General features: G+C 40.9%; 2 protein-coding genes across 9 annotated transcripts; one reads left to right on the top strand and one right to left on the bottom strand.

Annotated features, from left to right (window-relative positions):
- The first annotated feature begins 60,737 nt into the window (after nucleotides 1–60,737).
- On the top strand, nucleotides 60,738–127,863 carry USP28 (ubiquitin specific peptidase 28). Of its 8 annotated transcripts, none has more exons than XM_055423039.2 (26): nucleotides 60,738–60,891; nucleotides 80,587–80,664; nucleotides 81,598–81,727; nucleotides 91,069–91,174; nucleotides 92,087–92,246; nucleotides 96,929–97,015; nucleotides 97,715–97,852; nucleotides 98,752–98,825; nucleotides 99,754–99,830; nucleotides 101,216–101,364; nucleotides 103,099–103,226; nucleotides 106,171–106,266; nucleotides 110,829–111,008; nucleotides 113,284–113,504; nucleotides 114,267–114,337; nucleotides 115,784–116,012; nucleotides 117,896–118,090; nucleotides 118,681–118,820; nucleotides 118,986–119,165; nucleotides 120,144–120,239; nucleotides 121,060–121,238; nucleotides 121,335–121,413; nucleotides 122,551–122,630; nucleotides 123,155–123,278; nucleotides 125,357–125,552; nucleotides 126,641–127,863. In XM_055423039.2, the coding sequence occupies exons 1-26, from the start codon at nucleotides 60,835–60,837 to the stop codon at nucleotides 126,814–126,816; spliced, it is 3,426 nt and encodes a 1,141-aa protein (XP_055279014.1). In that variant the 5' UTR covers nucleotides 60,738–60,834; the 3' UTR covers nucleotides 126,817–127,863. The 8 variants fall into 8 exon arrangements, with proteins under 8 accessions (XP_055279014.1, XP_055279015.1, XP_055279013.1 ...); XM_055423040.2 differs by having other exon boundaries at nucleotides 99,751–99,830; nucleotides 118,986–119,093; XM_055423038.2 differs by having other exon boundaries at nucleotides 99,751–99,830.
- A 7,043-nt stretch (nucleotides 127,864–134,906) lies between these two features.
- On the bottom strand, nucleotides 134,907–135,599 carry CLDN25 (claudin 25). Its single transcript, XM_055423047.2, has one exon. The coding sequence runs from the start codon at nucleotides 135,597–135,599 to the stop codon at nucleotides 134,907–134,909; it is 693 nt and encodes a 230-aa protein (XP_055279022.2).
- Between the last annotated feature and the right edge of the window lie 8,580 nt (nucleotides 135,600–144,179).

Raw genomic sequence — 144,179 nt, 5'->3', positions numbered from 1 at the left:
TTTATGCACCCAACATAGGAGCACTGCAATATGTAAGATAAATGCTAACAAGTATGAAAGGGGAAATCAACAATAACACAATAATAGTGGGAGACTTTAATACCCCACTCACACCTATGGATAGATCAACTACACAGAAAATTAAAAAGGAAACACAAACGTTAAATGATACAATAGACCAGTTAGACCTAATAGATATCTATAGGACATTTCACCCCAAAACAATGAATTTCACCTTTTTCTCAAGCACACACGGAATCTTCTCCAGGATAGATCACATCCTGGGCCATAAATATAGCCTTGGTAAATTCAAAAAAATTGAAATCATTCCAAGCATATTTTCTGACCACAATGCAGTAAGACTAGATCTCAATTACAGGAGAAAAACTATTAAAAACTCTAACATATGGAGGCTGAACAACACGCTGCTGAATAACGAACAAATCATAGAAGAAATCAAAAGATGCATAGAAATGAGTGAAATGAAAACACAACAACCCAAAAACTGTGGGACACTGTAAAAGCAGTGCTAAGGGGAAGATTCATAGCAATACAGGCATACCTCAAGAAACAAGAAAAAAGCCAACTAAATAACCTAACTCTACACCTAAAGCAACTAGAAAAGGAAGAAATGAAGAACCCTAGGGTTAGTAGAAGGAAAGAAATCTTAAAAATTAGGGCAGAAATAAATACAAAAGAAACAAAAGAGACCATAGCAAAATCAACAAAGCCAAAAGCTAGTTCTTTGAGAGGTTAAATAAAATTGACAAACCACTAGCCAGACTCATGAAGAAACAAAGGGAGAAAAACCAAATCAATAAAATTAGAAATGAAAAGGGAGAGATCACAACAGACAACACAGAAATACAAAGGATCATAAGAGACTACTATCAGCAATTATACGCCAATAAAATGGACAACTTGGAAGAAATGGACAAATTCTTAGAAAAGTACAACTTTCCAAAACTGAACCAGGAAGAAATAGAAAATCTTAATAGACCCATCACAAGCATGGAAATAGAGGAAGTAATCGGAAAGCTTCCAGCAAACAAAAGCCCAGGTATAGATGGCTTCACAGGTGAATTCTACCAAAAATTTAGAGAAGAGCTAACACCTATCCTACTCAAACTCTTCCAGAAAATTGCAGAGGAAGGTAAACTTCCTAACTTCCAACATCACCCTTATACCAAAACCTGACAAAGATGCTACAAAAAAAGAGAACTTCAGGCCAATATCACTGATGAACATAGATGCAAAAATCCTTAACAAAATTCTAGCAATCAGAATCCAACCACACATTAAAAAGATCATACATCATGACCAAGTGGGCTTTATCCCAGGGATGCAAGGATTCTTCAATATCTGCAAATCAATCAATGTAATACACCACGTTAACAAATTGAAAAATAAAGACCATATGATTATCTCAATAGATGCAGAGAAAGCCTTTGACAAAATTCAACATCCATTTATGATCAAAACCCTCCAGAAGGTGGGAATAGAAGGAGCATTCCTCAACATAATAAAAGCTATATATGACAAACCCACAGCAGACATTATCCTCAATGGTGAAAAACTGAAAGCGTTTCCCCTAAAGTCAGGAACAAGACAAGGGTGCCCACTCTCACCACTATTATTCAACATAGTTTTGGAAGTTTTGGCCACAGCAATCAGAGCAGAAAAAGACATAAAAGGAATCCAAATTGGAAAAGAAGAAGTAAAACTCTCACTGTTTGCAGATGACATGATCCTCTACACAGAAAACCCTAAAGACTCTACCAGAAAATTACTACAGCCAATCATCTCTTCAAGAAAATTAGAGATTCCAAGGGAACATTTCAGGCAAAGATGGGCACGATAAAGGACAGAAATGGTATGGACCTAACAGAAGCAGAAGATATTAAGAAGAGGTGGCAAGAATACACAAAAGAACTGTACAAAAAAGATCTTCATGACGAAGATAATCATGATGGCGTGATCACTCACCTAGAGCCAGACATCTTGGAATGTGAAGTCAAATGGGCCTTAGAAAGCATCACTACGAACAAAGCTAGTGGAGGTGATGGAATTCCAGTTGAGCTATTTCAAATCCTGAAAGATGATGCTGTGAAAGTGCTGCACTCAATATGCCAGCAAATTTGGAAAACTCAGCAGTGGCCACAGGTCTGGAAAAGGTCAGTCTTCATTCCAATCCCAAATAAGGGTAATGCCAAAGAATGCTCAAACTACCGTACAATTGCACTCATCTCACATGCTAGTAAAGTCATGCTCAAAATTCTCCAAGCCAGGCTTCAGCAATATGTGAGCCGTGAACTCCCAGATGTTCAAGCAGGTTTTAGAAAAGGCAGAGGCACCAGAGATCAAATCACAAACATCCGCTGGATCATGGAGAAAGCAAGAGAGTTCCAGAAAAACATCTATTTCTGCTTCATTGACTATGCCAAGGCCTTTGACTGTGTGGATCACAATAAACTGGAAAATTCTGAAAGAGATGGGAATCCCAGACCACCTGACCTGCCTCTTGAGAAACCTGTATGCAGGTCAGGAAGCAACAGTTACAACTGGACATGGAACAACAGACTGGTTCCAAATAGGAAAAGGAGTACGTCAAGGCTGTATATTGTCACCTTGCTTATTTAACTTATATGCAGAGTACATCATGAGGAATGCTGGGCTGGAAGAAGCACAAGCTGGAATCAAGATTGCCTGGAGAAATATCAATAACCTCAGATATGCAGATGACACCACCTTTATGGCAGAAAGTGAAGAGGAACTAAAAAGCCTCTTGATGAAAGTGAAAGAGGAGAGTGAAAAGGTTGGCTTGAAGCTCAACATTCAGAAAACAAAGATCATGGCATCTGGTCCCATCACTTCATGGGAAATAGATGAGAAAACAGTGGAAACAGTGTCAGACTTTATTTTTGGGGGCTCCAAAATCACTGTGGATGCTGATTGCAGCCATGAAATTAAAAGACGCTAACTTCTTGGAAGGAAAGTTATGACCAGCCTAGATAGTATATTAAAAAGCAGAGACATTACTTTGCCAACAAAGGTCCATCTAGTCAAGGCTATGGTTTTTCCCGTGGTCACGTATGGATGTGAGAGTTGGACTGTGAAGAAAGCTGATCACTGAAGAATTGATGCTTATGAACTGTGGTGCTGGAGAAGACTCTTGAGAGTCCCTTGTACTGCAAGGAGTTCCAACCAGTCCATTCTAAAGGAGATCAATCCTGGGTGTTCATTGGAAGGACTGATGCTAAAGCTGAAGCTCCAATACTTTGGTCACTTCATGCGATGAGTTGACTCACTGGAAAAGACTGATGCTTGGAGGGATTGGGGGCGGGAGGAGAAGGGGACGACAGAGAATGAGATGGCTGGATGGCATCACCGACTCGATGGACATGAGTTTGGGTGAACTCCCGGAGTTGGTGATGGACAGGGAGGCCTGGCATGCTGTGATTCATGGGGTCGCAAAGAGTCGGACATGACTGAGCAACTGAATTGAACTGAACTGAATCAATGAGTATAGTAAAGTTGCAGGATATAAAATCAACACACAGAAATCCCTTGCATCCTATACACTAATAATGAGAAAATAGAGAAATTAAGGAAACAATTCCAATCACCATTGCAATGAAAAGAATAAAATACTTAGGAATATATCTACCTAAAGAAACAAAAGACCTATATATAGAAAACTATAAAACATTGGTGAAAGAAATCAGAGAGGACACTAATAGATGGAGAAATATACCGTGTTCATGATTGGAAGAATAAATATTGTGAAAATGAATATATTACCCAAAGTAATTTATAAGTTCAATGCAATCCCTATCAAGCTACCAATGGTGTTTTTCACAGAGCTAGAACAAATAATTTCACAATTTGTATGGAAATACAAAAAACCTCGAATAGCCAAAGCAATCTTGAGAAAGAAGAATGGAACTGGGGAAATCAACCTGCCAGACTTCAGGCTCTACTACAAAGCCACAGTCATCAGGACAGTATGGTACTGGCATAAAGACAGAAATATAGATCAATGGAACAAAATAGAAAGCCCAGAGATAAATCCATGTACCTATGGACACTTTATCTTTGACAAGGGAGGCAAGAATATTCAATGGAGAAAAGACAATCTATTTAACAAGTGGTGCTGGGAAAACTGGTCAACCACTTGTAAAAGAATGAAACTAGAACACTCCCTAACACCATACACAAAAATAAACTCAAAATGGATTAAAGATCTAAATATAAGACCAGAAACTATAAAACTCCTAGAGGAGAACATAGGCAAAACACTCTCCGACATAAACCACAGCAGGATCCTCCATTGGAAATAAAAGCAAAAATAAACAAATGGGACCTAATTAAAATTAAAAGCTTCTGCACAGCAAAGGAAACTATAAGCAAGGTGAAAAGACAGCCTTCAGAATGGGAGAAAACAATAGCAAATGAAGCAACTGACAAAGGATTAATCTCAAAAATATACAAGCAACTCCTGCAGCTCAATTCCAGAAAAATAAACGACCCAATCAAAAATTGGGCCAAAGAACTAAACAGACATTTCTCCAAAGAAGACATACAGATGGCTAACAAACACATGAAAAGATGCTCAGCACCACTCATAATCAGAGAAATGCAAATCAAAACCACAATGACGTACCATTTCACGCCAGTCAGAATGGCTGCTATCCAAAAGTCTACAAGCAATAAATGCTGGAGACGGTGTGGAGAGAAGGGAACCCTCTTACACTGTTGGTGGGAATGCAAACTAATACAACCACTATGGAGAACAGTGTGGAGATTCCTTAAAAAACTGGAAATAGAACTGCCATTCAGTTCAGTTGAGTTCAGTCGCTCAGTTGTGTCCGACTCTCCGCGACCCCATGAATCACAGCACGCCAGGCCTCCCTGTCCATCACCAACCCCCGGAGTACACTCAAACTCATGTCCACAGAGTCGGTGATGCCATCCAGCCATCTCATTCTCGGTCTTCCCCCTCTCCTCCCGCCCCCAACCTTTCCCAGCATCAGAGTCTTTTCCAGTGAGTCAACTCGTCGCATGAGGTGGCCAAAGTATTGCAGTTTCAGCTTTAGCATCAGTCCCTCCAATGAACATCTAGGATTGATCTCCTTTAGAATGGACTGGTTGGATCTCCTTGCACGACCCAGCAATCTCACTCCTGGGCATAAACACCGAGGAAACCAGAATTGAAAGAGACACATGTACTCCAATGTTCATCGCAATACTGCTTATAATAGCCAGGACATGGAAGCAACCTAGATGTCCATCTGCAGATGAATGGATAAGAAAGCTGTGGTACATTTACACAATGGAGTACTACTCAGCAATTAAAAATAATACATTTGAATTAGTTCTAATGAGGTGGAAGAAACTGGAGCCTATTATACAGAGTGAAGTAAGCCAGAAAGAAAAATACCAATACAGTATATTAACACACATATATGGAATATAGCAAGAGGATAACGATAACCCTGTATACGAGACAACAGCAGAGACTCGGATGTGTGGAGCAGTCTTTTGGACTCTGTGGGAGAGGGCAAGAGTGGGATGATTTGTGAGAATGCCATTGAAACATGTATATTATCATATGTGAAATGAATCTGACGTGGTTGGGGGCTCCCCACCTCAACACTCTGTGGATTCAAGAGGCTGTTCCTTCTGGAAGTGTATAAATTAGCCTGGGATAGAACCTGCACGCTGAATTTACTAATTAAGAAATGAGAAACCAGAACTATAAAGGTGGCATAGAAATATAAGAAACTATTCTTAAGTAATCTTTTAAAACTTTGAACAGAGTTACAGATTTTACCATTTGTGATAAACTGGTATATATAATTTAACCAGAACCAAAAGAAAATTAGTATTGTGTGAATTCTGAAGCACTTTCAACATGTTGTAGGAATAATGTGGACTTTCTTAGGTTTTACACATTTATAAGTAAATGGTCTGTACCTCTTGCCTTTGTTGGTTTTCTCTGAGCTGCAGTTTCTGGGAAGTGAGCAGCTCTCATTCCTGTAACTCTTGTAATCCAGTCATTCGTGTGCCTCCTTCATGAGGATTCAGTGCGGCTATGGTGCTGTTATCCCTCTGATAGGAACTCTAACTCAGTGTAAAGCCCCAAAGGTCTGTTACTTATTTTTATTTTATATTGTACTATATTTCATTTACAGTCTTGTGTTTGTTTCAGGTGTATAGCAAAGTGATACAGTCATATATATATATATATATATATGAATTAACAAAAGCAGTTCCTGTCTTTTGATGGGGTGCTCATGGTTTATAACATAAATGGCATTATTTTGAGAGAGGGATAACTGAGGTATGGCATTGGGTTTTTTTTCTTTTTGCAGCCTGAGGCAGTTGTAAAATAACTTAATGTAGCTTTTTACAACTGTGTATTCTATAGTATTTTTTCATTTGGAGAAATTTTAACTTTAATGTTTTTGGCATTGGGCTTTGTACCATTTATTAAATAAAAATTAAAAAAAAAAAGAAAAAAGTATTACCAGAGGTAAAGAAGGGTATTTCATAATGGTAAAAGGTTCTATTTGTCAAGAAAACATGTAATCTTAAATGTATATGCATCTAATAACATGACAGAGAAAGAGACAAACCACAATTATATTTGGGGATTTTTATACACCTCTCCACGAATTAATAGAACAACAACAACAAAAATTGAAGTTGTAAGAACCCTTAGCAATACTATAAACATGTTTTTACTATAAACATGTTTATATAGCAATACTATATTTTCAGAACAGTGTACCCTTCTATTCAACATTGTACTAGCGGTTTGAGCCAGTGCAATAAGCCATAAAAGAAAAGGTATAAAGATTGGAAAGAAAGAAGTACAACTTTAATTATCTATAGGCAACACGATTTTCTACATAGGAAATCTGAAAAAATCTACAAAAAGGCTCAAAAATTAATGAAATGGCAGGGTCAAGGCCAATATATACAGATCATTTATATTTTGTATGCTAGCAAGAAACAGAAACCTAAAATTAAAATACCATTTATGATAGCATCAAAAATGTGCATTACTTAGAGATTAAATTTAACCAGACATGTGCAAAACTGAAAAATGCTAAACACTACACAAAGAATTAAAGAACTAAACAAATGGAGAGATACAGTGTTGTCATGGATTAGAAGTTAAGAGTTTGACTCTCCTTTAATTGATCTATAGATTTAATGTAATCTCAATAAAATATATATTAGTCTTAAAAACAGAAATGAGTGAACTAATTCTTAAGTGGGTATGGAAATGCAAAGTACCTTGAAGAGTCAAAACAATTTTAAAACAGAAAATTATGTTTGGAAGACTCACACCACCTGATTTCAATGCACAATAATTGACACAACATATTGATGTAAGGAGAAATATATTGACAAGCTGGACAGAATAGAATCGAGAAATAGATGAAAACTGTACAAATACAAAGAACTCTTGCAACTCAATAATAAGATAGCAAAATAACCCTATTTTTTGAAAAGTAAAGATTTGAAAAAAAGGTAAAAGATTTGAGTGAATACTTCATTTTAAAAGATAGATACTTGACAAATAAGCACACAGAGAGATGTTCAACATCGTTAGTCTTTAGTGAAATGAGTTTAAAACCACACTGAGATGCCACCACAAACCTAACAGAATGGTTAACGTGTAGAGAGTGACAGTATCAAGTGTGGTAATGACGTGGAGGAACTGAAACTCTCATAATGTGCAGGTGGAGTGTAAAATGATGCAGCCACTGTGGAAAGCAGTTTGACAATTTCTTGTAAAGTTGAAATTGCCTTATACAACTCGACAATCCCACTCACAAGTATTTATCCAACACAAGTAAAAAATATGCAATTGTTTATAGTGATTTGATTCAAAATCTCTCGAACTCAAGAATAACTCACATGTCCAGCAACCGGTAAATACAGAAACAAATTGCAGTTCATTTGTACAATGGAATACTACTACTGATACATGCAGCAACGCAACACGGATGGATCTCAGAGGCATTATTCTAAGTGAAAGAAGCCAGAAAACAAAGAGGAAAATACAGTATGACTCTATTTATATGAGAAAGGCAAAAACACAGGGAGAAAAATAAAACCTGTGGTTGCCAGAGACTGGAGTTAGCAGGGGGAAGGGATTGGCTTTAAAAAGATGAGTTTCAGTCTGTATAATTTATATTTCAAATTTTGAAATGCACCAAAATTTCATAAGATGCAGTTAAATTAGTGTTTGGAGGAAAATTTATAACTTTAAATGCTAAAATTAGGAAAGAAAATAGGTTTAAACTCAATAATACAACTTTCCATTTTAAGAAACTGGACAAAGAAGGGCAAATTAAGTGCACAGTAGGCAGAAGAAAGGAAATAAACATAAGAGTAGATATAAGTGAAATAGAAACTGAAAGGAAAATCCTAAAGCAGCATTTGGTTCTTTAAAGAAATAAATTGATAACAATTCGGCAATATTAGTCAAGGGACATAAGAGAAAACACACATTACTAATATGAGGGATGAAAGAGTGGGCATCACTGGTGATCCTTTGGACATTAAAAGAATTAAAAGGGAATATTATGAAAAAATAAATTTGCAGCCCTGATAAAACAGACAAATTCCTTGAAAAATATAAATTCCAAAGTCACACAAGAATAGAAAATTTGAAAAATTGTTTATTGTTAGTGAAATTGAATTTATATTTAAAAACCTTCCCACAAAGAAAACTCCAGCCCTAGACAGTTTTACTGGTGAATGCTATCAAACATTAGGGAAAAAAAATTATCCGTATTACACAACTCCTTCAGGAAATTGAGGAGGGAACACTTTTCATCTGGTTTTATAAAACCAACACCAAAAACAGACAACTACATTACAAGAAATAAATAGCCCAATACTCCTCATTAACATAGATGCAACCTATCATAAGTAGGAATTCAAATTCAGAAATATATAAAAAGGTTAACATACCGGGATCAAATAGAGTTTATTCTAGGAAAGGAGTGGTTTAACATTTGAAAATCAATCAAAAATAATTTACTGTATTAACTGCATAAATCAAAAATCATATGACCATTCAAACTGAGAAAAATATTTGGTGTAATTCATAACATTCATGATTTTAAAAATATCTCTCAGTGTACAAAAATAGGAGGGGACTTCAACTTGATAAATATCATTTATGCAAAATCTATAGCTAACACCATATTTAACAGTGAAAGATTTTTCCCTGAGGATGGAACAAATACAGATATCTGCTCTTGCCACTCCCATTAACACTGGTAGAGGTCTTGGACAATGCGATAAGACAAAATTAGAAGAATAAAGGGCCCACAGATTAAAAAAGGAAGTAGTAAAACTATTTGCAGATGAAATGATTGCATATATAGAAAATATTAATTTTAAAAGAACTACTTGAATTAGTAAGTGAATTTTGCAAAGTCACAGAATACAAAGTCAACATACAAAATTAATCCAGTTTCTTTATAATAGCAACAAATAAATAGAACATTTAAAATTTTAAGTAATATTTATAACAGCATTAAAAATACTATGGAATAAGTTTAATAGAAACATGTATGAAACTTCTACATTAAAAATAATACACTGCTGAAGACCCAAATAAATGGAGAGAAATACCATATTCAACAATCGGAAAACTCAATATTGTTAAAATATCAATTCTCCCCCTAAATTTCTCTGTGGATCTCACAGCATTCCAAACAAACTCCCAGCAGGTTTTTTTTAAGTAAAATATAATAAGTTGAATATAAAATTTATTTGGAAGTACAAAGGTCCTAAGAAGTCAAACTATCTTAAAAATGAAGAATAAAGTTCAAGGACACATACTATCCGATTTCTGACACTTCTCAGTTAACTTAATTTTCAGTCAAGATACCAAAGCAATTCAATGGAAAAAGGAAAACTTTTTAAAAAATGATACCAGAACAAATTCTTTCTAAATGCAAAAACTAAACACAGATCAGCAACAGAAAAATCCTTGACCTATACTTCATACCATTATAAAAATTCTCAACATATCATAGAATTAAATATAAGGAACTAAAAACCATAAATCTTCTGAAAGAAAATATAGGAAATGTTTTGATGAACATGGAGTAGATTTCTTAGGACAATATCCAGAAAACATTACCATAAATAAAGGAACTGGTAAAATTGGACTTCATTAAATTTTAAAATTTTGTTCATCATAAGCTCCATTAGGGAAATGTGTAGGCAAACCACAGAGTGAGAATAAACGTTTGCAATACATAGATGACAAAGAACTTGTATTCAGAATATACAAGCAATTCCTATAAATATATAATAAAAATAAACAACACTATAAAAAGTAGGAAAAGACTTAAACAGATACTTCACAAGGAAAGACATAAGTGGTCAATAAGCACGTTAGAAAAGAGTCCCTATTTATTAGTCACGGGATGTATAAAAAAAACACAATGAAATACTCCTACATGTTTACCATAATGGCTAAAATTAAATAAAACTGATAATACCTGATGTTGGTGAAGATGTGGGGAAATGGGAACTCTCATAGCTGCTGCTGCTAAGTCGCTTCAGTCGTGTCCGACTCTGTGCGACCCCATAGATGGCAGCCAACTAGGCTCCTCTTAAGACAAATACTGTTTGATTCCACTTATATGAGGTACCTAGAATAGCCAGGGATGGCGGAGCCTGGTGGGCTTCTGTCTATGGGGTCACACAGAGTCGGATACGACTGAAGTGACTTAGCAGTAGCAGCAGAATAGCCAAATTCAGAGTCAAAAAGTACATTGGTAGATGCTAGGGGCCAGGGGATGGGGTGGGGTGGAGAAGGTATATGTGGATTTAGTGTTTGATGGGGACAGAGTTCCAGTTTAGGAAGGTGAAAAATTTCAGAGATGGATGGTGATGAAAGTTGCATAATAGTGTGAATGTCCTTAGTGCTACTGAACTGTACAGTTAAATATCATTAAAATAGTATGTTTTATATTACTTGGCTTCTACCACAATAAAAATTATTAAAAAATAAATAAACACAGGGAAAAAAATTATGATGAGTGAAAAATCCAGACACAATAAAGTACATACAGTAAATTTTCATTCTTATGAAGTTCCAGAATTGGCAAAAATAATCTATGATGACAGAAATCAGAATGGTGGTTTTCCCTGTGGATGGAGGGGATGGTGATTGGAAAAGAAATGGGGGATCTTTGTAAGGTGATGGAAATGTTTGATATACGGATAGGGATGTGAATTATGTGGGTGCATGCAATTATCAAAACTCATTGAACTGTACACTTAACATCTGTGCATTTCAATATCTGTATATTACTTCTCAACTGGAAAAAGGTTTTGAAAAGTAAATTGAAAAAAATTTAAACTATGTTAACAAGCTCAGTAAAGTCTGATTTTAAAAGAAATTAAAGTAAATCTAGAATCTATTAATATTGAAGACCTTGCAATTAAGAAAAAGGGGAAAGAAGAAGCAGAGATAATTATACAGTCTATCATCTACTGAGGGTTTACTAAGATCTCTAGTAAATACATGCATTTTCTCATTTAATTCCCACAATAACCCATTTTTCAGCCATAGTAGGAAAGACACGCTTTAATAAACAAATCTTCCTACCACCCTGAGCAAATATCTTAGGTATAAAGTCCCTTAAAAACTCAGGAAACCAAGACATTTTTTTCCTCATTTTAAAACTGCAAGCAGTAAGTTGTAGAAGTTGTTTCATAAACCTACTGTTACCACTAAGAAATGCAAACCATAGAAAATAATATCTATTACCATTTCTGGTTGCAGCAATACTCATAGAATATGTGTGTGACCTATGCCCACAATTCTGAAAGCATCTTAATTCTGTGAAATTCCTATTTCTAGACTATCTGCCCCTCACAGTGTACGTTGGGGGCTAGTTAGCATGATTTGCCTAATAAACAGGTACCCCAGGCTCACTGCTAAGATGAATCTAACACTAACTTCTCTATCGGCTCAATGAGAGTCTCAAGAGAAAAAAACTCCTCTTGCATAAATAGTGGGTAGTTTTACAAAAGAATCACGGGATTGGTCCTTACCACATCCAGCACAGCGTGAACAGACACGTCCAAGTATACAGTAGTGGCCTGGGTCCAGTTGTGAACCGGCCTTACTTCCTTCCGATACGTCTGTAACAGCTGCTTGGTGAGATGATACAGAGCAGGACTCCCGGAATGAGGCATATCTATGGCCAGGATTTCTGAAAAAGAAAGCTGTCACTGTGAGGGTGAAAATAAGAACTTAGCATCTTCAGGAGACTTCCGACTGCCCAGGGCTCGGTCGTTCCTGGAAGAATACAGTTTTTAGCTCAACCCAATCTGCTGAAGTTCACAACCAGCTCATGGACATTTTGTACTCTGATGATATAGAAAACAAATTTACAGTGACCAAATGGGAAAGAGGGGGTTGGGATAAATTGGGAATTAGGGATTAACAGATACACAGTATATAAAATAGGTTAAAAAAAACACGAGGACCTACTGTATAGCACAGGGAACTATATTCAACATTTTATCATAACTTACAATGGAAAAGAAACTGAAAAAGAATATATATGTGTAAGTAAAAGTGCTCAGTCGCGTCCACCTCTTTACAGCTTCATGGACTGTAGCTTGCCAGGCTCCCCTGTCCATGGAATTTTCCAAGCAAGAATACTGAAGTAGGTTGCTTTTCCCTACTCCAGGGGACCTTCCCAACCCAGGGATCAAATCTCTTGTGTCCACTGCAGTGGCAGGTGGATTCTTTACCACTAGCGCCACCTGGGAAGCCCGTATGTGTGTGTGTGTGTATATAAATGAGTCACTGTTGCACACTTGAACACAGTAAATCAACTATATTTCAATGAAGAATAAAAAAATTAAGTCAGCGGATGGCCTAAATGCCCAATGGAGAAATCTCATCATAAAGATAAATAAATCAACTCCATCTCTGAGGATGCAAACTTGCACCACGTTTCCATTTTTACAGCTGTCTTGCATCTTGAAGACAGTATTGTTTCTTTATTCCTGTATCACCTCCTCCTGGTACACAGGAGAAAGCTTCCAATGCACTTAGCCAGCTTCCTCCTTGGATTTTTCTTTCAATTTGTCCATTTATAATTCAAAAATCACACAGAAAACCCAAGCAGAAACATGGACAAACCACTTGAATCCAAAGAGCTGTGTAGATTTCTAAATAATGGAATCAAGGAAAATTCAATTCATATTTTTCTCCTCAAAAATCGTATTTGTTCTCTCATTCAGTCTGTCTTAAAATGCACTTGTCAGAAAATGAGATCTTCATTTTGGGAAAATTCTCTGAGGTTCCAGGGAACAACCATTTCCTGTGACCCAGGAATCTTGATTTGTGGAGGAGCCGTGATGAGTGTTGAGGCTAGAGAGGCCAGGGGAAAGCAAGCAAGAGAGACGAGCACCAGCAATTGGAAGTGACAAATCTGTGAGGGCTTTCTCGAAATTGCAAAAAGATATTTTGTTCACCAGCTTTGCCGGCCCCTGGGGGATTTAAAGCTTCCCTCAGTCATTGGACTGAAGCAAATTGCACACCCCCCGCCACAGCGCGGGCGAACTCTATCCGTGGCGTCCTGCGCGTGAATTCACTGCGACTCTCAGCGGTTTTGATGGTTATTTTGATGAGCTGCTGAAGGTACGTAGGCTCCAGCAGGAAACTGTAAATGAGGTACCTTCCCCCTATGCGACAATCCTGTTTATACCCATCTCTTTATGAATGATGCCGTGTCACTTGCCGCCACAGGCAGCAATTTCTATGATTTATCAATGTCAGTGTGACCAAAATGCTAACGACGGTGCTGGAGGGGACGTTCCAGACTCATTGTGGGCAGTGGAATATTCACTTTCATTACCATCCGAGCTGGGAATCTAATGAGCGTTTTAAACTCCCTAACTATTCATCCAACAAGACGCCAGAAGAGGCAGCCGCTCTTCAGGCATGCGGGGACTAAGGTGGGTGGCTCACAACACGCATCATCTTTAGTTTTTGTGAACTGCAATTGTCAAAGATGTGGTAGGAATCTCTGTTTTGTTGTGGTTCACTGGCTAAGTTGTGTCTGGCTCTCTGTGACCTCGTGGACTGCAGCACGCCAGGCTTGTCTGTCCTTCACTGTCTCCTGGAGTTTGCTCAAACTCCTGTCCATTGAGTTGGTGATGCCATCCAACCTTTATCTTATCTTCTGCTGCCCCCTTCTCCTTGCATCTCTCTACTTGATACTGTGTCTTGCTGGCCGACCCCAAGGGAGAGAATTCTGGACCCCAAAGCAAAATTAGTATGGTGTTTTTCCTGTGAATTTCACTTTGGGCAACTTCGGTTTTACCTCGCTTGGAATCTCCCAAGTCCCAGCTGGGAAACCACTGACGTGTGCGTGTTTCAATACAGGAAACCACCTGAGACAGAGTTAATAATTCTGAGAAATGAATGTTCTCTACACCCTCTGCTCATAGGGCTTCAAATTCCCCTCTGATATCTTTCCTGTGGATATAGGTCTCTAACGGATAAACATATTTTCAAGAATGAGTCAAAGTCGTTGGGTAAAAAGAGAGAGATCTGGAAGCTGGAAATAAGAACAAAAGAGAAACCCGGAGTGAAAGGAGAAAAATAAGAAGCAAAGGGAAGCGTGCTTAAATCAACTACAGGGGGAAATAGTTCTTTGTTTAAAATGGGAAGAAATAATAAATTACATTTCTACTATGAATGCAAATTTGCCTGAGGAGAAAGATCAATTACAGGAGAGAGATTAAGGATTTAAGTGACCATTAATTAACAGTAAATTATGCCCCTTGAAAGCTAATGTGACATTCACACAAGCACGAAATGACTCACAGTTCAGTGATGTTTCAACAGACACTGATGGAAGCTATCAACAGACCCCGAAAAGATACCACACCAGCACTGCCTCCTTGAATGCTAATAATCAGCATCAAATAGTGCACTTGTAAGATTTCTGAACAGTAGAATGTGTTACGAACTGAGTTGTGAAGCACTTCTAAGTGAAGAGAGGTTTTAAAAAGATAAGAAGACAATAGAATTATTCCTTTGCTTTCCTTATTTCAATGAGTTACATACACACCTATCTTAAAGTGTTCTGGGCACTTTGATGAAAAGAGCTGTTTCTGGTTTAGTGCGTATACCATCTTTAGGATTATAAGAGACTAGTACTGTAGTGTTTGCACCTGGACAAATGTCTCCTGGAGAAACAGAATACAAAGAAGCTACAAGGGACTAAAAATAACTGTGTGCATGTGTAGTTGGGGCAAATTATGAACAAGATAAAAAAAGACCAAAATCCCTAATGCCGTTTCTGAAGAGTGGGGAGCAAAAACAGGGTACTGTGTTTGCCCCCTGCTACAACACTACCAAAGTGGTGGGCAAAATACCTAAGCCATTCCTCTGGCTCAATCACAGACCCACCCCCACCTTCATCCCATATAAAGAGCCAGCTCAGCTCTGAGTGTGAGCAAGGGAACCTGTTACTTGTGTAGCTTCTCCCTGATGCAGCAGGGGCCCCAATAAAGACTTGCCTGAATTTCCTGTCTAGTCTCTGATCAATTTCTGTTGAACAATAGATAATAATGCATATATCTGAGAGGTTGCAAGCAGATAGTGGTTTAGGTGTGTGGTATTATTAATTACCTAATACTGATTAAATGACTTGCTGTATGCCAGGCATTGGGCTAAGAGCCCTTTACGTAAATTACCTCATTTAACTTATACAAGAGCTTTATGAGATAGGTACTCTACAACTCTGTTAGGACTCATGTACAGGTGAGGGACTCTAGGCTTGGTGAGGTCAGTACTGCTGAAGATCACACAGCTTGGAAGAGAAGAGGATGGAATTTAAACAAGGTGGATCTGGATCCAAAGTCCAAGCTGTTACTCTGATACTACACCGACCTGGCTCCCTGAAAATACTGGGAACAGCAGTGAGCAGCCCTTCAAAAGGAAGGGTTGCATAAGTCCACTGCTACTGCTGCTGCTGCTAAGTCACTTCAGTCATGTCCGACTCTGTGTGACCCCATAGACGGAAGCCCACCAGGCTCCCCCGTCCCTGGGATTCTCCAGGCAAGAACACTGGAGTGGGTTGCCATTTCCTTCTCCAATGTGTGAAAGTGAAAAGTGAAAGTGAAGTCGCTCAGTCGTGCTAACATGTGTAAAACAGCCAGCCAGTGGGAACCTGCTGTGAAGCACAGAGAGCCCAGCTCCATGCTCTGTGATGACCTAGAGGGTGGGGTGGGATGGTGGTGGGAGGGAAGACGAAGAGGGAGGGGATTTATGGATACACATGGCTGATTCACTTTGTTCTACAGCAGAAACTAACACAACCTTGTAAAGCAATTATACGCCCATAAAATAAATACATAAATAAAATTAAAAACAAAAAGGAAGAGTTGCATGGTGTACATTTTGGGAAAGAAACAGCTCATTGTTATTTTCTGTGTTTGTGTGTTTTCGGGTCAAAAATATCTTACATTTGCATTGCACTTGATGATTTCATAATGCTTTCTTATTTGGTTTTCATGAATATGCAGAATAAAAAGTTAACTTACAGGGAAACAGAATCTCTAAGAGGTCGATGGACTCACCCAGGGTCACATGGCTGGTGAGCAGTGTGGTAGGACCACGTGGTTCTAATTCAGGCCTTCTGTCCTATTCCAGCACACTGCCTCTGGGTTCAGCTCTAAACTGGTGGTTTGTTAAGTGTTCTTATATTTATAAATCAACCTGATATTAACCCAGTAAAATTTCAAAGGGTAAATTTTTCTGCAACGAACGTTCTCAGTATGATTTATGGTCAAGTGCTGACTATCAGATGCTATTAAAACAATTTCTCTGCCACATTTAGAACAAAAATCAAGCGTAATACAAAACATTAAAAAGAGAAATCATTAAGAAGAATTTTTTCTATTTTCAAACCTTCATTTTTCTATTTTATCTTGCTTCGTTTAATGTTGACAATTATTTCCTGCTAAGAAACCCATTTGGCATTTAATGAAATTTCCTCTGTTTTCATTTTTATAATGAAGATATGCTTTTATCCTTTAAGTTCAACATCCAGGATTTTTAAACTTTAATGATAAGTAGCTATTTTTCTTCTCTATCCAATAAAAAAATCATTTCCAGCTGCTTGGCTACCAAATTCCTTCCTTATCTCTGTAATTGACTCATTCCACTTTCAGTTATATTTTAAAACATGGAAATTCAGATACAAGCTCTAGGAGAACCCTCAGGAACAAGGGGTGTTGGGAAACACTAGCATGAACATAAATTTTTGATATGTGTATGTTTTCTAGGAACCAACTGTATCTTAACTCAAATAGTTCAATACGGTAGAGTTAATACTGGCATCGTGGAAGTTTAATTCCAGAAATGTAGGGGGAAAATATATACAGATACAACATATATGTATTAGTTTCTTAAGTATTTTTTTTAGGGGAACTGTACATTCAAAACATGCAAGTTTCTACAGCTCATCTTTAGAGAAACACTCCACATCTATACAGACTTTGTAGGACTGGATGTAAAATCCTAACACCAAAATGACACTCAGGCGTCTGTAGCTGTGATGGATCCAAGGGACTCTCTCCATGGGCTTCTAAAGACCAAGACTGTTTTGGATAATAAAAATAGACTCTTCAGACATAAAAGCAAATCTGAAAAAGAATGCCCCAAACTCTCAACATCAATTGTTGTAAAGAGAGCTTGATTTCTAAGGAGGGAGAAATTTATCAAGCAATTATAGCATTTCAGAGCATACATTTAACTTTGTGGAAAGCCCCACTGTGTGGCCCTATGGATATACGCACCTATAATTGTAGCAGCAAAGTCATTACAAAGTGTTGGTCTCCTTGTAGATTCACAGGACGGGCATTTTACAGATGGTAAATAAAAGCAAACACTTGTGAGGAGTTACATAGCACAACACAGAAAGGCTTGTCTCTGGGTTCTAGGTGTTAATATTCGATGCCCAGTAAAATCGCTAACGTACTCACCTGAGGCAGCTGCCAGGATGAAGGGCCACAGAGGAGCCATTATCCCTGCCAGTGTCCCCAGGCACGTCCTGAAGATGAGAATCACTCCGTGCCTCCTGGATAGAATGTCACTCAGTCTTTCCTAAAAGAGCTCCTTTCTACTCCATTCTTCTCTGCCAGTTTATGCTGTCCTGGCTGGCGCTACTTTGTGAACACTGAAGGGGACCAAAGGCAATACCAACACCACACAAATGTTTTGGAATTGATGCCATTGCAGAACCCCTTAACTTCTCCATTTGGTTCTGCCCCAGGATCAGATCATGGCCAACATTTCAATTTCCCTGACAGGAGATAGCTAAGTGAATAATGTAATCTAAGAGGAGCCCCTAAGGAGGGGAAATTCCACACTAATATGATTTCCTTTACAGCCTTTACCTAAGGCAATGCTCTTGCTGACATTCAGGACACTAATTTCATTAATAATTGAGATCCAAATAGCTGTTCTAAATCAGACTTATGCAGAACATCTTTAGCATTTGACAATGATTATTGGACTCTTGAATTACACTAAGCTAATGGAAACCTGGTATCATCAAATGAACAGCAACTGCAAACAGTACAGTGGGAAGAGTGTGTTTTGTTTTTCCAAATCCCCTCTCATTAAAAGAAACATTGATTTTTTTTGATAAACAGAAATGCTTCTTAAATTCTCACCACCCACAACTCAGAAAGTAACTACATAAGAGAGAATGTGTATAGGCTTATTAAAGATGAAACTACAAAAGTTTAATGTTCATAAAACTTTTTTTTTGGTTTTTGATTGAGCCCCATTCACTGTTAATTATTAAGGAAAAAGATGCATCATTCCACATAAATTTATTTTCCATTAGTAGACTCCTAGATGCTCTAGAAACAAAAGCTAAATTTCATACCATTTCCAGCATCTGCCTGCTTTTTACGCTAAATCAAATGTAGAGCCTACTGGCTTGAGATAAGTTTTCACAGAACAAACTGAGGGAGGAAGTATATACCTGATCCCTGTTCTCCTAATTATTTGATCCCTTTGTTTAGAATCATGAAGTTCTGTCTCAGTGTAGCCTGATTGGTTTCCCATTGTTGGTGAAAGAAATTGCAAACACGGAAAGGGAGAAAACTAGGATGAATCCTGTAGTGTTGAGTTGGTTTTGGAAGTATCAGAGTGAACTCTTGGTTTTCAACACAAGTAGCTAAATACAGAAATAAATACAAATGTAAAGGTGTATGTGTACCTCTGTCCATAAATGCATATGTTCCTAGCTCTGTCCACTAGAGGGCCTGGGAGCGGGGACACCCCAATAGCAGTGAGCACACCCAACACCCAGAACTTGGTCTCTAAATGGAGAAATGTGTGATTCAGGGCTGGAACAGGAAAGTAAAACATAAGAGCCTAGAACACCTCCTTGTATCATAAAGAAGTGCTAAAGAAATTATGGGAATGGGATACATGGACATAGCCATCTTGAAGGGGCTTTCTCTGGTCCAGTCTTTGATGATTTGAGCTTCAAAACCAATAATGATGGCAAAGAATTGTAACCTACACAATAGGATAACAAATATTCCACAAGTCTATCCTGATTTAAATAAAGAGATGAATGGGAAGAAGGGAAAGCTTTTCCTTTAAATCAGAATGCTAGCTAATAAATGTAGAAGAGATAATGGAATCTTTATAGTGATAGCTAATTTACAGAAGAAACATCAATGGGTGATGAAAACTAGTTGGTGGAAGTTTGATGAGGAACAGGACATTGACACAAAATACTTATTAATTAATGACAAAGATTTTTTTAAAAAATCTACTAGTCGAGAAGCCTGGCAGACAACACCTCAATCAAATAATGAAAATCAGCATCACCAGTTATGAGTTGTGCGCCATGAGACAGGATCTGAGAAGATGCAACAGCCCTTCTGCCTTCATCCTGCCAAAAATTCATAAGCTGAATGTATCCTGGAGGAAACTCCAAATTGAGGAACATTCTACAAAACAGCAGGCAGGTAATCTTCCAAAGAGTCAAGGTTACGAAAGTTAAAGAAAGACTGAGAAACAGTACCAAACAAAAGGAGATTAAAGAGACCCGACAGTTCAGTGCCATGTGTGGTTCTCCAGTGGATACTTCTGTTATAAAGAACATTTTGGGGTGAACTAGTGAAATTCAACACGGAGAAGGCAATGGCACCCCACTCCAGTACTCTTGCCTGGAAAATCCGATGGACGGAGGAGCCTGGAAGGCTGCAGTCCATGGGATCGCTAAGGGTCGGACACGACTAAGTGACTTCACTTTCACTTTTCACTCTCTTGCATTGGAGAGGGAAATGGCAACCCACTCCAGTGTTCTTGCCTGGAGAATCCCAGGGATGGGGGAGCCTGGTGGGCTGCCGTCTGTGGGGTCGCACAGAGTCGGACACGACTGAAGCGACTTAGCAGCAGCAGTGAAATTCAACAGGGTCTGTGGACTAGATGGTAGTGACATAGTGATGTTCATTTCTTGATTTTGATTGTATTGAGATTATGTAAATTAATGTCCTTGTTTGTAAGAACAGCTCTCTAAATACTCACAGGTGGAAGGTCATCATGTTTACAAAGAACTCTCAAATGGCTAGTGGGGAGAGGGCAGTGAGCTATTTCTACTATGCTTCTAATTTTGCTGTGCATTTGAACATATTTCAAGAAAAAAAAAAAAAGGAAATGTAACCTAGCAGAGAAAACGGAGTACAAAGTTAAGGAAAGTTTCAGAAATAACCTTGAGAGAAAGTGTTCGGTGCAGAGGTAAAGAATCTGCCTGCAATGCAGGAGAACTCGGGTTTGATCCCTGGGTTGAGAAGATCCCCTGGAGGAGAAAATGACAACCCACTCCAGTATTCTTGCCTGGAGAAACCCATGGACAGAGTCTGGAGGGCTAATGTCCATGGGGTCACAAAGAGTCGGAGACAACTGAGAGACTGAGCAGGCATGCACGAGAGATAAGATCACCATGGACTCATCAGGGCCTCAAAGTCCCATCACTTTCCATAAATGCTCTGAATTGTTGGTTTCCACCTAAGAGATGAATTAGGGCAGGAGAAAGGCAAGCTGCCTGCAGCAGTGCGCTTTGTCATGGGCAGGGAACACAGAAGCTTGCCTTTATGCAAGGGTTCAATTGAGACAGTAATCAACATTATCATCCTGCCACACACTTTAGCAAGCCACGACTCTAAGTCAACTCCTCCGGGACATGCTTGCCCTGCCTTCTGTCTCGCCTTCTCACATACCCATCTGTTCCTGGAAGGCCATTGCTAATGATGTGTAATACAGGTACATTATGACCTTCATTAGCTAATTTAACAACAGTCTGGTGATCCTGCCTATTACAGCTTTTTACTGGCTGATGAATTCTGCTGAGACAGGAAAGGTTTGTATGAGTGACTTGTCTTCGAAGTAGTTTGCAGCCAAATCCTTCCTGATCTTCCCTTGATCTCCTTGCTCTGCACCACCAGATGGCTCAGAGCTTTCTTTCCCCAACCTTCCTGTCCCATCTGGGTTTAGCTTATATATTCAGTGCCTTTACATTTGGTGTCTGTCCCTTACGAAACCTTTAATTTTCCATGGAAACTGTCTCTTCTCACTGACTAAATTCAGCACTTTTTACTCACATTGTTTCTCACAACCCATTAGTCAAAGATTTCACTCTCCTTCAGTTCAAATCAGTCACTCAGTTGTGTCCGACTCTGCGACCCCAAGGACTGCAGCACGCCAGGCTTCCCTGTCCATCACCAACTCCCAGAGCTTGCTCAAACTCATGTCCACCGTGATGCCATCCAACCATTTCATCCTCTGTCCTCCCCTTCTCCTCCTGCCTTCAATCTTTCCCAGCATCAGGGTCTTTTCCAATGAGTCAGCCCTTCGCATCAGGTGGCCAAAGTATTGGAGTTTCAGCTTCAGCATCAGTCCTTCCACTGAATATTCAGGACTGATTTCCTTTAGGATTGACTGGTTTGATCTCCTTGCATTTCAAGGGACTCTCAAGAGTCTTCGCTAACACCACAGTTCAAAAGCATCCTTAGACATATCTTTAGGGGGCTTCCCAGGCGACTCAAGTGGTAAAGAATCTGCTTGCCAATGCAGGAGACACAGGTTTGATCCCTAGGTCAGGAAGATGCCCTGGAGGAGGAAATGGCAACCCACTCCAGTATTCTTCTCTGGAAAACACCATGCACAGAGGAGCCTGATGGGCTACAGTCCGTGGGGTCACAAAGAGTCAGACACAACTGAGCACACACACACAAGACATCTCTTTAGGAAGGATGAGTACAAGCTGAACCCTATTCAGGCACTTCAAACAAATCGGGGTATTAAAGTAAAAAAAGTGGAATTGTCAGGGGATACGCAGTAAGGCTTCTTAAATATCACCTGGGAAAAAGAAAGACAATTTGAGGTTTAAATCTGCCATTCTCTAATAGCAGTTCAGGCCAGGTCAATCGTTAAGAGAGCACCTAGAAATATATTTATTTCAGAGGTCCCCTCTCCACATTCCCATGAGCCCTTGCATACTTTGTTTTCCATTATTTCCAAGTAAGATGTGACACCCTTTAGATGGGCCCGTCTTTTGAAGAAGCAGGGGGAGACGGTTTATTATGCAAACATAACAAGGAAGTGTTTATTATGCAAACAGCAACTGAGTTATATGTCCTTTAAGACTACTAAATAGTTTTTAATTACTGCTATATCAGTAAATCCCATAAATATGCAAATGCAATTAGTTCACAAAATAGGCCTTAAATATCTTTATTCCTCTCCAACAAAGTTCTTTGAAGTTAATCGCTAACTCTCTTTGTTCACTCCCTTGGCAGTCGTGCTAAAATTGACAGGAATTTTGACAGATGTACATATTCAGGGGGAACCAAATTTTCTGAGCACATCTGGTCAGGCTGGAGGAGGAAAGCAGAAATGGTCATTGAAGCCAAACTCAAATATTTAATGAGTAGAGTCCCATATGAAATTTCTTCTGCTCCATAGCGTTGTCCTCTGAAATAAATATCAAGGTAACCACTTGGGTTCCACTTCAAGTTCAAGGCTACATTCAACATTTGATTTTTTTTCCTCACACAGGATTTCATTTTTTAATACTAATGTGCATTTTCTGGTTCCTAAAAATAAACAAATAGGGTGACCCTCATGACCCTGACCTTTTGTGGTTATGTGACATGGTTTTCTATGAGAACATAGGAGCTAAGGTTCCAGACTTTGGAGTCAGACATACCTTATTTTGCCTCCCAACTCCATCATTTGTTAGCTGCTCATGGCCTTGGTCAAATTGCTTATTGCTTCTAAGCTTCATTCTTCATATTTGTAAAAAGGGAATAATAGGCTCTCTTTAGTTTTCTATGGTTGCATAAGAAATTACCACACACTTAGCAACTTAAAACAAAGCTCATTTGTGAGTTCAAAGTTCTCTAGGTCAGAAGCCCAGGCACAGCAAGGAATAAAATTCTCTGCTCAGAATCTCACAAGGAAGAAATCATGGTGGTCTACCAAAACGAGCTCTTACTGCATCAAAAGGGCCAACAGTGGGGACTTCCCTGGTGGTCCAGTGGTTAGGACTCCATGCTCCAACTGCAGGGGCCATGGGTTCGATCCCTGGTTGGGGAACTAAGATCTTGTAAGCATCTAGAATGACAAAAAAAAAAAAGAAAAGGGGTTGGGTGGAACTGTGTACATCCCTTCCAAACTCTGCATTCAATGATATTAGTTAGTAGCTTGAAATCAGCCATGCTGGGAGTATTTGCCACATGGGAACCAGCAAACACTAAAAATCAGGGTCCCTCCCACCAGTTGGTTACTAAACACCCACTAACACACTAGGGCCCAATACCTTGAACTTACAAGGCTGCACAGACCCCTCCACTACAGCACTTATTCAAGTGTATTATCATTACTTGTTTACTCTATCTCTTTCAGGATTCTGTGGATTCCTTGTAGGCAGAGCACTGTATCTTATTCATCTTTCTGTCTCCAGCACAGAGCTTGGTACCTAGTGCTGCTGCTGCTGCTAAGTTGCTTCAGTCGTGTCCGACTCTGTGCGACCCCATAGACGGCAGCCCACCAGGCTCCGCCATCCCTGGGATTCTCCAGGCAAGAACACTGGAGTGGGTTGCCATTTCCTTCTCCAATGCATGAAAGTGAAAAGTGAAAGTGAAGGTGCTCAGTCGTGTCCGACTCTTCGAGACCCCATGGGCTGCAGCCCACCAGGCTCCTCCATCCATGGGATTTTCCAGGCAAGAGTACTGGAGTGGGGTGCCATTGCCTTCTCCGTGGTACCTAGTGAGTGCTCATTAAACATTTGAGAAGGATGGAAAGAGGAGAGGGAGGAAGGAATTAATAGAAAAGAGTTTTGGTTTATGCAAGAAAGATGGTAACAAGAAGGGCCTAGCTTTTTCACAACCACATCCACTACGCTCTTCTTTCACTATCCATCTCATGAAGGATGGGGGAAAAAGGTGGTTTGGGTTTAGATCAAGATTGCTTTTATTTGGTTTGCTCCAGAACTTGCCAGCAAGTCATGCAAAGGATAAACATGGGACACGAATGCAGGAAGTTCATGCCTCTCTTTGAATCTCTCAGAGGTGGCTTAAAATTCGGGGGTCTCATGGTCATCAGGAGTGAGATGTCCCCCCAAAAGACAGAGGAATATAGAACTTTGTGCTTGCTGTTTCTGTGTGTGCTCCCCACAAGAGCAGTTCCAGGAAACTGCTGAGGCTGCACTGTGAGGCAGGGAGCCTTGCTCAGTGTGCCATGCTGGCCAGGCCTTACGCACTGGTCATGAGCCCTGAAGTCTTGCTGTGCCCACACTGGGGAATCTCCTGTGACCTGTGGCTCACCACAGAGTCCAGAACTTTCCGTTTAGGTTCATTCAGGAGTGGAGAGGCCTGGAAATGGTCAGTAACAGCGGCCAGTAAGATTTTTCTGGTTTGAGTCTAAATTTATGGATATTTCAGTCTCTGCTTTGGACTCAAGACGTGCAAGGGATTTGATCTTCTAGAGCTTGTTTTATTTGTTTATTCATTCACTGTAGGGAGAGCCGTGGCAGACACTGGAGACCTAAAGATAAGAGAGTTCCAGGGTCTTGGGGTGGAGGTAATAGATAAGAAACACCCAGACTACAATGAGATACATGCCAGCAGGTGGGGGGACTGGGGAAGATGGAGTGAAAAGAGGACTTCTCTGGTGGTCCAGTGAAGACTCCACGCTTCCACTGCAGGGAGCACAGGTTTGATCCCTGATTAGGAAGCTAAGATCCCACATGCTGTTTGGTTTGGGGAGGGGCGGGTGGGGAGGAGGGGGGAAGAGCCTGGGTTTGGGGTGGGCGAGGAGAGGGCTTTCACAAATGGCATTAGTTCTGGGTGAAGCTCATAGTCAGCTGGGGAGGAGAGACCTTGGAGAGCAGAAGGAAAAGCGCATGAAAAGGCTGGATAGTGAGATGAAGGAGCATGGTAGAACTAAATAACACCATTTGTAGCAACTTGGATGGACCTAGGGGTTATCATGCTAAGTGAAGTAAGACAGAGAAAGACAAATATCAGATGATATTGCTTAAATGTGGAAGCTAAAAAAAAAATGATACAAATGAACTTATTTACAAAACAGAAATAGACTCAAAGACATAGAAAACAAAGTTGTGGTTACCAAAGGAGAAAGGAGGAAGAGGGATAAACTGGGAGTTTGGAACTGACATATACTCACTGCTATACAGGTGGGGCTAGGCGCAAAGAACCTACCTGTCAATGCAGGATCCACAAGAGACATGGGTTTGAATCCCTGGGTGGGGAAGATCCCCTGCAGGAAGGCATGGCAAGCCACTCTAGCATTCTTGCCTGGAAGAATTTCATGGACAGAGGAGCCTGGTGAGCTACAGTCCACAGGGTCGAAAAGAGTCGGACACAACTGAGCAACTAAGCACACGTGCACACACATATATAAAGCAGATAATCAATAAGAACCTAGTGTATAGCACCGGGAAATCTACTCAATACTCTGTAATAACCCATATGGGAAAAGAATCCTAAAATATGTACATAAACCTGAAACTAACACAGCACTGTAAATCAACTATATTCCAATAAAAAAATAAAAAAAAAGAGAGAGAAGGGAAAAAATAAAAGCGCACATACTTTCCAGGGGGCTGCAAGCCTCACTTTGTAAAACTAGGGGGCAGAGAATTCCAGATCCACATGAGTTGAGTGGATTAACAAGTTCGTGTTTAAAAGTGTCAAGGGGGAAAATAAAACAGAAAAGTGAAATATTGAATAAGTTGATGTTAAGTGCTGTTATTATAAAGCTGTCTCTAAATGGCCTGTAGCAATTATCCTAAAACTCACAACAGCTGTATTTGTCCCCTTTCTGCCACTGCTGAAATTTACACTGTCATTGCTCCAGGAGGAAGACTTGGCACTAATAATAGGCTGGCTGACTATGGCTGGAGTGTGACAGACCTCTAGTTAGAGCCCTTGAAGACTGCAGAGGGGAAAATGGAACACTCTGAGGAGAGCAAAGTGAGTGTGGTCAGAGCGCGCCTCCTTGTGGCGACAGTCATAACTGCAGCCCCAGGAAATGCCAAGCTTCTATTTTATTACACGGCACACTTTTAAGTGATTTTCAAGTCCCGTCTGGCCTCTTTTCGTGTTACCACTCATTCTCTGTTCTGAATATCCCTCTTTATAGTCCCCAACATCAACTCACACCAGCCTATCTAATCTACTTCCAGTCTGTTTACAAACGTCAACCAATCCCTCCTGCTCGTTTCCTTACTCTCCATCCTGCAAACGCTTTGTTCCTGGGAATTTCCCAGTAACTCAGTGACTTCTCAAGGGGTAACTTCCCTACTCTCTTCCTAAGAGCAGGAAGAAGTAAAGCCTTGATGCTCTTTATCTGGAAGATTATAAACAGTATTACGGAATGCATATTAGTAATTGCCCTCCACTCTTTTCCAGCACCTTATTGGACACCTTCCGATCCAGGGGCTCACCTTTCCGTATTCTATCTTTTTGTCTTTCATACTGTCCATGGGGTTCTCGAGGCAGGAATACTGGAGTGGTTTGCCACTCCCTCCGCCAGTGGACCACATTTTGTCAGAACTCTTCACTATGACCCGTCTGTCTCGGGTGGCCATGCACAGGATCGCTCACAGCTTCACTGAGTTATGCAACCCCCTTTGCCACGACAAGGCTGTGATCCATGAAGGGGATAATATTAGACAGAAAGAACACAATTTTATAAAGTTGACTGTCTTAAATTGTTTTTTATTAATATATCCGAGATATGGATTTGTGAAGTCATGTTTATTGTAGAAGAACTCAGAGTAGACATAACTAAGGAGAAACAATGGCTTTAGCTTGACATGGCAGTGAAAACGATACTAAAGACTGTTCATTAGTAAGGGAGCCTGGCTGGCATACCACACCTGTCAGTCCTTGGCTTTGAGCGGGAGTGGGGTCAGGTAGTCAGGGGTGAACTCCCAGGCATTTCCTGCTCTTTTCTTGAGCAGACAAACTTCAATAGTCCAAGGGAAGTTCTATGAAAGTTCTGACTGCTTGCCTGCTCAGTTGTGTCTGACTCTTTGCGACTCCATGGAGTATAGCCTGCCAGGCTCCTCTGTCCTTGGGATTTCCCATGCAAGAATATTGGAGTGCGTTGCCATTGCCTCCTCTAGGGGATCTTCCTGACCCAGGGATCGAACCCCAGTCTTCTACGGCTCCTGCATTGGCAGGCAGATTCTTTACCACTGAGTTAGCTGGGAAGCCCCCTTTAATTAAATGTTTACGTGTGTGTGTATATGCTCAGTCCCATATGACTCTTTGTGACCCATGGACTGTAGCTCACCAGGCTTCTCTATTCATGGGATTTCCCAGTCAAGAAGACAGGAATAGGTTGCCATTTCCTACTTCCAGGGCTCTTTTTCACCAGGGATCGAATCTCTGGTGTCTCCTGCATTGGCAGGTGGATTCTTTGCCACCAGAGCCACTTGGGAAGCCTATGAAAGGTCCAGGTATTGGCATTTGGAAGCAATAGCACGCAGAAGTTGAGAGAAGGGAGCACAGAAACAGCGAAGAGAAATCTGAGATCTGGGAAGACTGTGGGAGGTTTCCACTGCAGAGGCCACGAAGATTTGTGGGAGGCACTAATTTTATTATTTCTCCAGAAGACTATTACATTCCAAAGAAACTGATAATCAACTTTTCCAGAACCTAAGCCTGGTGGGCTATAGTCCATGGGGTCACAAAAGAGTCAGACACAACTTAGCAATTAGAAAACAGGAACAAATCGTATAGAAATATAAAAAGCTGCCTTCAAATTAATACTGGTGGTGGTTTAGTTGCTAAGTTGTGTCCAACTCTTGCAGCCCCATGGACTGTAGCCCACCAGGCTCCTCTGTTCATGGGATTCTCCAGGCAAGAATAGTGGAGTGGGTTGCATTTCCTCCTCCAGGGGATCTTCCTGACCAAGGAATTGAACACAGGTCTCCTGCATTGCATGCAGATTCTTTACCAACTGAGCTACTAGCCCCTGCCAGAGAAAGCTCTTCTTGCCCCAAAATACTCAGTGATGATTTTGCTGTAAATTTTAGCAGTTGTTGTTGCTGTTCAGTCGCTCAGGTGTGTCTGATTCTTTGTGACCCCATGGACTGCAGCACGCTAGACTTGTGTGTCCTTCACCATCTCCCAGAACTTGCTCAAACTCATGTCCATCGAGTCAGTGATGCCATCCAACTATCTCGTCCTATGCCGTCCCCTTCTCATCCTGCCTTCAATCTTTCCCAGTATCAGGGTCTTTTTTATTGAGTTGGTACTTTGCATCAGGTGGCCAAATTATTGGAACTTCAGCTTCAGCATCAGTCCTTCCAATGAACACCCAGGACTGATCTCCTTTAGAAAGGACTGGTTGGATCTCCTTGCAGTCCAAGGGACTCTCGAGAGTCTCCTCCAGCACCACAGTTCAAAAGCATCAATTCTTTGGTGATCAGCTTTCTTCACAGTCCAACTCTCACATCCATACATGACCACTGGAAAAACCATAGCCTTGACTAGACGGACCTTGGTTGGCAAAGTAAGTCTCTGCTTTTTAATATGCTGTCTAGGTTTGTTATAGCTTCTCTTCCAAGGAGCAAGTGTCTTTTCATTTCATGGCTGCAGTCACTGTCTGCACTGATTGATTCTGGAGCCCAAGAAAATAATGTCTCTGACTGTTTCCATTATTTCCCCATCTATATGCCATGAAGTGATAGGGCTGGATGCCATGATCTTAGTTTTTTGACTGTTGAGTTTTAAGCCAGCTTTTTCAGTCTCCTCTTTCACCTTCATCAAGAGGCTCTTTAGCTTCTCTTTGCTTTCTGCCATAAGGGTGGTGTCATCTGCATATCTGATGAAATTATAGCAGAGGTACATAATTTCTAACTTGATCACATCATTTAAGAATAAGATATGAAATCCTAAAATCTGAAGTCTAAATTATAATGGCATGAAGCCTAAACAAGACGTTTGCAATCCTGACAGCACGTTGGGATCACTGGAGTATTTAAAAACTTAAAAAAAAAATTACATGGGCCCTACCTTCACAGATTCCGATATTATGGTAAAAGGTGGGAACCAGGCACTGGCATGTTTTTGAAACTCCACAGGTGACTCTGGAGTCATGTGCAATCAGGTCTGAAAATCACAGGTTTAGATCAAAGCAAATAGATTCACTTACAGATGGATGGAATGAATTTCCCTTCATTCAATATTATTGACTTCCACTCTGATTCTTGTAAACAGAAACTGTTGAGATGTTTGCCCTGTCTCACTTCCCTTCGAGGATGGCCTTCTTCTCCAGTTCCAATGGCCATGCGTGGACTATTCTCCCAACCACTCTGATCCAAGCCAACAGGACATGGGATGGTCCGAATGGACCACTAGACTCTCTCCCAGAACTTGGGCAATAAGTTACCGGCCAACTGGTTAGTGGTGCTGGGGTTGTGGCCCCAGGGCTGGGTTAGCGGGGGTGCGGGGTGGATGTCCATTTCCACAGGGAAGCAGGGGATGAAGAGCAACTGAGACTGAGAAGAAAACAGACCTGTAGAGGGGCCAAGGATGAGAAGCCAGTGTGCAGCAGGTGGAGGAAGGGCCTTGACTGCTGACATGTCTCCAAGAACTGGCTTCAGTGCTTGTGAGGCCCAGCTGCACCACCTGTTGTTGCTGTGGTTCAAAAAAGAGCCTTCGCTGCTCCTTTTCACTGGGAACTGTTTTGTGCTGGTTTCTCTTGCTTGCAACTAAAAAGTGAAAATGAAGTCACTCAGTCGTATCCGACTCTTTGATACCCCATAGACTGTAGCCTACCAGGCTTCTCCATCCGTGGGAGTTTCCAGGCAAGAGTACTGGAGTGGGGTGCCATTAGCCTTCTCCAGGAGATCTTCCTGACCCAGGGATCGATCCCAGGTCTCCTGCATTTTAGGCAGACGCTTTACCGTCTGAGCCACCAGGGAAGTCAAAAGCCTTTGTTAAAACTATGATAGGGATTTCCTTGGTAGTCCAGTGCAGGGGGCCCAGGTTTGATCCTTGGTCAGGAACTAGATCCCACATGCCGCAACTAAAGATCTGGCACAGAAAAAAGAAAAAACAAACCTATGTTAGTCTGGCCAGGTGCTAAGCTTATGCCCCAAGTATCTTTCAGTTAGGTAAACTGATAGTGCATATAGGTTTCTGAGCCTGTGTGAAATTATTCTTCACCACCATCATTGTCTGCCCCGCTGAACTAGAGGCCCCTTAAGGGAAAGAGGCCATGCCTCCATCATCCAGCCGGCACTGGGCATAGTCAAATGGTACAGGTTCAATAAATGATTGTTGGATTCAGCTCTGAGGCTTGTCAAATAATATATGTAGAGTCTGCAAGGGCTGTCATAACACAAGGGCTTCCCTGGTGGCTCAGAGGTTAAAGCGTCTGCCTCCAATGCGGGAGACCCGGGTTCGATCCCTGGGTTGGGAAGATCCCCTGGAGAAGGAAACGGTAACCCACTCCAGTATTCTTGCCTGGAGAATACCATGGACGGAGAAGCCTGGTAGGCTACATGTCCACGGGGTCGCAAAAAGTCGAACACGACTGAGCGACGGAACGGAACGGAACAGGCTGGGTGGGGGGAGCGCCTAAACAATAGAAATGTACTTTCTCGCGGTTCTGGGGGTTGGATTTCCAAGGTCAAGGTGTTAGTAGCGTTCGTTTTTTCTGAGGCCTCGCTCCCTGGCTTGCAGGGAGCTACATTCTCTCTGTGTCTTCAAATTGCTGCCCCTTGGCCTTTTTTGCTGTGTCCTAATCTTCTCTTTTTATAAGATTCCAGTCGTGTTGGACTAACAGCCACCCTCATGACCCCATTTTAACTTAGTTACCTCTTGAAAGGCCCTGGTTCCACGTGTTCTCCATGTGGTAGCATTCTGAGGTACAGGGGTGAGGGCCTCCACGTGCAAATTTGTCGGGGTGGGGATGTACACAAGTCAGCTCATAACAATGTCTGCTCCTTTGTTTATTTATTCAACTTGCTTTTATTGATTGTAATGAAACAAGCCTAGTATGATCCTTTAAAATTCTTGGGTGCTCCATCACGGCTAAATATGCCAACCCTTCATATCCTTAGTCTGTAACCCTCAAAGACTCTTAGAGATTGAATTTGCTCCAAATTATATAATTAGCCCTCAGAGGAAATCTAAAGCTACAAACTTCAGAAAAATAGGTAAGTTCCTAGCAAAAGAATCTTATTTGTTAAAATTAGTGTGGATTCAGGTTGGGTTATGGTTTGGTTCTTTTTTTGGTTTTATAAAAAAATTTTTAAAGATTTTTTTTATGTAGACCACTTTTAAAGTCTTTATTGAATTTGTTGCAGTATTGCTTCTGTTTTTTATGTTTTGTTTTTTTGGTCACAAGGCATGCGGAATCTTAGCTCCCCAACCGGGGATCCAACCCATTCTCCCTGCATTGGAACTAAGCATAATATTCTACAGGTCTCTCCATGTTGTTGCAAATGGCAAATTTTCACTCTTTTTTGTGGCTGAGTAGTATTCCATTCTCAGGGAAGGCAAATGGTACCCCACTCCAGTACTCTTGCCTGGAAAATCCCATGGACGGAGGAGCCTGGTAGGCTGCAGTCCATGGAGTCGCTAAAAGTCGGATATGACTGAGAGACTTCACTTTCAGTTTTCACTTTCCACTTCCATGCATTGGAGAAGGAAATGGCAACCCACGCCAGTGTTCTTGCCTGGAGAATCCCAGGGACGGTGGAGCCTGGTGCCTGCCATCTATGGGGTCGCACAGAGTCAGACAAGACTGAAGTGACTTAGCAGCAGCAGCAGCAGTAGTATTCCATTCTACGTGTCTTTATCTATTCATATGTTGATGGGCATTTAGGTTGTTTCCATATCTTGGCTATTGTAAATAATGTTATGAACACAGGGATGCATGTATCTTTTTGAATTAGTTTTCTTTCTTTTGGATATACACCCAGGAGTGAAATTGCTGGATCATATGGTGGTTCTATTTTTAGGTTTTAGAGGAAACACGATACTGTTTTTCAAAGTGACTGCATCAATTTATATTCCCACCAATGGTTTATGAGAACTCCCTTTTCTCCACATTCTCACCAATATTTGTTATTTGTGGTCTTTCTGATAATAGTCATTCTGACAGATGTGAAGTGACATCTCATTGTGATTCTGATTTGCATTTACCTGGTAACTGGTAACACTGAGCAATTTTTCTTTTGCTTGTTGGCCATATGTATGACTTCTTTGGAAAAATACCTATTCAGGTCTTCTGCCTATTTTCTGATCATGTTCTTAGTTTTTTTGTTGAATTATATGAGCTGTTTATATATTTTGGATACTTACCCCTTATCAGACATATCATTTGAAAATATTTATTCCATTCAGTAGGTTGTCTTTTAATTTTGCTGATGATATCCTTTGCTTTGCAACAGCTTTTAAGTTTAATTAAGTCCTATTTTATTTTTGCTTTTTTCTCCCTTTGCCTGAGGTGTCAGATCCAAAAAAAAAATTTGCTATGAAATCTGATTTGCATTATCATATCAAAAGTGTTTGCCTATATTTTCTTCTAGGAGTTTCTTCTAGACTCATGTCTATTGAGATGATGATGCCATCCAACCATCTCATCCTGTGTTGCCCCCCCTTCCCTTCATGCCTTCAGTCTTTCCCAGCATGTAACTAATATCCCAATCAAGCACATTTCCAGAATTTTTCTTCATGTTCTTTTCCTATTCTGTTTAACACATCTTTGCATTCAGAATTTTATATAATTAGAACCATATACAGTGCATTCTTTTGTGCCAGTCTTCTTTTTCACAATTAAATGTTTTTGAAATTCAATTACATTGTTTTTGTTTTTGAAATTCAAATATATTGCTTTACATTATATTACAATATAAATGTTGTTATGTATAACAATAATTCTTTGATTTTTATTGCTGAGCAATATTTTATTACCTGGATATTATACAATTTGTTTATCTAATCTCCTATTGATAAACATTTCAGTTATTTCCAATTTGGGACTATTATGGACATTCTTGTTCAAGTCTTTTTATGGATGCACACTTTTATTTTTCCCAGGTAAAAACCTGGGAATGGATTGCTAGTTATGTGTATGGATTGCTAGAATATGTGTATGTTTAAAACAGAAGAAACTCTCAGTTTTCCAATGTGGTTTTACCACCTTTTACTCCCACCAGTAATGTATATGAGTTTGAGCTTCATATCTTTTCCAACAATTAAGTCTTTTAAATTTTAGTCATTCTAGTGGGTGGGTAGTAATATCACATTGTAGTTTTAATTTGTATTTCCCTGGTGACTAATGATATACTGGTCATTCATATATCTGACTTTGTAAAGTATGTGTTCAAGTATCTTGCCCATTTTAAAATTGAGTTGTCTTTTTCTTAATAAATCTGTAAGCATTCCTTATATATCAGGTTATAAATAATTTTATAAGATACATGTATTATAAATATGTTCTCCAAATTTGTAGCTTTTCTTAATAGTTTTTTTGAGGAACAGACAATTTTCATTTTGATGAAGCCAATATATCAATTTCTTCTCTTATGTTAAATGTACTTTATGTTCTGTCAAACAAATATTTGCCTGTGTCTATGGGATGCTAGGAAGGATTGGGGGCAGGAGGAGAAGGGGACGACAAAGAATGAGATGGCTGGATGGCATCACCGACTCGATGGACATGAGTTTGAGTGAACTCCGGAAGTTGGTGATGGACAGGGAGGCCTGGCGTGCTGTGGTTCATGGGGTCACGGAGAGTCGGACACGACTGAAGTGACTTAGCAGCAGCAGCAGGTGGAAAAGATACTCTCTTACGTTGTCTTGTCTCTAGAAGCACTGAAATTTTAGTTTTACATTAAAAACAGTTTCACTTATCTGTTTTTGGCTGTGCTGAGTCTTCGCTGCTGTGAGAGCTTCTCACTGCGATGGCTTCTCTCTTGCAGAGCCTCAGCTTCAGCAGTCAGGCACATGTGCTCAGCAGTGGCAGTCACCCAGCTCCAGCGCGCAGACTCAGCTGTGGTGCACGGGCCAAGTGACTCCACAGCATGTGGGACCTTCCCGGACCGAGGAAACACGTGTCTCCTGCATCGGCAGCAGATTCTTTACCGCTGAGCCTCCACAGTGGTTTTACATTTAGACCTTTGGCCAATGTGCAGTTAGTTGTTGTATATAATATATAGCATAATACTATAATATTAATAAAATATAAGCATCAGTTCAGTTCAGTCGCTCAGTCATGTCAGACTCTTTGCGACCCCATGAATCACAGCACGCCAGGCCTCCCTGTCCATCACCAACTCCCGGAGTTCACTCAAACTCATGTCCATCGAGTCGGTGATGCCATCCAGCCATCTCATTCTCTGTCGTCCCCTTCTCCTCCTGCCCCCAATCCCTCCCAGCATCAGAGTCTTTTCCAGTGAGTCAACTCGTCGCATGAGGTGGCTAAAGTATTGGAGTTTAAGCTTCAGCATTAGTCCTTCCAATGAACGCCCAGGATTTATCTCCTTTAGAATGGACTGGTTGGTTCTCCTTGCAGTCCAAGGGACTCTCAAGAGTCTTCTCCAGCACCACAGTTCAAAAGCATCAATTCTTTGGTGATCAGCTTTCTTCACAGTCCAACTCTCACATCCATACATGACCACGGGAAAAACCATAGCCTTGACTAGACGGACCTTTGTTGGCAAAGTAATGTCTCTGCTTTTTAATATGCTATCTAGGTTGGTCATAACTTTCCTTCCAAGGAGTAAGCGTCTTTTAATTTCCTGGCTGCAATCAGCATCTGCAGTGATTTTGGAGCCCCAAAAAATAAAGTCTGACACTGTTTCCACTGTTTCCCCATATATAATATTAATATTATGTATATAATGTTCATTGTTTTATACAAATATCCATTTTTAATCATCATTTATTGAAAATGCTTTTTCAGTGAACAGGATCAGCACTTTTCTGAAAATCAATTGACTCTGTAAATCTATTTCTGGACTCTTTTGCCCTGTTGCATTGATATATTTGTCTTATCACAAGGTTTCTCAATTTCAGCACTGTTGATGTCTTGAGCCAAATAATTCTTTCTTGTGGAGAGGTTTGTTGTCCTGTGCATTATGTGTGCGTGCTAAGTCACTTCTGATGTGTCTGACTCTCTGTGACCCCATGGACCTGCCAGGTTCCTCTGTCCGTGGAATTTTCTGGGCAAGAATACTGGAGCGGATTGCCATTTCCTACTCCAGGGGATTTTCCCAACCTAGGGATCAAGCCCACATCTGTTATATCTCTTGCATTGGCAGGCAGATTCTTTACCCCTGCACCACCCACCTGACTCCCCCTCAAACCACTCCTCCACAGTGCCAGGTCTCAAGAAGCCATAGCCCAGAGCGCCTGGCTCTCACTATGAAGGGAAATGTTTTATGAAGGAATCCACCCCACACAACAAGGACTTGTAATTTTTGCCCAACTTACATGCTGTGCCAGTGTTTTCCTACTCCTTACTCACCCATTCAGCTCTCGGCATGGACTCACGCTATCCCACATGGCAGCCACTAACTAAAATGGCTATTTAAATTTAAATTCACTAAGATGAAATAAAATTTAAAAGTCAGGTCCCTGTACTAGTCACACTTCAAGTGTGACATGTAGCTAGTGTGCGTGTGTTTGTGCACAGTTGTGGCCGACTCTTTGCAACCCCATGGACTACAGCCAGCCAGGCTCCTCTGTCCGAGTGGGATTCTCCAGGCAAGAATACTGGAGTGGGTTGCCATGCCCTCCTCCAGGGGATCTTCCTGACCCACGGATCAAACCTGCATCTCTGTGTCTCCTGCATTGGCAGGTGGGTTCTTTACCACTAACACCACCTGGGAAGCCCCGTGCATTGTATAATAGGATATTCAGCAGTGTGCCCGACCTCGCTGCTCATTAGATGCCTGTAGTACCCAGTCCCTATTTGTGACGAATAAAAATGTCTCCATGTATTGTCAAATGTCTCCCGGGGGACAAAATTGTCCCTGGGAAGAGTCACTGGCATATCCTTTTGCCAACACCACATGACTTGAAATTACATAATGTAAAGTCTCTGATTTGTTCTTCTATTTCAAGATTGTATTAGTTATTCTATCTCCTCCACATTTCTATATAGGCATAACTCAGAGATATGTGACTTTAGTTCCAGATCACTGCAACAAAGTGATTATCATAATAAAGTCACATGAATTTTTTGGTTTCCCAGGGCACATGCAAGCTATGTTTACACTATACTAGATCATTAAGTGTGCAGTAGCATTATTTCTAAAAAAAGTATACATATTAATTTTAAAATTCATAATTGTTAAAAAAATTGATAACCATCATCTCAATTTTCAGTTAGCAGTAATCTTTTTGCAATAGTAACATTAGCGATCATATGACAAATACAATAATGAAAAACTTTGCTCTATTGTGAGAATTACCCAAATGTGACACAGAGACATGAAGGGAGCCAACGCTGTTGGAAAAATGGCATCAATAGATTTGCTGGATACAGGGTTGCCACAAATTCATCTTATATTAAAATACAGTATTTGCAAAGCACAATAAAGGTAAGTGCAATGAAATAAGGAATGCTTGTGTAAGTTTTAGAATCAGCTTCTCAATTTCTACCAAAAAATACCTGCAGAGATTTTGAAGAAATTATGTTGAGTCCATAGATGTATTTGAAAAGAATTAATATAACAACTACTGAATCTTCCTATCTGTCTTAGCTTAGGCTGACTTTATTATTTCATGATATAATAAAAATATCATGGACTTGGTGACTTAAACAGAGGTTTATTTCTCATATCTCTAGAGGCTGTGAAATCCAAGATCAAAGTGATTTATTCCTGGCACTCACTTCCTGGATTGCACATAACCACTATCTCACATCATTATATAGCCTTTATTACAGACCTAGTGGTTTAAACAACAGAAATTTGTTTTCTTATCTTTTGTAATCTGTAAGTCCAGCATCAAGGTATGCCTAGTTTGTTTCTCCCAAGGCCTCACCCCTTGGTTTCTAGATTGCCTTCTTCTTACTCTGTTTTCACATGACCTTTTCTCTGTACACACAAGCCATTGGTGTCTCTTCCTCTTCTTATGAGGATACCAGTCATGTAGGATCAGGGCTCCACTCTTATGACCTCGTTTATCTTAACTATTTCCTTCAATGTCCTATCTTCAAACACAGTCACACTACAGATTAGAGCCTCAATGTGTAAATTTGAGGAGAACGCAATTCATGAGGGTTATCAAATTTCCAAAGTATGCTTCCTTTTTTTAAAAAAAAAATTATTTATTTTAATTGGAGGCTAACTACTTTACAATATTGTGTTGGTTTTTGCCATACATCGACATGAATCAGCCATGGGTGTACATGTGTTCATCCATCCTGAACCCCCCTCTTACCTCCCTCCCCACCCCTTCCCTCTGGGTTGTCCCAGAGCACCAGCTTTGAGCACCCTGCTTCACGTATCGAACTTGCACTGGTCATCTGTGTTACATATGGTAATATGCATGTTTCAATGCTAATCTCTCATATCGTCTCACCCTCGTCTTCTCCTACATAGTCCAAAAGTCTGTTCTTTACATCTGTGTCTCTTTCACTGTCTTGCATGTAGGGTCGTCATTACCATCTTTCTGAATTCCATATATATGTGTTAATATACTGTATTGGTGTTTCTCTTTCTGACGTACTTCACTCTATAATAGGCTCCAGTTTCGTCCACCTCATTAGAACTGACTCAAGCGTGTTATTTTTTATAGCTGAGTAATACTCCATTGTGTATATGTACCACAACTTCCCTATCCATTCATCTGCCGATGGACATCTAGGTTGCGTCCATGTCCTGGCTGTTGTAAACAGTGCTGCAGTGAATATTGGGGTACATGTGTCTCTTTCAGTTCTGGTTTCCTTGGTGTGTATGCCCAGCAGTGGGATTGCTGGGTCATATAGCAGTTCAAAATTGATGCTTTTGAACTGTGGTGTTGGAGAAGACTCCTGAGAGTTCCTTGGACTGCAAGGAGATCAAACCAGTCAATCCTAAAGGAAATCAGTCCTGAAAATTCATTGGAAGGAGTGATGCTGACGCTGAAACTCCAATACTTTGGCCACCTGATGTGGAGAACTGACTCACTGGAAAAGACCCTGATGCTGGGAAAGATTGAGGGCAGGAGAAGAAGGGGATGACAGAGGATGAGATGGTTGGATGCCATTACCGACTCAATGGACGTGAGTGTGAGCAAGTTTTGGGAGTTGCTGATGGACAGGGAAGCCTGGTGTGCTGCAGTCCATGGGGTCACAAAGAGTCGGACACGACTGAGTGACTGAACTGAACTGATGGCAGTTCTAGTTCCAGTTTTTTAAGGAATCTCCACATTTTTCTGCATTGAGGCTATACTGGTTTGCATTCCCACCAACAGTGTAAGAGGGTTCCCTTTTCTCCACAACCTCTCCAGCATTTATTGTTTGTAGACTTAGCCATTCTAACCAGCCTGAGATGGTACCTCATTGTGGTTTTGATTTGCATTTCTCTGATAATGAGTCATGTTGAGCGTCTTTTCACATGTTTCTTAGCCATCTGTATGTCTTCTTTGGAGAAATATTTGTTTAGTTTTTTGGCCCTCTTTTTGATTGGGTAGTTTATTTTTCTGGTATTGAGCTGCATGAGCTACTTGTATATTAATTGGAGATTAATTCATTGGAGCTGCTTGGAGATTAATTCTTTGTCAGTTGTTTCATTTGCTATTATTTTCTCCCATTCTCATAACTGCCTTTTCACCTTGCTTATAGTTTCCTTCGTTGTGCAAAAGCTTAAGTTTAATTAGATCTCATTTATTTATTTTTGTCTTTATTTCCATTACCCTGGGAGGTGGGTCATAGAGGATCTTGCTATGATTTTTGTCAAAGAGTGTTCTGCCTTTATTTTCCTCTAAGAGTTTTATAGTTTCTTGTCTTACATTTAGATCTTTAATCTATTTTGAGTTTATTTTTGTGTATGGTGTTAGAAAGTGTTCTGGTGTCATTCTTTTACAGGTGGTTGACAAGTTTTCTCCATTGTAATTTTTGCCTCCTTTGTCAAAGATAAAGTATCTTTAGGTTTGTGGATTTATCTCTGGACTTTCTATTTTGTTCCATTGATCTATATTTCTGTCTTTGTGTCAGTACCATACTGTCTTGATGACTGTAACTCTGTAGTGTAGTGTGCACTCAGGGGGGTTGATTCCCCCAGTTCCATTCTTTTTTCTCAAGATTGCTTTGGCTATTCGAGGTTTTTTGTGTTTCCATACAAATTATGAAAATATTCATTCTAGTTCTGTGAAAAATACCATTGGTAGCTTAATAGGGATTGCATTGAATCTATAGATTGCTTTGGGTGGTATATTCATTTTCACTGTATTGATTCTTCCAATCCACAAATATGGTATATTTCTCCATATAATTGTATCATCTATGATTTCTTTCATCAGTGTTTTATAGTTTTCTATATATAGGTCTTTTGTTTCTTTAGGTAAATTTATTCCTAATATTTTATTCTTTTCATTGCAATGGTAAATTGGATTGTTTCCTTAATTTCTCTTTCTGTTTTCTCATTGGTAGTGTATAGGAATGGAAGGGATTTCTGTGTGTCAGTTTTATATCCTGCAACTTTACTATATCACTGATTAGCTCTAGTAATTTTCTGGTGGTGTCTTTGGGGTTTTCTTTCTGAATGAAGATCATGTCATCTGCAAACAGTGAGAGTTTTACTTCTTCTTTTTCAATCTGAATCCTTTTTATTTTTTTCTTCTCTGATTGCTATGGCTAGGACTTCCAAAACTATGTTTAGTAGTAGTGGTGAGCGTGGGCACCCTTGTCTTGTTCCTGATTTTAGAGGAAATGCTTGCAAGTTTTCATTATTGAGGATAATGTTTGCTGTGTGTTTGTCATGTATGGCTTTTATTATGTTGAGGTACGTTCCTTCTATGCCTGGTTTCAATGAGCCAGAGTTTTGGCTTTGCTATTGTCTTTCCTTTGCCTGTTTTCGATTTCATTGTCTTCTCATCTTTGTTATGTCCTTCCTTACACTTACTTTGAGTTTATTTTGCTCTTCTTTGTTACAGTCTTCCAGTCGAATATTCGGTCATGGATTTAAGACCTTTTTCCTTTTTCTAACAAGAGCATTTAAAACCATGCATTTCCTCTTGGCACAGTATAAATGGCATCGTACAAATTTTGATATACTGTGGATTTACTATTTAAATATTTTCTGATTTCTCTTGTGATTTATTTCTTGAGCCATGTATCATTTAAAATGAGTTGCTGGTTTAAAAATTTTGGATGTTTTCTAAATTTTTTACTGCTTTTGATTTCTAGTTCTTGTTTTGGTCAAAGAACATACCTTGTATGATTATAATAATTTTGAAAGTTTTTTTTAATGCATAGCATATGATTTATTGTTGTGAAAGCACCTCTAGAAAGGAATGTGTATTCTCTGGTTGGATGTAGCATTCTATGAACATCAATTAGATCAAGGTGGTTGACAGTATGTTCAGATTATATTTTTGCTGATTTTTTGGGGGGAGTCTCTTGTTCTACCTCTTCCTACAAGCTGTTAAAATCTCCTACCACTATTGTAGAATTGTATGTTTCTCCATTTTGTTCTTTCAATTTTTGTTTCATGTATTTCTGAAGCTCTGTTATTAGGCACATACCCATTTATGATTATTATATGTTTCCCTGACGACTCTAATGGTAAAGAATCTGCCAGCAATGCAGGAAACCTGGGTTCAATCCCTGGGTTGGGAAGATCCCCTGGAGAAGGGAATGGCTACCCACCCTGGTATTCTTGCCTGGAGAATTCCATGGACAGAGGAGCCTGGCGGGTTACAGTCCAGGGGTGGCAAAGAGTCAGACATGACTGAGCAACTCACACTTTCACTTTCACAGCTTCCTGATTAGTTGACGTTTTCATCAGTATAAAATAACCCTCTGTGTTATAAGATCCATTTTGTCCAATATTAATAGCCTTCCTATGGTTATGTTGCAGGATGTCTTTCATCATTTGGGGCTGCTATAATAGAATACCATAGACTAGGTGGCCTATAAACAACAGAAGTCTATTTCTCAGTTTTAAAGGATCAACAGATCAGGGTGCCAACATGGTTAAGTTTTGGTGAAGGCCCTCTTCTGGGTGGCAGACTACTTGTATGGTTATATAGTTGAAAGAGGACTAGAAAGCGCTCTACAGCCTCTCTTATAAGGGCACTAATTTCATTCATGACAGCGCTACCCTCATGACTTAATTACTTTCCCAGAGGTCCCACTTCCCAATACCATTACACTGGGGGTTAAGATTTCAACATATGAATTTTAAAGGGGACAAAAACATTTAGTCCATTGCACATGGTATATTGGTATATCTCTTCTTTTTCCATCCATTTACATATGTTTTTATATTTAAAGTACATCTCTTGTGTAAAGTTTAGTTGGGTCTTGCTTTTAAGTACATTTTGTTAATTTATGTCTTTGTTATGTTTGATCCATTAACATTTTAAGTAATTATTGATATGGTTGGATTTAGGTCTCCCATTTTATGATTTGCTTTCTATATTTGTCTCATTTATTGTTCCTCCTTTTCTGCCTTTTCAGATTTTTACTTTTAAAACTCCTGTTTAAGATTACCTGTTGGCTTTTTGAGCTACCAGGGAAGCATAAGAATGTTCAAACCATCAGACAATTGCACTCATCTCCCATGCTAGTAAGGTCATGCTTAAAATTTTGGATTCTAGGCTTCAGTGTTACATGAACCAAGAGCTTCCAGGTATTGAAGCTGGGTTTAGAAAAGGCAGAGGAACCAGAGATCAAATTGCCAGCATTTGTTGGATCATAAGAGGACGCAAGGGAACTCAAGAAAGACATCTACCTCTGTTTAATTGACTACGCTAAAGCCTTTGATTGTGTGGATCTTAACAAACTGTGGAAAGTTCTTAAAGAGATGAGAATACCAGACCATCTCACCTGCCTCCTGAGAAACCTGTATGAGGGTCAAGATGCAGCAGTTAGAACCCTGCATAGAACAACTGATTGGTTTAGGATCGATAAAGGAGTATGACAGGGCTGTTGTCATTCTGTTTATTTAACCTGTATGCTGAACACGTCATGAGAAATGCCAGGCTGGATGAGTTACAAACTGGAATCAAGATAGGTGGGAGAAACATCAACAACCTCAGATATGCAGATGATACCACTCTTTGCAGAAAGCAAAGAGGAACTAAAGAAACTCTTGATGAGGGTGAAAGAAGAGAGTGAAAAAAAAACGGCTTAAAACTGAATATTAAAAAAGCTAAGATCCCAGCATCCGGCCTCACTCTTGCAGAGTTCATCGAGAAACCAAGCACCACACTTGGAGAGTTGGAGAACTCAGGTTTATTGCGCTGGTGGGCCCAGAGGAGTTAACACTTTCAGCTCTGAGCCCAGAACAAATGAGTTACAGAGGTTTAATAGACAGTGCATGATACCACACTTTAGTGGGCAGTGTTGACTGTTAATAGGCTAGTTCAAGCTAGGGGTTTCATACACATGGGAACAGTAAGTTAGGACACAGCAAAGGGGATGCCTGACCTTTATACAAATAAACATTGTTAAGCAGGATTACAGGGGCTGGGTAATTGACAAGGGTGAGTGAGGTAAGATTCAGCTCCTAGTATTGTTGTAAGTTTCTGTTTCCCCCAAAACTATGTAACTTATATGACTTTGCAAGGAGTTAGTTGAGTTGCAGAAGCAGAAGGAGCATGAGGTTATTTCTAGCGGGGTGCAAGTTTTTAAATATTCCTCTTCACCATCACTTCATGGCAAACAGAAGGGGGAAAAGTGGAAGCAGTGACAGATTTCCTCTTCTTGGGCTCTGAAATCACTGTGGATGGTGACTGCAGCCATAAAATCAGAAGACGATTGCTTCTTGGCAGAAAAGCTGTGACAAACCCATACAGTGTGTTGAAAAGCAGAGACATCACTCTGCCGACACAGGTCCGTATAGTCAAGGATATGGTCTTCCCAGTGGTCATGTACGGTCGTGAGAGCTGGACCATAAAGAAGGCAGAGCACCAAAGAATTGATGCCTTTGAAATGTGGTGCTAGAGAAGACTCCTAAAAGTCCCTTGGAAAAGAAGATCAAACCAGTCAATCTTAAAGGAAATCTTCCCTGAATACTCATTGGAAGGACTGATGCTGAAGCTCCAGCATTTTGGTCTCCTGATTTGAACAGCCGACTCATTGGAAAAGTCCCTGATGCTGGGAAAGATTGAGGGCAGAAGAGGGCATCAGAGGATGAGATGGCTGGATGGTATCACCAATGCAGTGGACATGAACTTGGGCAAACTCCAGGAGGTGGTGAGGGACAGGGAGGCCTGGCATGCTGCAGTCCATGGGGTCACAGAGTGGGACATGACTGAGCAACTGAACAACAATTGATATTTTCAGTTCAGTTCAGTTCAGTTGCTCAGTCGTGTCTGACTCTCCGCGACCCCATGAATCACATAACGCCAGGCCTCCCTGTCCATCACCAACTCCCAGAGTACACTCAAACTCATGTCCATCGAGTCGGTGATGCCATCCAGCCATCTCATTCTCTGTCGTCCCCTTCTCCTCCCACCCCGAATCCCTCCCAGCATCAGACTTTTCCAGTGAGTCAACTCGTCGCATGAGGTGGCCAAAGTATTGGAGTTTCAGCTTTAGCATCAGTCCTTCCAATGAACACCCAGGATTGATCTCCTTTAAAATGGACTGGTTGGATCTCCTTGCAGTCCAAGGGACTCTCAAGACATTTTAGTTATGCCTTTTACTTAATTTTCTTAGTGATTGCACTAGGGATTAAAATATCCATTCTTAACTTTCCACAGTCCACTTTTAGAGTTAGGACTGTTTCTTCCCATGAAACGTAGTAACTTTGTAATCACTTAGTTCAATTTATTAGCTCCTGTTATTGTCATATGTATTCTATCTACATGTATTATATACACTATAATAAAATATTATATTTTTCCTTTACATAAATATGTAGCATGTTATACAGCCAATTCAATTACTCTTTTATTTCAAACACTGAATGTTTTAAATTATAAATTTTTCATTTTGGTTCTGTTTATATTTTGTTATCTGTTGGGGTTTTCTAATTTTTTATTTATTACACGTTTGTTTTCCTTTACTTCATTGATAATTCTAACATCTTGATCAGAACTGATTGTCTTTTGAGAATGGGTCACATTTTCCTGGTTCTTTATATATCGAGTAATTTTTTATTGTATGCTGCACTTTGTTATTTTGTTCAGACTAGATTCTGTTATATCTAAAAGGAAGAAAAGATGTGTATGTGTGTGTGTTAATGTTTTTGTTTTAGCCTTGAAATTAATTTGGTTATATTCAAACTTTAAACTATTTCCTGTAGGGTGGGTAACAGCTCAAAGTTCAGCTGATTGTTTTTTGCCCTTTTTGAGGTGCTTTGTGTCTGTGGTAGAAGAGTCAGCCAGAGACTTGGGCAGAATCTACACAAACCCAAGAATACTCTACTCTTCTCCTTCTCACAATTCCCTTTCTCACTTTTGAGCAGCTGTATTTAAATATCCCAAGCTCTAGTTTATGGTTCATCAGTCCAGAAATCTGACTGGTTTTCTGTAAGTGCTTCAGCCACCCTATGTCATGCTGAAATTACAGCCTGTTGCTAGGATAATGCTGCCTCATGGGGCACACACTCTTTCTCAGAATTTCTTTCACATTTTGATTCCTTTTAAGACCTGTATTTAATGCTCGGATCCTTCAAGTGGTTGTTTTTCGTCCAGAGTTTATATTGTTATCTGTTGGAGGGTAGGTTTGTTTTTATTCCTCCGTGTCAAAAGCGGTACTGTTGATTGCTACCCTTTTCTTTATGTTTATTTTAAAAGTCAAGGACTTCCCTAGTGGTTCAGTGGTTAAGAAGCCATCTGCCAATGCAAGAGACATAGGTTGGATCTCCGGTCCGGGAAGATCCCACATGCCACAGGGCAACTAAGTCGTGTGGCACAACTTCAGAGACCGTGTTCCTAAAGCCTAGTCTGTTCTCCCTAACAGCGGAAGTGACCACAAAGAGAAGCTGATGCACTGCAACTCGAGAGCAGCCCCAGCTCACGGCAACTAGGGAAAGCCTGCACCCAGTAAAGGAGATCCAGTGCAACCAAAAGAAAATAAAAGTCAACGCTGTATCAGTAATACAGAAGGAAAGTATCACCTGCTGTGAACTGAGTATAATCAGAAAATAATGATTCATTATTATTAATTTTTTAAACCTGAATGTAAAAATAGATAACTACAATAATAAATAAAAATTTAAAATATAATTATTTGGTGAGAAAAATAAGACTACTTTTAATGTCATTTGTAAAAGAGACAATAGCTCTAGTAGGTTAGTTTACGATAAAGATATATTATCCTTGAATGGTTCCGTTTTTTAGATTTTACCAATAGAGATTCCCAACTAACATGCGAACAAGAATGGAAAAGGCAAAAGATGTACCATAGTTTTTCTAGCATGACTAAATACAGCTAACCAAGAAAGGAAACAAAAATGTCACTCTAACAAACTTCTGCTTCAAGAAATCTCTAGAATCTTCTCTGAATGTGCAGACTTACTCGGTAATGTCTGCAGGCTAATGGAGTAGGGGCTCTTTACCCTATCTAGTTTGAACAATACATATTTAGCATTTGTAAAAATAAACTTTTTCAAGTGTCAGTTCATGTCAAAGTATTTTCATGTTCATCAGATGAGCTCAGAACCAGCTCATTCAGAAACAAATCACAGCATTGGTTTGCCCTCTGCCCATTCTCCTTGACTTGCCATCAAAATAATGAGATTTAGCATAAAATAAGTTACTAGGATCACTGCTCATCTTTTCATGAAGTTGAGGGAAAAAAAAAATTGAGAATCCTCTTCGTCAAATAACAAGACTGACAATTTTATCTTTAATTTTGCCTGCATGGGCAGGCTCTCTACTTCTGGCACACTAGTCTAGTTACCCCCTGGCATGTGGGATCTTAGGTCTCTGGGGACTGAACTTGCATCCCCTGCATTGGAAGGCAGATTCTTAACCTGAGGATCACTAAAGTCCCAACATGACTAACAATTTTAAGCGGAAATACTTTCCCAAAGCTTTTTACTCCTTGGTACAAGAGTGCCTTGATTTGCAGAGACGATCTCTCTAATCTGGTGGCCCCAAGAGGACAATACCTGAACTCCCTGAAGCCGCTAACACCCATTCTACAGTGCTACAGAGCCTCACAGAAACGGCTGGGTCCCAGTCTATTTAGCACCCTATTCCTTTGGTTTTAAGTTGCTTGGTATGGATTACTCTGGAGAAGTGTTAGAGACAATAAGTACAACAAATAATTGTTTCAGAGCTTCCAGTGTTCTACCTTTGCCTCCTCAGGTCTGAAATTCTAAACTTTCCTCTCCAATGGGAGCTGAAAAGTGTTAGTCACTCAGAAGCGTCCAACTCTTTGTGACCCTATGAACTGTAGCCTGCCAGGCTCCTCAGTCCATGGGACTCTCCAGGCAAGAAGACTGGAGTGGGTTGTCATTCCCTCCTCCAGGGGATTTTCCTGACCCAGGGATCTAACCCAGGTCTTCTGCATTTCAGGCAGTTTCCTTACTGTCTGAGCCACCAGTGAACCCTGGGGGTTGAAAGCCCCATTTAATTTCTGCCCTTAGCTTTTACCCCTGAGGCAGAGACCATTTAAGTATCCACCCTCCCCCCACTCCACAATGTCTCCATCTCTTCAGGGAGGGCCTTGAGGCCATCTGGGCCTTGCCAATAGAGGTTAGCTGACAAAATCAAAGATTTGCAGCCCCTTAAGGGCATGGGACTCCAGGTAGGGAATTCATTCACTCTAGGCTACCCTCTATTCCTTCTAGCTGTGAATGATACACGCTCAGAAATACCTCGGGAAATACTATGGTTAAGATTCTCTAGGATCACTGCTTAAATTAAGTTCAGGTTAAAATGCTCCATAAGTAGACAGAATATATATAATTTATCACCCAAATGTATACATTTGAGAAAGGTGGAGGTACTAACATTCATGCTTGGAAAATAGGGTTAAACTAGAATTACACCAGCAATCTGGGACCTGTGGTTACCTCAACAGTAAATGGTCTTCTGCGTGCCAAGATCCCCCGTCTTTCTCAACTCAAATAGCACCTTCTCAGAGAAGTCTTTGAAGGTTTTTTGTTCTCTTAATGGTTCACCAAAATCACTGCAGATGCTGATTGCAGCCATAAAATTAAAAGACGCTTGCTCCTTGGAAGGAAAGTTATGACCAACCTTGATAGTATATTAAAAAGCAGAGACATTACTTTGCCAACCAAGGTCCGTCTAGTCAAGGCTATGGTTTTTCCCGTGGTCATGTATGGATGTGAGAGTTGGACTGTGAAGAAAGCTGATCGCCGAAGAATCGATGCTTTTGAACTGTGGTGTTGGAGAAGACTCTTGAGAGTCCCTTATACTTCAAGGAGATCCAACCAGTCCATTCTAAAGGAGATCAATCCTGGATGTTCATTGGAGGGACTGATGCTAAAGCTGAAACTCCAATACTTTGGCCACCTCATGCGACGAGTTGACTCACTGGAAAAGACTCTGATGCTGGGAAAGGTTGGGGGCGGGAGGAGAAGGGGACGACGGAGAATGAGATGGCTGGATGGCATCACCGACTCTGTGGACATGAGTTTGAGTGAACTCTGGGAGTTGGTGATGGACAGGGAGGCCTGGCGTGCTGTGATTCATGGGGTCGCGGAGAGTCGGACACGACTGAGCGACTGAACTGAACTGAACTGAACTGAATGGTTCACCTTTCACAGCTAGGGTTTCTCTAAACCAGAATCCTCTTATATCTCACCTCAGGCTATAGAAAGAGATTGCTTAGCTTAGAATCCTGTCTCTACCTTTATTAGTAGAGTCTTTGGGCAAATAAACCTTTCTGTGGTGGTTTACTCACTTGTGAAGCAGGTATTAAAAAAAAAAAAAACACAATCGAACTTACTTGGGAGGATGAAATGAGTAACACATGCAAAACACTCAGAACATCACCTAGTCCATAGTGTTCAGTAAAGTTAGCTACCACTTCCTCTAAAAATGCCCCCCACTTCAAGAGTCAAGTATCTGATCATTTAAAAAATACAAGCAAAACTCTATTTGTCACTTCTGCCTCATCCATTATTTCCATTCTGATATTTTGAGGAATATTTTTTACTTTAATAGTGATCCTGAGTGAAAAAAAATTAAGTCACCTGCAGTCCAAATTTGTCGCAGTACTTGTTGCATTATAGAAGTTTCTATTTGCTTTTCCTGGGTGATAGCTTTCTGGTTTTTATCTCAAATCATGTTTTTGTTTTCTGTAGCAAGGTCCCAACTATGACACATGTGGACAAAGTAGGTCCCACCTGCCATTTCAGTAAACAAAGTATGGAGCAGCCATAAAGCCACCTGTTGTGCCCTGAGGCACAAAATTCCTGAGGGGAATTTGGGGCAGAGAAGATTCTGGCCCTCGATAGCACACATGTTGTTGTTCAGTCGCTAAGTGGTGTCTGACTTGTTTGTGACCCCATGGATTGTAGCACACCAGGCTCCTCGCTCTTCCACTATTTCCAGAGTTTGCTCAAATTCATGTCCACTGAGTAGGTGATACTATCTAACCATCTCAATCTCTGCCGCCCCCTTCTCTTTCTGCCTTCAATCTTTCCTAGAATCATTTCCTAGTCTTTTCCAATGAATCGGCTCTTCGCATCAAGTGGCCAAAGTATTGGCGCTTCAGCTCTAGCACCAGTCCTTCCAAAGAATATTCAGGGTTGATTTCCTTTAGGATTGACAGGGACTCTAAAGAGTCTTCTACAGCACCACAATTGGAAAGCATCAGTTTTTTGGTGCTTAGTCGTTATGGTCCAACTCTCACATCTGTACATGACTACTGGAAAAACCATAACTTTGACTATATGGACATTTGTCAGCAAAGTGATATCTCTGCTTTTATGATACAGTCTAGGCTTGTCATAGCTTTCCTTCCAAGGAGCAAGTGTCTTAATTTCATGGCTGTAGTCATTATCCACAATGATTTTGGAGCCCAAGAAAATAAAATGTCACTGCTTCTACTTTTTCCTCTTCTATTTGCCATTAAGTGATGGGACCAGGTGCCATGATCTTAGTTTTTTGAATATTAAGTTTCAAGCCAGCTTTTTCATTCTCCTCTTTCACCCTCATCAAGGGGCAATTTAGTACTTCACTTTCTGCCATTAGACCGGTGTATCATCTGCTTATTTGAGGTTGTTGATAAGATGTATATCAAAGGAATAATTTCAGTAAGCCCAGACTCTTACATCTTTCCTACATAGAAAAATACTAAAATCATCTTGAGATGTCTTTTTTTGTGATTAGCAGTAATCTTTCAATGCTTGACTACTTTTTGCTTTTCGCAAACACTCCTATATATCCTTTTCCCTTACGTCCTTGGAACAATTCCTCAGAAGATGGCTGTATTCTAAGCTATAGCCCTCATTAAAGCCACAGAATTAAACACAATTCTCAACTGCACCTGTGTGTTTTGTTTTTCAGTCAACCCACAGAAGTCTTTTGCAAAGAGCTGGGAGCTAAAAGGGAAAATATTTTACAATGTAGACCTTTTAAAATCCAAAATCTGGATTTTTGGCACATCTTACATAAAATGGAATGATAATTTTTGTTTACCTTGAAGATAGTCAACTTACAATATCTACTTATTAGGAAAGACTGCCTTATCAATCACTTAATAGTTTCATTTTCTGTAAATTTAACTTTTGTTTTTTGAGGACCACAGAAATGCTATTAGAGAATGAGGATGGTATGCTTTTGAGCTTTATTTTTTGATTCAAGTACTTCTGATCTTTTGTTATAGAACACATATAAAATGTAATGAATACTCATGTTTCTACCACCTGACTTATGAAAATAGAACATTATCAGTATCTTTGAAGGCCCTTATATGACTCTTCCCCATCCCATCTCTTCATCACTGCTTCTACTCTGAATTTTGGGTTTAGTGTTCTTGCTTTTATTTGTAGTTTAATGTTTGTCTCCACAGACAAAATATTTTTAAAAATTTGTATAAATGGAGTCATATTGTATGTCGTCTGTGCTTTGCTTCTCACCCCACAAGACTATGTTCCTGAGCTTCGTTCATGTTATTTCATGGCTATCATTCCTTCCTTTTTGATGTTGTATGATGTTCCACTGAATGTCTATACAAGATTTGAGCAATTTATATACTTATATACTGTTGATTTATTTAGGCTGTTTCCTGTTTTGTCTGCTGTTGAAAGTGTTATGAACATTTCTGTACATATATTTTGGTAAAAATGTTCAAGAATCTTTCTAGGATACTTACTTAGGGGAGGAATTGTTGGCCATGAGCCACACATGACTTCAAGTTTAGCTGTTGTTATTTAATTGCTAAGTTGTGTCTAACTCTCTGCACACCATGGATTATAGCCTGCCAGGCTCCTCTGTTCATGGGATTTCCCAGGCAAGAATACTGGAGTGGGATGACGTTTTCTTCCCCAAGAGACCTTTCTGGCCCAGAGATCAAACCTGTGACTCCTGCATCGGCAGATGGATTCTTTACCGCTGAGCCTCTAGGGAAGTCCAATTTTAGTAGCTAATGTCAAAGTGTTTTCCAAAGTGGTTGTACTATTTTACATTACCAAACAGTGTGAAGTGTTCTTCCATTGCTCGGCATTCTCACCAACACTTGTTAATGTGGACTTATTTTGTCAGTTGAATGCATGAAATGATGTATTTATGGTTTTAATTCATGTGCTCCTGATTACCAGTGAGTTTAGCACCTTTAAAAATTTATTTATTTTTGGTCATGCCCTGCAGAATCTTACTCAACCAGAGATGGAATTTGCACCCCCTGCAGTAGAAGCACCCACCAGGGAAGTCCTCAGCTCCTTTTTGTATGCTTGTATTTCCTTTTCTGTGAAATGCCTTGCTTAGGCCTTTAGAATTTTTTTTCCTATTGTATTGTCTTTTAATTTGTAAGAGTTTTTCACTTACTTATCTTTAATTAAAATATAGTTGATTTACAACATTAATTTCAGGTGTACAGCATAGTAATTCAATATTTTAATAGACCGCACTCTAAAGTTATTACAACAAAGATTAATCTCTAAAATATGCAAGCAGCTGTTCCAATCAAAAGGTGGGCAGGAGACCTGAACAGACATTTCTGCAAAGACATACAAATGGCTAACAAACACATGAAAAGATGCTCAGTATCACTCATTATTAGAGAAATGCAAATCTAAACGACGGTGTTGTCACCTTGCACTGGTCAGAATGGTCATCATCAAAAAATCTACAAACAATAAATGCTGGAAAGGGTGTGGAATAAAGGCAACCCTCTTGCACTGTTGGTGGGAAAGTAAATTGACACAGCCACTATAGAGAACACTATGGAGATTCCTTAAGAAACCAGGAATAAAACTACCATATGATCCAACAACCCCACTACTAAGCATATACCCTGAGGAAACCATAAATGAAAGACATATATACCCCAATGTTCACTGAAGCATTATTTACAATAGCTAGGATATGCAAGCATCCTAGATGTCCATCAACAGATGAATGAACAAAGAAGTTCTGATGCTTATATACAATGGGATATTCAGTTCAGTTCAGTCGCTCAGTTGTGTCCGACTCTCTGCGACCCCATGAATCACAGCACGCCAGGCCTCCCTGTCCATCACCAACTCCCGGAGTTCACTCAAACCCATGTCCACAGAGTCGGTGATGCCATCCACCCATCTCATTCTCTGTCGTCCCCTTCTCCTCCCACCCCCAACCTTTCCTAGCATCAGAGTCTTTTCCAGTGAGTCAACTCGTCGCATGAGGTGGCCAAAGTATTGGAGTTTCAGCTTTAGCATCAGTCCTTCCAATGAACACCCAGGATTGATCTCCTTTAGAATGGACTGGTTGGATCTCCTTGTAGTACAAGGGACTCTCAAGAGTCTTCTCCAACACCACAGTTCAAAAGCACCAATTCTTCGGCAATCAGCTTTCTTCACAGTCCAACTCTCACATCCATACATGACCATGGGAAAAACCATAGCCTTGACTAGACGGACCTTGGTTGGCAAAGTAATGTCTCTGCTTTTTAATATACTATTGAGGTTGGTCTTTCAACTTTCCTTCCAAGGAGTAAGCGTCTTTTAATTTCATGGCTGCAATCAGCATCTGCAGTGATTTTGGAGCCCAAAAAAATAAAGTCTGACACTGTTTCCACTGTTTTTCCATCTATTTGCCATGAAGTGATAGGACCAGATGCCATGATCTTAGTTTTCTGAATGTTGAGCTTCAAGCCAACTTTTTCACTCTCCTCTTTCACTTTCATCAAGAGGCTTTTTAGTTCCTCTTCACTTTCTGCCATAAGGGTAGTGTCATCTGCATATCTGAGGTTATTACTTAGCCATAAAAAGGAACACATTTGAGTCAGTTCTAATAAAGCAGATGAACCTATTACACAGTGTGAATTAATTCACAGGAACAAATATCTATAAAGGCATATATATGGAATCTAGAAAGATGGTACTGATGAACCTATTTGCAGGGCAGCAATGGAGATGGAGACATAGAGAACAGACTTGTGGACACTGTGCAGGAAGGAGAGGGAAGGACGAATTGACAGAGTAACAGTGAAACAAATACATTCAGTCAGTTCAGTTCAGTCGCTCAGTCGTGTCCAACTCTTTGCAACCCCATGAATTGCAGCATGCCAGGCCTCCCTGTCCATCACCAACTCCCAGTATTTACCCAAACTCATGTCCATCGAATCGGTGATGCTGTCCAGTCATCTCATTCTCTGTCGTCCCCTTATCCTCGTACCCCCAGTCCCTCCCAGCATCAGAGTCATTTCCAGTGAGTCAGCTCTTGACATGAGGTGGCCAAAGTACCGGAGCTTCAGCTTTAGCATCAGTCCTTCCAATGAACACCCAGGACTGATCTCCTTTAGGATGGACTGGGTGGATCTCCTTGCAGTCCAAGGGACTCTCAAGAGTCTTCTCCAGCACCACAGTTCAAAAGCACCAATTCTTCGGCAATCAGCTTTCTTCACAGTCCAACTCTCACATCCATACATGACCACGGGAAAAACCATAGCCTTGACTAGACGGACCTTGGTTGGCAAAGTAATGTCTCTGCTTTTTAATATGCTATCTAGGCTGGTCATAACTTTCCTTCCAAGGAGTAAGCGTCTTTTAATTTCATGGCTGCAATCAGCATCTGCAGTGATTTTGGAGCCCAGAAAAGTAAAGTCTGACACTGTTTCCACTGTTTCTCCATCTATTTCCCATGAAGTGATGGGACCAGATGCCATGATCTTTGTTTTCTGAATGTTGAGCTTCAAGCCAACTTTTTCACTCTCCTCTTTCACTTTCATCAAGAGGCTTTTGAGTTCCTCTTCACTTTCTGCCATAAAGGTGGTGTCATTTGCATATCTGAGGTTATTGATATTTCTCCTGGCAATCTTGATTCCAGCTTGTGCTTCTTCCAGCCCAGCATTCCTCATGATGTACTCTGCATGTAAGTTAAATAAGCAGGGTGACAATACACAGCCTTGACGTATTCCTTTTCCTATTTGGAACCAGTCTGTTGTTCCATGTCCAGTTCTAACTGTTGCTTCCTGACCTGCATACAGGTTTCTCAAGAGGCAGGTCAGGTGGTCTGGTATTCCCATCTCTTTCAGAATGTTCCACAGTTTATTGTGATCCAACAGTCAAAGGCTTTGGCATAGTCAATAAAGCAGAAATAGGTGTTTTTCTGGAACTCACTTGATTTTTCGATGATCCAGTGTATGTTGGCAATTTGATCTCTGGTTCCTCTGCCTTTTCTAAAACCAGCTTGAACATCTGGAAGTTCACGGTTCACGTATTGCTGAAGCCTGGCTTGGAGAATTTTGAGCATGACTTTACTAGCGTGTGAGATGATTGCAGCCATGAAATTAAAAGATGCTTACTCCTTGGAAGGAAAGTTATGATCAACCTTGATAATATATTAAAAAGCAGAGACATTACTTTGCCAACAAATGTCCGTCTAGTCAAGGCTATGGTTTTTCCCGTGGTCATGTATGGATGTGAGAGTTGGACTGTGAAGAAAGCTGATCGCCGAAGAATTGATGCTTTTGAACTGTGGTGTTGGAGAAGACTCTTGAGAGTCCCTTGTACTGCAAGGAGATCCAACCAGTCCATTCTAAGGGAGATTGATCCTGGGTGTTCATTGGAAGGACTGATGCTAAGGCTTAAACTGCAATATTTTGGCCACCTCATGCGACGAGTTGACTCACTGGAAAAGACTCTGATGCTGGGAAGGGTTGGGGGCGGGAGGTGAAGGGGACGACCGAGAATGAGATGGCTGGATGGCATCACCGACTCTATGGACATGAGTTTGAGTGAACTCCGGGAGTTGGTGATGGACAGGGAGGCCTGGCGTGCTGTGATTCATGGGGTCGTGGAGAGTCGGACACGACTGAGCGACTGAACTGAACTGAGATGAGTGCAATTGTACGGTGGTTTGAGCATTCTTTGGCATTGCCTTTCTTTGGGAGTGGAATGAAAACTGACCTTTTCCAGTCCTGTGGCCACTGCTGAGTTATCTAAATTTGCTGGCATATGGAGTGCAGCACTTTCACAGCATTGTCTTTCAGGATTTGAAATAGTTCAACTGGAATTTAATCACCTCCACTAGATTTGTTCGTAGTGATGCTTTCTAAGGCCCACTTGATTTCACATTCCAACACATCTGGCTCTAGGTGAGTGATCACGCCATCATGATTATTTGGGTCGTGAATATCTTTTTTGCACAGTTCTGTGTTTTCCTGCCACCTCTTCTTAATATCTTCTGCTTCTGTTAGGTCCATACCATTTCTGTCCTTTATCGAGCCCAGCCTTGCATGAAATGTTCCCTTGGTATCTCTAACGTTCTTGAAGAGATCTCTTGTTTTTCCCATTCTGTTGTTTTCCTCTCTTTCTTTGCATTGATTGCTGAGGAAGGTTTTCTTATCTCTCCTTGCTATTCTTTGGAACTCCGCATTCAAATGTAAATATCTTTCCTTTTCTCCTTTGCTTTTCGCTTCTCTTCTTCTCATAGCTATTTATAAGGCCTCCTCAGACAGCCATTTTGCTTTTTTGCATTTCTTTTCCATGGGGATGGTCTTGATCCCTGTCTCCTGTACAATGTCATGAACCTCCGTCCATAGTTCATAGGCATTCTATCAGATCTAGTCCTGTAAACCTATTTCTCACTTCCATTGTATAATCATAAGGGATTTGATTTAGGTCATACCTGAATGGTCTAGTGCTTTTCCCTACTTTCTTCACTTTCAGTCTGAATTTGGCAATAAGGAGTTCATTATTTGAGCCACAGTCAGCTCCTGGTCTTGTTTTTGCTGACTGTTTAGAGCTTCTCCATCTTTGGTTGCAAAGAATGTAATCAATCTGATTTCGGTGTTGACCATCTGGTGATGTCCATGTGTAGTGTCTTCTCTTGTGTTGTTGGAAGAGGGTGTTTGCTATGACCAGTGTGTTCTCTTGGCAAATCTCTATTAGCCTTTGCCCTGCTTCATTCCGTACTCCAAGGCCAGATTTGCCTGTTACTCCAGGTGTTTCTTGACTTCCTACTTTTGCATTCCAGTCCCCTATAATGAAAAGGACATCTTTTTTGGGTGTTAGTTCTAAAAGGTCTTGTAGGTCTTCATAGAACCGTGCAACTTCGGCTTCTTGAGCATTACTGGTTGGGGCATAGGCTTGGATTATCATGATATTGAACAGTTTGCCTTGGAAACGAACAGAGATCATTCTGTCATTGTTAAGATTGCATCCAAGTACTGCATTTTGGACTCTTTCGTTAACCATGATGGTTACTCCATTTCTTCTAAGGGATTCCTGCCCACAGTTGTAGATATAATGGTCATCTGAGTTAAATTCACCCATTCCAGTCCCCTTTAGTTCGCTGATTCCTAGAACGTTGCCATTCACTCTTGCCGTCTTCTGTTTGACCATTTCCAATTTGCCTTGATTCATTGGGACTGCCTTCGTGTTCCAGTGGCTAAGACTCCATGCTCCCAATGCAGGGAGCCCAGGTTCAAGCCCTGGTTGGGCAACTAGATCCCACATGCTACAACGAAGGCCCAGAGCAGCCAAATAAAAACAAATACATTACCACATGTAAAATAGCCATGGGAATTTGCATATGATGCAGGGATCTCAAACCTGGTGTTCTGTGACAACCTAGAGGGGTGGGATGGGATGAGATGGAAAGGAGGTTCAAGCGGGAGGAGACATATGTACACCTATGACTGATTCATGTCGATGTATGCCAGAAACACAATATTGTAATTATCCTCCAATTAAAAATATAATTTAAAAAACTATTAAAAAAATCATTACAAAATGATGGCTATATTTCCCTATTGTATACGATATCCTTGTTATTTATTTTATACATAGCAGACTTTATCTCTTAATCCCCTACCCCATCTTGCCCCTCTTTTCTTCCCTCTCGACTGGCAACACTAGATTTGTTCTCTATATCTGAATATTTGTTTTGTCATATTCATTCATTTATTTTTTAGATTCTATATTATGTAGAATATTTCTTTGTCTGACATATCATTTTTCATGTAGTTTAAATATGTCATTCTCAAATGGAGGAGAAATTGCCCACATCTGGCAATGTCTGGAGACATTTTTAAGGGTCACACAACTTGGCAGGGGAAGCATGTTATAGGTTGAGATCAGAGATGATGCTAAAACATCCTATAAAACACAGCCTCCACAGTAAAGAATTATCGGACCCAATATGTTAATCATGTCAAATGAAACTAGAGATTTGTGTTAGATACTGTTATCAATTGTATGTGTTGTAAATATTTTTCCCAGTTTGCTGGTATCTTCATTTTTCCTGTGGTACTTTTTGATAAGAAATTCTTAATTTTAATATATTTAAGCTATCAATCTTTTCTTTTATTGACTATGCTTTTGTCTCTGATTTAAGAAAGTTCCCCATGCCTTAAGGATAGTGATTTTCCAATGAAATGTTTCATAAGTTTTAAATTTTGCTTTTTTATATTTAAGCCTTTGATGACATTTGTTTATAACCTAAGAGTCCAAAAATAACTTTTATATGAAGAAATAAGGACTATTTATTTAAAATCCATCTTATCCCCACTGGGTTACAATGCTGTCAAAACTGAAGTTTGCAAAAATGGGCTTATTTCTAGTTGTCTATTTTTACCTTTTTATCTGGAGGCTAAAGTTGTTTTTACTTTCTTATAAAAGAAACACTGAATCCCAAGAGTTTAAGGTTTTCACGAATTTCATGAAAATAGATTTTAGAAGCTTTTTAAAAAGGTGTTTCTCTGTCTTTTCTAGAGATACAAAAAGGACATTTGATGTTATTTTGAATACCAAGGCCAAATCTCAAATTATCATAAAATGAACTCATTAATTTCACTGAAAGTTGTTTCACTTCTCCACAAACTACACTGCCTACAGTATACATTTCACAAAGGTTGGAAACCCATTTATTGACTGGCAAAATGAGAGCCTTTCCTCAAATACTTTTTAACATCTATATTTAACCTTATACATCATCCAACTCTTTTATCTAGGGGTTGTAACGGAAATATCCATATTCTTTCCTCCATAGTAAGAAAGACCATTTCCTAACTGCTGAGAAGCTGGCTATTAAGGACATTCCCAACCAGATAATTCCTGGAAAGGAATCCATAACTCAAAGAATATTCACACCTGTCAATCTGCCTCAGCCAACAGCTTTCAAATCCAGTTGCTCTGAAGCCAGTGGCCAAACTATTCACAGGGTGAAGCAGAGACAAAATACATGTAAACATCTTTGTTTCCTTTTCTCTTTTTTCTAACGTTTCCCCTTCATTCTCATTTAGCCAACACAAGCTCCAAACTAGTATTCAATAACATTGAAGAGGGATCATTTTATTAAAAGAAACTATACCTTGGAATTGAGGTAAATCAGAAGCAGAAGTATAAATTCACTGATTCAGAAAATAATTCAGCACTGGGACAAAAACTTTTCCAGGAAGGGAACATTTTTTTTCAATTTTTTCCTTTGGGAAAATACTCTGGAAATGATTCCCTTTTTAAACAAGTGTTTGCTATTGCTTGTTATTATTTCTTTTTTTCCTGAGTATTCTTGAAATGATTATTAACTAAGAATGCAATTAATCTGGAGCTTCAAGTATGGGTTTAAGGGAAAATAAGAAGGGGTTTTCTTTAGTGACAGCAGTTTCCATGATACCTACTTTTGATATCTGATCACCATAAAGATTGACAACTCATGGCAAAGCAATGATGTACAGTGGTCATTAAATACCCTGGTTGCACAGGTGTCTCTAGCTGATTACCATGTCTGGGATCAGGTGGTAGTTAAACCCAAGGGGGCTAAGGGGATTTACCATATATACAACTCTCAGATTCTATCAAATTTATTACATCTGGAGCACTGTTTAGAACCATACAGCAGAAAGACGTTTACTCAAAACTCAAAAGAGACCTCTATTTACCAAATAGCTGTACATACATCTTTCAGATATAGGAGTATAGATCTCTGGTGGTCTTTTAAGGAAATTTTCATAAATAAGATTTGTAAGTTTCCAGCTCATTTAAACACATAAATTAAGCAATTTCCTAAAAATTGCAAAGGCAAATAGGAGCTGCTCTAGGAGCAATGTAGAAGTATGTAATGCTGCAAATAAACTGGACTGAGAAATCAGTTTGTTTTGCAATGACCCCCTCCTCTCCAAGCTGAGGTTAGCAACACAGGATTACATATGAGGGGGACAAAAAAAAAAAGACAAAGCCACACGCATAAAAAGTCCTACAACCATCAGACATAAACACACAGCCGTTTTATGTGGAAGATTACGATCACGCTGCGAGTTTTTACCTGCCGGGCAAAGGGGACCCCTGAATCTCCAGGTGAAGGAAGTAGCAGCAGTCATGGCCCAGGCTCCTGAGAATAATCGGGTCTCCCATGGGAGCTGCCCCTGATGTGTACCTGTTTCCTTTTGCCTCAAACTGCTCACATGCAGACTAGGAAGGCCTGCAGGTGAAACATCACAATCACATGGACAACAATGCCAGGGGCACAGGAAAGGCCACCGTCCACATAACACTCACACTGAAGGTGCTGCCCAAGGGCTTAGACCAGGGCAACAATATAAGCTGTACGCCCTAAAAGAGATCCTTCCCTACCCAGCCTCCACACAGATTTGGAAGAGCCAAGTGGTACATGTGAATGTGAAGTAGAGTTTAGCAGTTACCATTTCCACTAGATTGTTGAAAATAAACTGAGGGCACCTTAGCTCTTCATATGCCATCATATGCATCCGGCTCAAGCTTAACAAAATACTATGAAATTTCAGTCTGAATGTCAGAAAATCTAAAACGGGACAACGTGGCGATTCTTGCTCCCCACGCCCAGGTCGGTGTCAGGGTACCTCCCCGATCATCGGTGAACACAAGTTCTGGTTCGCTCGGTTAGCTTTAGACGTCGGCCCACTCCATCGGTCTCCGTCTTCCCTTTTCTTCAGGACGAAACATTTTCGTGTCACTGGACTTGGAAACGACTCCACCGTGAGGTGGGACACCCTCTATTACCTGTTCCGTAAGACAGGTTCCCAAAACAGGAAGTAGGTTTAACTCGTCTGTGAGGAGTCTTGAGCCGGCGGTGAGTCCGAAAAATGAGGTTTTAAGGGCCGACGTCGGAGAAAGAGACTTGGGAAAGCAGACTCCTGGCTGGGCAACACCACTTCCGGGCCGCAGACCGCCCGACCGACGTACAAGCTCGCCGTTAGGCGGGGGCGGGGCCTGGGTCACGTGGCCTGCGCGGGGTCAGAGCCCGGCGTGCGCGGGAGCACGCAGAGCGGCTCGGCCCGCGGCCGCGCGCCTGGCGTGCGCGCGCAGGCCGGGGGCGGAGCGTGTGGGCTGAGCCTCCGGCGCGCGGCGGGGCGGAGGCGGGGCTCGAGCGCCGTGGAGGGCGGAGGCGGGGCCTCCTTCTCCTCCTCCTCCGGCGAGGCTGAGCCGGCGGCGGCGGGAGGCGGGTGACCCGCGGAGGGGCGTCTCGGCCATGACTGCGGAGCTGCAGCAGGAAGACGCGGCCGGTGCGACCGACCGCCACGGCTCGGTGGGCCTCGCGGCGGCGGGCGCGGACCGGGGGGCGGGCTCCGGGTCCCACGGCGTAGGGGTGCGGGGCCCAGGCGGGAGCCGCGCGGGGCGCGGGCGGGCGGGCCTGCGGAGGGCGCCCGGGCCCGGCGGGGGTGAGGGCAGCGCGCCGGCCGGGGTGAGCTCCGGGGCTCCGGGAGGAAGCTGAAGTCTCTGCAAGGCTCGCTCGCAGAGATTGAGGACTCTTCTTGGGGTCCGGAGACGGGCTGAAGTTCGAGGGAGATTAGCTGATTTGGGATACCAAAAATAAAGGGCTGGACTTGGGCTGCTGTCTGCATCTGGGATCTCTAAAGAGAGCGCTCCTGGCCCCCGACCAGGGGTGAGAAACTTCGGAAAGGGGCAGCTTTGCTGGATTTTTTTGTTTGTTTTTGTTTTCGAATTCGTTTTAGGGCAGTGCTGTTTTAAGAGTCTAAAGCAGACCGAAGTTATCTAAGTTACAGCGAGGATTTTTATCTTGAAAGACGAAGGGTCCTTGTTACCACTTCCTACCTTCCACATTTCCTTCCCCCCCACCCCATGTTTTTAAGCAGAAAGCCGCCTCCCCAGCTACTGCATTCATCACTGTAGATTTTCAAGGAAGGGGGAGGAACACCGTGATGAATAGAAGGTATGCTGATAATGCTGTCCAAGTCCTAGTATCTAAGAAGATTGAAATCAATATAGGGACTTCTGGGCTAAGGTGAGAGGAAAAGAACACTGGTTTGAGAGAAAAAAGGCTAGTGTCTGTGCAAAAAACAAAACAAAAACCAAACCTTGGGAAGTGGGCAATTTGAGAATGCCTTCTAATGTTATTGAGTGAACTCCGGGAGTTGGTGATGGACAGGGAGGCCTGGCGTGCTGTGATTCATGGGGTCGCAGAGAGTCGGACGCGACTGAACTGAACTGAACTTAACACTACCCCGTCACCCCTCAAATGGTGCGCTTTTTCAAGACAGAATGGGGAAACTGTACCAAGTATTTAAATGCGAGTTTGGAAGTGAGGACTTCCATAAACTGTTTATCTATTTACAGTACAGAGCTGTCACATACCTCCACGTGAGAAACCTTTTACGACCCCTTTCCACCCCCGCCCCCCTTCGGACACTCAAGAGACCAATAAAGTGACTGCACTTCCTTTTTAAATTCCTGTAGTAAAAGGTACTTCCAGGTCCTGGGCTCCAAAATGAAAGTAGGCAAATGGTGTTTCATGTGCCGATTTCTAATAGAAATATTGTTAGGTGTTTACAAATGACCCTTGCAATGTGAGTCAGGATTTTCTGTCGTTTCACAGATCAGTTCTGTTTATTTTAAAGGACAGTGACTTAAAAGCAGGTGGGAAAATCTTAGTTTTGAGATCGTCATGTTGATTTAGAGAAGAGACTATTTTAAGGGAGAGCAAGTCATATTTAAATTTGTTGGTTGAGACCATGTGCCTTTTGGTCAGCAGCAACTGCATGTACCTCTGCCGCAGTTTGAGAGATGACCACGGTGTCAGCCTTCTCCATTTAAACGTTCATGTGTGAGGTGTTTGATGAACACTTGTATATAAGTCATAGATATTTTTGGAAAGCTTTGGAACTCCAGTGGCTGTGGCTGGCTGGAGGACCTGATTCCTGGCAACCTGCAGAGTGATGACATTTACTGTTCTTCCCAGTGATTCGCCCCATACAGACAGATGATAAGCTTGGAATGCTTGATAATGTTTGCCCTTTTGGTTTTTTCTAATGTAAAATGCCTGAAGTTAGCAGGCTAGAATGAAGGAGTCTTATGTGAGAAGTACCTTTCCCATCTCAGAGGAAAGATTTTGGTGTTTTCTTCTTCATCTTAAGTTTCATGTTAGAATGAATTCTATTTTAAATTCTCTGAAGCAATTCTTCATTGCCCTTAACGGATCGTGAATTGTTCTAATTGAGGGGAGCTCTCCTCCCCTGACACTCAGCAGCTATTTAAAACTTAGAGTGCTTCCTTTCCCTTATTGGTCAGCGTGCATGGTACGGGCAGAATCTGTTATAGCCCCAAAGAACTTGAGTGGGACGAAAACGCAGTACTCTTGAAATCTGTTCTCAGTCTGCACTTGAGTCTAAAAGAGGGTATGCACCATTTAAATCACAGCTTCCCACATGGCGCTAGTGGTAAAGAATCCACCTGCTAATGCAGGAGACATGAGAGATGCAGGTTCGATCCCTGGGTTGGGAAAATTCCCTGGAGGAGGGCATGGCAGCCCACTCCAGTATCCTTGCCTGGAGAATCTCATGGACAGAGGAGCCTGGCGGGCTACAGTCCATGGGTTCGCAAAGAGTCGGACGAGACTGAAGCGACTTAGCATGCACCATTTAAATCAGTTCTTGACTTAGGTGAAAACCCAGCAGCAGTGTTTACTGTTGCTGTAGTGCTCTCGGAGGGAGAGCATTGAGCAGTCCTGAAGAGAGATCTTAGTTCTCTGCTTAGGAATTAAACCTGGGTAACCTGGATGAAAACCAGGAGTCCTAGCCACTGGACCACCAAGGGCCAGAGGCTAGAGGCAAAGTGGCCCTGGCTCTTGCTCCTGTTTGAAGCAAGAATAATATTTCAAGGAGGCAAAAAGTATAAAAACAATTACAAAGTTTATTATTAGAGACACAGCACAATATATGGGAGAGCACACAGGAAAACAGTTCGTTTATCCAACTTAGAATCAGGGCAGAGATACACACCGGGACAGCATATGGGCATCCTTTCTAATGAGGATTGGTGCAGTAAGTCAAGTTAGGCAGAGACACACACCTGGAGAGGAGTGGCGTTTAGAGACACACCCAGAGAGACGTGCGGACGTCCTGGATGAGGAGGAGCAGTGAGGAGGTGATGTAAATCATTTATGTAGGACAGTCCTTCCAGGTCTTTGTTTACCTTTGACCGATCATCTTATTTCTCTCTTCATGCCTGACTGGCCCATGGATCCTCCCCAAGATGCGTGTGCAGGCTTTTGCTGAGACAGTTCCCACTGTCGAGGCCTGCGGGTGCATGTCCACACTTCCTGTGGAGTGGGGTCCCCTCCCGTTTCAACCCCTAAAAGCATTCCCTCGCATGTGCAGACAGGGAAGTCTTCCTTGACCTCAGGAGTGGGCACCTTATCTCTTTGCTTTAGTAGAGCTCAGCTTTTACCACTAGCTTTGTCCTTAGAGTGTCTGATTTTAGAACAAAGGCTTAGTTTTACTCCACTTGACAACCACCAGGTGTCGGGCCCAGAGACCCACTGTCTCCTACCTCAGTAGGACAAGCAGTTTGAAGTCAGGTTGGCTCTTATAAACCTGTCAACCTTGGCAGCTATACTAAGGCTCATCACACATCCTGCTAATGGAAGCCCTATGAAAACCTGTTTCTGAGAAAATTTAGTGCCTGCTTTTGATTTATTGGTTTTACACTCTCTTTTATCTTGTCTCATTACTTGTAATTTTCGGAACATCAGTGAGTGAGTGCTTGGTTGGTATCCACAGCTCTCATGCCTCCAGCTACAAATAGTTCCTACTCACCCAGTACTTTTAGTAAATTTATAAAACACATTGAACAAGTAACACCTCACCAGGCAAGATCTTGCCCTGTGTTTTCTTTCAGCAAAGAAATTTAAAGCAATAGCCAAGTGAAACATTATTTCAAGGAGAATAATGATGCTGGTAATAGTAGTAAATAACCTTGATTGATCATGTGCTGTGTGCCAGACTGTGCTCACAACTTAACATACTATCTCAGTACTTAGGACAGCTTCAGGAAATTTTCTTATTTCTTGTTAAATAATTTGCACAAGGTTACTTACCTAGTAAAGGGTACAGCCAGGGTTGAATGCGGGGACTTCTAACTCCCAAGAGCTGAAGAAATCTCTGATCCTACTTCTTAGTTGATGGACCCATAGTCTTGGGTCAGAACCTATTACTCTGTAGAACTCTCTTCCTGATGTTTTAAATTTTCAGTCCTCACTGCACTCTTTCTCAATAGATTACCTTGCTTTCTACTTGAATGAGCTAACTGATACCTAAAGAGCTCTCTATCTCATGCTTGGTCCTCCCCCCTTCAGAATCTTTTTTCTCTTAGTGGAAGATTTATTCTTCCCTTCTCCCATCTTCTAGAGATGAATCTAAATCAGTGATGTCTGGAAACCTTTTTGATTGTGACGCCTAGGGAAGAATACCCCTGTCATCTAGTGGGTGGAAGCCAAGAATGCTGCTAAATATCCTGCAGTGTACAGAGAGCCCCACCTTCCCCAAAACAAGAAGTTGTCTGGCCCCAAATGTCAGTGGAGCTTAAGAAACCCTGGTTTAAATGATGTTTCTCCTCAATTGCCTGTTTTCTTTCATCTTCTTTATCCTAGCCTAGTTCCCAGGTACTTCACTGCCTTCTGCTCCCATGAGCCTCAGGATATGGTCCATGGACCAGTAGCATCCATATCACCTAAGAGTTTGTTAGAAATGTAGAAATTTGGGTGTGCTGGAGACAACTTGTACTGCCTCTGCAGGTAACTGTACACATTTCTTCCCAACTCTCTGTTCAGTGACCTCATGTTAGTAGCTTGAAATCTCAGTCGAAATATTTCTACTAAGGCAATAAGTAGACTGGACAAATCAACATACCACTGTTGGGGCCTCCACCCTAGACGTGCAGAATCAGAATCGCCTTTTGACAAGATCCCCGGGTGATAAACTTTGAGAAAGTGATCGGTTTTCTGCTCCAAAGGATTCCCATTTTCCCTTCAGCTATGCACACTTCTCAGTCCTCAAACACAGTAGCAACAATAGCAAAATCGTCTTTGCCTTGTTCTTTAGTTTACTGTCTTTCCTTTCATTTTGTTTACTTTCTTCTAAGTCCACCTGTTTCTTCTCTAAAACAGTTTTCCGGTTACAATGTAATTCCAACTCATTGTGGAAATTTTGAAAAATACAGACCCAGGCAAGGTTTAGCTTTTGGCTGGTAGGAGGCCCCCCTCCCCAGGCCAAAGTGAGTTGGTTCCCAGATTTTACTTGAGGTACAGCAGCAACTTAGCAAAATACCGGTTAGGAGGTGACTCTGGGGATCACTTAGGCTCCAGCACGATGAGGGCTGATTGCCCACAGGCCTACAGAGAGGCTGACCAGGCAACAGACGATTAGATTGTAGGGCAGTGAGTGGTTTTATGTGATCAGCATCTCCGAGGGCACCCAACGAGAGCCTTGCCAGCAGTCGGGTTTTAGTATTTGTAGCAAGTGAAATGGATCTCTTGGAGGTGACCAGTGACTAATCACCTTCCAGTCAGGTCAGTGACCTTTCATACTAGTTCTTTCTACATGCTTGCTTATTCAGATTCTTTCTCAAGTCCCATTTTCATGTTTTGATTTGTGATGATTTTTCATGGCCACTTTTTGGTTGATATTTATTTTGGCATTTGATTTTGTTGCTAGTTATTACTAACTGTTCTGCTTTTACAAAAAAATTCCAGCGTGTTTTCTTGAATCATTCACCATAGTCTCATCACAGACGTACCACAGTGAACTCTCACTTCTGAATTGATGACATCATTTTACAACTTTCTCATGAAAACTAATCCTGGAAAAGATGTTTGAATTTATGTAGTACAGCCTTCTTTTTTGTGGGTGGAGGGATGGAGTCGTACTGCACACGACTTAGTTCCCAACCAAGGATAGAATCTGTGCTCTTAACAGTGAAAGTGCCAAGTCCTCACCACTGGACCACCAAGGAGTTCCATACTGCACCTCTGCCTAGGGTGCGAGGGCTTCAGTAGTTGTGGCACTCGGGCTTAGCCTTAGCTACTCTGTGACATGTGGAATCTTGCTGTGCCAGGGATCAAACCTCTGTCCCCTGCATTGGCAGGTGAGTTCTTATCCACTGCGTCACCAGGAAAATCCCCTACTACAGCTTTCTTGGTTTTGCAAACACAGTAACTGGTTTCGGGAGTTGATTTACTCCTGATCACAGTCTGTGGCAGAACCCTGGCCTCAGACTTTGGTTCCGTGCCCTGTTAGTGTGCCCATTGTTGCTGCTGCTGTCTGTCCTGAGCTCTCTTCCCTAGGACCTTTGGGCCCTGTGTTTCATGTGTGTTTGTTTGTATGTATGTGTGTATGTATTTGGCTGCACTGGACTTAGCTGGATGCAGGATCTTTAGTTGTGACATGCAGACTCTTAGTTGCAGCATGCGGGATCTAGTTCTCTGACCAAGGGTGGAACCTGGGCCACTTGCATTGGAAGCTCAAAGTCCCAGCCACTGCACCACCAAGGAAGGCCCTAAGGCCTTTATTTTTCTGGCTTTTCTACATTTCTTCTCTGCTAGCGGCGAACCTTTGCTTTCTTTGTTGTTACTGTCTTTTTATTAACTGCTTCCAGATCTGCATGTCTGATCCCAAATTGCAGATGACTTCAACTCCTCTTTTTCCAAATGCTTTTTGAGCATTTCTACTTGAGATAAACATTTGCTGCCTCACTCCTTTTCCCACAGTTACTATACCAGCCCTGCAAATACATACTTGTAATCATAGCATCTGCCACATGCCAGTTTTTGGTACATTTTTAATCTTTATAAAAACCTTACAAGGTATGAATTATTATGTCTTATTATTGTGGGAAAACTCAGCCTCAGATATTAATGTAGCTTCAGTTCAGGTCAAAGGTCCTAAGAAGAAATTTTTAAACCAGAGTCTGACTCTGTATTGCATTTGAAAAAATGACTTACTCAAGAATAAATTCTAAGTAGCACAGTTGACCTGGAGAAGGCAATGGCACCCCACTCCAGTACTCTTGCCTGGAAAATCCCATGGACGGAGGAGCCTGGTAGGCTGCAGTCCATGGGGTCGCGAAGAGTCGGACACGACTGAGCGCCTTCACTTTCACTTTTCACTTTCATGCATTGGAGAAGGAAATGGCAACCCACTCCAGTGTTCTTGCCTGGAGAATCCCAGGGACAGGGGAGCCTGGTGGGCTTCCGTCTATGGGGTCGCACAGAGTTGGACACGACTGAAGCGACTTAGCAGCAGCAGCAGCAGCACAGTTGACAGGCTTCCCAGGTGGCTCAAATGGTAAAGAATCCACCTGCGAATGCAGGAGATGAAGGCAGAAGGAGCAGGGTTCCTGCCTTGGGTTGGGAAGATCCCATGAAGAAGGTGATGGCTACCCACTCCAGTATTCTTGCCTGAAAAGTCCCATGGACAGAGGAGCCTGGCAGGACTACAGGCTACAGTCCATAGGGTGGCAGAGAGTCAGATGACTTAGCAACTAAGCACAAGCAGCATAGCACAGTTGAGACTTCATGCCATTCTGACTTTGCCTGCTGCAGTACATGCCTTTCTAGAACCGAACTTTTTGACTACCTTGACAATTTATGGAGCACTTTAACATATTTCTCATTGAACCCATATAGCAACCCTATGAAATAAAATTTAGTGTGAAGCAGAATTTGCAAAGTGACCCAACTAGTAAGTAATAAAACTAAAACCCTGGCAAAGGCAATTATTTTTCTAGGATATCAATATTTTTATTATAATCTGTAGATGAATTTTGTCAGATGTAAAGGTCACAGTATTTTACATTTAAAAAATATTTTTTTCATTTTAATAACAATTCCTGTATGCGTTACTTCATTTCATAGTCACACCTGTGCTGTCAAAGCTTAGGGTATACTTTATTTTCCTTCTGTAAAAATTGATGCTCAAGAAAGTTGAAATTTGCTCAGAGGCTAATGTGTGGTGCAGTCAGGGCTACCGGTGCTATTTCCACTATCAAGGCTTTCTAATAAAAACAGGTCAAAATACCAGACATTCAAAGCCAGGTTAAAGATCTGTGTGAATAGATGCTAGCAGCTGCTACATGATGGTTGGTGGGTTAAATTTGAGATAGCCTAAGAAAATATTTCCTTTTTCCAATATTCCTGCCCAAGTTAGTACTTTCCTGGTGTCTTTATTCTTTTTTGTTGTGTGTATGCACGTACATATGCAAAGCTCAATTTTTATTCAGTTGAGGTGAGATTCAGATAATATAAATGACCTATTTTAAAGTATACATTTAGCATATTCAGAACATTGCACAACCACCACGTCTGTCTGGGTCCAAAATATTTTTATCACCCCAGAAGTAAACCAGATTCTACTAAGCAGTCCCTCACCATTTCCCCTGCACTCTCCCCACTGGCCACGCTGACCTGCTTTCTGTCGCCGCGTTTTACCTGTTCTAGATAGTTCATATAAATGGAATTGTATAATACGTGGCCTTTTGTGTCTTGGGTCTTTGACTTAGTTTATTGAAGTTTATCCAAATTATAGCATGTATCAGTACTTCATTCCTTTCAATAATGGCTAATATGCAGCTCTGGAACCAAACATGGAACAACAGGCTGGTTCCAAATTGGGAAATGAGTACCTCAAGGCTGTATATTGTCACCCTGCTTATTTAACTTATATGAAGAGTATATCATGTGACATGCCGGGCTGGGTGAAGCACAAGCTGGAATCAAGAGTGCCAGGAGTAATATCAATAACTTCAGATATATCTGCAGATGACACCACCCTAATGGCAGAAAGTGAAGAGGAACTAAAGAGCCTTTTGATGAAGGTGAAAGAGGAGAGTAAAAAAGCTAGCTTAAAACTCAACATTCTAAAAATTAAGATCATGGCATCCGGTCCTATCACTTCATGGCAGATACAAAGGGAAATGAAAGCAGTGACAGACTTTATTTTCTTGGGCTCCAAAATCACTGTGGACGGTGACTGCAGCCATGAAATTAAAAGACGCTTGCTCCTTGGAAGAAAAGCTATGACAAATATAGACAGAGTACCAAAGTATTGATGCTTTTGCACTCTGGTACCAGAGAAGACTCTTTGAGAGTCCCTTGGATAGAACTGATGCTTTTGAACTGTGGTGCTGGAGAAGATCTTGTGAGTCCCTCGGATAGCATAGAGATCAAACCAGTCAGTCCTAAAGGAAATCGACCCTGAATATTCATTGGAAGGACTGATGCTGAAGCTCTAATACTTTGTCCATCTGATGCGAATAGCTAACTCATTGGAAAAGACCATAATGCTGGGAAAGATTGAAAGCAGGAGGAGAAGGGGTCAGCAGAGAATGAGATGGGTTGGATGGCATCACCAACTTAATAGACATGAGTTTGAGTAAATTTTCCAGGAGATAGTGAAGGACAGGGGAGCCTGGCATGCTGCAGTCCATGGGGTTGCAAATAATTGGACATGACTGAGTGACTGAATAACAGATATACCTTACCTATTACATCTTACCTGATGTAAGATGTGATTTTTCCATTGGTGGACATTTGAGTTTTTCCCACCTTTTGGCTTTTGCGAATAGTACTTCTGTGAACATTTATGTCCAAATATTTGAGTGCTTGCTAAGTCACTTCAGTCATGTCTGACTCTTTGTGACTCTTGTGTTCTGTAGCCACCAGTCTCCTTTGTCCTTGGGATTCTCCAGCCAAGAAAACTGGAGTGGTTGCCATGCTCTCCTCCAGGGCATCTCCCTGACCCAGGGATCAAACCTGTGTCTCCTGCATTGTAGGTGGATTGTTTACCACTGAGCCACATGTAAAGTCCTAAATATTTGAATACCTGCTTCCAATTATTTTGGTTATATACCTAAGTGTAGAATTGCTGGGTCATAGGGTAATTCTGTATATAACGTTTTGAAGAACTGCCAGACTTTTCCACAGCATTTTTATTGTTTTGCATTCCCACCAGCAGCACACAAAGATTCCAGTTTCTCTATATCCTCCCCAAACTTGTAATTTTCCATTTTTGCTTTATTTTGGTTTATAGGAATCATCTTTGCCCATGAAATGGTATCTTATTTAGTTTTGATTTCCTTTTTCCTAATGGCAGTTGTTGTTAAGCACCTTTTCTTATGCTTATTGATCATTTGTATCTCTTCTTTGGGTAATGTCTGTTTCAGTCCTTTGCCCGTTTTTGAATCGGGTTTATTTGTCTTTGGTTTTTGAATTGTAAGAATTTTAATATAATCTGAAATACTAGACCCTTATCAGATTTATGTTTTGAAAATATTTACTCCCATCCTGTAGGTTGTCATTTCACTTTTCTTGATAATATCCTTTGTTGCATGAAAGTTTTTAATTTTGATGAAGTTCCACTTACCTATTTTTTCTTCTGTCACTTGTGCTTTTGGGATAATATAAAAAGAATCCATTGTCAAATTCAAGATACCGAAGATTTACCTCTAACTTTCTTGTTAGAGTTTTATAATTTTAGCTCTTATACTTTAGATGTTGATCCATTTTGAGTTAGTTTTTGAATATGGTGTGAAGTAGGGGGTCAAATTTATTCTTTTGCAAATGTATAGTTCTACCACCGTTTTTGTTTGTGGAGTGTGTAAATTTAAAGTGTACATCATGTTACTTTGGTAAGTGTATATATTAAAATATGTTTGCTCTTCTGATATTTATCACATCACATACCTATAGCACATTATTATTATGTTCAGTAAACCTTACATTAAATCTCTATGGCTATTTTAGTACTTGTTGCAAATTTTGCTCTTAAATACTGTCAATCTTATCCTTACACCATCCCGAACACCATTTTTTGAAGGGGCTTTTTCTTTCCCCATCAAATAGTCTTGACATCTTTATCAAAAATCAGTTGACCAGGACTTACCTGGTTGTCCAGTTGTTAACAGTCTGCCTGCCAGTGCAGGGGACACAGGTTCCATCTGTGGTCCTGGAAGATCCCATATATCACAGGGCAACTAAACCCATGTGCCACAACTACCAAGGCCCCTGCGCCTAGAGCCCATGCTCCGCAGCAAGAGAAACCACTGCAGTAAGAAACCTGCACGCTGCAGCAAAGAATAGTCCCCACCTGCCGCAACTAGAGAAAGCCTGTGTGCAGCAGTGAAGACCCAGCACAGCCAAACATTAAATAAATAAACAGATAATAAAATTTTTTATAAAAAAATTAAAAAATCAGTTGACCAGAGATGATGACTCTTTTCTGGACTTCCAATTCCAATTCATTTGCCTATCTGCTTATCCTCATGCCAGTACTATACTGTCATGATTACTGTAGTTTCACAGTAACTTTTGAAATCTTATTAGAGTGTGAGTCCTCTTTGTTCAATATTGTTTCGGCTATTCAGCATCTTGTGAAATTCCATATGGATTTTAGAGTCAGCGGTTTCATTTTTGTAAAAATGATCATTGGAATTGATCTTTTTTACATTGCATTGAATCTGTAGATCACTTTGGGTAGTATTGACATATTAATATTAAATCTTTGTGATGGTTCATTTTATGTGTCAGCTTGACTAGACCAGGAGGTGTCCAGACGTTTTGTCAAACATTCTGGTTCTGTCTGTGAGGGTGCTTCTGGATGAGATTAGCATTTGAATCGGTAGGGTGAATAAAGCTGATTGCTCTCGCTGATGTCTTTGGACCTCATCCCAGCTACCAAAAGCCTAAATGGGCTGATAAAGAGGAAACTTTACCTACCTAATTGGGTGCAGGTCTTCTCTTGCCCTCAGACTGAAAGTTATGTCATCAGCTTTCCTGGTACTCAGGCTTCCAACTCAGGTTAAAATGACCCCATTGGCTGGTTCTCCAGCCAGTGCAGATCTTGGAACTTCTCGGCTTCCAAAATACCGAGAGCCAATTTTAATAATAAATTTCTTAATTCACATACACTGGAAACCATGAATACAGGATTTCTTCACACACACACATGCACGCCCTGTTGGTTCTGTTTTTCTGGAGAACCGTAATATGGTCTTCCAGTCCATGAACTTGGATGTTTTTCCATTATGAAAGTTTCATTTAAGTTTTTTCTCAGTGTTATGTAGTTCTTAGTATACAGATGTTTCACCTTCTTGGTTAAGTTTATTCCAAGGTATTTTATTCTTTTGGATACTACTATGAATGGAATTGTTAATTTCCTGTTTAGATTGTACACTGTTACTGTATAGAAACACAGCTGATTTTTTTTCTATTGATCCTATGCTCTTCAACTTTGCTGAATTTATTTATTAGCTCTAGTGACTTTTTTAATGGATTTTTTTGCTGTTTTATATATCATGTCATCTGTAAGTAGAGATAGTTTTGCTTTTTTTCCTTTCCAATGTAGGTGCCTTTTATGTATTTTTCTTGCCTAATTGTTCTGGCTAGAACTTCTAGTATAATGTTGAATAATATTGGTGAAAATGGGCTTCTTTGTAGTAATACTGATTTTAAGGGGGACTCTTTCAGTCTTGCACTACTGTGCGTGATGTTAACTGTGAGTTTTTTTTTAATACAGACCCTTCATCACGTTGAGGAAATGCCATTCTTTTCCTAGTTTCCTGATTATTTATATCATCAAATGTGTTGTATTTTTTCTGCATTGATCAAGATGACTTTTTTCCGCCCCGCTTCATTCTGTTAGTATGGTGTACTACATTTTTTTTTTATGACTTCTTTTTATGTCTTTTGTCAGTCACATTCTCTTAGGCATCCATTTTCAAATACTTGACTGAGCTTCATCTCTTCATTCTTTGAGATGTGCAGAGTATACTCTTAGTGCCTAGTCACTCAGTTTGTCCAGCCCTGTGACCCCACGGCCTATAGCCTGCCAGGCTCGTCTGTCCATTGGATTTTTCAGCAAGAATACTGGAGTGGGTTGCCATTTCCTCCTTCAGGGGATCTTCCCAACCCAGGGATCGAACCTGCATCTCCTCTGTCTCCAGCATTGCAGGTGTATTCTTTACCCACTGAGCCATTGGGAAAACCCATAGACTGTACTCTACCATTCCACTTTTCCTAGCAGCTTCCTGCTGCTTTCATCATCTTTGGTTTATTCGGTAGCTGTGTAACTCATGGTTAAGCTTTCCTTGTTTTTAACCACTTTTAAACTAGCTGTTAACATGTGCTAGATTAATCCCTTTAAAATGGCTTTTTTGCCCCTCACATTTCTTCCCTGCTGAAGAGCCTGTAATGATTTTATGTTGTTCATTAGATCAAATCTAAACTCATCCTGACATTTAGAACTGTTCATAATCCCATCCCACGTCACCTCTCTGGTTCCTGTTATTTATAAAAGATGGAAACTACACACTGAGGCCCATCTAATAATAACATAGAATTTTGTTTGTAAAACTATAAGCATGTAAACTTGGTTTCTGTATCTTTTTCTGTATTTTCTTAGTTTCTCATTTAGCAAATAGATTGCTAAATGGCATTTTCTTACATTTTTGAAGATGCGTTTCATAAGACCTTGTCATATTAGTTTCCTGGACCTGTTTCTTGTATTTGGTTGAGGCATACATATATTTAAAGAAATGAAAAAATATTGTCGTAGTGTATTCTAAAGTAAGAAAAAAAACAAGCTGCAGGACTTCATGTATAGTATAAAAGAAGATGTTCATGTGCATAGACCATTTCTGAAAAATGTCAGAAACTATTAATAGTGATTACTCCTGGGAATGGAACTGGATGGAAGGAACAGGGAAATTTCCCTTTCATTTTATGTTGTTTTTTTTGCTGTTAGAATTTTCTACTCGGTGAATGTGGACAAAAGAGATGAAAAAGTTTGAGTAAATAATGATTAGTTGTTTTTCCTTGCTTTTAATATTAGTTCAGACCCCTCTACACCATTTAGGATTGACTAACTTTTAAAAGCTTTTAATGCTTTTTAAAAACGTTCATCCAGTTGATGAACTGAAACAGTGATTTTCATCACGTACCTAATTTTTGCACCATTAAAATAAGTTATCGATTGCAGGGGATTCAGTTTTATCCAGAAAGAAATGGCTGTTTGTCATTTGTGGAGTCATAAGGCACACGAGGAACGCAGGGCTGGAAGAAGCACAGGCTGGAATCCAGATTGCGGGAGAAATGTCAACAACCTCAGATATGCAGGTGACACCATCCTGATGGCAGAAAGTGAAGAGGAACTCCAAAGCCTCTTGATGAACTTGAAGGAGGAGAGTGGAAAGGTTGGCTTGAAGCTCAACATTCAGAAAACAAAGATCATGGCATCTGGTCCCATCACTTCATGGGAAATAGATAGGGAAACAGTGAAAGACTTTATTTTTTTGGACTCCAAATTCACTGAGGATGCTGATTGAAGCCATGAAATTAAAAGACGCTTACTCCTTGGAAGGAAAGTTATGACCAGCCTATATAGTATATTAAAAAACAGAGACATTACTTTGCCAACAAAGGTCCATCTAGTCAAGGCTATGGTTTTTCCCGTGGTCATGTATGGATGTGACAGTTGGACTGTGAAGAAAGCTGATCGCTGAAGAATGGATGCTTTTGAACTGTGGTGTTGGAGAAGACTCTTGAGAGTCCCTTGGACTGCAAGGAGATACAGCCAGTTCATCCTAAAGGAGATCAATCCTGGGTGTTCATTGGAAGGACTGATGCTAAAGGTGAAACTCCAGTACTTTGGCCACCTCTTGCAATGAGTTGACTCACTGGAAAAGACTCTGATGCTGGGAGGGATTGGGGGCAGGAGGAGAAGGGGACGACAGAGAATGAGATGGCTGGATGGCATCACCGACTCTGTGGACATGAGTTTGAGTGAACTCTGGGAGTTGGTGATGGACAGGGAGGCCTAGCGTGCTGTGCTTCATGGGGTCGCAAGGAGTCAGACACAACTGAGCGACTGAACTGAACTGAACTGAAGTCACTTTAGATTTCCATATTATGAGTAAATTGTACCAACATAGAGTTGTTACTGGAATAAAAACTGAAAAAATAGCAGGGCTTTTGCGGACTTTTTCCGTGGAAATTGGAAAGGTTAGCGGCAGTCTCAGACTATGTTAAGACTCTGTTATATAGCCTGGGTTTCTGAAGTTGCTGCTGTGTATTTTCTTTGACTCCTGGAGTTACCCTTTGCTTTCCTTGGATATTTAAGGTTTATTTTAAAATTAGAAAACCAGATCTTTGACTTTGGAGAGAATTTTATTAGGCACACCTTGGTATTTCTTCATAGTAAAGTAGCATTTATCAGTTACTTAGTTTTAAAAATAGAAATGTCCTTGTAAAAGTAGACAATCGAGATAAGTAAATGTGTGCATCAGAATAGTGAAAATAGTATTCCTGTTTGAAGGGATGGAATCATCTAGAAAGCACCCTTGTCACAATGCTAAACTGGGTATTTTGAAGATTGTGAGATTAGTAATCGCAGTAGTTTGCTCATCAAGGAGTTTTAATTTAGTTGCAGTAGGATTAGGCCAGTTGTTTATTACAAAAACTTGATAACTTAATGTTTTTACCATGCAAATAATCCTGTTTGTTGTTTATGATGAGGTGAGTTGCCGTCTTTGCTGTAAGAGATTCTCAGTACAGAGAAGCTTTGCACCAAAACCATGGAGTAGCTGAGCTCTTTCTAGAGATTTGTGTGTGCCTGTCTTTCTTTACTGCCTCTGGGCAAGAAAAAGAGAATGCTCTTTGTTTTATGAAAATAATGTGTATTTAGTTAAGGAAATGCAAACCTGTTGGCTCTTGCCAGTTATTTGACTTCATTATGACTAGAGCACAGGCTTTGTCTTGTCTCTTGTTGGGAGTGTACTTTATTTGTAGCAGCATAGTTATGGTAAAGTTAATATTTAAATCAATTTCGTGTGAAGTTGAGGAGAAACTGAGTTAACGATGCGCTAAGAGCCTAATGAGCTTAGCTTGTCTGTTGCTGTAAAATTAACATGTCAGATATACCCATCAGGCTCCTCTGTCCATGGAATTCTAGAGGTAAGAATACTGGAGTGGGTTGCCTTTTCCTCCTCCAGGGATCGAACCCGAGTCTCCTGCATTGCAGACGGATTCCTTACTGTCTATACCCAGGAAGCCCTGATCAGGATTTGGGTGGTGGATACTACTGAGAATTTAGGTTTAGCTAAATGTTTATAAGACTGAGTCATGTAATAGCAGTTGTTCATGTGTGCCAATAGCGTAGCTTATTCCTTGTGAAATGTCTTGTTCAGACTCTTAATGGTTATTTTTGATTAATCATTTAATTGAAGACATTTGATGACAAAATTGGTTTTGTAAACCTTAGTTTTCTAATTTGCACAATGAAGATGATCCTTGACTATTTTAGGGTTGTTCCAGGGATTACATGATGTATGAGGCATCCAAGGTTCCTGACAGAAAGGCGTTCAGTAAGTGTTAGTTACAACTGTGAACAGCACTGTCCTGTGGATAATTCACATTAGGTAGTGTGTTGTGTGATTCTTGTCTTTATGGAGGCAGTAGTTTCACATTTAAAACAGACATCCACATGGTGAGAAGTATCAGGTAAAGACAGGAAGTCCCATTCCTTTGCAGCCTCATTTGTTCCATTGGCATGGGAGGTTAGAAAGGGCAGAGAATAGTAAGGGGCTGGAGTTCTTGAATAGTATGCGGCTTCCCAGGTGGCTCAGAGGTTAAATCATCTGCCTCCAATGCGGGAGACCTGGGTTCAATCCCTGGGTTGGGAAGATTCCCTGGAGAAGGAAATGGCAACCTGCTTTAGTACCATTGCCTGGAGAATCCCACGGACGGAGGAGCCTGGTAGGCTATAGTCCATGGGGTCACAAAGAGTCGGACACGACTGAGAGACTTCACTTTCTTTCTTTCTTTCCCAGGTGGCACTAGTGGTCAAGAACCTCCCTGCCTGTGCAGGAGATGTGAGAGACAGACGCGGGTTGATCCCTGAGTCAGAAAGATCCCCTGGAGGAGGCAGAGCAGCCCACTCCGGTGTTCTTGCCTGGAGAATCCCTAAGGACAGAGGAGCCTGTGGGCTGCAGTCCATGGGGTCACACAGAGTCAGACTGAAGTGACTTAGCACACACACAGAGTTCTTGAGGGAGATGAGATGGGTATAACACTGTTCTTGGAGCTGCAGAGAATGATTTTATGTCGTTGTCGTCTCTGCCTGATAGCTTTATAAAAGGGGGAACCTGAGAGTTTGTTTTCCTTTCCTGAGTGTATTATTCTAAATGTGTTAATGTCTGCTGCTACCTGTTAAAGCATGGAGACAGAGGAGTGGGACTTTAACCTGTGGCCACATGTAATGGTTAGTAAGTTACTTGTCACTTGAATACCATATTTCGTTGATTAGCACTTACTTGGCATCCTGGGATCTCTGAAATTGAGATACTTCTTACTTGACTGTCTTCCACGTAGCATATGTGGTGTAATTATCATGGTCTACACACACGTGGGCTCGGTCATAGCTGTTCCTGCCACCGTGGTAGCCAAGTTACATACCCTGTTGGTACTGCATGGTTAGTTTACTTGCCATCTAAAACGACTTTAAAAAGATCACACTATGATTCAGCAGTGAAACAAACAAAAACTATGAAGAAAAGCATAGAAACAGAACAGCAGGGTACAGATTTGATTTTATGTGAAGTAAAATATTTGTCTTTGGAGGAATGGTTGCAGTTTCAGATTTTCTTGCGAAACTATAATCAAATATGTCATGGGGCCTCAGAAAGGAAGATACTATAGGTGTTTTAAGCTTTTCTTGTTGTTGTTGCTGAGAAACATGCAAAAGAATTACCTAATGCATGCCAGGCTGTGCACCTGGAAGCAGGGTGAATTGTTCTGTTCCTCAACATAAATGAGACATTTTGGAGCTACAAGAAGCTGATGTGACCAGTTCATGTGTCTCCTAGGACTGTCGTGAAGGTATTGTGTCATAGTTTAAGTAGCAGCAGTTTTTCTCTTTGGTGGCACCATTTTATAACTGATGGCACCTTGGCACCTTAGATTTAGTCTCTTCTACTGTGTACCTCTCTAGCTCCTGCTGGTAGCTTATTTGGAACTGATTGTTCTACCAAGTAATCAAAACTGTGCTTATATAAAGGCAGCTAAAATAAAAATAGGAAACTTGCTAAGATCAAGGTCAAAATTTAAGAATAAAATATTTGCATTGTTTTGCATTAAGCAGGCATTCTCGCCTGTTCTCTTAGTCTTCTCAGATACAGCATGACACAGAGGTTAGGGTGCAGACTCGAGTCGGGCAGTCTGGGGTCCAGTCCCAGCTCCAGCCCTTACCTCGCAGTAACTTCCTGTGAGTTACTCAGCCTCTCTGTGTCTCTCTCACAGGTTTGTTCTGAGAGATAAATGAGTTAATACCTCTGAAGTGTTTTGAACAGCACCTGGCAGGAAGTAAGCAGTGTGTGTGAGCTGTTATTCCATCTGGCATTGTCTTTTGTTGATACACCGAGTGGTCTGAGGTGAAGATGTACTTGTCTATCCCACTCTTCCCTTCTTGGTTCCAGTTCAGGGCAGATAACGCTACCCGTTTCCCCTTCCCAGTTGTTATTCCATCCTCTTTAGGGTACGTCAATTTGGACTTTTTAGAAAATTGCGTATGATTGAGCTATATAGATTCACACACTTTTACACAGTATGATCAATGGAATTAGGTTCATTTGGAAACAGACTTTTTGATGCTTTACTTTTCTAAACATCACATGCTGTGTATTTTCAGTGTTTTCCAAGGTTAGCTCTGGACACTTCTTAGTGCGAGTCCCTCTCCCAGTGCCCAGGCAGTGACTTCCTGAGACAGATGCCCAGCCTCTAGGACTGCTGGGCTCAGCAGGGTAGGGTTCCATTTCGAGCCTATGACCACGGCCTGTGACTAGAACAGAAAGACTGTTGATGCTTTTCTGAGGACTGTACAGGGGTGTTTCAGTTAGTTTTTTCTAGTGCGTGATACTTGAGTGTTGCATTGGGCCCTCAGCTGTTGAAGAACAGAGGATACTGTTTCTCTTACAGCTGGCAGGGAACTAGACTGCCTCTTGGAGACACAGCACTAACTGAAAGATAGTTAGTGGTCAAACATCAGCTGTTGATTCGGGGCTTCATTCTAGGATAACCTTAAGAATAGTATAAATTAGATTTCTGCTGGCTGGACTGAATTTGAACTGTTTCGTTTTCAGTATTCATCTGAAAGATCACTATGTCTTCAGTTGGGCCAACCGACTGTTTAAGTTGAGCTTACTTGTAAATAGGTGTTTTGTGTTAACTTTTGTCTTTGTGTAAAACAGGACCAAATGCTTAGTGAAGACTTTGAGGCCGAAAGGGGTTATAAACTGATCTTGTAGCACAGAAGGTTTTGCCATGATTCAGATTAATGAAGAGAAAACACTCCATGCTTTATTCTCTCTGGAATTTTATTTATAATTCAGAAAATTCTGGCTTTATCTATACTTCTTTTTAATCCATCAAACCTAAAGTTTCAAATGTGACGTTCGTGGTATCGTTTGTTAATTACACGATCGGAAACTTATTGTCAGTGAAAAATGACACACACAAATGGCATGTGCAGTGAACCTTAAAATAGCACATCTTCACATCCATGCAAATTCCCTGGACTCCTTATAGTGACCTACTTACGCACTGCTCACAGAAAGAAATATGAGGCACTTTAAGTGTCCTTTAAGGCTAGAATATTGCCTTTAAATGTTTTATGTATTTGTAGTTTTACTCTTTACTTGTATTTCTTCCCCAAGTACCAAAAGCATTTTCTATGATTAAGCTTTTAAAAGAGTAATACATTTGACATTTCATAATGTGTCTGACAGTCAGTATCTTGTTGCCTGGAGCTTGTTGGTTTTTTAAAGTAAGAAATGCAATTCTCAAGCCTGTTTACCCTAGATGTTTATGTCTCTTCTTCACGTGTATCCAGGTTTACTTTCTGATTGACACGTGTCTTGTGTTCATTTTGTTTCTCAAATACAGAGCTGCCAAATGCTGTTAAATCAACTGAGAGAAATCACAGGCATTCAGGACCCTTCTTTTCTTCATGAAGCTCTGAAGGTTAGTTTCAAGTCCTCTGTGAGTCAACAGGTTTTAGAATAGTTGTTCATATCATAGTTATGTCTGTTCAAACTATTTTTATGCCAAAATGAAAGTGCATATGTATAGGGACAGAAGTTCTAGAGGTCAAATGACCCATTATCTTCAACCTATAAATTATAAGAGCAGGAAAAAGTTGAGGATGGAAGAGACAGTGCAGGGAACTCTGCAGAGATTTAAGATACATATCAACTAACTGCCCTGTATAGACCTTTTATGGATCCTGATTCAAACTAAAAAATACTTGAGTCAGGGCAATTTAAACTGGTTATTTGTGTGAGGACAGCACTGTGGGTTGTATATTTTTTTAAAGATACATTCTGAAATGTTGAATGATGATGTAATAAGATGCTTAGGATTTGCTTTAGAATATCTGGGGGAGAGGAGGCAGAAGAGATAAAATAAGATTGACTGTGGCTCAGTGACTATCGAAGTCAAGTGATCGGCACTCGGGATTCAGTTATATGTTCCCACTTCTGTTGTATACGTTAGAATTTTTCCCTAAGGAAAGTTTAAGAAGTTAAAACGAAATAGGAGTATGGTCACCACCAGAGAATATGATGACTGTTTGGCACCTTTATTGTAGGGGCTGACTTCATTTGGAGTCTGATACATCATGCCTTAGCGATTGTGCAATCGGGAGGAGAAGTAGCCAAAGCAGTGAGGTTTCATTCTTGTTTGCATGTTGTGGGAAATCAGCGCATGGCACTCCCTTCCTGTACCTGGGAGTGTGATAGCATCGCTTCAAGTTTCCTACCGTATGTCCTAGAATTATGCCTAGATTTAGTATGACACCAGGGTAGTAAGGAGTTATAACCCGCAGATTCATTTGCTGTTTATTTTAAATGCTGTGATGTTTGACTTTTGAAATTTGTTTTTTTCCCCTCCCCTTAGGCCAGTAATGGTGACATCACCCAGGCAGTCAGCCTTCTCACTGATGAAAGAGTTAAAGAGCCCAGCCAAGAGACTGCTGCAGAACCATCTGAAGAAGAGGGGAGTGCTGCCAGCAAAGAGGAATTAGCAAGTAGGTATATCCCGGCTGGGCCCTTTTCTGAACTAGCAGAAATTAAGAGGTGAGTTTCTGTGAGTATCCTTTCCATCACATCAAGCCTTCGGAAATAATGGTAATCATGGCTAATTACTGAGCCATAATGAGGTGCCAGGCACAATTCTCAGCACTTAAATGGTTCCATTCATTCAGCAGTTATTTAATGAGCCCCTGTTAGGTGCCAAGCACTCTCTTAGGCACTGGAGATGAACAAAAGGAACAAGAATTGCTGCCTTGTGAGAGATGAGGCCATGGAGGGAGCACATGGGAGACAGATTATGCAGAGGCTTCATAGCTGCTTGGCTTGTACTCTGAGCCGGAGGACCAGCCATTGGAGTTTGCTGCAGAGGAATGCTGTAAACTGGTTTCCACTTCTAAAGATCATTCTGGCTGCTATGTTGGGAACAGAACTGTGGGAGGGAGTAGTGAGCGTGGTGCAGAGAAGGGAGCCCAGCACCATTCAGGAAGCTGTTGCTGATGAGGGCAGTGTGGGCCAAGATGCCGTGGTGGAAGGGCGACAAGCGCTTGCTGCACAGGATCTGCTTCCAAAGGAGATGAGGGCTATGACAGAAAAGAGAAGGGTTAAAGATGACTCCAGGTTTTTTTCCTAAGCAGCTGAAAGGGTGGAGTTGTACTTAACTGACATGGGAATAATTACCGATGCAACAGATTTGGGGTAGAAAATGAGAAGATCGATTTTGGCAATATTAAATTTGAGAGACCTGTTAGACATCAAGGTGGCATGTCAGAAAGACAGTGGAGATCCAAGTGTGCCCTTCAGGGGAGAGAGCTGGGCTGGACCTGGATAAAACTTGAAATCATAAACTTGTAAATGGTACATAAAGTTATGGGAAAGGATGAGCTCTCCTAGGGAGCGGATATAGAAAAGAGAAAAGATTTTGTGTCTCAGCGGTCGGTACTTCCGATGTTGAGATGTCTGGGGAAGGTGGAGGGGGCAGTGAAGAGTGTATGGAGGCATCGCAGGAAGACCCAGAGAGTGGTACTCTGGAGACCAGAGAGGCTTCTAGGAGGAGGATCTGTCAGCTGGCTCAGGTGGTATTAATGGATATTTGGGCAGTTTCGAGCTGTTCTGAGTGCTGCTGCTGTGAATATTCTTGTATATGTCTTTTAGTGCACAGTGACTTATTTCAATCCATATTTTTCTTTTTGAGATGCATCAATGTTGGCTATACCTGTAGTTATTTCTTTTCATGTGTAGTATTTCTTGGTCTGAATACACAAGAGAATTGATATATTTGTTGATTGACTTTGGAGTTGTTTTGAATTCTTTTGCCATTATGAACAAATCTACTGTGAGCGCTTTTGATTTGTGGTTTTTCGTGCACATATGCAAGAGTTTTTTTAGTGTTTTAAAAACTCATGATGTAATCGGTGAGTACTGAAACATGCCCATCTTCATCTTAGTAGGTATTAGGTGTCTCAGATGGTAAGGAATCCGCCTGTAATGCGGAAATCCTGGGTTTGATCCCTGAGTTGGGAAGATCCCCTGGAGGGAAAGGCTACCCACTCCAGTATTGTTGCCTGGAGAATCCCCGTGGACAGAGGGGCCTCTTAGGCTACAGTCTTTGGGGACACAAAGGGTCGGACACGACTGAGTGACTAAGCACACAGTATTAGTGACATTAGTTTCCGAAGTGATTTTTTTAACCTGTGTATATTCACGGGATCTCGGAGAGTCGGACACGACTGAGCGACTGAACTGAACAGAACTGATACTCCCACTAATAGAGTTTGAGGGTAACTCTTGCTCTTAAAATTGTTAGATTGTAAAATCATTGCTTGTGTTTTTGATATAAAATGATTGTCTTGTTTTTAACTAGAATTTTAAAAACTTAAATAATGATACTGACCATCTTTTCCCTTTTGATCGTTCATGTTCCTTCATGTGACATTTCTCTTGGTATCTTCTGCTGGTTTTTCTGTTTGTTTCTTTGTATTGATTCTTGATATTCTTTTTGATAGTGACCTTATTTTCTTGATATGAATCCATTTTTCTGGACTTGGGCATTGCAAATACCTTCTTGTTGATGACCTGTGTTTTTCCTCTGTGGTGATGAGCTAATAAATAGCTTTCATTTATTAATCTTCTGCTGTGGTTTATGCTTTTTGTTTAAGAACTCCTATACCATGACATCATAGGATATTCTGTTACATTTTCTTCTAAAATTGTGATGTTTTGCTTTTCACATTTAAATATTTAATTCATCTGAAATGGATTATTTTGGTAAGACATAAGATAAAATATAGTTCGATCCATCACTGCCCCCCAGCACCTCCCCTAGCTACCCAGGACCTTTTATTGGAAAGGCAGTACTTTCCCACTGATCTGCAGTATTAGCTCTGTTACATTATTTTTGTGTTTTCCATTTTACTTCATTATCTGTTTTTCATTCTTTGCGGTATATACCTAGGAGTGGAATTGCTAGATCATGTAACAGTTTGTGCTTAAGGTAAAAAAAATTCTAGAATACGTTTTTTTCATGACTGCAACATTATCACACTTAAAAATTAATAGCAATTTCTTAATCTCATCAAATACTATTGTAGAATTTCCCTGATTGTCTCATGAACAATACATTGGTAGTTGGTTTGAGAGTATAATGACCCACATAAAATAAAACATTAAGCTATGTTTGAAGTCTAGTTCAAGATGGCAGATAATAGAAGGATGTGCACTCATCTCCTGCGAGAGGACCAGAATTGCAGCTTGCTTTGCAGGAGGACAACCTGCAAAAATTTGCAGCCAAACTGGACAACACTGGAACCCACCAAAAGAAGATACCCCACATCCAAAGAAAAGAAGAAGCCACAGTTAGACAGCAGGAGGCATACAGTCGTGAAAAAAATCAAATCCCATACCTGCTGGGTGGGTGACCCACAGGCTGGAGAACAATGATGCCAAAGAAGTTCTCTCACTGTTGTGAAGGTTCTGAACCCCATGTCAGGCTTTCCAGCCGTGGGATCCGGGGATCCGACAAAGGGACTGGAAGGCAGGAAATCTGGCCTTGAAGGCCAGCAGGATTTGATTATAGGACTTCCAGAGGACTGAGGGGAAAAAAAGACTCCAGTCTTTGAGGACATAAATAAAATTTTGTGTACACCAAGACCAGAGGAGAGGAGCAATGACCCCACAGGAGGCTGAACCAAAGCTATCTGCTAGGGTTGGAGGGCCTCCTGTCGGCAGGGGATCAGTGAAGGGACAGGAGCACTGGGAGGTCCCCTGTGGCGTAAACCCTCTTGGAGGTTGCCATTAACCCTACCATAGAGCCCCGTAGACCGCAGGGCTGGGTCGCCTCAGGCCAAACAGCCACAAGGGAGGGAGTGCATCCCCATCTGTCAGCAGATAATTGGATTAAAGCTTTCCTGAGCAAGGCCCTGCCCAACAGAGCAAGACCCAGTTTTTCCCATCAAGTTTTTCACCAGTCTCTCCCATCAAGAAGCTTACATAAGCCTCTTAGCCTCAGCCATCAGAGGGGGGATAGAAGAAGCAAGAAGTAGAACAGTCTCACAGATGCCTAAACCAAAAACCGTATTACAGAAAGTTAATCACGATGAAAAAGCAGACAGTTATGTCTTAAGTGAAGGGACAAGATATAATCCCAGAAAAACAACTAAATGAAGCGGAGATAGGCAACCTTCCGGAAAAAGAATTCAGAGTAATGATAATGAAGATGACCCAGGATCTCAGAAGAGAATGGAGACAAAGATTGAGAAGATGCAAGAAATGTTTACCAGAGACCTAGAAGAACTAAAGAGCAGACAAATAGAGATGAATAATACACTAGAAGGAATCAGCAGCAGAATAAATGAGGCAGAAGAATGGATAAAAGACCTGGAGGACAGAGTCGTGGAAATCACTGCCACAGAACAGAATGTAGAAAAAAGAAAGAAAAGAAATGAAGACAGCCTAAGAGACCTCTGGGACAACGTTAAACACACCAACATTCACATTGTAGGGGTCCCGAAGTTCTCAAGAAAAGAGAGAAAGGATCTGAGAAAATATTTAAAGAGATAATAGCTGAAAACTTCCTGAGCATGGGAAAGGAAATAGCTAAGCCCAGGAAGCACAGAGTGTCCCAGGAAGGATAAACCCAAGGAGGAACACACCAAGACACATAGTAATCAAACTGACAAAAAGTAAAGACAAATAAAATATTACAAGGGAACTCTCATCAGGATATCAGCTGATTTCTCAACAGAAACTCTGCACGCCAGAAGGGAATGACAAGGTAAATTTAAAGTGATGAAAGGGAAGAACCTACAACCAAGAATACTCTACTCAGCAAGACTGTCCTTCAGATTTAATGGAGAAATCAAAAGCTTTCCAAACAAGCAAAAGTTAAGAGAATTCACCACCACCAAACCAGCTTTACAACAAATGCTAAAGGAACTTCTCTAGGCAGGAAACACAAGAGAAGGAAAAGACCTACAGAAAGTAAACCCAAAACAATTGAGAAAACAGTAATAGGATCATACATATCGATAATTACCTTAAATGTAAACGGAATAAATGTATCAACCAAAAGACATAGGCTTGCTGGGCAGATGAAAACATGTGCATGTATGCACTTCCATTTACCACCTCACTCTGCTTGACACCCACCCAAATTGTATGTGATTATTTTATATTATTTAGTTAATCATGTTCCCATTAAGGCTTGCAATTCTAATTATCTTTTATTTTTTGTCTGGCTGTTGATTGTGAAAACAGATAAACATCTTTTACTATTGTGATTATGTAACTATCGTTCATTTAATACCACTGAATCATGATTGGCAACAGAAAAATAGTAGAGCTCTATATCACCAAAACTAGGATATAATAGAAAAACCTTTGAAAAAAAATCAGTTTTTAAAATCCAGGTGCATACCAGAATTATCTTGAAATTTTTGAAAAATACAAGTGCTTAGGTATTGCTTATTTTCTCCAGAGCTCCAGATATGTTTCTAGTGACCAGTCATGTTTAAAAATAGCTGGACTATATGATGGTCTTTTATCTAGTTTATTTCACTTTTTCTATTTCATATTCAGTATGCCCATTTCATTTAGTTTATGTTCTCCAACTTTTCCATCTCTTTTTTAAATTTTCTTTCTCAAACCTTTATCAGGTGTAGTAGAAAAGCTTTAGCAGATATATAAATGTATTATATATATTTTTAAATGTATTATATATGTATTATAAATATATTTTAAAATTTATGAATTTTTGCCTAACTAAAAAAATTATGACATTTTGATTCCACTTGTTTGACTTGGTGTGAATAGAATGCTTGATTTCTAATTAAAAAATAGATAATGCATCAAGCAGCAAAGGTTTACTGTATGGCACAGGGAACTATAGTCAATATCTTGTAATAACCTATGATGGAAAATAATTTCAAAAAAATGTATATTTGTATAACTAAATCATCTTGCTGCATACCTGAAATATTGTAAGTCAACTATACTTCAATAAAAAATATATGTTAAAAGATATGTTTGAAATGTTTTTTTAAGACTCCTTTTATCTATAAATCCTCATCTCTTTTTCTGTCATGTTTCTTACATGCTGGAATTTGCTGTTTGCATTCCTATGGTATACTTTAATGAAGTTTTATGTCCTCTGTCTTTCCTGTTAATTTAGGTGCTTATCTGGTATGACCATGTCATAGGTAGTATTGTGTATGTTTCTCCTGTTTTGTCATATCAAGAAGCAAATAATGTCTGGTCACCCCCTTTTTGTGTTGTTAAAATTGTTAGTGTGTTCAGGTTGTCGGCTTGATTTGTTTATCATAAAATTCCCCGCCTAGCTACCGTTGGTGATTATTGCTTAGATTCTTTATTTTATTGGAGATTTCAAAACAATATTTTATATATCATTACCTTGTAATTTATTAGTTAGAATTCTTTTTTTCAGTTGTGGTAAAAACACATTAACGAAATTTACATTTTAACCATTTTAAAGTGTATATTTCAGTAGTGTTAAGTATAGTCACATTATTGTGTAAAAGATCTCCAGAACTATCTTGTAAATCTGACACTTCCCATTAAGCAACCCTTTTCTCTCTCTACCCCACCCCTGGTAACAGCCTTCTGCTTTCTACTTCTGTGAATTTGACTAAATACATCATATAAGTGGAATCATATAGTATTTGTGTTTTCATGACTAGCTTCTCTCATTTAACATAATGTCCTCAATGTTGATGCAGTGGCATGTGACAGGATTTCCTTTCTTTTCTTTCCAATTTTTTTCCTTATCGTAAATTACACATAACATGAAAGTTACTGTCATGACTTTTTTAAAGCATACTATTCACTGGTATTAGGTACATTCATGTAATTGTGTGACTATCATCACCATCCATCTCCAGAACTCTTTCTTTGTCTTGTGAGACTGAAACCTGTACCCATTAAACAGTAATTCCCTATTACTCCCTCTCCTGGCAACCTCCATTCTTTCTGTTTTCCATGATTTTGACTACTCTAAGTACCTTTTATAAGTGGGATAGTAGAGTATTTGTCCTTTTGTGCCTGGCTTGTTTCACTTAGTATAAGGTCTTTAATGTTCATTCAGATTGTAGCATGTTAGAATTTCCTTTCTGTTTAAGGTTGAATAATACTCCATAGTATGTATATACCAAGTTTTGTTTATCCATTTATCTGCCAATGGATATTGGGGTTGCTTCCACCTCTTGACTCTTGTGTATAGAGCCATTTGAACTTGGATGGGCAGATACTTCTTTGAGACCCTGATATATACCCAGAAGTGAGATTGCTAAATCATATGGGAGTTCTACTTTTACTTTTTTGAGGAGCCTCTGTACTGTTTCCCGTAGCATTTGCACCATTTTATAATCCTACCAACAATGCAAAAGAGTTCCAGTTTCTACAAATCCTCACTAATACTTATTATTTTCTGGTGTTTGGTTTTTTGATGGCCATTCTAATCGATGTGAGGCAATTGTGGTTTTACTTTGCACTTTCTCTGATGATTAGTGACACTGAGCATGTTTTCATATGCCTGTTAGCCATGTTACATCATCTTTGGAGAAACGTCTATTCAAGTCTTTTGCCTATTTTACAATCAGATTAGTTGAGTTTTTTGTTGTCGAGTTGTAGAAGTTCAGTATACTGGATATTAACTCTTTATCATAGATGATTGGCAGATATTTTCTTCCATTCTGTAGATTGTCTTTTCACTCTTTTGATTGTGTCCTTTCATGCTTTTAAAGTTTTTACAAAGCCTGATTTAGCTCTGTTTGTTGATTTCTGTTTTTGTCTATGCTTTTGGTGTCATATCCAAAAAATCAATGTCAAGAATCTTTCTGTGTTTAACGTTTTGAAGAACTGCCAAACTTCATTCCTCTAGCTTCCCCAGCAATTGCACCATTTAACATTCCCACTAGCACTGCACAAAGTTCTAACTTCTCTACATCTTCACTGACACTTGTTATTTAGCCTTCCAAGTGGGTGTGAAATGTTAATCTCATTGTGGTTTTGATTTGAATTTCCTAATGGCTAATGATGTGAAACATCTTTTCATGTGCTTTTTGGCCATTTGTGTATCTCCTTTGGAGAACTGTCCATTGAAATTCTTTGCCCATTTTTAGTTTTTTTTTTTAATTATATATTATTTTATTATATTAAAGTTGGTCTTTTAATTTTTCAGTTGCAGGAATTAATATATTCTATACATAGTTTCCTTACCAGATACACAATTTGCAAAATTCTTCTCTCATTTTGTGGGTTGTCTTTTCACTATCCTGGTGGTATCCTTTGAAGCCCAAAGATATTTATTTGATGATGTCAAATTTATCAATTTTTTCTTTACCTCTTGTACTTTTAGTGTCATCTGGAAGACACCATTGTCTAATCCAAGGTCATGAACATTTACCTATTTTAAGAGTTTGGTTTTACCTCTTATCTTGAGGGCTTGATCCACTCTGAGTTCATTTTTGTAAATGATGTGAGGAAGGAGTTAAAAGTCATTTTTTGCCGGTGGATATCCAATTGTCCCAGCACCTTTTGTTGAAAAGATATTCTTTTTCTGTTGAATTGTCTTGGTATCTGTGTTGAAAATCAGTTGACTACAACCGTGAGGTTTATTCCTGGACTGTCAGTTCAGTTCCACCGATTCTGTTCCATTGATCCATACATTTATTCTTACGGTGGTAGACAAGGTCTTGATTATTAGTTTTGTGTTCTTTGTGATTTTTTCTTTATAAATTATTTCATTGCTCATGTATGGAAATTCATTTAACTTTTGTTCATTGATTGCTTGCTTATCTAACCACCTCTTATTATTCATTATGCCCATTTTCCATAGATTATTTTGGGCTTCATTGTATATGTGAATTACGAGTTTTGTTTCTTACTTTGCATTCTTTATTTTTTAAACTTTTATCTTATTTTCATATCACACTACCTGGAACTTTCAAAGCCACGGTGAGTAAAATCCCTCACAAGAGACATCTTCATCTTACTCTTGGTTTTAAAGGAAATTTCACAATTCAGTATAAAGTCTGCTGTGGGTTTTCTATGGATAATTCTTTCTCAGTCTAAAAATACTTTTTCTCTTCCTATTTGGCTTGGAGTTTTTATTCCTTGATAGAGGTTGAATGTTATCAAATACTTTTTCTGTATCTATTGAGATGATCATTTTTTCCTTTAATTATTTAGATAATGAATTTTACTGGTCTCTTTTCTAACATTAGCTCATTATTTCATTTCTACAGTGAATTCAGCTTGGTCTTAATATATAATCTTTTGTGGTGTGTTAGCAGGATTCTGTTTGCTTATATTTAGGCTTTTTATATCTGTGATCATGCTTGAGTTTGTCATTTTGCCTTTCTCTTACTGTCCTTGATTGGCTTGGAACATAGCAAGGTGTTATGCTGACTGTGTAAAATGGGTTGAGGAGTATATTCCCTATTCTCTAGAGTAGTTTGTGTGAGATTGAAAGTACCCATTTTTTGAATGTTTAACTTTTAGCTGCTACTTTACAATAAGTACACTATTTAACCTACAGGTATGGGATATATTTCTGACTCTGTGAAGTAAGGCTGCAAAAGGGGGAATTTGATTCATTGCACTTTAGCAGCTTGTTATTACTGTACTATTAGCTAATCTTAAGGTTACAGAGTGGCAGTAAGTTATTACTTTGACTCTGGCATGGAGTAATGAAGTTGTTTTTTCACAGATGAGCCATTGTAGTGAGAGCTAATTTTGTGACTGCTTTTACCTTTTTGCCTTCAATATAGACAGAAAGGCAGTGTTTCCTGCATGTAGACTAATTAAATTTCTATTTATCTTACAGAAGTGATAGACCTTACTCACGATAGCAAGGATGATCTTCAGGCTGCCATTGCTTTGAGTCTACTGGAGTCCCCCAAAATTCAAGCTGATGGAAGAGATCTTAACAGGTTATTGACTTAATTTATAATCTTTGCTTCACGCCTTAGTGTTTAGGTCAAAGACAGTTCTGCCAGGCTTCTTTAATTGCACCTAAATGAAACTTCTTTTACGAGAAAATTTAAATTCGTGTTAGCTTACTTACTCTTTGGTTCACTTTTGAAGAAGCTAAATATGATAAGAGTCTTATTGCAGCCTGCTGTCTTTGAGTTGAGTAGAAACTGCAAGGTTTTGTAGTTTTCAGTTGCTAGGATGGAAACCAAACTAGTGCAAATATCTGATAAATACATATTCTCTTTTTTTAAGGTGTCTATCAGTTCGTATTCTGTTTATAAACCTTGAGCCTTTGTAAACTTTGAGAGTTATGTTGTTGGCTATTTGAAAATGAAAGTTATCATTAACTCCCCTTTCTCAGCAGTGACTAGAGGGATATATTTTTTGAATTGGTACCGATTTAGTGATTGGTATTATTCACAAATACCCAGTTCCAGGGGTGGCATGTTGGTTTGTAGACACGTTGATCCCCTCCTATTGCTGAGTTGCTTAGGACCATGATATGTGTGTTAAACAATTTGGAGGTGCTTATCTTTCACAGAGTGTCTCTCTTGCCTCTTTGAATGGCAAGTCTGAAATAAGGCACTTTCATTGAAATGTAAAACTTTTAATAGTCTTGAGTCTCAACTCAGTTTCATTAGGGGCCTTACTGGTAATAGTTGCTGCTAGGAAGGATTTTAACAACTTTATGTTTAAACCTTACTTTTCATTTATGTTAAAACTAAAGTTATGATATGCCCAGTGATAACCCAGTTAGTAGTGTACCTGGCATTTTGAATTTCCTATGAAAGGTTATCTATAGCCTCCTTATAGTATATTGTTGTTTAACTCTTTTCTTTTTTGATGTGTGGTATGTTGGCACAATATAGGATGCACGAGGCAACCTCTGCAGAAACTAAACGCTCAAAGAGAAAACGTTGTGAAGTCTGGGGAGAAAATCCCAATCCCAATGACTGGAGACGAGTTGATGGTTGGCCAGTTGGGCTGAAAAACGTTGGCAATACTTGTTGGTTTAGTGCTGTTATTCAGGTATGAAATTTTTAAGAGACAGCTGTGTCTTCTGGAGACAGTTTTGTAATGTATTAAGCTGAAATATGAGAAACACAACTTTGAAAAGAATGGAGACAGACAGATAAAACTGGAGCATTTTCCCCACGGTATGATTGTGTTTCAGTCACTTTCTTATGTTTCAGACCTAGATGCTATGGTGTCTGAAGTGGGCAGTACTGAAAACAAAGTCTTATGTGCTTTTAAATAGGCTGAGTGAGTGGTGTATTACAGCAGAACATGGGTTAATTAACAAGGAGAAATCAGTCTTTGAGAGGCTATTGTAAGGGCCCAAGCAGGAAGGAAATGGTCGCGGCCTGGAATGGAAAAGTGACATGAACTGTGGAAAGTGGGAGTAAAAACATTCTCAAGGTGTTCAGGAGATCTGATGTATAGGGCATGGCTGGCAGCCTAGTAGGGATATGTGCAGGAATGGCTGAGGAAGACCAGATTTCTGACTTGAGATAGCAGGTGGACAGGAGTGCCATTTGACACCAGAGGAGGAATAATTTGCATGTGTGTTAAACGTGGGATTTGGTTAGTTTTAAAACACGCTGAGTTGTAGGGTCCACATGGAACTACTGGGTAGGCAGTTATTATTGTGAATCTGTTGTTCAGTGAAAGACCTGGGCTGCAGATAAAATTCTGGGAATCAGTAGCCTGTAGTTGGTGATCAGGCCCTGTGGATGGATTACCCTGGGGGAGCGTGTTGCCTCTTAAACTGAACGTGGCTGCCGTGCAGCACTTTGCCCCATCCTGCAAGCTTCTCCTTCATAGTACTTGACAGCAGCCCAACTGCCCGGCCAAAAACTGAGCCCTCTGTTTCCATGCATAAAATCCATGGTTCCTCATTCCTTGCCTGGCACTGGTTTAGCAGTGGGGAAAGAGCAGTAGATAAAACAAGGCCCACACTCCCATGGAATTTACTTTGAAAAGAACGGGACATACAGGATACAAATTACATATCAGGTGGTGCTAAGGACTATAAAGACAAATGAGAGTAAGAGGGACTAGTGAGGGAAGGGGTGCTATTCATTCAGGGGGGTTGGGTAAGGCCTTTCTGCCACGTTGCGCATCTGAGCAGAAGCTGGACTTAGGCGAGGCATTGGATGGGCCATGTAGTTACGTGAAGAACGTTTCATATGATCACATAAAGAACGCGGCAGACAGAGCTGATGGCAAGTCCAAAGACTCAGAGTCAGCTTAGTATGTTGAGAAATAGGGAGAAAGCTGGGACTGAGTGACCACGGGGGAGGAGTCGACAGCAGTGACAGCAGAGGTGGGGGGGTGGGACGGGGGAACCCGGGGTCATGATGAGGATTCAGAAATTATGAGCGGTGCTAAGTGTTGGAAGGTTTGGAGCAGACAAGTACTGTGATTCTGCTTCCGCTTTAAGCAGCTCCCTGGCTTCTGTGTTGAGAATAGGCTGTAGGACGTTCATTGGGGATTGGAGACGTCAGTCAGTTCTTTCCTTTTGAGAGGGAGGGAGAGAGATTGACTGAGACTGAGACCCTGCCCTGAGTTGACGTCCGTCCTGTGAGAGATGATGATGAGGAGACAGCTGAGGAAAGTTTCCGAGAAGGCACAGGAGGATGGGACCGAGAGCGTGTGGGGAGGGCTTGGCCTCCAGTAGCAAGAGGGCAGGAGAGTCACAGCAGAGGACGAGGAAGAAGTGATGACTGCCAACTCAAGTTGAAATGGTTCCTAAATGGTCATTTTTTCCTCTGAAATAAGCACCACTTTCTGAGACAGCGTGGAAAAGTTGACAGAATCTCTTTAAGAGGCTGAAAGTTTAAAATAGTTGTCAACAGCAGGAAACCAGTTGGCACCAGACCACAGTAGTAGAATTTCTAAAAATATGAAGCTCTGCCTGAGCTTATAGACTTAAATGCATGGTGGTATCAGTGTGCCCTGCTTTATCGAGACTTTTTCTCTTGGCAGTGCTCCACACGCGTAAGTGGAAAATTAAGTTCATCTCAGTTGGAGGATTTGCTGGGTAAGATGAAAGAACGAAAGGGCCGTTTGAGAATTTAATGAAGGGTAGTGGCAACCCACTCCAGTGTTCCTGCCTGGAGAATCCCAGGGACGGGGGAGCCTGGTTGGCTGCCGTCTATGGGGTCGCACAGAGTCGGACACGACTGAAATGACTTAGCAGTAGCAGCAGCAGTTAGAGATCATGGGATCAAAGCTGGGGAGAGGGCGAAATGATGACAAGAAGGAGGTAATGACTGGGAGACAGTGAAGATACTCATTTGCTTGGGTTCCTGATGACGTCAAAACACAGGTGTCCTGTGGGCCACTGAACACCTGAGACAGAGGACAAGTTATGGTTCCGGAGGGGGGTGTTCTGAATTTGTGGTCTGAGCATTGGCAGTTGTTTCGGGTACTGACGTATCCTTGGTATGGATGGGGTTGTAGAGATGGAGCCGAGGAGTAGGTCATGAGAGGTAAGATGCTCAGGGAGCCGGAAGTCCCTGGGCTGAACACAAGTACCTGTGTTCCCTCCGTGAATATAAGCCAGACAGCTGCTGTGTGCCTAGTGCTGTTCTGAGCCCTTGAGATACAGAAGTGAACCAAACCCAGACTGAGCCTTGTCCTTAGGAAGGTAGATTCTTATGAGGCAAGATGGACAAGGAACAGTAAATAGAAAATAGTAAATAGTTGGAAAACTTAACTAGTTAACTAGATAGCTAAGTTTCTATGCTATGTTAAACTGTGGTCGGTGTGGTGGAAAGAGAGGAGTGTGAGGGAGGCTGGAGCTGCCTTGGGAGGGCAGGAGGAGTTTCCCACATCGACTGCGAGGTCAGGCCAGGACTCCTGAGGGGCTGAGACTGGAACACATGCCTGGGCAGCAGGCAAGGGAGAGAGCCCATTGCTGCCGGGGGTGGGGGCAGGGGTTAGGGGTGTTCCAGGCGATGGGACGTGCCTCACGGGGCCCCAGCATGGGCGTGAGCTTGGCACATTCAGGGGACTTCAGAGTCCCGAGTGGCTGGAATGCTCGGAGTGGAGGTGAGGGTCATCGGAGGTGTTGTTGGAGAGGTAACTTGACTTCTGTTTTGAGTGACATGGGGAGTCATCGTGTGGGTTCTGAGCGGAGGAATGATGGACTCTGGCTTGAGTTTCCAAAGGCTCCCTACGGCCCTTGAGGAGAGCAGAATGGAGGGGTGAGGATGCAAGTGTTGAGACGTGTGAAGGGGGCTGCTGCAGTCATCACCGAGGGGGTGATGAATAAAATAGTGCCGCAGAGGCAGAGTGCAGGGGCCTTCTTACTGGATGTCAACGGTGAGTAAAAGGAAAAGAGTCAAAGATTATTCTGAAGTTCTAAACTCTGATACCTGGAGGAGGAGGATGTAATTAGTGCTAGAGAGACTTCAGGAGAAGAAACAGATGGTGGGGGGCCAGTCAGTACTGGATTGGGAAATGTGAGTAATGTTAACTCACACTGTTGTCTTTAAGAATCACAGCATCTTTGGGGGAAGCCAGACTTTGGCGAAGCTGCAGAGCTGCAGTGAAGGAACTTTGGAACGTGAAACCATTTTTCTCACGGTGGAAGAGAAGTCCTGGAACTTTCCTGTTAAACTGAGAGGAGTAGAGAAGGGCTAGGTAGACAGGGGAGGTGGGAAGAGAAGAGAGCAGGTGGCAGGTAGAGCTGAGCATCCCAGGCCTGGCTCCAGACAGAACTTTGCCATCCCAGCATCACCTGACTGAAGTTGCCAGGCCAGGTGTCCGCTCCTCCTGTTGGCTTAATCCCAGTAGAGCTTGTGATGTTCCCTGTCCAGGTGTACTATTGGCTGAATCCTGTAGAGCTTGTGATGGAGTCTGGGAGGTCGGAGGCCCATTATCCACCCAGGCTGCCGCTTCAAGAGTTCTGGTCTATGGTCTGGAAGGCTTTTTCACTGGAGGAGTATGTTGGGATGAGGAGTTAGGGTCATACAAGAGAATTTTTAAAAACATCAACTTTCAAAAGAGAGTCATAGTTGGAAAAATGTGTAATTTACAAGCAATAAAAAGGAATTCCTTTCCCTAATTCTGCCAGTCTGAGATATCTACTGTTATAATTTCTTAAAATACAGTATTTATGACAAAGAGTGGAGGGTAATGAACACTGTACTGTACTCACCACCCAGTTTTAGAAAGAAATGTTTCAGATCCCTTTACTGTTGAGTCCCTGTTGTGCCTATTCCCCGTTATGTGCCTGCCTTCCCAGATACACCCACAGGTGTATGTAACCCTAAACGGTGTACCGTGTTCTTTTATTTGATTAAACTTCATGTACACCGCATACACTCTTACTTTTCTACACGGAATGTTTCTGAGATGCATCCATGTTGATATATGTAACTCTGGATCATTGATTTTTACTGTGTAGTTGTCTGTTTTATGAAGACACTGTTTCTGTAGTGTTAATGACTATATAATAATCTGCTGTACAGATGCACTATAGTTTATTTAATCTTTTCCTATTAGCCATTAGGTTGCTTCTAGTTTTTCTCTAAAAAGGATTAACATTCTTCCTCCTAAATTTTTATACATAGCCATTATTTCCTTAGAATAGAATTACCAAGTTAATGGTTATACACATATTTTTAAGATAAAAAATATTTTTTTTTGCTGCAGTTACTTTGAAAGAAAGGCTATTAAATCCATTTCCTTCTTTATTTCAGTCTCTGTTTCAATTGCCTGAATTCCGAAGACTTGTCCTCAGCTATAGTCTACCACAGAACGTACTTGAAAATTGTCCAAGTCACACGGTAAATTGGTGTTGAGGAGTCTTCACTGTTCAGCCCCTTTCATCCCAAAGGCCTTTAGATTTTGGTTAAAGCTGGTGACTGTGATGTTCTCTGGCTTCTGCAACATTTGTTTCCATTTCCTGATGACCCCTTTTATTTCTTTGTGACAAGAAATAAGGATTTACAAAAATGTGAAGTTAAGCAGGAATAAAATGAGAAAAGTAGTTCTAAGGAAGCAGCGAGCGAGTCACTCTGGTGGCCTCAGCTTTCCTGCCACTGGGCCTCCTTCAGGCTCCTTCAGCCACTTGCGCTGAGTGATGCAGAGTGGATGACGTGGTGCTGGAGGCCTGGACCGTCACAGAAGAGACTTCAGCTCATTCTTGCCAAAGTGGGTAGCCTCCTGCCCAGATCAACCCTGCCCTGCCAAGATTTCACCTTGGTGATGCTGTTCCAGCAGGAGGGAGGGCAGTGGCTTTAGAAAGGGAACACTTTTGCTTTCTGACAGTATTCTATCTGGCTTCTGTCAAAACACAGGTAGTCTTAAGTTTAGGGCAATCCCCCCACAGCCCTTATCAGAATACCTGTAATAGTTTGAGACCTGACTCTGATCTACATCTTCATAAATATAAATTAGGGAGTGATTGTTAACAGCTTTTCTCTTTATGCGTTCTAATTTTCCAAATACGAGGTTATAAGTACATATGGCTATCTTTCCTGCAGGAAAAGAGAAATATCGTGTTCATGCAGGAGCTTCAGTATTTGTTTGCTCTGATGATGGGATCAAATCGCAAATTTGTAGACCCTTCAGCAGCACTGGACCTCTTAAAGGGAGCGTTCCGATCACCTGAGGAACAGCAGGTACAGGGAGCCTATAGTCCTGGAGCTTGCAGTGATGCCTTGTGACTATTGCTGTGATGCTGCTTTGTTTCAGCTGTATAAGCAGCTGTGAACATGACGGTGTGGGACTTCAGTGCCTGCTTTTGCCCTTTATAGTGCTTAAGGAACAGGTGGTGAAAAGAATGTACATGCATATGTGTGTTGTGTGGAGGAGCCTGGCAGTTCTAAAGAAAAGAAGCAGTAGGAAGAATAGAGTTTTCCAGGGACTGCTGAATTAGAAAGGTTGGAAGATGCTTCAGTGAATCATGGCAAAGGGTCACCGAGGAAAAGAAAGTCCGTCCTTTTTTTGCACCTTTATCTTGGAATGGCCCAGATCGAAATCCTAATTTTAAAACTGTCTAAACCTGAGTTCAGTAGCTTTTCTGAGCAATCTTTCTTTTCTAGTCACAAGTCTATTCCTTTCCCTATCTCCTATTAAAATCAAAGCTAGCACTGTTCATACAATTACATTTTTTTTTTTTTTGCTGTTTGTCTAAAGGTCCTACAGTTCTACAGAATTCTCAGAACATTTCAGAAAGTTTCCTTTCTCCCTACAGATCTCTTATTCTAGAGGACTACAGTCTGTTCTTTGAACCTTTCTAAAAGGCCTAGCTGGGACTGCTTGATAGTTTGTTACAAACAGATGTGGCTGGAAGGGGCAGCGTTCCATTTCCTCCTAGTCAGAGATCCCCTAGTGCACCTTGTGTGTTGTCTGCAGCCTTTGGGCTCCAGTGTTCCTTGTATCTTCATGATATTTGGACCTGAACAAGAAACCTTGCATAGCAGTAGAGCCTTGCTCATTGGTGGGGTAAGGGCAGAGTTTCATTTGCCCACATACAGTGTTGAGTCTAACTCTTCTGCACTTTGTGCCTCTCTTACAGCAAGATGTGAGTGAGTTCACACACAAGCTCCTGGATTGGCTGGAGGACGCCTTCCAGCTAGCTGTTAATGTTAAGTGAGTGCTGTGGATTTGTGCATTCTCCTACTCATAGCAGTTCACTGAGAATGATGATACAGGAGAAGATTATTCTTCTCAAGTAGAAATTACTGATTTTTACCAAACCCCATGGGGTACCCACTCATATTTGTCATTGTTTATCCCCCTTGCCTTTGGTTTTCCCCTCTATAGATAATCCCATTAACCTGTAACTTTTTACTAAAAGGGCAATAGCTATTAACTTTTAAAAGTCAACACCTGTGCTGTAAAATGTATTGAAAGGTCAGGTCAATCCTTGATGTGAGAATGGAGGTGTGATAGGAATACATTGAATTTTTTTCAATCACTGACAGAAGTAAAATTCAAGGCAAGGAATATAAATACCTCTTACCAAATATAGATGCAGAGGTATTTGTTTCCTAACCTTTTTTTTTTTTTTTTTAACTCTAGATGGAAGAAGTGTGTATCATAAAACAGCTTTCTAATACATTTGAGAAGGGATTATAGAAATAAACTTTTCTTTCCATTCCTATTGTGCCACTAGGAAAACTTTTTCATTTGAAAAACTGCACAAGAGGGCTCATTCTTGCTTTTATACAACTTCTATACCTTATATACTTCTGTCACTGGATATGGATGTTATCTATTGAATATATACACATACATGTATTTGCATGTATGACTTCCTTATTAGACTTTCAGTTCCTTAAGGCCAGCAGTCACGCCTGTTGCCTTTATCTCTCCAGAATTTAGTACAGTGCTGGGCATATACTTGATCAGTGAGATTTTGAACTAAACTTGTTCAGTGAGTAACTAATCCTTTACTTTAGACCATACCTGGCTCTTAATGAAAATGTTTTATTTTTGCTTTTGAATGGTAGTTTGGTTTAGTATATTGCTTACCTCATCCAAATGATACAGAATTGTTTCCTTGTTTTAAAAGTAGCAATCCCAGGAACAAGTCTGAAAATCCAATGGTGCAGCTGTTCTATGGTACTTTCCTCACTGAAGGGATTCGTGAAGGTAAATCCTCTGCTGTAAATAAATGTTAATTCTCGATTTGTGACCACAAGTGTATTTACTGTGAAGAGGCTTGAGAGTCAGACAAATACAGGTCTGAATACTAGTGCTGCCTCTTTGATGTGTGTGACCATGGACAAGCTCCATGATCCTGGATCATGAATCCTGTCTCTTCATCTGCAAAATGGGCACAGTATTGGTTGCAGAGATATTATATTGAATTGTATAATATTGCCCAGCCCAAACCTGGTTTTACTATCAGACGCACACTGATATTTATCAGTTTTCTCTGTTTTTTTCAGACATAATATCTAAGCTCAAAGTTTCATTGAGTCAGACCGCCAAAAAATGTGTATCTCTTCTAGTGGCTTATCTCGCTGTGTATTGGACACATGGCCAGTCATTCCCCATCTAACCCTTGTCATCTTTTACCCTTCTGATAGCCTCCTTAAAACAATCTAATCCACTATCACTTCCCCAAAACAGCATTTCTTACTGTTGTATACAACTAGCCAAATGTTCAAATATCCTATTTGTTTTATAATTTTTTGTGTATATAAATAAATAATTTTACATATGTAAAGATAGGTGCACTTCCCTGTGTATACTTTTTTACAGTTTATATTAATCAGGATCAAATGTGGTTCATTTGTGACTGGTTGATATATGTCTTTTTAGTTTTTTCCAGAATCTGCAGACTATCCCATCCTCCCATTGTTTCTTCCCTGAAATACATTTTTTTAAAAAAAGAAATTAGGTTGTTCTCTTATATTCTCTACAGTCTAAAATTTTGCTGCTCACTTATCTGTGATATAGTTTAACATATTCCTCTCTGCTCATCATTTCATAAATTGATAGCTGGATCTAGAATTTGGCCAGATTCAGGTAAGGCTTTTTAATTAGTTGAGACTAATACCTCATGTGACAAGTTGACTCACTGGAAAAGACTCTGATGCTGGGAAGGATTGGGGGCAGGAGGAGAAGGGGACGACAGAGAATGAGATGGCTGGATGGCATCACCAACTCTGTGGACATGAGTTTGAGTGAACTCCGGGAGTTGGTGATGGACAGGGAGGCCTGGCGTGCTGTGATTCATGGGGTCGTGGAGAGTCGGACACGACTGAGCGACTGAACTGAACTGAATCTGTAGATGGCAGGACAGTCTTTGATTAGGAGGCATGTCACCTCTGGTTGTCTTTCTTTTTTGTGAGTTTAGCAGTTGTCCATGATCTATGAATGGATCCACTGGTTCATCAAGGCCATGTATACTTGTAACCTGTTTTTAGGACATTGCTGAATTAAGAAGATATTGTTTCTGTGGTGCCAGGAAAAAAGCTTTAGAAAGCATTAGTGATGCCTTTAAAAAAGCAATCTGTCTCTTTGCCTAGGAAAGCCCTTTTGTAACAATGAGACCTTCGGCCAGTATCCCCTTCAGGTAAACGGTTATCGTAACTTAGACGAATGTTTAGAAGGGGCCATGGTGGAGGGTGACATTGAGCTGCTTCCTTCCGATCATTCAGTGAAGTACGGACAAGAGGTGAGTTGGATATTTTTGCTTTTTCCAGTGACAAAGCCAGTTAATTAGGACTGAGCTTTTGGGCAGACTGTTTTCACATCATGTATTAAATAACTTTTTACACTTAGCAGGACTTGTACTAGTCTGAAGTGTCTCATGAGGTGGTAAGAGTAGTGAGTCTTAGTGTTTGATAATTCTTGTATAATTTGAGTTAATCATATAAAGGTTGTATGCTGCCTTTGATGTTTTAAGTATGATCAAGTTTCTCTCTTTCTGTTGAAGCCTACCTGTACCTGAGTGGGGAGAACCCACTGCCTCCATATTTTCGGAGGGTAAAAGTACAGTGATTAATTCCTATGGTATGCCATTTAGAATATCTTCCCTGTTATAGTATTTACTGTTCTCAGTTGTAAATTCTGCCTTTGCTTTAAATTTTTTTTAAATTTAAGATTCATTTATTTGTTTTTGTGGGTTGGAAAGAAAGGGGGAAAGTGAAGGACAAGTAAGGGTAATTAATATCTCAACATTCCCATTAGGTTAAGAATTAGTGAGTTATATTGTAGCATAATTGCCAGCACCACACAGCTGGAATTATTCTCCTTTCATCATACATTTTGAAACAGAATTGTGCTTTTTATGAGTCCAATCCAGTAATTACTTAGAAAGAAAATCTTCCTTGAATTTAACAGGGAGCCTGACATGAGCCTTGTCAAAGTACGTTAGCTGTAGAGCAGTGTTAGAACAGGGAGAGAACTGTTGCCTCCCTAGCTTTTCAAGGAACGTGTTAATTCCTGATTGGGAGGCATAACGTCTGTGCCATCTGTACAGAGCTCATGCATGCTCTTACTAAAGAGAAAGAGTGTTTATTGACAACTTGGACCTCTAGAGACTTTGATTCAAGAATTGGACCTCTCTATTAAGAAAAATAGAAAATAGTGCCTGTTTAGATTTAGCTCTGAGGCTATCAGGCAGACTATCTGGTTCACCTCATTCTGACAAGGGTGTGTGGAGGGAACATAGCTGTTTGCACCTTTGGTAAAGGGAGCATTTTAAAGTTACTGGTATGAACCTCTGCCACACAGGTGAATTGAACAGAAATGCCTTTCCTGGTTTAGTCTTTCCTCCTCTATGATCAGTGACAGTTGAGATCTGTTTTTATAACTCAGTAGTTTCTTTTCTTGACACCCAAGGTAACTTAATAGGTTGATTTGATGAAGTCCTTTGTAATATCCATAAATTCTTGGAATTCAGAGATTTTTTTCAGAACCCTCAGAGTCGTGAGGCTATTTCAAGTGTCGTTTTTAGTAGTAAAGGGGATTCAGACTGTGTGTGAAGAAGTAGTATAGAGGGTGTGGACACATACTAGTCTTTTTAGACAATTTCTAACTCGTTGGTTGGGCTAGCTGTTTTCTCCAGGTTTTAAACCTCTTAAATGCTGCTGATGATGTGAGTGATATGTAGATTTTTGGTGCAGTTCACGTATTTAAAGGTCATTATTTCTGACTATGATAGTTGAAGTAAAATGTTCACTGGTTTGTAAAGTTCGGAGTCTCAAGGAGCGTTTAACCATATTCTGAAAGAAGGCATGATTCTGTGTGGGCATTTTAACTATTTTGGATTAAAAAAAAATTTCAGTTTGAGTTTGATTTGACTATAAATTCTATACCAAAAAAGAGTCTAATGAATAGTTTAAATCTGGCTATTGCTGTTTCCTAAACTTAACTTTTCTCTCCTGTATTTCTACTTTTGATTTAGCGTTGGTTTACAAAGCTACCTCCAGTGTTGACCTTTGAACTCTCAAGATTTGAGTTCAATCAGTCCCTGGGTCAGCCAGAGAAAATTCACAATAAGCTTGAATTTCCTCAGATCATTTATATGGACAGGTGAGTTCTGTGGTTGATTGTCTTCTTGATGTGCTGTAGCAGAAGTAAACTTGTACTAAGTGTATTGTCTGTAGTACTCTTCTGATGCTGGGAGGGATTGGGGGCGGGAGGAGAAGGGGACGACAGAGAATGAGATGGCTGGATGGCATCACCGACTCTGTGGACATGAGTTTGAGTGAACTCCGGGAGTTGGTGATGGACAGGGAGGCCTGGCGTGCTGTGATTCATGGGGTCGCAAAGAGTCGGACACGACTGAGCGACTGAACTGAACTCTTCTGAAGGTCTTGATAATATGCAAATTTGGATTCAATGGATCTAGGCGGGGGGCCCAAGAGTTTGCATTTCTAAGAAGTTCTCAGGGTGATGCTGTTTTCTGATCTCTGGACCACAATTTGAGTAGCTAGGCTTTAGGTGAAATCTCTGCTTTCTGTGATGATGACCAGTATGTAGAGTAGCTGCCGTGTATTTCTTTCTCATCTGAATACCATTTATATTCCTGAAAAAATTCCTAGACAGACTTACAAAATTTTAAGTCTGTTTTATCAACATATAGTTTACATGCAAAGAAATGTTACCATTAAGTGTACAGACAATGAGTTTTGATAAATATATGTAGTCAAGTAACCACTACCGCAGTCAAGATACAGAATATTTCCATCACCCATGCCTCTTCACAGTCAGTCCCTTCCCTCTACCTTCAGGCAACCACTTACTTATTCTCTGGCCCTCTAGTTGGGTCATTTATAAAGTGTTACAATTAGGGACATTAATATTCATTATGTACCCTGTTGTCATCATCTTTCACTTAGAATAATGTTCTTGGAATTCATGTACGTTGTTGCATATATCAGTGATTCCTTTCTTAATATTATTGAGTAGTATTACATTGTATGAATGTACCACAATATTTTTTCCATTAACTAGGAACATTTCAGATGTATCCAGTTTTAGGCTATTATGAATATGAATTTTCACATAAAAGTTTTGATGTGGCTTTTAGTGCTTCTGGGTAAGATACCTGGGAGGGAGATTCCTGGTTGTTGTATGAAAAGTATGTTTTTAACTTTATAAGAAATTTCTAAACTGTTCTCTAAAGTGGCTGTACAATTTTGTGTTCCTATCAGCAGTGTAGGAAAGCTGCATTTGTTCTAAGTCCTCACCAGTGTTTGGAATTACCAGTCTTTTAAATTTTAGCCATTCTATTGGGTTTATTGGGGCTTTTCTTGGTGGCTCAGATGGTAAAGAATCCACCTGCAATGCGAGAGACCTGGATTCAATCCCTGGGTTGGGAAGATCCCCTGGAGAAGGGAATGGCTAGCACCCACTCCAGTATTCTGGCCTGGAGAACTCCATGCACAGAGGAGCCTGGCGGGCTAGTCCATAGGGTCGCACAGAGTCAGACATGACTGAACGACTTTGATTTTCACTGTTCATTGGGCTTACAGGAATATCTTTATTTTTCTTTTGACTTGTATTTCCATGATAACTAATGACACTGAGCATCTTTTTGTGTGCTTAATTAATGGTCATTTATATATTTTCTTAGGGGAGGTGTCTTTTGTCCACTTTTCAGTTTGGTTGTGTTCATACTGACTTGTAAGAGTTCTTTATATATTTTAGATACAAATCTAAATCTATCTTTGTCTCTTCCGTTTCTTTACTAGTATTTTTAGAAGAGCAGGAGTTTTTAGTTTTGATGCAGTCTAATATATCAGTTGCCCTTTCATAGTTTGTGCTTTTTGTATTCTAATTAAGAAATCTTCCAATCCAGGGTCACAAAGATCTTTGATTTTTTTTTCTAGAAATTTTGTGATCTTTACTCTTATATTTATGTCTATGACCATTTAGAGTTTGTTTTCATATATGGTATGAGGTAAGGGGATTTTTTTGCAGGAGGCAGTAAGGCAGCATGTGGATGATATCCAGTTATTTCAGCATCATTTGTTTAAACAGCTCCCTTTTTCCCACTGAATTACCTTGATACTTTTTTAAAAAATTAGTTGGACTTAGATTTGTGGGTCTTTTTCTGGAAGTTTTATTCCATCTGTTGTGTAATCGTATGCCGGTGCCACACTCTCTTAACTACTGTGATTTTATTATAAATCTTGACATCAGATAGTATAAATCTCCTACTGTGTTAGTTTTTTCTTTTTTAATGTTTTGGCTGTTCTCCTTCATTTCTATCTAAGTATTAAAATCATCTTGTCAAAACCCCTGGTAGCTACTGGGATTCTAATTGGGACTGTGTTGAATGTATAGATCAGTTTGGGGAAATTAACATTTTAGCAATTTTTACTTCTCTAGTCCGTGAGCATGGTATAGCTTCATTTATTCAATTATTTGTTAATTTCTCTCAGCAGTGATTTATGATTTTTTGTGTACAGTTCTTGCACATATCTGGTTGTTTATTCCTAAATAATTATTGCCTTTGATGTTATAGGGTTTGAAAAAAAAGTTACTTTTCATTTGTCCTTTACAGGTATATAGAAATGCAATAAATTTTTTCCTCTCTTTTTTAATTGACTTTGTGTCTTTTGGCATTACTAATAAATTCAGTTATTAGTTCTGATACATTTTTGTAGATTCCTTGAGATTTCCTATGTACATGATCCTGTTATCTGCAAATGAAGGCAGTTTCACTTCCTTTTCTATCTGTACCACTTTTATTTCTTTTTTTCACCTTATTGCACTGACTATGCCTCCAGTAAAAACATTGAACAGAAGAGGCAAGAGTGGTCCTTCTTGGATTGTTCCTGATCTTAGAGGGGAAGACTTTTAGTCTTTGATCATTAAATATGATGTTAGCTCTGTATTTTCATAGAGCTAACATAGAACTAACCCTGTGTCTGATTAAGGCAGTTTCCTTGTATCCAAAGTTTGCTGAAACTTTGTGTTACTAACGTTTTAAATATAAATTGTGTTTGTGGGATTATTATTTGTTTAGGTATATGTACAGGAGCAAAGAACTTGTTCGAAGTAAGCGAGAGTGTATTCGAAAACTCAAAGAAGAAATAAAAATTCTGCAGCAAAAACTGGAAAGGTGAGTCGTAGACACCTTTGTACTTAGAATGGGGTATTAAAATTGGATAATTTGCTTTTATCTAAAAATTAATTCAGAGTTTAAGTATTAACTAGTATATTTTATAGAATGGATAAGGGAAATGTGAAACAGTCTTTAAGCTGTGCAGTGCAGGACACCTTTGACCCAGGTCACATGGTGAGTTATTGACAGTGTACTGAAGAGAAGCCAAGTTCTGATTTCATAGCTCTTTACTTTTTCTGCCCTCCTTGCCGTCTTGTTCACAAACACAGGAGAGGTAACTTTCACAAAACTCTAATCCCTTTGTCTTGAGAAAGCAGTTTTTGAAGTGCCTGGTAAAGGTAAAACAAGTCAGCAGTACTAACTCAAAGAGAGGGCTTGTATTTTTGACACATACGAAGTCCTTTTTCCTCTGGAGAAATCATTGTTCATCTGTTCTTGATGACTGCTTTTGTGAAGTCACCCTATGACTTCCTAAGAAGGAATCAGTGTAACTTCTCTCTAGTCCGTTCCGTTTCGTCGCTCAGTCGTGTCCGACTCTATGCAACCCCGTGGACTGTAGCCTACCAGGCTTCTCCTTCCATGGGATTCTCCAGGCAAGAATACTGGAGTGGGTTACCATTTCCTTCTCCAGGGGATCTTCCAGACCCAGGGATAGAACCCGGGTCTCCCGCATTGGAGGCAGACGCTTTAACCTCTGAGCCACCAGGGCAGAGACCATTAATTTAGTCTTTAGGAAGGAGATTCCATGCAATGTCAATGGCTTTTTCTTTGCCTTTATCTACTTAACTATTTTTGCTGCTACCACTACTCCGCCTCTGACTGCTTCATTGCTAACTCAGTAATTTCCCTGAGAGGCAAAACCCGCCATACCAGCCTGAGAAAGACCCTGCACCTATGGGTGCCGCTTCCCAGCTCCCTCCCTCTCACTTAGGAAGGATTTACCCAAGAATTGATCCATCATCTCATTGTCTTAATATAGGCTTAAGCTGGAAATTGAGTCCTCAGATACTCTTGGAAGTGATTTACAGGACTTTATAACTATGGCAATATTTTGCTTTAAACGTTTGAGTGATACTTCATAAGCTTGGAAAGTTATAATTGTTTTCATACAACATACCTGGTATATCTGATGTATTTTAGCTGAAAAATACTCAATTTGCCAGTAACCAGCTAGGCATTCTGACTTATTTAGATTTTAAATAGCGTACAGGAGTATTTTCTATAGTATGAGTATGACTTTCTTTTTAAAATAAAGTGACTTAAATTTTTGGATAATTTTACTTGGGTAATTATTTTTGAAAAATTGCTTGTCTATGTGTGACATAGTTCTGGGAATCTTTGCAAGGAACTTGTTAATGGATACCATTAGGTAGTAGAACTGAGGTGGGAATGGATGGCTTTTATGGTTTGTTTTATCCTTTTTTGAATTTGAGTTTTCTTACCAGGTATATGTATTACTTTTATTATTAAAAAAAATTCACCGTTTCTTCTGTAAAAGTATCTTGATATCATATTAAAAATAAGATTTCTTGTGTACAGTGTAGACATCTTTTTTGAAACAACTTTCATTCTAATTCTACTAAATACATTGTATGAAGTAGTTGGTCTAAAGGAATTTGTTAGAAGAACAGGAAAATGAGTATGTCATAGAATTGAAGATAAGTTTCTCAAGAAAATTTTTTCCTGAAATTTTGTATAAATATCATGTTAAAATACAGCAAACCTGAGAAGAGTTACAGATGTAAAGCAACGGCTTAAAATCTTATGACAGAGGATCAGTGCTGCAGTGCTCCTAGAAAGATGTTTCCTTTGGTCCAAGGCAGTCATGTATTGATAAATTCTTTCAACAAGCAGTGCTAAGAAGACATTTACCATGTCTGCGGGACAGACAAGGAGTTCAGAGATGGGAGCTGTTCCTTCAGTGTTAAAGGGAATGACATATTGAAAGAAGACCATGGAGAAAATAGATCTTGAGAGATCAGTCAAGTTTAGAAAAGTTGATAGCTGAAAGTAAGCCAAAGGAATAGATCTAAGGGCTAGAAACAGTGATTTAAAGTTCCTCTAGCTTTATATATTTAACATCTGTTTCTTTGAAAGCCAGAACTCTCTGTGGCAGGCAAATCCACAGGAGAAGTCGTTCTGTTTCTCTTTTAAATTAGAGAGGATGAAGTGTCTCTGCTACATATCCTCTAACATGTGGTTGATTTTGAGTTGCATTATATTTTATTTTTCATTTCATAGTGTCCTTTTTGATATAGAAACAATTTTCCGTCTCCCTAGTTCTGCATCTGTTTCTTTCACTTTATTCAGAGAAGAAAAGTGTGAAGTGACTCTCTCCTTTTGTAAATGGAATCCCAGAATTATAGTTTACCTGTACCAGTGAGTCAACTTAATGTACCTTTAGACTCTACTGCAGTGAGCTGTAGAATTCACTAAAGTAAATCTCTTTTCTTAGTGTAACATGTGCTAGTAATGGCAGAACATTGGGTATTACTAAAATAGTTATTTTGATTACATGTTGAAGACATTTATTATTTACTGATTCCAAAGAAATCTTCAGTAATTTATGCCTTGCCTGCATTGTTAAATGAGTACATGAATCATAGTGTACATAGTACTTAAACTCTGACCTTTGTCAACACCTACTTCCCATTTCCAACTTTCTCTCTCTCATTTTTCCTAATTGCAGATTACTTGATCTAAAACACAGCAAAGAAAAAAAACCTTGGGTACATTGGATTGGTACAAAAGTATTTGTGGTTTCAGACCCTGAATTTTAAATCGGTATAACTAGGCTCAAATACATCTTTATTAATCAAAGTAGGAACCATTACAATCAACACATTTTTGCCAACAAGAGAAAAGTATTCTTATTCCTGTAGCATAAAAATCTGTGCCTTGGGATTCGATGAACTCTTGGATTTTCTGCATCCTGCTGGTTGTGGAAGCGTTTTCCCTGCAAAATGTTGTTGAGATGCTTGAAGAAGTGGTAGTCAGTTGGTGAAAGGTCAGGTGAATATGGCAGATGAGGCAAAACTTTGTAGCCCAATTTGTTCAGCCTTTGAAGCATTGTTTGTGTGATGTTTGGTTGGGCATTGTCATGGAGAAGAATTGGGCCCATTCTGTTGACCAATGCTGGCTGCAGACGTTGCAGTTTTCAGTTCATCTCATCCGTTTGCTGAACATACTTCTCAGGTGTAATGGTTTCACTGGAATTCAGAAAGCTGTAGTGGATCAGACCTGCAGCAGACCACCAAACAGTGACCATGACCTCTTTTGGTGCAAGTTTGGCTTTGGAAAGTGCTTTGGAGCTGCTGCTCTGTCCAGCCACTGAGCTGGTTGTCATGTATAACCCACTTTTTGTTGCAAATCACGAACCGTAAGAAATGGTTTGTTGTTGTGCAGAATAAGAGAAGATGGCACTTGAGAGTGACAGGTGTTTTGACTTTCAGTCAGCTCATGAGGGTACCCACTTTCAGAGCGTTGTCACCTTTTTAATTTGCTTCAAATACCAAACAGTCAGAATGGTCAACACTGAGTTGTTGGGCAGCTTATCCTGTAGTTGTAGGAGGATCAGCTTCAGTGATCCTCTCAGTTGGTCATTGTCAACTTCCGGTGACCGGCCACTATGTTCTGCATCTTTCAGGCTCTGGTCTCCTTTGCCAAACTTCTAGACCCTCCACTGCACTGTATATTCGTTAGCAGTTCCTGGGCCAAATGCATTGTTGATGTTGTGAATTGTCTCAGCTGCTTTATGACCCATTTTGAATTCGAATAAGAAAATCTCTTGAATTTGCTTTCTGAGTAACATCATTTCTGTAGTCTAAAACACATATAAACAGCAAATAATAAGCCATTAGCAAAAAAAAATAAATAAAGCAAGAAATGCACATTAAAATGTATAATATAACCACATTTATTTAAGAATATATTCCAACATCAAATGGCAAATTTCAGCAACGCAAAACTGCAGTTACTTTTGCACCAACGCGACGAGTTGACTCACTGGAAAAGAGTCTGATGCTGGGAGGGATTGGGGGTTGGAGGACACGGGGACGACAGAGAATGAGATGGCTGGATGGCATCACCGACTTGATGGACATGAGTTTGAGTGAACTCCGGGAGTTGGTGATGGACAGGGAGGCCTGGCGTGCTGTCAGGGGTCACGTGGAGTTGGACACGACTGAGCGACTGAACTGAACTGAATAGTTCACCAGCATTATTTTCAGATTTGAGTAATGATAATCTCTCTCTCTTCCTTTAAAAAATAGAGTTTACTTTTATGATAGAGCCTAAATGTGATTTGAATTAAGAGAAAGCACTATTGGTGGGACTTTGAATAGGAGCCCACCTGAAATGCTTTCTGTCAAGTGTAAAGATTCAGACTATTGTCAGTTTTCACTTTCGTAGTTAGAAAACATTTGCTCTATAGATTAATGTATTAAATATTGTATAGCCTTTAGGGATAAGCCTTTCTGTTGACGCTCCATATAATAACTCAGTGAGCCTGAAAGAACAAGATGCCTTGGCACTAGAGTACCATTTTCTCTGCCTCGTAGGTATGTGAAGTATGGCTCGGGCCCAGCCCGGTTCCCACTTCCGGATATGTTGAAATACGTAATTGAATTTGCTAGTACAAAACCTGCCTCAGAGAGCTTTGCGTCTCAAAGTGATGCGTGCATGACAGAACCACTTTCTTCAGCACACTGCCTGACTTCTGACCTGACATCCAAGGAAAGGTAACAGAAACAAGTTTTTAAAATAGTATATATTGGGGTTTTTGGCTTAATCTGAGCTGTGTGCCATGTTTCCACCTGATGAACACTCACCCTGTGAGAGCTCACAGGCCATGAGCTCTTTGTCTTACAGGGAAGGGTTTTGCCATTTAAGTGAATCGTTCGTAATTCCCACCCAAGGGATAGTTGGGATTATTACAGAGACATCTTGAACTGTCTGGAACATTGTTCATTCTCTGGCAGGCCCACCTGGCTCGGAGGTCTCTATAAACTAATTGCCATGAAAGGCCTCCCCCAGAGGAAAAGTCAGCCACTGATTTTCTGAAACATGGCATTCACTCATCTGCTAAAGGAGTCTGCACGTCTAAGTAGACATCAAGCAAAGGGAAACTTATTTACAAGTAGAAAATTAGAATAAGAGAAAGAACTGGCTAGAAATTGAAGAGGACAACCTGCAGCGGCTTATCCAGCAAAGAGACAGACAGGCCATGTCACGTGAGCCCTTGATTCTCTTCCAGCTCAACTGTGTGCAACAGCCTTAGTGGTCTGGAGGAGCCACTGGGGCCAGCTCTGATCAAATGTGATCTGTGTGTCCTGGCTAGCAAAAACACTAGAGCCTATAGAAGAGTTTAGACTTTTTTATGTTTTTAAAAGCTTCCCACACATACATGTGTTACTATTCATTCATTCATGTGTGTGCAGAGTGCCTATTCGGATAGAACATACCAAATGGTAATAGTAGTTATCTCTATGGGATGGCGCAAGGCATGGGGTGGAGGGAGGGTTCCTTTACTTTTATACTCTACCTATGTGTGTGTGTTTGGATTTTTGTAGACTGTTTTCATGTCCTTTGTAAAATATAAATGATTTTAATTTTTAAAAAGTGCTTTTATCTGTTTAATAATATGAAGTGATACTGACTGATATTAGATTTTAAAGTTGGTGTGTGTGTGTGTTTGTGTAATCTTTTTTGAGATTGAGACATCTCCTCTTTTGCTTACATTGGCTTTGTTTTCCCATATGTATAGGTCCTCAGGGAAAAGAGGTTTGCTCCATCATTTTGTGTATGGGAGAGAGGCAGGTAGGAAGGGGAGTGAGAGTTTAAGTCAGAACTGGGAAGTTTAGGTTCTTCAGTTTTGGTGTGAAACAGAAACCTAAGTACAGTTAGATTCGTTTGTATTCCTGATGATTTGTCTGTGTGCAGTATTTTTGGCAGTAGTTAATTAGTAGATAAATTAATAGTTACTTTACATACATTTTTCTCAGTTTGTAACAATGATGTAAAGTGGTTGACATCCACCTCTTACAGCTGAGGTGTTAGACTCCTTACCCGAGGCTACTGCTTTCTCCTTGGGTGTTTAGCTGAGATGTGGTGGAGCTGGAGCTGTCTGCCTGTAAGTTCCCACCCTGTCCTCTCCCAGAGTGCCGCCTGGTTTGCATTCCTACGTGTTGGGTATACAGCTGATACTAGTTTTCTTCTGTGTATTCTATTCCTGGATCCACCTGTCCATCTCACTTTGGTCAGTTACCTCTTGGAAACACAAAAGTTGATCCCTTGACTACTCCACTCCCCATCTCCTCTTTTCCATGTTCCTTCTCGTCCTTTCTTCTTGAGAAGAAGGTCCATTGTTACAAGTGGTTAGAGAGCAGGCATCATAGACTTGTAAACTCAGGCAGATGTGAGTGTAGTCCCTCCCTGTCCTTTACTAGTTGGGTGAACTTGGGAATGCTGCTTTATTTCTCTGAATCTTAGGTTTGAAAGTTGGTAAAATAGGAAAGATAATAGTACCTGCCTCATCAGCAAGATGTGTTAAATGAGATGATGCCTGTAAAGGAAAGGTTTGGCTCAGTAACATTATAGAGTAAACACTCACTAAATTGTAGCTGTGCTTTCCCGTAGAGCAGCTTACTTTACAGAGTGCATTAATTTAGGCAAAGACGTATTTTGGAAATGGAGGAGAAAATGGCAACCTGCTCCTGTATTCTTGCCTGGGAAACCCCATGGACAGAGGAGCCAGGCAGGCTACAGTCCATGCATGTATGCTAAGTCACTTCAGTCATATCTGACCAATTCTTTGCGACTGTATAGACTGTAGCCCGCCAGGCTCCTCTGTCCAGGGGATGTTCCAGGCAAGAATACTGGAGTGGGTTGCCATGCCCTCCTCCAGAGCTACAGTCCATGAGGACCCAAAGAGTTGGACGTGATTTAGTGACTGAGCACACACGTGTAGTTTGGAAATTATCATCTGAGCTTTTTTTTTTTTTAATCTTCCTTCAGTACAAGTAAAGAGAGCACGTCTCAGGAAGCTGAAGGAACCTTTTCTTCCTCTGAAGATTCTGTACACAAGTCTGAGATGGCAGAGCAGCCTCTTAAACCTCCCCGTTCTTCCGTGGAAATGCCCGCACACCCAGCTCCTCGAACAGTCACAGATGAGGAGATAAACTTTGTTAAGACCTGCCTGCAGAGGTGGAGGAACGAGATTGAGCAGGATATACAAGGTTGGCTCTTTTCTATTTGTGTGAATACATGGAAATTAGGTACCTTGGAGACACATCCTGTCACTGCCATGTATTCTGTTGAATTTGAGGAATTGTGACCTCTTTGGTACTTTTTGTTCCCTGTGAGATTAGGTCAGACACTTGGCTTTAGTAATATAACCATAAAAAGTTCTTCCCTAGATTCCTTCCTCAAATTTTCTGGGAATTCCTGGGTATCTTGGATACACAATGCCACTCACTAGAGAATTTTCTGCATCTGCTGGATTTCTTTTCCTATAGTTTATCTGAACTCTGACTTCAGTTGACCCAAACTTAGAATCTCAGTTTCCTGAATTTCCACTTTTAAAGTTTTTTCTACATACAGTATGCTTTGTTGATAGTAAGGAGGCAAAGAATATTTGAGTCATGCATGCAGTGTAAAATCACATTATTCAGCATCTTTTCCTAAAATCCTTTGGCCTTGTCTTGTTTCTCGTCGTCCTCTTCTTTCTCCTTTTATCTAGGGAGCAATAAATAAGTAAATGATACAAATCTAGATTCCTCCCAAGTTTTTTTAGAAATCTTAATGTAGTTATATTAAACTATAAGCCTTTGTAAGATAAAGCACCCACTGCTTTAGAACTGCATGCTTCCTTATGGTTCATAGAGAGAAGCTGAAAAGGTGAAAACCTCAGGTATAAAGAAGCTGTAGTCTTTGCGGAGCTGGAGCTGCATCTGTGACATGGGATGAAATCGTTATAACTGAGTGTTCTTTTTTAACAGACTTAAAGAACTGTATTGCAAGCACTACCCAGACTATTGAGCAGATGTACTGTGATCCTCTCCTCCGTCAGGTAGAGTGAAAATTGATGGGGAAGTAGTCCAGGCATGTTCTAGTGGTGCTAATGGGCAGATACAGACAGAGAAGTTGATGGTTTTCTTAGAAACTGAATGGAAACTTCCCTAAGATGTAAAAATTAATTTTGGAAAGAAATATGTATTATTCTATATTTTAGGCTAAAAAAGAGCAGTATATCTTCCTTCTACCACCAACAGGACATAAAACATATTTGTCTTGAATCTGCCACATGGTATTTTTTCCATGTTTTGGAAAGGTTTGATGTTAAATATTAATAAAATTTCTCATAAAATGGTAATTAAGCAGTACATTGGAGGAAACCTGACCAGGGACTGGTTCCCCATCCTTTACAAACTACTGTGGTCCTTCATGATCCTTTGTTTAGCAATATTATTTTTAACCTTTATGTCTCTATTAATTCCAAAAGAGAAGTAGGCGGGGCAGAAATTCTTACTTTCCACATGTGTTTTTGTTTAAAATAACATTCTGGGCATAGACGGGAAAGAGGCTGCAGTTAGGGGCCTCCCTCCACGGGTGTCTGTGTAAATGAATGACTGTGGGAGGAGAGCCCTGGTTCTAGGGTCACAGGAAACCATAGTTGTGTTGCATAACAAGAATGCACCTTGTGAATCCTGGGTGTTGACCATTTTCTCTTTTCTGTTCTTTAAAAAAATTGACCACCGTAAAAACATGTCAAGGTACTGATTGAATGTTATTTTACTTTACTGACTTGCCTTTCTTTCACCAATACTTAACTTGTCACTTAAGCGTTACTCTTACTTCTTCCATATTGCTGGTAGGGGCGGCGGGGCAGGGGAAGCTTTTCACATTTTGAAACTATTTACTTGTTTAAGTATGTAGTTTAAAGGGTCTTCACCCCAGATAAGTGGATGATTACCTGCAAGAAGAAATATAAAGACCTTATGACTGATTCATAATGAAATATGCTTAGATTTTAGTTAATAGAAAATTTATTAATTTTAGTTAATAAAACTTAGTCATAGAATAGCATTAACTGCTAAAGGTCCCAGGAGTGGTAAGTGTCTTCTCAACATGAGTGGTCATGGTGCTTCTATTTTAGATAGACTGAGTTTGGAACTGGGGGAATAAATAGGTCTCAGTTATCTTTTGTTTTAGATCTAAAATCATAGGCGTTTATAGAGTTGAAAGAGGTCTCAAAGAGGTCATCTAGTTTAACTGTCTGATTTTAAAGATTCAGGGATGGAGACATAATTCAAGGGAGATTCCAAGGCTGTGTTTTTTTTAATTCATCTTGAATCAGCAAGATGTTTTGTTGATGTGAACCCTCCATCAAACACACGTGTCGATGGGCAGTTTTCTCAGGTCTTGTGGTCGGGTATACTTGGGAATTTCCGTCTCGTAAACTCCTGTCAGGTGACTTCGCTCTAACCTAACAGAGGGAACGCTTTCTGACTGGCAGGTGCCGTATCGCTTGCATGCGGTCCTTGTTCACGAAGGACAGGCGAATGCAGGCCACTACTGGGCCTACGTCTACGATCAGCCGCGGCAAGTCTGGCTCAAGTACAACGACATCTCTGTTACCGAGTCTTCCTGGGAAGAACTGGAAAGAGACTCCTATGGGGGCCAGAGGAACGTTAGTGCTTACTGCCTAATGTACATTAACGACAAGCTGCCCCACTTCAGTGCAGGTAAAAGCACTGTACGCAGAGGCCAGGCTTGGGGAGATTTTGTACTTCTCAGGGAAGGGAACAATCTTGTAGTTTATTAAACTCGGATTTATTAGAAAATAATAGAAATACAAATAGTATAAAAGAGAAGAAAAAGGAAAAATAGGTTTGCTTTCATACTTCCTTGAGCCCAACGAGTATCCATTCTTAGGCTCCTAATGTCTTCTAGCAATGTTCTGTGCAGATACTAGGTTTTATTTATTGCTTTCTCACCTACACCTCATTTTTTCCCACCAAATGGGATATTTTCCCATTCTGTTTGGCATCTTTTTCATTGTTTTTCTTAGCAATCTCTCTCTTTTTATAAACAGAACCAACTTATTCCTATTAACAACTGTAAAATAATTCCATTGCGTGGAATATATATATATAATTTATTAAACCAGCCTCCTGTTGATAGACTTTTAAGTTGCCTCTAGTTTTTGCCTTTTTATTCTTGTGCGCGTATTTTTGGCACCTTTTGGAGAATAGCTAGATTTTACAAGTGGATTTGCCTCAGTGGTTTCAGACTTCTCATAATATTTTATTTCTCTAATAACTTATTAACTCTAACACGGAGGAGGCAGGGCAGAAATTCTTACCACCCTCATTTTTCAGCTGAGGTTCTGTACTTGTCATACAGCCAGTAAATATTCTGGTTGCAGATTCTGTGCTGTTTTCCATGTATATTACTCTTTCTTTCTTCTTTCACATCTGAGACCATACAAGGCATCTTCTTTTAATGTTCAGATTTCACTGTGTTGCATAAGTAAAGAAACATATAAGGCATTTTGTCTGGGCAGCAAATGATCTTTCTTGTGTGCTTGGTGGGTGGGGGATGGAGAGAATGCTCACTTCACAGTAACTGATCATCCTGAGTGTATGTTTGCAGTGTGAGGGCAGGAACAGCTGCTCGTGGGAGTTTCTGTACAAATGATTGTGCTGGCTGTGGGTGGTATATAGGGGCCTTGTTATAACGGGTATGGCTCATCTATAGAAATAGACAAAAAGTGGGAACTGTCATTTGGTGAAAAGACTAGTTAACAGCAACCACTATGTGGATGTGCTACTCTTCTGAAGTTTTTATGATTTGTTTCGGTTGCAGGATTGAAAATGAGATTGAATATGTCATTGATAGCTTTGTCATGTTTCTTCATAGCCTTTAGTGAACCCCAGGTATTATTGACCTATTGATCTAACCTTTGTAACCCTTTCCTTTGTGGTAGCACTTGATTATGTGCAACTTAAGGCAGGATAAATGTCTTGGTTTTCATTTTCAACCATCTTGAGATGGATATACTTTGTTATTTAATTCAGTTTATTATTACTATTTTTTGACCATACTATATTGCATGTGGGATCTTATTTCCCTAACCAGGGATCAAACCCATGTCCCCTACAGTGGAAGCTCAGAGTCCCATCCACTGGACCACCATGGAAGTCCTGGAGATGGATATTCTTATCAGTAATAGGGGCATTGTTTACACTGATAAAACTGTTTATCATGAAATTTCCATTGAATCTAATGATTTTCTGATTTCCCAAGAAATGTTTGGTTTGTTCTTGCTGCTTTGTCCGTGATTGGCCTCTGCTCCAAATCCTCACTTGTTACCATTGATTGACTTATTTAACAAATACTCAGTGTCTCTCCCTTCCAATATGCCAGCCACTGTTACTGGGGTACCGTGACTCTTGGCCTGATACTGTCAGTACTTCGGACAGTGGACGGATTGTGTGTGTGTTTTTCATTAAAAGTAAGAAAAAAGACAAAGTGTCTGTCTTTTTTTCTGGAGAGGAGCTTTGGTTTCCTCGAGACCTTTTGCTTGGTGAGACTCTGCTTTAACCGCGTCTTTGTTCTTCCTCAGAGGCGGCCCCGAATGAATTAGATCAGATGTCAGGAGAAGTGGAAGCCCTGTCTGTTGAACTTAAGCATTACATTCAGGAAGATAACTGGAGATTTGAGCAGGAAGTGGAGGAATGGGAAGAAGAGCAGTCTTGCAAAATTCCTCAGATGGAATCTTCCACCAGCTCAGCATCACAGGACTTCTCTCCATCACAAGGTATCTGAGCAGGACATTTATGCCAGTGACTTGGGGGAGTTCACGCTGCACTCCCGTAGCCAGCCCCGTACACTTCCTCTGAGTGAGCCATGCCATGCTCTGCACAGTGGGATTAGAGTTGGTGTTGTACAACCTGACAGCCTAGCTAGTGGCTCTAGACAGTCAGTTCTGCTGAGCCGAAGTAATAGCAGGAAGATTAGCAGCTAGCTACCTGTACTTTCACTCTGTTTAGTGCTTGCTTATTTCCCGGGTTGCAGGAGAAACTATGGTAAGATTAATAGGTAGATTTTATGAAAACTATTCTGTAAAGGTGATCTTCCTAACGGATAGTTGTTTATAGGAAGCCTCTTTGCCATGGAGAAATACGACAACATTGGGAGCACGTTAAACTTTACAGAATCATCAGTGACTCCTTGCCGAAGTAGCTGTTCCTTTTAGCCACTAGTTTCTAGAGGAAATTTACATAATTTTTTCAAAAGGTTTGTTAGAAGGTTCGCACATTAAACTTTGTATCCAGTGCTGCTTGCCTTGTAGAGTGTTCTAGTGGTTTTATTACCAGATGCTGATTCCTACCTGCTGTTCTTTCTCAGAATCGTCAGTAGCCTCTTCCCACGGGGCTCGATGCCTGTCGTCTGAGCACGCTGTGATCGTGAAGGAGCAGACTGCCCAGGCGATTGCGAACACAGCACATGCCTATGAGAACAGTGGCGTCGAAGCTGCACTGAGTGAGGTGAGGGGGCCGGGAACCCCGGAATCCGGAGGGGCGGGCTTTCGGCAAGAATTGCCGCAGTTTTCTCACATTTCTGTTATTCTGTGTCTGCTGCATTTAACCAATCCCTCTTTATTTCTGTTTTTTTTCTTACTCTTTCTCTCCATTCTGCTGCCACGGCTTAAGGAAGCTGAACCCAAGAAGCCCATGCCCCCGGAAACAAACCTTGCAGAGCAGTCAGAGCAGCCCCCACAGGCTCGTGACGCAGAGTCTGCTGCCCAGCCTAATGCTGAGGTCTCTGAAGTCGAGATTCCCAGTGTGGGAAGGATTCTGGTTAGATCTGATGCAGATGGATATGATGAGGAGGTACAGAGATGAGTAGGGCCGAGCTGCTTGTTGTCAGTCTTGTGTTTCCTTCTCGTGACTGAGTATAGCCGTGTAAGGTGTTCGGCAACAGTGTTTTCTCCTAGACACAGGTGATGGGTAAGAGGGCCTTAGTCACCATCCTACGCCGCTGCCAGCAGGTCTCTACTCAGACCTGTCCTTGCGAGGCCACTGTAGAGTCCAGGTGGCTCAGAAAGGTAGAATTTAGTTCCATGTGTCGTATCCTGAGCAAAAAATTGCCTTTTAAGTTAGGAGTCTTTGGTAATATTAGTCCATTGCATTTCCTCCACATATGAAAATTTCAGTTGTCTAGTGAGCAGGTCAAATGTGAGTTAACTTTGTTTTAATTCTGAAGCTTCGGGGAGAAGCTGTAGATTGCCAGGTTGTTTGCTGCCTGCCTCCTTTGCAGTTGTCACCACACACTAACAGGCATGAATCCTGTCCTCAGGTTTCTGTGGGATGGTTTTGTTTTTTTTTTTTAACCATTGCCAGGTTTTCACTTTATAAAGTCCTATTTGTGTACCTGCCAGTTTCACACTGTTGCAAATGTGCTGTTCACCCAGGTAAAACTCTGAAAGACCGGTGTATTTAGGATGGACACCCAAACCTCAGAACTCAATTGGAGTTCTCACCTCAGACCTTTCCCCTCTGAGAGCTGTAATTACCTTGATTGTGTAGCAGTGCCATATCGTAGGTATTTTTAGACATATCTCTTTATTCACCTGCTAAATTAGAGAGAGTCTGTAGGAGTAGCTTGTCATGGGCAAGGTCTTGTGGTCGTGCAGCGGGCCAGGGGCTGCTCGTGTTGAACGGGGTGTGTGAGCCCGCCCCTGCAGGGGCTGCTGGCCAGGGAGCGCGCCGCCCTGCTTCCCTGCGGCAGTCTGTTCACCTTTCTTCACAGTCTTCTTCTGAACCTTTCTTCTCTGCTTTCTCTCTGTGTTTTGTGCCCTCTTGTGGTAGGTGATGCTGAGCCCTGCCATGCAAGGGGTCATCCTGGCCATAGCTAAAGCCCGTCAGACCTTTGACCGAGATGGGTCTGAAGCAGGGCTTATTAAGGTATCTCTGTTTTGTCTTGTTTTTTAAATTCTAATTAAATTAGAACTAGGATTAAATTCTAATCCTTATACTACAGGGATCATAATCCTGGGGCAGTGATTATATCAGATGCTAAAAAGTGTTTTTCATTGAAGTAAAATGTAAAACTCCCTTCGCTGCCCGACTAAAAGCCCAGCCGTTCCACGGCACTGATGGCCCCTCCTCTCGTGGCACTAACGCAGCCTCGGTGCTCAGGTCACACCTGTCCTGGAGTAACCTCCTTGTTCTTGCTGCTGCTGCTGCTAAGTCACTTCAGTCGTGTCCGACTCTGTGTGACCCCATAGACGGAAGCCCACCAGGCTCCCCCGTCCCTGGGATTCTCCAGGCAAGAACACTGGAGTGGGGAGGTGCCTATTGATAAAGCTGTGAATGAGACCTTGTCTTTGTAATTTGGAGGCCATAATATAAGAAAGTAGGCCATGCTTTTTAAGGTGCTTGAATAAAATTTAAGATTCTTAAATTACATTTATTTGGATTTTTAAATTTCAGGTACTTGGTACTCAAAGGTACGCCTGAAACAATTAAAACTTTTGTTTTTCTGAGCTCTGTATGAGGAAAATTATTTTCTTGTTAGTACAGGATGTCTCTGGTGCCAGAGGAGTTTTGTCCTTTTTGAAAGGCAAAGAGACTATAGGTTCCAGTTGCCTCTGTCATTGCTCAATAAGAACTTCTTAGAAGTCTTCTTAGAGTGATGAAAACCTCCTTAGCCCTTAGGCAGCAGTTTCTGTGTGTACAAGCCCACAATGCCCCCTTTTCTGACTACCAATCCTGTCTTCAATAGGCATTCCATGAAGAGTACTCCAGGCTCTATCAGCTCGCCAAGGAGACCCCCACCTCTCACAGTGACCCTCGTCTTCAGCACGTACTTGTCTACTTCTTCCAAAATGAAGCACCTAAAAGAGTAGTCGAGCGGACCCTTCTGGAGCAATTTGCTGACAAAAATCTTAGCTACGATGAAAGGTGAGCAGGGAGTGCCTCGGTAAACCACCCTGCCTTCTATCTTGACTGAGGCCTCTGAAGGGGAAACTGTCATTGCTTTCTTAACTTTGTCCACAGATCCATCAGTATTATGAAGGTGGCTCAAGCAAAACTGAAGGAGATTGGTCCAGATGACATGAACATGGAAGAGTACAAGGTGAGGTCTTCTCTTTACATCTACAAAGCAAGCATATTAGTTTCTAAGGCAACCTTAACAGTTAACAAACAAATAAAAATGTAAGGAGGCCAAGCTATTGAAACATTTGAGGCTGTCATTTATATGTTCTTTTCGTGCGTGCTGAGTCACTTCATTGGTGTCCAACTCTTTGTGACCATATGGACTGTAGCCTGCCAAACTCCTCTGTCCATGGGATTCTCCAGGCAAGAATACTGGAGTGGGTTGCCATTTCTTCCTCCGATATGTTCCTCCTTGTATAGTAAAATTATACATATGCACAAATATATTTATAATCCAATTCGTACAACTTGTAGTAATACTAATAAACTTTATATATAATCTATAAAGCAAACAATTTTATATTATCGCCAAGTGACTCCCACCCCCTCTCAAAAAAAGCTGAGTCAGAATGAGTGATCTTTTCTTACTCTTTGAATGGCCAGTTTCTTTATGCCATTCTTCTCTTCAGCTGATCAGCACTTCATTTCCCTTAAATACTCCTTTTAGTCTTCTTCTAGGCAATACAATTCGTGACTTCATGGTTTTTGTTTGCTTTAAATAATCCAGTTTTCTAATATTTCTGTATTAAAAACTAAATTTTTATGCATTAAAATGCATGCATGACCTCAAATTTCCAAAAACGAAACACATCATGTGGGTAAGACACTGTTGTGTACCACCTCGGTGTGCCCTACTCACCGCCCCTGGCCCCCACCCCAGGCAAGCTTAGTGTTGTTCCTGAGATTGGAGCAGGCTTGACCTTCTGTCTTCCCTCGTCTGAATGGTTTCCTCAGAACTCAGGAGGCTGTTCATTCAGACCAGAGCTGAATGACTTTGACGTGGGTGTTGGAAGTTAAGATCCGAAATTCTAAAGCTCATATGAAATGAGTATTTCTGTTCCTCGGCAGCAGGAACAGGACATGGAAAATTAAGGTCAGCGGTAGACTTTTATCATAAATGTCCAGTACTTTATTATCTGAAAGCTTTTGTGTCTCCTGTTTTTGTGCCAGGCCATATGAGCTCCATAAGTATTAGTACTGAGTTTGAAGCTTGCTGTGGGGAAAAGGGTAGAAGTAGTTTCAGTCATAATCATGAATGGCTGTCATTCCTTTTCAGAAGTGGCATGAAGATTACAGTTTGTTCCGAAAGGTGTCTGTGTATCTGCTGACAGGCCTGGAACTCTATCAGAAAGGAAAGTAAGTGGCGTCTCATGTCACCGAGCATACTGGTTGTGGACGCCCACCAGGAACTCCGAGGACCACAGCCCCTTCCACACACACCCTTTTCAGTGTTCTCCTTCACTTTTGCCGTGAACATCACACATGTGTCTTCATCTTTTATATAATGATAGATTTCTTGGTCGAGAGATATAATGGCCAGTTTTCTTTGTGATAAATGAAAATGAACTCAGAAAATGAGTTTTCGAGTCAGTGTGGACCGTAGTGAGCCTCTCGTCCACTTCCTTGTTGTAGAGTTGGGAGAAACAGAAGTCCAGGGAAGTGCCATGATTTGCCTTGAGCTTCTTGGCCAGTTTGCAGAGGAGCTGAGGCTGGCTGTGGTCTTTGTCCCTCAGGCTTTTCCACCTGCACCATGCTGCCTCCACGCTCAAGACTTTGCCATCCCTGCAGCGGGTTCCATTCTTGTATTAGAGACTGGTGGGGTCTGAGCCCTGGGTTTGGGAAAGGAGCACTGAGCTGTTTTTCATCAATAACTTTCTCAGGTACCAAGAGGCTCTTTCCTACCTGGTGTACGCCTACCAAAGCAACGCGGCTCTGCTGATGAAGGGGCCCCAGCGGGGCGTGAAGGAGTCAGTGATCGCTTTATACCGAAGAAAATGCCTTCTGGTGTGTACTCTTTATAAAGCCTGACGATTTTTGTGTTTTATTGTGTTTACCTCTGTTCCTCGAAGCCAGGAAGAAATATAACATAAACAAAAAAACCCTCCTGCAGGTTTTAGATTGTTCTAAACCCTCAAGAGTAGTTTTACACTGAAACAGATTAAGTTACTTCAGTGAACATCATTCTTCTTCCACCCCTGATAGAAGTTAGGTGAGAACTGCATCTCCCCTTTTTGGTGCCGTTCATCTGTGCCGCATTACAGCTTATATCACACGCCTTTCTGCTAGATTGTGAGTTCCTTGAGCGTAGATCCTCTTCTTCGTCAGCCTTTTTCTCTGTGCCTGGCACATAGTAAGCATCTAATAAACATGTTTCATAACCAACAAGCATTAGTAATGGTATTAAACTAATGATAATACTACTAATAATATTAAACTAATAAACATTCTAACTAATGTTCCCTAACTAATAAGCTGGTAGATGAGAAGCTTTCAGTTCAGTTCAGTTCAGTCGCTCAGTCGTGTCCAACTCTTTGCGACCCCATGAATCACAGCACTCCAGGCCTCCCTGTCCATCATCAACTCCCGGAGTTCACTCAAACTCTTGTCCATCGAGTCGGTGATGCCATCCAGCCATCTCATTCTCTGTCGTCCCCGTCTCCTCCCACCCCCAATTCTTCCCAGCATCAGACTCTTTTCCAGTGAGTCAACTCGACGCATGAGGTGGCCAAAGTATTGGAGTTTCAGCTTTAGCATCAGTCCTTCCAATGAACACCCAGGATTGATCTCCTTTAGAATGGACTGGTTGGATCTCCTTGCAGTCCAAGGGACTCTCAAGAGTCTTCTCCAGCACCACAGTTCAAAAGCATCAATTCTTCGGCGATCAGCTTTCTTCACAGTCCAACTCTCACATCCATACGTGACCATGGGAAAAACCATAGCTTTAGTGATGTCTAAATAGACTCCAGTGTTTAAAAGGTTTGAACCATAAGGATTGGTCCTGCCGCTCTGTTGACACCCTTGTTATAAACCACTGGAGACCTCACCCGGGCGTTAAGCACTTGGCTACTGCGTGGGAAGGCGCACCCATAGTCTGTCTGCCTCCCCAGGGGTCCCTCCGGGTGCTTGTCCTTCAGAAAACTGCAGAGGCGGCTTAACCTCAGGCTAAGCTTGCATTGGGCCTCCCTGCCACCCAGCAGAATCGCCCTCTACCAGGAGGAATCAGGCCCGCATTTCTGCCACTGCCTCTTGTTAATGCCAAAATGGAGGAGATTAAGTTGTGATGTGTATGTATCTCAGAAGCTTCATTTTCTGATTATACTTGGATTCCTGTGTCAGTTGTAGATATGGCAGGGCACTTTGAAGCTGAAAAGGGAGCCTTGTAGATTTGATGGACTGCAAATGCTTTTGTTTATTAAATCACCGAATAGAGATTACGTTTTGAACGCCCTGCTCAGCTGCCACAGGAAGGTAGTAATAAGGATTTGGCTTCTTTCTGTCTCTGGCTCTCAACTCCCGGTATGTGTCAGAATCACCTAAGGGGCTTTCACATGTTGGTGGCCCTGGCCTCTCCCAGATGGTTAAACCAGTCTCCTGGTGAGGAACCTGGGCACCATCTTGTCTTCTGCAGGTGATTTTTTATTTTTGGTGAAGATTGAGAACCAGCGAGTAGGTCTTTTGATAGAAGTAGGGGTTAAATATGACCTTGACTTAGAAGTTTAGGCCACTTGGTCAGAGACTTTGCTGCATTCGGATCACCTTGCTGCTGCTGCTGAATTGCTTCAGTCGTGTCCGACTCTGTGCAACCATATAGACGGCAGCCCACCAGGCTCCCCCATCTCTGGGATTCTCCAGGCAAGAACACTGGAGTGGGTTGCCATTTCCTTCTCCTGGATCACCTTGGGGGCGTTAAAAAATCGCAGTGCCTAGGTCAGCCAAGTACCAATCAAATTGGCATGTCTGGGTTGGGGCATCTGTAGTTTTTGAGGATCCCCAGGCAGTTCCAGTGTACAGTGAAGTCTGGGAACTACTTATTTAAATGTTTATCCTTTTGAGATTTTTTTCCCACTGTTTTTTATCTATAGGAGCTGAATGCCAAAGCAGCTTCTCTTTTTGAAACAAATGATGAGCACTCTGTAACAGAGGGTATTAATGTGATGAATGAGTTGATCATTCCCTGCATTCACCTTATCATTAATAATGACATCTCCAAGGATGACCTGGATGCCATTGAGGTCATGAGAAACCACTGGTGCTCTTATCTTGGGCAAGATATCGCAGGTATGTTGTTTGTTGCCTTTGCCAATAATTTCTAAGACCCTTGAGAGTTCTAGAAATGACAGTGGACTCACTCTGTAGCACCGGTTTTCAAACCTTTTTAAGGGATTGGAATCCCCGAGCATATAAATGCATGAAAATTACATCTGCTGTATTGAAACAGGGAACGGGACCCTGAACCCCTGTCCTTAGCCTCCCCTGTGGTTGCTGAATCACCTCCACAACCAGCCACACAGCGCTATTTGAAAAAAAAATCACTGCTCTCCAGCAGTGTTAGACTGTTGTTACTTTTCCATCTGCCAAAATCTGAACTTGAACTTTGTAGTTTAAATATTAAAAAAATATGTTTATGCTGCTTGATTACCTGTCGGTGCCATAATTAAATTTTCCTGTGACTTGAAGTTGCAAGACATAAACATTTTATTAACTATGATGCCTTCAAGGTTAATAAATTAGTAAATGGGATGTTTGTGCCTGTCCAAAGCATTTTGGAGAGGGAGCCTAAAACTAGCTATTTTAGGCGAGTTGGGTTGACTTAGAAAGTTGTTATGTATCCTAATAGGAAGCCTGTCTGTTGCTTACTGATGTAAAGATATTCTGTTGATTCGTCAAAGTGTTCAAGTTTATGATATCTGTTGAAAAATTCTATAATAATTAGTAGCTGAGAATTTCATTTTAATGTCTTCAGTTTTTGTTTAAACTGTGTGTAGCGTTATAGCTCTCCTTAACGCCATGTACACACGTTTTATATATTTTAATTGAAGGGTCAGACCAGCATCACCTTTATGGCAGCAGTATGTCTACAGCACATTATATTTATGGTACTTTCTCAAGTTTTAAAGGATGATTGATTAGAAGACATGTCCATAATGAAGTGAATTATATAGTGTTATCCTGCCGCAGGTCAGATGACTTAAAACAATGACCCGAAACTTTTATAGTCGGCAAATAGGTTCTTGATTTGGTCTGAAGGAATCGCCATTTGTCATTAGCTGGCTAGAACAATGCTTTGAACTTGGAGGTTGTTGCAGACTTACTAGTTTTAACTCAATTATTTAGCTGTATACTAACCATCCATTTTCCCTCCACAGAAAATCTGCAGCTGTGCTTAGGGGAGTTTCTACCCAGACTTCTAGATCCTTCTGCAGAAATCATTGTCTTAAAGGAGCCTCCAACTATTCGGCCCAATTCTCCCTATGACCTTTGTAGCCGATTTGCAGCTGTCATGGAATCAATTCAAGGAGTGTCAGCTGTGACAGTGAAATAAGCCCCCATGTGTTCAAGACCCAGCCTGGTCTTTGGTTGACCGTCAGTCGCACAGAAGTCTGTTGTCACAGTGTTTACCCTGGGAAAGGGATTAGGTGGCAAAGTGAGACTCAGATCCAGATCCTAACTATGCTGTGTGTGTAAAGAAGGATTGAAAATAAAACTGCACTTTTTAGGTACAGAATCATAGAAGTGATTTCACGAAAAAAGGCAGGAACCAGTGTATTAAGGCGTTGATTTGTGGCAGAAGCCCTGAAATGTCTCTTGTCCCTACAAGACAGCCTCGGCTATTCTGAGCCTCAGAGTATCCTTCAGGCATAAGTATTTTTGACAGCAGACTAAAAGGGTGATTCATCAGGACCTGAACTGTATGAACAGCTACTCGTTATTTTATCAGATTCAGATGACATAAAAAAAAGTTAACTGCAAGGGAGCAGATGAAAAAATGGGTTGTTGCCTGGCTCTTGACAGGAGATGAAGAAATAGGTTGTTGATGAGCCACCACCCTTTCACATGTGGGTAGAACATAAGGTCATATGGCAGTAAGATGCTGAAAAGTCAAAAGAAAGCTGCCTCTCCTTTCTTTCTTCTATTTTATATTTTTAAATAAACCAGAAAACCTCATATTCAGTCCTGAGTGAAAGAAAGGAGAAAGCATTAAGGACATCCGATGGAATAGCAGCATTGTGAAACTTGACTAAAGATCACATTTTCATAGTTGTTAACTATTTAAAGGTAAAATTTTCTAGCATCTGAAAATGGCTAAAACACATGGCTAAGGCTGCTGCTGGTCCAGAAGAACATTTTGACACCCCGCCCCCTTTTTTCCTTTTAAAAAATAGGGGATGTGGGTTTGTAAAAAGAAAAAGAATATATATATATGTATATGTAGAGAGAGAAGTATCCCGTTGACCATTTTTAAAAGGCTTCAGATTGGGTATTGTGTTTTAACCAAATTTTAAAGATTACCAGGGGAATTGTGGGAGGGTCAAAGACTTGCTACAACTATGCAGATTTTATAAATGTGCAATAAAAGTATTTGTTTTACCTTTGGTATGCAGTATGGCCTTTGTTTATATATGTTCTGCTTTGGAAACGGATGGACTCAGGAAACATTTCTCATGTTTCAGTTTTTCTTCTTAAAAAGAAAAGGGCAGATTAAAGGGTTAAGAAGCTTGATGGGAATGAAAAGTGTCAACTAAAAATAGTCACAACCTGAAAGCAGAGAGTGGTTTTATTCGGTGGGAATTTTTAGAACTTCAAGCCTGGGAAGCAGCCTCTCAAGTAGCCCTGAGAAACTGCTCCAAGGAGGCGATGGGGGAAGGAGTCAGGTTATATAGAAGTTTGTACCAAAGAGAGGCAGATAGTCTGAACATTAAAGATTACTGTTAATTAAGGAAAACCAGCTATCACAAGGAGTTTAGCGCTCTTCTCTGTATGGGAAGATGCAAGCATCTGGGCTCACTGAACTCATTCCTTTCGTATACATCTCAGCTATCTGGGGGCATTGTTCTCCCTTTTTGGGCCCTCTGGGCTCAGAAATGAACCTTTGGAGGGTCTGAATCACAGATGGCTGTGACCTCCTTTCTGGATATGGCAGGAGATACTCCATTTCACCAAGGCAAGTCACTTCTTGAGCAGCACCTAGTGGTGTCTGATCTGTTTTCATCTCATTTGCTAGTTGCATTGCATGTACGTGTATTCACATTGTAATTTGATTTAGAAGGCAAAAAAGTTATTTTCTTGAAGCTGAATTTTTTATATTTTGGTCAAATAAATGGTTAAGCCATCTTTTACAGATATTCAGAGGTGCCTTTGTGTTTTAAAGCTCACTGCAAAGATTTTTTTCATGGAGAATTGGTTAATTTTCTTACTCATTGATTGTGTGTGCACTAAGTCGCTTCAGTCATGTCTGACTCTTTGCGACCCTGTGGACTGTAACCCTCCAGACTCCTCTGTCCATGGGATTCTCCAGGCAATACTGGAGTGGCTTGCCATTTCCTCCTCCAAGGGATCTTCCCGATACAGGGAGCAAAGCTGTGTCTCTTGGTGTTGGCAGGTGGGTTCTTTACCATTAGTGCCACCTGGGAAGCCTTTTACTATTTACCATTTGCCTTTTGCTTTTAAATCCCTGTCATTACTGAGTGCTGTGCACAGTTATGTAACCACCCTGGGATGATAATGAGGACTGTTGGCTTGCCCAAGGTCTCAGGTGTCCTAGGTAGTGGAGCCAGGACACTAGTCCTTGGCGTGTCTCACTTCATAACCTGTGCTAGTAACAACTACTCAGCTGCCCTTGGAAGTCTTGTAAGATGTTTTGCTTTGTGCTTTTCATACTAGTTATTTCCTCATCAGCTTTGGAAAATTACAGTTGGTGAAGAAAGGAACAGCTGGACATCCGTAGTGGTGGATCTGCTCAGACCACCCAGCGGGGTGCTGGGGCTGCCTTAGGTACTGCTTGATTTCTTTTAGGGTCAGGAAAGTGCCTCAGGCTAAGAATGGTTTTACTTATTTCAAGGGTTGTGAAAAAGAAGGATGAGTGGAAGGGATGCTGGGGACGAGGTGGGAAAAGAACCAACCTGACCCTTGACCTGGAATGATTGGAGAGTTTGGGCAGGTTACATGCCTTCTCCATGACTTCCGTGGAGACTGGGATTTGCCGCTCCCTGGTTAACTGGCATTGCAATCCTTTTTTGTTGGGGTTAACTCTTTTAAGAACTATTGTTCAGTCGCTCAGTCGTGTCTGACCCTGCAACCCCATGGACTGCAGCACATCAGGCTTCCCTGTCCTTCACCATCTCCCGGAGTTTGCTCAAACTCATGTCCATTGAGTTGGGGATGCCATCCAACTATCTCATCCTCTGTCATCTCCTCCTGCCTTCAATCTTTCCCAGCATCAGGGTCTTTTCCAATGAGTCAGCTATTCGCATCAGGTGGCCAAAGTATTGGAGCTTCAGCTTCAGCATCAGTCCTTCCAATGAATATTCAGGGTTGATTTCCTTTAGGATGGACTGGTTTGATCTCTGTGCAGCCCAAGGGACTCTCCAGAGTATTCTCCAGCACCAATTTCATGATTGGGTTAGAAAATTAGAGCCCACATGCCACAACCAAGACCCACTACAGCAAATGAATCAATGTTTTAAAAAACAACCGCGGTTCTTTTTTATGGCAGGAATCCAATTACTAACTCTTGTGTGGGGTATTTTACGGTTCTTCAGAGAACCCTGTGCAGAACCTCCACATCATTCCGTGGTGCAGCTTTGGGACTTGCTGACTGACCTCTCCCAATCCTCTCAGCTCCTGCTCTCGCCACTGCCACCTTCCAGCAGTGCCCGGGACAGTGCCACCCAGACTGCCTTCCCCAGCACCCATTCAGGTTGCAGAAAACTTAACCATCCACGCACCAGTAAAAGGCAGGAGGACTGGTGCTGCTGCCTCGCCCCACCCAAGACAGTCCCCTGCCTTGGGCTGCTCCAGTAGTGGTCAGGCACCCTCCTCTGTGCCTGTCACCCAGGAGTTTCCACCGCTTGGCAGGGTGGGGTGGGTATATTTCAGATACCCTCTTCCCTGCTGGGAGCAGCTGCATCTGTGAGTGGTTCTGTGATCCATCTCCCTGCCGCCCCTCTTACAAGGAAGGGTGGAGACATCACAGTGCTCCTGACTTGTGAATTCCCTTCCAGGAATCCTCCCTGATGAGTCTGGGTGCTTCTCTTAGGTGGGCTGTGTGAAGGCTGACCACCAGTTTACTTCTTAGCAGCAGAGTGGTGAGCCCCTGTCTTTAGAGTGAGTACTAGTACTAAGTCAACTCACTCATGTCCAGCTCTTTGCAGCCCTTAAGGACTGTAGCCTGCCAGGCTCCTCTGTCCAGAAGACAGGGCTTCCTGAAGAACCCAAGGCATATGTCACCCATTGGATTTAGCTTTGAGGTACTATTCAAAATTCTGGGCAACTATAAATATGGATGAGGTAGCAAGAACACCTGGCTTTAAAAATAAATCCATCAATTAGTAGAGTGGAATATGATTACAGTTTCTTTCAGTTCTATATCAGAGGCCAGTGACTGCAAACGTTTTTCAACCTCTGAGTTTTGTATTACCCTAACCGTGGCTGCTCGGAGAAGGCAATGGCACCCCACTCCAGTACTCTTGCCTAGAAAATCCCATGGACAGAGGAGCCTGGTGGGCTGCAGTTCATGGGGTCGCGAAGAGTCGGACACGACTGAGCAACTTCACTTTCACTTTTCACTTTCACACGTTGGAGAAGGAAATGGCAACACACTCCAGTATTCTTGCCTGGAGAATCCCAGGGACGGGGGAGCCTGGTGGGCTGCCGTCTATGGGGTTGTACAGAATTGGACACGACTGAAGTGACTTAGCAGCAGCAACCGTGGCTGCTAAGACACAACTCCAGTCCAGAAGCCCATGAAACTATTTCTGATTTTCCTCCCATTCCAAAATGTGTTTCACCCTTAGAGTGAGGGACTCTCAGTGGTGTGACTTTCCCCTTAGAGCTAGTCCCAGAGGCTCAGAAGGGTAACAGATGAATATTTTAACAGGAACTTCCTGGAATGCCTTCTTTGCAAATGGTGGAATGTTCAGATTCAAAGGAAGGCCAGTAGAAAATATAGCATGGAACTCATCAAATTCTAACTGCATCAGGTTTGGCAAGTCTCTGAGTTATTTTCTTACAATGCCTTGCACATAATAAAAGCTTTTGGCTTGAAACCTTAATTGATTGATGTCCCTTTCTGTTTTTCATACATATGACAACACACTTCTCCATGTGTAACCACAATAAAGAAATGTTTTTAATGCTAGTCTGCCACAAATGTATGAGAAAAGACTGAGCTGAAGCTAAGATTTAATGAGTTCTATTTTTATTTCTCATTATTTTCCCTACAAAGTAGCAGGTAGATAAGGACGGTGGCAGTTTTAGGTGAAAAGCATCTTCTTCCTCAGATTCTTTCTGGAAAAGTAGATTCTGTCCAGAATGCAGATCCCTTCCTTCAGGGGATGACATGCTATTGACTGCTTGGGAATCAATCAACAGGGCCTGCTCCACTCCCAAATTTTTTTTTAATGCCTTTGTGTCCTTTTTAAAGGAGAGTTAGAAAAACAGACTTTTTTTTTTTTTTGCTTAACAGATGTTTAGTTTGTGCCCTTTCTTTGCAGAGGAAGTCATAATCACATGCTGATGGAAAACATCGTCAGCACCTGCACCCTGGGGATTAGGGTGAGGGCTGCAAGCCCCCAGCAGGAGCAGGTGAGCAATCTGACAACAAAGACCTTGTTTAGACCCCAACAATGCACAGAGAACGAGATTTTTCTTATAGGTCTTTTTTTTTCTTCTGCTTGGGTGCTAGTTTTTCCTTTGTTCTGGTGGATTGTCGGCAACCCATCCCCATGAAGCAACTAGTTGGGGTGATTTAAGAATGCCACAGCATCCAAACCTTGGATTCAAGTCTCGGCCAGCTAATTACTCACTGTGGGCATGTTGCCTAAATTCTTCATTTCCTCATTAGGAAAACAAATAATGTCTGTTCTCCCCAGCTCAAAAAACGAAAAAACAACCCTCAAAATAACAGTAAATAAAGCACAAGATATGTGAAAGTGCATTGTCATTCTTAAACCCCACCCAGCTGTGTGGCAGGGATACGGCACAGGGGCAAGGTGTTAGGAAAGTAGGGTGGGCTCCTGCTGCAGGTCAGCTGAGCTCCTATTCCCAGCCCCATGCTTGGCTTCCTGCGGTTCTAAGAACACAGATAACATTCTTCAGGCATTACAGGCCCTGCAAGGTCGGGTTCCTCCCTACTTCACGAGCCTTGCCTTACACTTTCTTCTCTCTCCGTCAAGAGCTGCTGTCCACCCTTTAGCTTTTAGCCAGTTACCATTTCCTTAGGGTACCCACTCACTGAAACTGACTAGGTTAAATTCCTCCTATTGCATGATCTTATAGAACTTTGTGATGTTGTTGTTTAGTCACTCAGTCGTGTCCGACTCTCTTGCACCACCACAGATAGTGGCCCGTCGGTCTCCTCTGTCCATGGGATTTCCCAGGCAGGAATACTGGAGCGGGTTGCCATTTCCTTCTCTAGGTGATCTTCCCCACCCAGGGATCAAACCCATGTCTCCTGCATTTTCAGGTGGATTCTTTTATCATTGAGCTACCAGGGAAGCCCGTGGAACCATGTACCTTTCCAAATTTGTAAAGTCTGTCACAATTTGCACTGATGTGACTCCCTGTCAATATTTGTCTCCCCTAATTGCCTGGATGAGGGGCAGTGACAAGTTTTGTCTTACTCCTGGTTGCTAGCACAATGCCTGGCAGGTGGTAGGTGGACAATAATATTTGTTCAAAGAGACGGATGAATGATGACATGGCTCCTCCTTGTAGATCCTATGGGAACCAAGGAGAACTCCTGGATATTTGAGCTTCACTCCTGATTGAAACTTGGCCTCGAGATCTTTGAAATGAAATCGAGACAGGATAGTTGATAAAATGGGCATCAAAATCAGAGAAGGCCAGAACACAAATTTGATGCAATCCCCTTTTATACGCAAAAATTCATTTACCTAAGGCTTTTGGATCCGTGTATGTGAAGTGAACATATACAAAAGGATATATGTAAAAGGGAAAAGAGCTTTCTGGAGAGACCGATCCCTACAGGATACTATTCTGGGTGAGAAGGTAAGGAGTCAGGTACTGCAGACAAAGTTGCACCCGGGCAGACTCATTTCCTCAGAAAAAATAAAGGGAACTGCTGTGGGCTACGCTGGCAAATGGTTTATTCTTGTGTTGGTATGTCTATATTCTTGCTTGAGCAATGGCTACCTCAAGATGCCAGTGCTAGGCCAGGGCTCTTCAATGGAGAAGGAGAAGCATCTGAACACAAGCAGTACAGCCTCAGGGCAAAGTGTACTACCAGCATATGGAAGGAGGTCTCCTCAGTCCTGCGAGCAAAGGTGCCTTTGAACTTGGAGAAGCGGTCTATCTGAGGACATTGGGAACCATCACGCTTAGTTGTTTTCCTGCAGAAATTGTCGATGGGGTCAGTGGTGACTCTCAGCCGATTAGGGGAGTGGGAGGCAGATGGTAGTGAAAGGAAGAGGGCGGATTTGCAGGGTAATTTCAGCTGATGAGCGGGTTTACGAGCAAGCAGGAGGCTTCCTTTTGAGGACGTGCAGAAATTCCTAGGGAAGATTTGGAGCAGATGGTCAGGAAAGGGGGACAAGCAAAGGAACTGGGGTCGTTGTTGTTGTGAAAGGACTTTATTGGCAGCAACAGCCTAGGTAGGTCATCTGACTTTGGATTAAAATGTAAGGGATTTATGATGTGAGTCTGCATATGGTAAAAGGTATTTCCAAGAAGCTAACAATTCTTTCCATGTATATGCCCATGTTGGGCAGTCCTTGGGCACAGCCACACCAGGGATCTTCCTAGTGTCAGTGCTGAAAGTGCCCTGTTCTGGGCAAACCAGGATTGTTGGTCACCCTTTCACTCACTCACATCATTTCTTACCTTCATGTTGGGGAGACAGAGCAGACCACATACAGCCTCCTAACATAGCAGAAATAAGAATATGTCTTCCCTTTGGAATATTAAGAATCTACAAAACAGCAAAGATATACTGTGACGCTCCCTTTCAAATCATGCACCTGAAGCTGAAAATGAAGGCAAGGAGGGTTCCTATCCTGAGGTGTTATTCTAGGCCAATATTTCATTTTCAATTGCCAAGGTATATTCTTAAACTTTTCTATCTACATGTAAAGTAGACTAGTTTTTCTAGGATGGATGCAATTTTGTAATGTTTGCCTTGGTAACAGAAGAATCAAGTATATAATTCATAAGTTTAAAAGCATTTTATGTAAATAAAATCTAAATCAGATAAATATGCTTTTAGAAACTGTGCTTTGATTTTTCATTCTGAAATTAGGATCATCACATCACTAAGACAGTCAAATTTCTGAACAAACAGGACAGTGACCACCACCCCTAAAATGAGGCAAACAAATATAGAGTGAAGAGGGTAAGGAAGAAAAAGGATTCTACTGACATTCCTCTGTCCCGGAGATTCCTTGGCAGAAGTTTGTCCTAGATGAACAGGGTCCTAGGTCTTGGCATTAGGTAGAACGAGCCATCAGATACTTCTGCTGGAGCACAGGATGGTGGGGCTGTTGTAGGAACAGCCATGTGGAGAGAAGACACATCTTCTTTTCCCAGGCAGGCTGAGAAGACGAGGAGTAACCCACCAAGGGCCAGGAAAACACCAGCAGCCCAACCCAGGTAGAGGGCATCTCCAAACTCCCACCGAGGCACAATCTCAGGGATGCTGTCATCCCAGAAGTCTTGGATTGTGGTGTAGGCCACCCAGGAGACTGGAAGGAGGGTAGTGGCTGCAGCTGATGCCTCCAAAGTCCCTCCCAGGAGGCAAAGCCTCCTTTTAAGCACCCGTCTGATCCTATGAAACTGGAAGCATTCAGCCCCGAAGCCAGAGAGCAGAAGCCCCATGAGTCCGAGCCCATGGGAGGCCACCATGAGGATGCGGGATGCTTGGAGTTCCTGGGGCAGAGACAGGAAGGACTCAAAGGTCTTGCACACGGTGGCAACTTCCTCCTGATCCACGCAGACCTCCCAAAGCCCCATGGTCCAGGTCTCCATTTCGTTCAGCTCCAGACTGAGAGTCTTCCACTGGGGAAGGACGGTGGTGACGCATAAGCAGACCCATCCAAGGAGAGAAAGGAGCAGTCCCCCTAACTGGGTTTTCCCGTGGAAACTCCAGGACATGGTTGCTCCCACCAGAGAATAAAGGCAGAAAGCAAAAGAGAGGCGGCTCAGTGACTGCGTCAGGCAGGACTTTTGGGAAGTTGAATGGAAGGTCTTTCACGTTTCGAGAGGGTTCCTGTTTCAGTTTTCTAGGCAGCTGGTGCCAGGAACTTGGCAATGTTTGGGTTTAGGGGGTGTGCCCAAGATTGGATGTAGGGGTGGATCCTGGGGGAGGGGCCCATGAGAGGCAAAATAGTGAGATAGTAAACCATCAATACATATTTGATGAGTACATTCATAAAATTACTCCCCAGGTCCAAGAAGACAAGAATGATGTTCTGGGGATACACATTTATGTAATCTTTCTGGAAGGTAACATGACTTCATGTTTTACACTTTTTGTTGTTGTTTTTGGTTAGTTGCTAAGTTGTGTACAACTCTTTTGTGACTGCATGGACTGTAGCCCACCAGGCTCCTCTATCCATGGGATTTGCCAGGCAAGAATACTAGAGTGGGTTGTCATTTCCTTCTCCAGGGGATCTTCCTGACCCAGGGATGGAACCCATGTCTCCTGCATCTCCTGCATTGACAGGCAGATTCTTTACCTCTGAGTCACCAGGGAAGCCTTTTACACTTTAAAATATATACATGGGTGCATGCGTGCTCCGTCGCTTCAATCATGTCTGACTTTGTGGGACCTTATGGACCGTCACTTGTCAGGCTCCTCTGTCCATGAGATTCTCCAGGAAAGAATACTGGAATGGGTTGCCATGCCCTTCTCCAGAAAATATATGCATACTTTGTCCCAACACCCTACCTCCAATAATTTAACTTAATTTATTGTGAATATATACAAAGATGTATGAAAATATCCTTTGAACTAGTGTTGATCATTGTGTACTATTATGTACAGTTTAGGCAGCTGTTTTAAATTGATGTAGAAGAAATTTTAAGGACGTGAAAAATGTTTTTGATATATTAAGTGACAAAAATAGTGACCAAACAATATATAGGTTCACTTTCACAAAAAAGTGCATTTATCTGTATCTATATGTATTACTATGTATGTGTGTGTGTATATGCTGCTAAGTCACTTCAGTCGTGTCCGACTCTGTGCAACCCCACAGATGGAAGCCCACCAGGTTCCCCCGTCCCTGGGATTCTCCAGGCAAGAACACTGGAGTGGGTTGCCATTTCCTTCTCCAATGCATGAAAGGGAAAAGTGAAAAGTGAAGTCACTCAGTCCTGTCCGACTCTTAGCGACCCCATGGACTCCTCCATCCATGGGATTTTCCAGGCAAGAGTACTGGAGTGGGGTGCCATTGCCTTCTCCAGTGTGTGTGTGTGTGTGTGTGTGTGTATATGTGTATATATATATATACTTATATATATATATATATATATAATATACCACCTGTTAATCATGGCTATTTTTAGTTGAAAGAGCATGGATAGTTTTTTCTTTCTTATTTGTGCCTGTGTATTGAGCTGGCCAAAAAACTCGTTCTGGGCTTTCCATAACATAAAATGGAAAAGCCCAAATGAACTTTTCGGCCAGCCCAGCATTTTAGACATTTTACAGATTTAATCATTTAGTGATTTCGTAGGCAGAAAGAAAAAAAATCTCTTATCCAAGGAGTTTATTCAGACCCAGAACATAGCAGGAGGTAAGCGCTTCCACCTCCGTCTCCGGCTGACAGCTATAAATAGATGGTAGTCACACCAGCTTCCATTCCTATTTGTTGCTGCTGACAAGAGGCAGGTTCCGACAGGAAAGGAAATAATTCGCATTTACTGAGTGTGGCTAAATACCAGACTTTTGGCCAGATTCTTTATCCTTATTTAATGTTCACACCCGCGCTGTGAGATACAGGTTCGGTAGCTTGCCAAGGTCCCCCAGCTGGTAAGCAAGAGATCCAAGTCCTGAGCCGGCGGCTGGAACTCTGATGTTTCCTGTTTGTCTCCCGCCCGCCGAGACGCTTCCTGCGCTGCGCCTGCGCACTGGTGACACAGCATGCAGCTGAGGGCTCATCTTTATGGCAAAATACGAAAGAAAACGGGTTTATTATATAGAAGACATAAGTGTTGACCAACGTATTCCCCTATTTACATTTTAATCCGAGTGCCCTGTAGTACACTAGGAAGTGAAAAGGGGCCGTGGGATAGTCAGGGGGAAGCATCCGAAAAACAGTACCTTGACTTAACCTGAATGACACCTCAACGCTTAAGCAGCCTGATTAACTTACCAGTCTTGTAGGGGTGGACAGAGGTGAGCAGAATCCTCTGGAATGGCTCCTTTTCTTTCATGTTTTATTATGGAAAATTTCAAACATATATAAAAATAGAGCAGATGGCACAAAGAAATCTCGTGTACTCTGACTCAGCTTCAGAAATTATTCACTGATAGCCATCTTGTTTCATCCATACCTGCAGCCACTGCTCCCCGTCCCTCCTTTAATCCTGCCTTGAAACAAATGGGATGCTCTTTTAAATTGTAGTCTCCTTCTGCTGCTTTTATAGCAACCACATGTTCTAATCAAAGCGATGGCAAAATATTATGCTTCCCTGGAAACACTGTCTGCTTGTACTATATCCGTCCAGATTTCTGTTTGACACTTTGCTTCCTGAATCCAGGCATGCCACATGTGTGTGAGACATGTTAGGTCAGGAGGAATTCTTTCAGAAACTGTTCCATACTTCTATGGCTTTTCTTCAGAGCCCTTTCTTGTGAAAATCTGTGAGTTAGGAGATATACAAACCAGGATAAGTGTGAATTATAAAAGAGGTCAGGTAAGGGAAAACAGAACCCATTCATTTGTTAATGTCTTTAAAAAATTTTTAAATAAATATTTATTTATTTGGCTGCACCAGGTCTTAGCTGTGGCATGTGGGATCTAGTTCCCTGACCAGGGATTGAACCCTGGCCCCCTGCATTGGGGGCATGGAGTCTTAGCCACTGGACCACCAGGGAAGTCCCCTAATTTCTTTAAAATTTTTTTAAATTTATTTTTTATTGAAGTATAGTTGATTTACAATGTTGTGATAGTTTCTGGTGTACAGCAAAGTGATTCAGTTATATAAATATATATATATGCATAAACACATATAAATTCTTTTTCAGATTCTTGTTTATTGTAAGATATTAAATATAGTTCTCTGTGCTATACAGTAGGACCTTGTTATTTATCTCTTTTGTGTGTAGTAATCTGTAATAGTGTGTAGTAATCTGTAGTAATCTGTTTTGTGTGTAGTAATCTGTAGTAATCTGCTAAACCCAAACTTCTCATTTATCCCTCTCCCCCTTTCCCCTTTGGTAACCTAAGTTTGTTTTCTGTCTGTGAGTCTATTTCTATCTTGTCAATAAATTCATTCGTATCATTTTTTTTAGATTTCACATATAACTGATATTATATGTCTTTCTCTGATTTATTTCACTTAGTATGATAATCTCTAGGTCCATTTGTATTGCTGCAAATGTCATTATTTCATTCCTTTTTATGGCTGAGTAATATCCCATTGTATATATACCACATCTTTTTTAATCCATTCATCTGTCAATAGACATTTAGGCTGCTTCCATGTCTTGGTTATTGTAAACAGTGCTGCTGTCAGCATTGAGGTGCATGTATATTTTCAAATCAGTTTTCTCCAGATATATGCCTTGGGGCTTCCCTGGTGGCTTAGAGGGTAAAGCATCTGCCTGCAATGTGGGAGACCTGGGTTCGATCCCTGGGTTGGGAGGATCCCCTGGAGAAGGAAATGGCAACCCACTCCAGTACTCTTGCCTGAAAAATCCCATGAACGGAGGAGCCTGGTAGGCTACAGTCCATAGGGTCACAAAGAGTCGGACACGACTGGGCGACTTCACTAACTCACTCACGCCTAGGAGAGGGATTGGTAGATAATACAGTAACTCTATTTTTAGTTGTTTAAGAAATTTCCATACTGTTTTCCATAGTAGCTGCATCAATTTACATTCCCATCAAGAGGACAGAAGGGTTCCCTTTTCTCCACACCCTCTCCAGGATTTCTTATTTGTAGCCTTTTTGATGATGGCCATTTTAAGTGGTATGAAGTCAAACCTTATTGCACTACTTTTGATTTGCATTTCTTTAATAATTAGTAACTTTGAGCATCTTTTGACCTACTTTTTGGCCATCCATATGCCTTCTTTGGAGAAATGTCTATGTCTTCTGCCAATTTTTTTGATAAGGTTGTGTGAATTTTTTTGTTATTGAGTTGCATGAGTTGTCTGTATATTTTTAAAATTAGCCCCTGTTGGTTGCATCATTTGCAAATATTTTCTCTCAGTTTGTAGGTTGTCTTTTTGTTTTGTTTATGATTTACTTTGCTGTGCAAAAACTTATAAATTTGATTAGGTCCTATTTGCATATTTTTGTTTTTGTTTCTATTGCTTTGGGAGACTGACCTAAGAAGACATTGTTATGATTTATGTCAGAGAATGTTTTGCCTATGTTTCATCTAGAAATTTTATGGCATCATGTTTTACACTGAAGTCTTTAAGTCATTTTGAGTTTATTTTTGTGTATGGTATGGTGGAGTGTTCAAACTGCATTGATTTACATGGCAGTCCAGCTTTCCCAACATCACTTGCTGAAGAGATACACCACCCCCCTGCCCCCTGCCACATTGTATATTCTTGCCTTCTTTGTCGAAGATTTATTGATGGTAGATGTGTGGGTTTATTTATGGGCTCTCTATTTTGTTCCATTAATCCATATGTCTGTTTTTGTGCCAGTACCATGCTGTTTTGATTACTGTAGCTCTGTAGTACTGTCTGAGGTCTGGGAGGGTTATGCCTCCAGTTTTTCTCTTTTTCATCAGTATTGCTTTGGCAATTCTGGGTCTTTTATTGTTCCATATAAACTTGAGCATTATTTGTTCTAGTTCGGTGAAAATATTTCATGGGTATTTGGAAAGAAATCTCATTAAGTCTATAAATTGCTTTGGGTAGTATGGCCATTTTAACAATATTAATTCTTCTAATCTGAGAGCTGTTAATTTCTTTTTCTTAACTCAAGTGTTCATTTGTACTTGGGTACATTGACTGTCTATGTGTAGCAATCCCATTCCATTCCCTATGCTCTTTCCTGTTCTTCCTGTCTGACTCTTCATTGTCTTTTGTTGGAAATTTGAAGAACAGTCTTTAGCTTATCCAGTTGCTCAGGGAGAGGTGGAACTTCTACAGTTTAGTTTCTTAGAAGAAGATTCCAGAACTTCAACCTGATAACTCTTTCCATTCTTAGTTCAGATTCCTTCTTACCATGAAACCTCCCTGATTCAATCTGAGACCGGGTACTCCGCCAATATTTCTTCTGCCCTTTGTATCTTCCTTAGAGGTAGATTAAGCTTCCAGGGCTGTTACTTGTACAGATCCCTTCCAAGGGCTGCACTTAGTTTTGTATTTTTTATTTTACATTCTTTTCCTTAAAGAGTCCACCCCCTTGTGACAATTGTGTAAGATTTAGGTCTCACAACATCTGGATCAGTCTCTCAACTACCTCGAAGATAGTAATGACCATATTTTCCTGAGATTATTTATTCACATATTTAGGATTCCCAGCCTAGCAGTGTCTGTTGTATAGTAGTTGCTCAATAAATATTGTTAAAAGTTTTCAGGAATTTCATCTGCTGGTTCTTCTTTCCTCACTGGGCATTTGTTAGTATAAATATTTAGATTTCAAGGAGAGGCTGACAGGTCCATCAAACAAAAGTTGGTTAATTTTTTAGAGAAAGGCACTTCTCAAGATATTATGGCTTCCTGTCTCAACCGCAAATTCATTTCTTTTGCTTATGTCACAGGAAGATTCCCCTGCTTCACTAGTATAAGCAGATTGTTCCATGGACACTTAAAAATGACAAGGACCTTCAGGTCAGCATCCACTTGGGGTCTACCCTCACAATGTACCTTTAAAATTTTTTAAAAGGCATTTTAATCAATGCAATATATGTTTATTGTAGAAAAATAGAAAAATCAGGGGAAAGAAGAGAATAAATACCATCAATTCATCACTAAAAGTTAATTTGGTGTACATACTTTATCTCTATATATGTATTTGTACCTATTTATTATTTTTAATGCTGTAAGCTTAGAAACATGAGCAGAAATGAGAATATCAGGACTCCTTGCAGTTGGCCACAAACTAGAGTAGGCAGGTCACACATATTCACACAGAAGCACTTTGCAGTTACAAGTGGGAGACGCTGCTCTCATCAACTTTGTCTGTGGCAGCTGAGTGCTGGAAATTTTAATTAGGTCATTACATACCTGACTCTGTGTACTTGTTCTGAGAACACCTCCCAAATTAATTACTCTTCTACACCTTTCCCAATAAGGACCTTATTTCTGTTTGAACAAAGTTTATATGTATGTTCAGTTTTTAAAGAGCTTTATAGCTTATAAATCTTTATAATTAACACTGTGCCCAGATCCGTGGGTCGAGAAGATTCCTTGAAGAAAGAAATGGCAACCCACTCCAGCATTCTTACCTGGAGAATCCCCATAGACAGAGGAGCCAGGCGCGTTACAGTCCACGGGGTGGCAAAGAGTCAGGTATGACTGAAGTGACAGCATGCAGGCACATACGCACATAGTATATTGTGAACATCTTTTAGTATGTAACACACTTGAAAAGTGAAACAAATTTTTTAAAGTTTTGATAAAATTGATTTGTAACCTCTGACAGAAAGTGCTAAGTATCATGTTCCACTCCATTCAGTACTAATGTTATTTATATTTCAGTTCAGTTGCTCAGTCGTGTCCAACTCTTTGCAACCCCATGAACCGCAGCACACCAGTCCTCCCTGTCCATCACCAAATCCCGGAGTTTACACAAACTCATGTCCAGTGAGTCGGTGATACCATTCAACCATCTCATCCTCTGTCGTCCCCTTCTCCTCCTGCCCTCAGTCTTTCCCAGTATCAGGGTCTTTTCAAATGAGTCAGCTCTTTGCATCAGGTAGCCAAAGTATTGGAGTTTCAGCTTCAACATTAGTCCTTCCAATGAACACCCAGGACTGATCTCCTTTAGGATGGACTGGTTGGATCTCCTTGCAGTCTCCTTGGGACTCTCAAGAGTCTTCTCCAACACCACAGTTCAAAAGCATCAATTCTTCTGCACTCAGCTTTCTTTATGGTCCAACTCTCACATCCATACATGACCACTGGAAAAACCATAGCCTTGACTAGATGGACCTTTGTTGACAAAGTAATGTCTCTGCTTTTTTCTGTCTAGGTTGGTCATAACTTTCCTTCCAAGGAGTAAGAGTCTTTTAATTTCATGGCTGCAATCAGCATCTGCAGTGATTTTGGAGCCCAGAAAAATAAAGTCAGCCACTGTTTCAACTGTTTCCCCATCTATTTCCCATGAAGTGATGGGACCGGATGCCATGATCTTAGTTTTCTGAATGTTGAGTTTTAAGTCAACTTTTTCACTCTCCTCTTTGACTTTCATCAAGAGGCTTTTTAGTTCCTCTTCACTTTCTGCCATAAGGGTGGTGTCATCTGCATATCTGAGGTTATTGAGATTTCTCCCGGCAATCTTGATTCCAGCTTGTGCTTCTTCCAGCCCAGCGTTCCTCATGATGTACTCTGCATATAAGTTAAATAAGCAGGGTGACAATACACAGCCTTGACGTACTCCTTTTCCTATTTGGAACCAGTCTGTTGTTCCATGTCCAGTTCTAACTGTTGCTTCCTGACCTGCATACAGATTTCTCAAGAGGCAAGTCAGGTGGTCTGTTATTCCCACCTCTTTCAGAATTTTCCACAGTTTATTGTGATCCACACAGTCAAAGGCTTTGGCATAGTCAATAAAGCAGAAATAAATTTTTTCTGGAACTCTCTTGCTTTCCCCATGATCCAGCGGATGTTAGCAATTTAATCTCTGGTTCCTCTGCCTTTTCTACTTGGTGATGGACAGGGAGGCCTGGCGTGCTGTGATTCATGGGGTCGCAAAGAGTCGGACACGACTGAGAGACTTAACTGAACTGAATATAAATAATATGAAGTGAAGTGAAGTCGCTCAGTCGTGTCCGACTCTTTGCGACCCCATGGACTGTAGCCCACCAGGCTCCTCCATCCATGGGATTCTCCAGGCAAGAATATTGGAGTGGGTTTAAATGTATATTTAATAGATGTTACACATACGTATGGGGCTTCCTAGGTGGCGCTAGTGGTGAAGAACCCGCTTGCCAGTGCAGGAGAGACAGGAGATTGAGGTTCCATCTCTGGGTCAGGAAGAGCCCCTGGAGGAGGGCATGACAACCCACTTCGGTATTCTTGCCTGGAGAATTCCATGGACAGAGGAGCCTGGTGGGGTACGGTCCATAGGGTCGCTAAGTGTCCGACAGGACTGAAGCGATTTAGCACGCACACACACACACACATAATTAAATAAATATACATACATACATAGAAACTATGCAATATGAACGGAGTGCAATTATGGGCATACTTTTATTTATGAGGTGATTCCGCGTCCTTGCACAACTGCAGAAGGTACCATTCACATAAATTCTGATGGTCACTGCAGTCCATGAGAATGAATGCTGCTGGTGCTGCTAAGGAAAAAAGATCAA

The sequence above is a fragment of the Moschus berezovskii genome, chromosome 14, assembly GCF_049115385.1.
Source record: "Moschus berezovskii isolate FMDL1 chromosome 14, NW_MosBer_1.0, whole genome shotgun sequence".
NCBI lineage: Eukaryota > Metazoa > Chordata > Mammalia > Artiodactyla > Moschidae > Moschus > Moschus berezovskii.
This window is presented reverse-complemented; position numbering and strand designations above follow the sequence as displayed.

What these genes read in the sequence shown, in the direction of transcription:
- USP28 (XM_055423038.2), top strand. Translation starts at nt 60,835, where the DNA reads ATGACTGCGGAGCTGCAGCAGGAAGACGCGGCCGGTGCGACCGACCGC. An exon ending in CACTGAAGGGATTCGTGAAG is followed by an intron (nt 99,831 to 101,215) that starts GTAAATCCTCTG and finishes CTCTTTGCCTAG; the next exon opens with GAAAGCCCTTTTGTAACAAT. An exon ending in GCTGCCCCACTTCAGTGCAG is followed by an intron (nt 116,013 to 117,895) that starts GTAAAAGCACTG and finishes GTTCTTCCTCAG; the next exon opens with AGGCGGCCCCGAATGAATTA.
- CLDN25 (XM_055423047.2), bottom strand. Translation starts at nt 135,599, where the DNA reads ATGTCCTGGAGTTTCCACGGGAAAACCCAGTTAGGGGGACTGCTCCTT.